Genomic DNA, 120397 nt, shown 5'->3' on the forward strand with positions numbered 1-120397 from the left:
CGTTTCTCCAGCCAAGTAATGTGTCTCAAAATGCATATTCTAGGGTTAAGCATGCATTTTTAAAATGCGCATATACCTGAAAGCAACAACAACAACAAAAAAGCATTATGTTATGGGGAATTGCTTTGCAGAAACGAGCAATTAGGAGAAATGAGGACTTAAAAAAAATAATAACACACACCTTGCAAACTGATGTGGAAGTAGTGAGAGCTGAACTTGAGACTGGAAAAATGAGAAACCTAAATGGACAGATTTGCCCATTCCTAGTGCTGCTGGTGGTGGCAGGAGGCTCACTGGTTTTATGTTAAGTGAGCCAGGCCATCACAGACTGGGTTTTAGACTCTGTGGGTGCTCTGGCAGTGAGCTCTGTTATCCCCCCCCCCCCCAACTTACTACAAGGAAGCCAAGCTACAAAGCTACCAAACCAGTGCATTCTATTCATTCCCCCCTCTTGCCCTTCTGGCTTCTCAAAGAACTGGTTTGCAGTGATTTTTCCGCCTTTCAGCACAGTTGCAGAACCAGCCTCTCAGGCATAGACTGGCAAAGCACCGTAGATGCCCATGGTGAGAGGAGTGGTCCATGGGGCAGTTGACAATCCTCTCAACACAAACACGATTCAACAGGGATAGGGCTGCATTTCCTGTTCCCAGCAGTTATTCGCTGTCAAGCCCACAGAGCCACTTACGAAAGGTTAATATCCTGCACATCAGCTGTGTGAGATAGGGAACTGGAGACTAGACTCAGCTCCCAGCTCACCCTACATAATAGCTGCTCGGTGGTATTTTTAACTTTATTTATCTACCAGCTGCATTCTTATACCTAACCTGAGCTCAGGGCGTTGTACCACAAGGATTAAAACAACCAGATACAGTCATCACATATAAATCCATGTAAGAAACTTAAACACAAAGTCTCCAGTAATTATAGGCATTCTCAAAATCATCACGGAAGCCTTTAGCTAGTTGTGTGCACCTCCTTTGGCTTGAAATGCAAACAATGAAATAATGCTTTCTTCTTTTCTCCATTGGTTCTCGTCTGCTTCTAGACAAGCTGAGCATTCATTCTGATTTGTTTGCAGCAAGATTAGACAGAATTGGATAATTAATGAGCGTTCATTCAGATTTGTTTGTGGGCAGTTTAGAGAAAGTTGCACCAAGCAAGTGTTGTTCCATACTTTCCTGTCACTTGCCTTACCACAAGAAGTCCAGTGGGCGGGCGGTTGGAGAACAGGCTAGTATCTGCCAGTATGTGATTGAATCCCTCAGTAAAATAGCGAGAGGCTCCATTGGTTTGAAGGCCCAAAGTCACTTAAAGAAAGAATTCTCGTATTGTTTGCTCTATAAGACTCACTTTTTCCCTCCTAAAAAGTAAGGGGAAATGTGTGTGCATCTTATGGAGCGAATGCAGGCTGCGCAGCTATCACAGAAGCCAGAACAGCAAGAGGGATTGCTGCTTTCACTGCGCAGCGATCCCTCTTGCTGTTCTGGCTTCTGAGATTCAGAATATTTTTTTCCTTGTTTTCCTCCTCTAAAAACTAGGTGCGTCTTGTGGTCTGGTGCGTCATATAGAGCAAAAAATACGATAATCTCTCTCTTGGATACAGTGGTGCCCCGCAAGACGAATGCCTCGGAAGACGAAAAACTCGCAAGACGAAAGAGTTTTCCGTTTTCTGAGGTGCTTTGCAAGATGGATTTCCCTATGAGCTTGCTTCGCAATACGAAACGTCTTGCGCCTTTTTTAAAAAAACCGCCAATGGGAAACCGTCAATACGCATTGGTGCTTCGCAAGACGAAAAAACTTGTAGAACGAAAAAACTCGTAGAACGAATTAATTTCATCTTGCGGGGCACCACTGTACCTGTGAGGCTGCCACTCAGCAGGGGAAACTTCAGCTTGCTTCAAAAATAATAAAAATGAAACATCTAGGCCCCACCTGCACTTAAAGAATCCTAGGAATTTGTTAAGGGTACAGAGAGTTGTCAGGAGACCATTAGTCCCCTCACAGAGCTACAATTTTCAGAGTGGTTTAATGGTCAATCCTTCTTCGCAGGGAACTCCAGGAACTGTAGCTCTGTGAGGACAACAGCAGTCTCCTAAAAACCCTCAGCTCTCTTAATGAACTACACTTCCCATGATTCTTTGGGGGAAGCTGTGGCTGTCTAAAGTAGCATCTTTAAATGTATAGGGCAGATGGGGCCTAAGAAACTGGCCTGCTTAGGAACCCGAGAAGGCTTTCATTCCATTGTATGCGCAGCAGCAAACTAAATTTAAAGTCTGTGTCTAAGAAATCCATACTTTGTACCAAGAAACCTCAACATTTGCATGCGGAACGACCTATGCAAGCCACAGCACTGTGTGCTAAGCTGCTCATTTTGCACACACATTGCTTTTTACTACGATGCCCAGGCATTTGATTTTTTTGTTTGCATAGGTTGGGGTCCCGCCACATCCTGCAAAGACATTGTGTGGCTGCAGGAGGGACAGAATCATTCAGTGTCTTCAGGGGAATGTGAGGGAGCAGTAAGAGAGTATCATATGAACTCACCTTACCATCTAAATGTGAGGTCTCCCTCCCTTCTTCTTCCCGTTACTGCCCTCGTGTTTCTCAGTGCATTGTCAACAACATCATGAGGGCTTGGAACTTTAAAACCAAAAAGAAATTAAAACCAGGTTCTCATGAATGGGTGACAGTAGAAGAAAAGGGAAAAGGCAAGATGGCTGCACATCTGTCCTTGGATCATAGTGTCCCAGAGCCACAGCTCTCCTTTAACGTGCCTGAGTGTTCCTTTTGCTGCCTGTCCACAATTTTCAGGAGGCCACTTGGTGGCGCTGTTGTTCTAGTTCACTTGAAGCTTGGAGGAGGACGTGAAGTATGCAATTAAAAGGACTCCACCCTTGTGAGAACAGCTTGTCCAATCTGTTTTATTATTGCATAGAGAGAAACGAAACTTAGCCACCCACCTTTTGTGAAGGTGCTGGTGGCGATTCTTGGTTACCAGTAGACTTTTGCCAGTACAGTGGTACCTTGGGTTACGGATGCTTCAGGTTACAGACGCTTCAGGTTACAGACTCCGGGTTACAGAAATAGTACCTCGGGTTAAGAACTTTGCTTCAGGATGAGAACAGAAATTGTGCTCCGGCAGCAGCAGGAGGCCCCGTTAGCTAAAGTGGTGCTTCAGGTTAAGAACAGTTTCAGGTTAAGAACAGACCTCCGGAACGAATTAAGTACTTAACCCGAGGTACCACTATAGTACCGAAGGCAAATAAGAACCCCCCACCTCTCGCATAACAAGTTGGGTTTGCTGAAATTCCCTTTTCTGCACAATGCAGAATGCGTTTCTGTATGAATTGAGATACATGGTGTGTGTGTGTGTTTGAGAGAGAGGGAAAACTTGACATGAGCCAACAGTGTGACGCGGCAGCTAAAAAAGCCAATGCAATTCTGGGCTGCATCAATAGGAGTATAGCATCTAGATCAAGGGAAGTAATAGTGCCACTGTATTCTGCTCTGGTCAGACCTCACCTGGAGTACTGTGTCCAGTTCTGGGCACCACAGTTCAAGAAGGACACTGACAAACTGGAACGTGTCCAGAGGAGGGCAACCAGAATGGTCAAAGGCCTGGAAACGATGCCTTATGAGGAACGTCTAAGGGAGCTGGGCATGTTTAGCCTGGAGAAGAGGAGGTTAAGGGGTGATATGATAGCCATGTTCAAATATATAAAAGGATGTCACATAGAGGAGGGAGAAAGGTTGTTTTCTGCTGCTCCAGAGAAGCAGAAGTGGATCCAAACTACAAGAAAGAAGATTGCACCTAAACATTAGGAAGAACTTCCTGACAGTCAGAGCTGTTTGACAGTGGAATTTGCTGCCAAGGAGTGTGGCGGAGTCTCCTTCTTTGGAGGTCTTTAAGCAGAGGCTTGACAACCATATGTCAGGAGTGCTCTGATGGTGTTTCCTGCTTGGCAGGGGGTTGGACTCGATGGCCCTTGTGGTCTCTTCCAACTCTATGATTCTATGATTCTATGATTCTACGAAAAAAGGTAGGCAGGCAGATTTCCCTCCAGGAAGTGATATTGCATGGCGTAATATGCACTAGGCAATTTCTATAAAACACACAAGTCCCTGCCCACAGACTAAAAGCAAACTAAAAGCAACATTTAAGAACCTCTCCTTCCTTCCATCCTTCCTAGGTTGGCAGACACATGTTCCTTCTGATCCAACCAAGGCTAGATAGCTTTGTAACTTGGAAGTTTAGCAGGGAAGTTATTAGCTGCCTGGAAATTCCTGGTCATGTTCGTTCAGGCACATGCCTTTCAGCTCTGCATGTGCACGCATACATTTCCCAAATGGAAGACAAGAGTATACACACAGCCCCGAAAGCAAGACTCCATGATAGAAGCGGATAGAGCTGGAGATGGATTTTGCAGACCTGGTTTCAAATCTCATTTCTGCCACGGACTCATTGGATGGGCTTGGGCAAGTCGCTATAGGTCAGCCTCAGTTTCCTTTGTGCGAAGGGTTACGTGGAAATGGAATGGAAATAGAACAGCTGCCAGCTCATTTTCCCAGAGAGCTGCTTGGCTGATTTGTGGATCAGGAAATGGAAGCAGCCACCAGGAAATCTGCAATATTTTGCAGCTTTAAAAGGGATGTACAGTTATTGACACCGTGCTCTAATTTGGTGTGGGAGAGACCCATTACCTTTTGTGCAGTCTCCCAGAGCTACTGTTTCCAGAAAGCTATAGGAGGGCTTGCAGATTTCATCTAGGGGACACCTACCATTATGTACCCTCTCACTGAGCACTGTTATAGCATTGCTTTCCCCTCACCCCTGCCTCTAGATTAGGTAAAGGTAAAGGTACCCCTGCCCGTTCGGGCCAGTCTTGCCAGACTCTAGGGTTGTGCGCCCATCTCACTTAAGAGGCCAGGGGCCAGTGCTGTCCGAAGACACTTCCGGGTCACGTGGCCAGCGTGACAAGCTGCATCTGGCGAGCCAGCGCAGCACACGGAACGCCGTTTACCTTCCCGCTGGTAAGCGGTCCCTTTCGAACTGCTAGGTTGGCAGGCGCTGGCACCAAACGACAGGAGCGCACCCCGCCACGGGGATTCGAACCGCCGACCTTTCGATCGGCAAGTCCTAGGCGCTGAGGCTTTAACCCACAGCGCCACCCGCGTCCCTTGCCTCTAGATTAGGGGTGAGCAATTTGTGGCTCTGCCTAGGTTCTTGAACTTCAATTCCCATCAGCCTCAGCCAGTGCACAGAACTTCTGAAAGGGGTGGTATGTCCATTAGATATGTCCTGCTTGTGAGTTTCCCATAGGCATCTGGTTGGCCACTGTGAGAACTGGGATGGTGGATTGGACAAGCCATTGGCCTGTTCCAGCAGACTCTTCAAATATGCATATGTAAAGACACAGCTTTCATGGGTAGTAGCTAAGAACTCTGCAAAGATGACCTTCCAAACACTCAGGGCATTAAAATATGTACTGAAGTGTTTAAAAAGAGAGCAGAATGCTCAATCATGTTACAGTGGTACCTCGGGTTACATACGCTTCAGGTTACATACGCTTCAGGTTACAGACTCCGCTAACCCAGAAATAGTGCTTCAGGTTAAGAACTTTGCTTCAGGATAAGAACAGAAATCGGGCTCCGGTGGCGCAGCAGCACCGGGAGGCCCCATTAGCTAAAGTGGTGCTTCAGGTTAAGCACAGTTTCAGGTTAAGATCAGACCTCCGGAACGAATTAAGTACTTAACCCGAGGTACCACTGTCTTTTTTGATTGTGCATTAGGGCCGCTGCACATGGTGTGACTGACACACTCCTTGTGGGGGTCAGCTGTGTGAAGTGGCTCACGCATGGATGATATGAATATTCTGCACATCATCACACACAACACAAAATAGGTGTGGTATAGCACGGGTGGCGCTGTGGTCTAAACCACTGAGCCTAGGGCTTGCCGATAGGAAGGTTGGCGGTTCAAATCCCTGCGACGGGGTGAGCTCCCGTTGCTCGGTCCCTGCTCCTGCCAACCTAGCAGTTTGAAAACACATCAAAGTGCAAGTAGATAAATAGGTACCACTCTGGCAGGAAGGTAAACGGTGTTTCCGTGCGCTGCTCTGGTTTTGCCAGAAGTGGCTTAGTCATGCTGGCCACATGACCTGGAAAAACTATCTGAAGACAAACTCCGGCTCCCTCGGCCAGTAAAGCGAAATGAGCGCCGAAACCCCAGAGTCGTTCGCGACTGGACTTAACTGTCAGGGGTCCTTTACCTTTACCTTTTTAGAGTGGTGGTGGGGAATTGCATGATTGGTGAGGTGGTCCTGGCAAGCCATTTCTCAAGAAGGACTCGTCCTTTGATAAATGGAAGAAATTGAAGCGGTCTCCATGTTGTGGCTGTGAGGCGAGCACCAGTTCATAGGCACTCAGGATATCATGTATTCCACACACTTCAGTTCTCAGCAACATTGCAAAATGCCTGGGCAATCTGTTGCTCAAGGAATTGGTTTCGGTGGGATTCAAAAAAGAAAAAATGGACACCAGGCCTTGAGTGCTGAATTTCAGCCTTGCTCAAAAGCCACGGACTGAGCTGTTGGGAGTGGTTCTGGCTACCTCACCACCTCCAAGCCTGTGTGTGCTGCTGCCAATGCACCTGGTGAGCTCAAAGAATTTTTTTTTTCTTTTAAGTCCTGGCAGATGTTGCAAGACTCGGTTGAGGTTGGAATGCTGGCATTCCTCTCCTGATTGGCCAGCCGATCAGCGAGAAGAGCAAGAGATGGCCTTATAAGGAAAACAAGAACACTTGCTGTACTTTGCCACACCTATGTAAGAGACTGGACTTGTCTGGAAAAATGGTGAACATTTCCTCAGTTGGGTGGAGCTGCTTTCTCCGTTTCTTCTAAAAAGATCTTTCTTTCTTTCTTTCTTTCTTTCTTTCTTTCTTTCTTTCTTGGGAAAAAGATCATGTGCATGCAGGGGAAATCACAGCACACCTTACCTGCCAGAGAAATCTGATATGAAACATTTATGTTTTACCCTGTTAAATAAAGACCTCTGCTTTCCCCCGGTCCCCAGGACATTGAACCCATTCACACTGCCGGAATCCCACCTCTTCTTCTGTTCTGATTTCTGCAGTGATGCATAAATATTAGCAATATAAATATCAGGGTTGGGGGGAGAAATTTGACCCAGTTCTAATTTAAAGGCAAACATACCCAATCCATGCTTTCTGAACCAATCCACAAAGTGAAATATAGACAGCCTTCAAAGTTCACACTTCTCTGAATTTTGAAGTGTGGTTCGCCGGCCAAATAGTATGTACCAAAAATGCATATATTAGGCGAAAGTGTGGCTATAATTGCATGTATTAGCAAAAATAACATACAAAAATGCATTATATTAGCTTTGAAAATTTGCATGTTAGGAAAACATTAATTAAAGTGTCTCTATTAGGAGAAATTTGCAATGAAATGCTGATGATTTTTCATGAAAATTTTTCTGATGTAGAGAGGTGGAGAATTGAACTTAGGAGAGAAAAGTGAGAAAGAGAGAAACCAGAACTGATATAGTCACCCACTCCTAGCATCACCCCGCTGTTTTTTGCAGCAACCATGTGAAGTGTGAAAATAATATATGTTGATTTATCTGATTGGGCCAGGAGATACATCTACACGGGGAGTTTAAAAGCACATCAAGTTAAGACTTTAGCATTCATTGAAAGAAAAATCCACATAGCCTGACCTTTACTACCCCTTCATTTAATGAGAATGGGATTGCACTTATTCTGAAGTCACCGAGATGCTGTCAAATTGTTTCTGATTGTTGGAAACTCTGTGAAATTTCTCCTTGGCACATATTTTGTCTTTTGATCTGGACCACCAAGAACTTTTGTGACTCCCCATTAAAACTGTTTGATTTGTGGTGTTTTGTTTTTACCGCTTGTTCACCTAGGTTTTTAAAATCTAGTTTTAAGTAATTTTTAAGAGAGTGTTGTAGTGATTTTAGGGGTTCTTCAAAGCATTTTACAGACAGTCTTCCAATCACATATCAACCTCCTAAGGAAGGTCAGTGTTATTCTCCCCATTTTGCAGATGAGATGCTGAGGCAGGAAGGAAGTGTCTTATCTTGGCCCACCTAGATAGCTTATGGCTGAGGTGTGATTTGAAACCAGATCACCCTCTTTGCCACTAAAGTGACCAGCTTCCTGTCTCACTGAGAAGGCAACAAGTCTTCTTAATTGGAATCCACACAGTGCTAGAAGATTTTTCCAGAAATGAATCATTCAGACTCAACTCCAGACAACTCCACCTTTGTCTTCAGATGCAACCAGGTGTGACTGGAGTGGATTCCTGTGAAGAGCTAGGATTGTTTAGATTGCTGACCAAACCCAATAGATGGGGAAAGCTCCTTAATTGACTCATTCCTTCTGCCAGCAGGTCAAATGCTAACCACATCTTTACAAAGGACTAATTTATCATTACTAGAATCAAGTGGCAAAGATTTTCCCAGACTTTACAACCTCCTTGAAGGACAATGGGGTTGGGTGGGGGTATTATTGCATTGAATGCTTTGAACGTATATATACTTGACTTTCTTCTATAATGTTTTATTTGATGTTTTAAAAATGAGATTGGACTAGATGACGCTTGGGTTGCCTTCCAGCTCTTCAGTTTTATGATTCTATGATAAAGCGGTATAGAAGGCAAATGAATAATAATAAATAATAATAATATTGCACATATGAATATTCCTTCAAGGATAAAATTTTGCATTCCTTACATTTAGAACATTAGCATGTCTGGAAGAAAATTAGGATTAGAACCCATCTCCATGGCATGCTCCTTATCTTCAAAGTATGACCCCTTGCCATCCCCAATCAGAAGCAGAGCATTTCAGGATTCTACCACATTATTCAGTGTGTAACATGTTGAGCATATTTTATTCCAAGGTTGGGAATCTTTGGCCTTGCAGATCTTGTTGGACTCCAGCTCCAGTCAGGCCCAGCCACCATGGGCAATGGACAGGGATGACAGTGGTTAACACAAGTGACTATTCAAGTGGCATAAATGTGCTTTAAATGTGTGGTGTGGAAGTAACGATTGCAGGTTAATGATAATGTGTTTTGAAGGTGGGGGATGAGGTCAAGGCTGTCCAATATTAAATTTGGAAATTACTTCAAAAGCAATCCCACCTAGTACCAAAAAACACACTGGCCATGAATATTGTGTGTATGTGTGTGGGCTTTATTGCCTTGCTTTTGTTTTATTATGTATTTTGTGTTCTCATTTTATATTTTTTTTCTGTTGGGAACCACCCTGGGATCTTCAAATGAAGGCCTGTATACAGATTTAATAAACAATAATAATAATATTACAGGATGGTAGAAAAACTAGAAGCTCTCTTCTCAAGGCTTGGCCTCAGTCTCAACCTTCTCCTCTTCCCACACATTAAATCTTAGCTCTCAGCTCGGCTCCTCAGCAAAGCTTTGCTTCCAAGGTACGGTAAGAAAGACAAACAATATGTAAAGAAGAAAAGAAAAGTGTGTCCCGTGCTACGGACTGGGAGACAACGTGGCTTATAGAGGAGGAAATGTTTCCTGAATGCTTTAACCAGCTCCATGAGGAGATGGCAGAGCTCTCTCTCTCATTTTCCAGAATGCACATTTGGCAATTTGAGATGATAGACAGACTTGTTAAAGATGTCTCTATCCCCAGTGTGAGCAATGCAAAGACCAAACGTTGATGCATGACAGTAACCTTGGAATGCTCTAGATGGCACCCTGAGTGCATGCTTAGAAGCACAAGGAGGGGGCAGGGAAGGAAGAAAAAGCACACAGCTCTTGGGCCATGGAATTCAGGTATGATGAGTAAAACTGGAGTGTTGACTCCCCCAGCAACATAGCTGGAATTGCGGGCCTCTTCTGAGCTCTTCGCAACAACACAGCGTCCCTTCCAGATAATTCTCTAGTAGGTGGTGATCAGTAATGATCATTTCCCTTAATGATTCCTCACTTGGCCTCATTCTTCTCACAGCGCTGGGAGCAAAATTAAGGAGCACATAGCTTCATCGTAGGAATGTAAGCAGGAACCAATTCCCTCCCTTGTCTTCCTCTAAAACCTACTTTGTTCATCTTGTTTTCCGCGATGGCCAAAATGCACATAATTAATTGTGTAATTAATTGCAATGCATTCCAATCGAAGGGAGACATAAAAACAAAACAATGCACAACATAATTATAATGTTTGTGGACTAAAAAGATGCTTGCTTGATTGCTGCTTCTGACCTCAGACAAACATGCAGATGGCAGGAATTCCTGCTCTTGCTCCTGACAGAATTCTCCAGCTTCCCTATTTCATATCTTCTTCTGCACCCTCCTGTCCTGAAGGGGGCAGTTTGAGCACTGCTGCCTTCCCTTCTCCCACTGAAGTCAGTTTCTCTGAAATATTATTATTTTCTAGCTAAGAAGAAGAAGAAGAAGAGTTTGGATTTGATATCCCGCTTTATCACTACCCTAAGGAGTCTTTTACCTAAGGGACGCGGGTGGCACTGTGGGTTAAACCACAGAGACTAGGACTTGCCAATCAGTAGGTCAGCAGTTCAAATCCCTGTGTTGGGTGAGCTCCCGTTGCTCGGTCCCTGCTCCTGCCAACCTAGCAGTTCGAAAGCACGCCAAAGTGCAAGTAGATAAATAGGTACTGCTCCAGCGGGAAGGTAAACGGCATTTTTGTGCGCTGCTCTGGTTCTCCAGAAACGGCTTAGTCATGCTGGCCACGTGACCCGGAAGCTGTAGGCCGGGTCCCTCGGTCAATAAAGCGAGACGAGCGCTGCAACTCCAGAGTCGGCCACGACTGGACCTAATGGTCCCTTTACCTTTAAAGAATCTCAATGCGGCTAACATTCTACTTTCCCTTCCTCCCCCACAACAAACACTCTGAGAGGTGAGTGGGGCTACGAGACTAGCCCAAGGTCACCCAGCAGCTGCATGTGGAGGAGCGGAGACGTGAACCCGGTTCACCAGATTACGAGTCTACCGCTCATAACCACTGCCCCACACTGTCTCTCGCCACTCTAAGTGGTGGAGTGCATGCCCAAACCCCTAGGTTTAATCCATGCCATCTCCACGTAAAAGAATAAGGGTTCAGCTGATGAGATAGGCCTTGGAGAGCTTGTCATAGCTGACAATACTGTGCCAGGTGGAGAAATAAGTGGGACCTGGTAGAAGTCAGTTTTTTTCTGGTGCTTCTCAACAGTAATGAGCTGGAGGACAATTTGAAGGCAGACTTGGTGAGCAAAAGGATTTTTTGCCTCCGAGCTGGGTTTATTTCTGGTCTTGGAGCATTGGGGGACTGGGGAGTAGATTGGGAAGAATGTGTGTGTGTGTGTTTAATGGGACTTGGCTGGCAGAGAAAAGCTTAAGCTTTCCCCCCCATTTCTCCTTGCCAATGGACCCTTTCTGTCCTTCATTAGCCAACTTCAGGACTGAGAGCACCGTGGCTCCTGCAGTCTCCCCGCCCTGCTTAAACTGAACTGCTTTGCAAATGCAGCCCTGCAGCCCTGCTCTCTACGTGTAAAGGTAAAGGGACCCCTGACCATTAGGTCCAGTCGTGACTGACTCTGGGGTTGCGCGCTCATCTCACTCTATAGGCCGAGGGAGCCGGCGTTTGTCCGCAGACAGCTTCCGGGTCATGTGGCCAGCATGACTAAGCCGCTTCTGGCGAACCAGAGCAGCACACGGAAACGCTGTTTACCTTCCTGCCGGAGCGGTACCTATTTATCTACTGGCACTTTGAAGTGGTTTGAAACTGCTAGGTTGGCAGGAGCAGGGACTGAGCAACGGGAGCTCACCCCGTCGCGGGGATTCGAACCGCCGACCTTCTGATCAGCAAGTCCTAGGCTCTGTGGTTTAACCCACAGCGCCACCTGCGTCCCTTGCTCTCTATGTGTAGGTTCCCCCTATGATTTAAACCCCTTCACGTTGCACTACAGATGTAGAACAAGCTCTTTGCTTTGGTCATTCCTCATGCTGAGCCAGCAAAGAATATGATAGCAGCGATGGCACCTCTTTGCCCCACACCATTTTAATCGCATGCAGGGCAACGAGTGAATACCGCGCCTGCTCGCATCTCAGTTCCGTCCTAGCTGCCAGGTTGCTATGGCCTGCCCAGTTTCTCTGTGTGGTAACAGCTAGGAGGTAAACAGTGACTCATACAGGCCTCAAGGACTGCTGGGAGCTGGAATGAGGAGAACATACCTGGACAGCTCACAGCAATGCTATGAGAAGCAGCCCTGCGTGCCTTGCTAGCAACCTGTCCCCCTTGTCTACTGCTATTTTTCATTTCAATATTGGCCCCAGTCCTGCTCTGCTAAACTAGTTCAAATATTTAGCTTGTCTATCTGGTGCCGAATTGAAACGTGTCCCCTGTCCCTCTCCCCTTCCCAGCTTCCCAATGATTCACTGTTTGATTTGTGGAAGCATCACCAGCCCTCCCTCCCTCTCACTCCAGTTCCTCGGCCCCACCTCTCAGTCGACAGAGATGCTATTCAGAGCTTAGCCTCTAATCCTCCTGCTTCCATGACCCTTTTCATTTCAGGAAGTGTCTCAACAAGTCCTGCATTGTTCGCTGTTGGAAGGGAGTGAATGCCCACCACTTCTCAAGGCTAGAGGGCACTGTAGATCCTTGCGAATTTTCATTCCCATAGGCTGAGGTGTATGGCAGGGTGGGTGAGGAGAGGACTGGCACACTTTATACAGTGGTACCTCAGGTTAAGTACTTAATTCGTTCCGGAGGTCTGTACTTAACCTGAAGCTGTTCTTAACCTGAAGCACCACTTGAGCTAATGGGGCCTCCTGCTGCTGCTGCATGATTTCTGCTCTCATCCTGAAGCAAAGTTCTTAACCCGAGGTACTAGTTCTGGGTTAGCGGAGTCTATAACCTGAAGCATATGTAACCTGAAGTGTATGTAACCTGAGGTACCACTGTATAAGGTGTGGTGTGTGTGAACCTTTGGCAAAGGGAGCAGTAAGCGGTTGCTTCGAGGAGCACAGATTCCTCCTCTGCCCTCCCTTCTAATATTTTCTGTGTATGCTAGCACGACAAAGCTCCCCCAACTCTACAACCATTAAAGGTGCAAAAATTTGCCCTCTTTTGTACCTAGAATCCCTCTGGACTTAGTTGTATACAGCAGGGGGGAACCAAGCCAGGCAGAGGGAGCCCAGGAGAAATTTCTTCTGCTGACTGATGCTTCTGAGTGTCCAGAGATCCACATTTTTTAATTTTATGAAGGGGTAGGGTGGTCTAAACCACAGAGCCTAGGGCTTGTGATCAGAAGGTCGGCGGTTCGAATTCCTGCGACGGGGTGAGTTCCCGTTGCTCGGTCCCTGCTCCTGCCCACCTAGTAGTTTGAGAGCACGTCAAAGTGCAAGTTCAGTGGTACCTCAGGTTACATACGCTTCAGGTTACAGACTCCGCTAACCAAGAAATAGTACCTCGGGTTAAGAACTTTGCTTCAGGATGAGAACAGAAATTGTGCTCTGGCTGAGCGGCGGCAGCAGGAGGCCCCATTAGCTAAAGTGGTGCTTCAGGTTAAGAACAGTTTCAAGTTAAGAATGGACCTCTGGAACGAATTAAGTACTTAACCCGAGGTACTACTGTAGATAAACAGGTACTGCTCCGGCAGGAAGGTAAACAACATTTCCATGCGCTGCTCTGGTTCGCCAGAAGCGGCTTAGTCATGCTGGCCACATGACCCGGAAGCTGTACGCCAGCTCCCTCGGCCAATAAAGCGAGATGAGCGCCACAGCCCCAGAGTCGGTCACGACTGGACCTAACGGTCAGGGGTCCCTTTACCTATTTCTTTAGGGTGGTCTTCTTCCTTGCAATATTCCTCAAGGAAAATATGAGCCCATAGGCTCCCCCCTTTGTTTGTTTGATCTGCCTGCTCTTGCATAACAAATGAATGAATGAAAAGTGTGTTGAAGGGAGACATTCTCAGCTGGGCCTCACCACCCTTTCATTCATCTTGTGGCCAGGCTAGAAGCATCTGTGTGTGTGTGTGTGTGCGTGCGTGCACACGCGTACACACATGTGCACACATACTCCATTCAGATTGGGCACACAGCAATAGGGAAGGCTTTTTAAAGAGACCCATACTGGCTTCCTGATGAAAATCACCCCTCTTCCCCAAGCTGCTATTTGCATTAGTAGGGAAAATGTATGAATGCAGTTTTGGGATTGGGCTATTTAAGTGTGCCGCTCTTATTATGCATTCCTCCTAGGGTGCTTCTGGACAAGTATTTATTATGGGAAGGGTGCTCCTTATGCTCACATTATTATTTTGCAACATTTATACATTGTTGGCTTCAAAGTGCTGAACAGTAAAAGGTAAAGGGACCCCTGACCATTAGGTCCAGTCATGACCAATTCTGGGGTTGCGGCACTCATCTCGCTTTATTGGCCGAAGGAGCCGGCGTACAGCTTCCGGGTCATGTGGCCAGCATGACTAAGCCGCGTATGGCGAACCAGAGCAGTGCACGGAAACGCCATTTACCTTCCTGCCGGAGCAGTACCTATTTATCTACTTGCACTTTGATGTGCTTTCGAACTGCTAGGTGGGCAGAAGCAGGGACCGAGCGACGGGAGCTCACCCCGTGGTGGGGATTCTAACCACCGACCTTCTGATCGGCAAGTCCTAGGCTCTGTGGTTTAACCCACAGCGCCACCAGCGTCCCAATAGGGCTATAAAGTAAAGGTAAAAGGACCCCTGACCATTAGGTCCAGTCGTGACCAACTGGGGTTGCAGTGCTTATCTCGCTTTATTGGCCGAGGGATCCGGCGTACAGCTTCCAGGTCATGTGGCCAGCATGACTGAGCCGCTTCTGGCGAACCAGAGCAGTGCACGGAAACGCCATTTACCTTCCTGCCGGAGCAGTACCTATTTATCTACTTGTACTTTGATGTGCTTTCGAACTGCTAGGTGGGCAGGAGCAGGGACCGAGCGACGGGAGCTCACCCCGTGGTGATGATTCGAACCACCGACCTTCTGATCGGCAAATCCTAGGCTCTGTGGCTTAACCCACAGCGCCACCAGCGTGAACAGTACCCACCCTTTAATTTAGATTTTCCTTTTCTGGGGACAATTCACTACATTTCAGTTTTACTTAACCCCCACCCCCATTGCCAATGAACCATTTGTGATATTTCAGCAGCTTGCCTGCATTATTCAATTTCCATCTAGAAACATCCACGTTCAGCTGGCCTAGAAAAAGATAGATTGTACCCCGGTCAAGAGGGCTCTTAAAAGGTAAAGGTACCCCTTCCTGTACGGGCCAGTCTTGCCAGACTCTAGGGTTGTGCGCTCATCTCACTCTATAGGCCGGGAGCCAGCGCTGTCCGAAGACACCTCCGGGTCACGTGGCCAGCATGACAAGCTGCATCTGGCGAGCCAGCACAGCACACGGAAACGCCGTTTACCTTCCCGCTGGTAAGCGGTCCCTATTTATCTACTTGCACCCGGGGGTGCTTTCGAACTGCTAGGTTGGCAGGCACTGGGACCGAACAATGGGAGCGCACCCTGCCGCGGGGATTCGAACCGCCGACCATGCAATCGGCAAGTCCTAGGCGCTGAGGTTTTACCCACAGCGCCACCCGCGTCCCACTAAGAGGGCTCTTAGGGTAAGGGAAAAACCTGTATTCATTTATCTCTCTCTTTTGTGTGCAAGGCCCTGCCCCTTGTGTACAGGCCAGACTACCCAGGGGTAGAGGGGCGCTTTTGATCCCGCCACAACAGCTACCTCCAGGCATAATACTTTATTTTTTCATAGAAGCAAATGGTACCCATTCTACTGGAGGAAAATAAAGGGATATAGCTAAGTCAATGTTTGGTGGGATCCGCTGGATGACTGAGGCTCCCCTCAGTCAACTATTGTTACCCATGCACTAGCCTTTCTCAAACTTGATTCCCCAGATGTTGTTTTGCTACTACTCCCATCATCCCTGGTGACTGGTCCTGGCAGCTAAGGATGATGGGAGTTGTAGTCCAACAGCATCTGGGGACCCAAGTTTGAGAAAGGCTGCCATATACGTTACTCCTTACAGATCAGTGGCAACTATGGATTTATGTAGGAGAGAGTAAGGGGCAGAACTGAGTGTGCTTGTGAGTATGTTTAAACCTGTCCCTTTCTCCATCATCTGATGTCCCCAGTATCAATTTAGGGTAATTTCACTGCTCATCTAAACAACACAATTGTTTCTACATTTGCTGCTCCACATCTGCCAGTATAAAAAACCCTGACGTTTGCTGTGAGGTACCAGCAATATTTCACCTCCTTTCTTGAACAACAGAAAGTCCCTTCCTGCAAGTGGATGGCCCAAATCTCAAACAAAAAAATAATTAAAGGTCTAGGTGTCTTCCTGTCTATGTATTTGAACTACTGCATGGCTCTCTTCCAAAAGAGGCTAGAAGATCTCTTCCCAGAATGCTTCAAGGCAGCAGCTCAGGCTCACTTACCTTCCCTGAACAGAATGCAAACCATCCAGGGCTGGCTCAAAACTTTCCCCATAGTGACTACAAGCATGAAGGCCATTCTTTGGTGAGTCACTTCTGGAGAGCCTCTGTTTTGACGCACCTTGTTTGCCTCGCTGTTTCCATTTGGAAATACTCCTATCACAATGTTAATCTGTCAAAAGTTGTTTGCCCTGCAGACGAGTATCTGCATTTTATGGTGACTAAGAATACACATTGTGGTTGACTAACTAAAGCCTGATCCTTGGATGATGATGTTTGTTTTCTAAAGACAGCCAAAAACTTGACATTTTGACTTTTCTCAGTTTACGTGGGATGAACTAAGATAGCAAGGGAATGAGATGTTTTGCTTGCTACCTGCTTGGAAAAACTCTTGAACAGGCAAAATGGCCATTATTATGCAGGGTGGTTAAATATGCACAACGGAAGGGTTTCCGTTTAGCAAGGACTCCTGGAAGTTTATAGTGTTCTGTGTGGATATTCATTCTGCATCCCAGGAACATCACTTCCAGAGAGTCGACCACCCTGTGTCAAGAATGGGTGGAAGGGCTGTAGGTCAAATAGTAGAGCATATCCTTTGAATGCAGAAAGTCTCAATTTTGATCCTCACCACCTCCAGGTATGGCTGGGAGTGTTCCTGGCCTGAAACCCTGCCTGTTAACCGGAGACAGTACAGTGGTACCTCGGGTTAAGTACTTAATTCGTTCCGGAGGTCCATTCTTAACCTGAAACTGTTCTTAACCTGAAGCACCACTTTAGCTAATGGGGCCTCCTGCTGCTGCCGCACCGCCGGAGCACGATTTCTGTTCTCATCCTGAAGCAAAGTACTTAACCCGAGGTAATATTTCTGGGTTAATGGAGTCTGTAACCTGAAGCGTCTGTAACCTGAAGCATATGTAACCTGAGGTACCACTGTACATGGACCAATGGGCTGACTTCCAATTCAGCGTAAGGAATCTTCCTATGTTCCTAAGAGGATGGCAGCACCCCTTTGCCCCCCCCCCCCCAGTGCACTCCATAGGAGTGAATAGAATTGTATATGGGAAGTAGTAACATTTTTTTCCACCTCAGTGGATTGAACTGTCAGGGGGTAATTTATATCCTAAATACAATAAAAAGGTAGAGGGCAGTGCCATGGACAGAAACGCCCATTGGGTGTCCTGCTGTGTAGATGCCTGATTATCGTCTTCCAAAGCAACTACAGTGGTACCTCGGGTTACATACGCTTCAGGTTACATACGCTTCAGGTTACAGACTCCGCTAACCCAGAAATAGTACCTCAGGTTAAGAACTTTGCTTCAGGATGAGAAAAGAAATCGTGCTCCGGTGGCGCAGCGGCAGCGGGAGGCCCCATTAGCTAAAGTGGTGCTTCAGGTTAAGAACAGTTTCAGGTTAAGTATGGACCTCCGGAACAAATTAAGTACTTAACCCAAGGTACCACTGTACTCTATTCTGAACTTAAAAATGGAAAGCGTAATGCTGGTGGTTAACAAAAGAGGTTTAAAGACTCTCTCAAGGCAAATCTAAAAAAAATGTAGTATAAACACCAACAACTGGGAAACACTGGCCTGTGAGTGCTCCAATGGGAGAACAGCCTTTGCCAAAGATATCATGGGCTTTGAAGATGCTTGAACTCAGGATGAAAGGGAGAAACATGCTAAGTGGAAGGCATGCTTGGCAAACCCTCACCGTGATCAACTCCTGCCCAGAAACCTCCTGTGGAAGGACGTGTGGATCCAGAATTGGCCTCCATAGTCACTTACGGACTCACTGTTAAAACTGTGTTTATGGAAGACAATCTTACTCGGCTATGAGGGATCGCCAAAGAAGAAGATGATATTGAACATACATTTTGAATTTTGTGCATTTTAGCAAAAGTACCGTGTGGTGATATTGTGCTGCCTTGCCCATGCTTCTTATCCTTGCTTTCACCCTTTGATAACTGGCTAGGAAGCTAGGACTTTTATGTGGACTTTATATGGTGTCTAGAAATTTGATTGTAATAAATAGAGTAATAAATATAATTCAAGTAGGCGAGGATCACAAGCCTCAGTAACTGATATTAGTTCCTTCCAGAGAAGTAGGCATGTCATCTTTTCAGAGTCTTATGCAAAAACATTGTATATTGTCTTCTGTGGAACCCCCACACTTTATATGACCCTCCCTAATTTTAAAGTATCTGCTTTTTTCTTTAAAAATTTAAAAAGGGGACATTTGGCAACCCCCCCCCCAAGGATCTTTTGTATTAGGTAGTGCTGAAGAACCTTGTGAGCTGAACATAGAATCATAGAATCATAGAATCATAGAGTTGGAAGAGACCACAAGGGCCATCGAGTCCAACCCCCTGCCAAGCAGGAAACACCATCAGAGCACTCCTGACATATGGTTGTCAAGCCTCTGCTTAAAGACCTCCAAAGAAGGAGACTCCACCACACTCCTTGGCAGCAAATTCCACTGTCAAACAGCTCTTACTGTCAGGAAGTTCTTCCTAATGTTTAGGTGGAATCTTCTTTCTTGTAGTTTGGATCCATTGCTCTGTGTCCGCTTCTCTGGAGCAGCAGAAAACAACCTTTCTCCCTCCTCTATGTGACATCCTTTTATATATATCCATATATATATATATATATATATATATATATTCTATTCTATGATTCTATGTTAACATAAAAGCTTAATGATAACTTGCTTTAGATATCCAAAGTGTGGGTTCACTGGAGCAGTCAGTGGACCTGGAATTTTGCTGCTGAAATGTAAGAGCAGATGTTTGGTATAGGAATCAGGTATTTTTCGAGGAATGAATGACACTTCTCATACCTTGTTTTTAAATAGCTCAGTACTTTTATTAACACAGCCATGTTTTAATACAATGCAACAGAAATAAACAAAGAGGATCTTTTCTTCAACAGCATCATGCAACCTTATGGACCAGGCTTCCCAAGCAACTAATACCTTGCCCACAGAAATTTGCACAAGTTAGAACAAAGTCAAAGAATCAGAAATCTCATCTGCTTTAAGTTGCCATCTGGTTATTGTGATGGTTCTCGAACTTAGTGGTGATGACGAGAGACCCAGTTTAAAATTTTGATAAACCCAAATCTGGCTGTGTTACCTTTAGATGAACAGATTTCACTGCACGGGTCAGGGGCTGTGAAATTTGAACGCCCCAGTCTCCAGCCTAGTGTGCTTTAAAAACTGCCAAGCACTGGAGGTCAACATCCTCATTTTAGTAACCTGTTGCATCTATCCAACTCCTCTTAGAGCAGAAAATATGCAACGTATGTATTAACTATGTTTCCCTTCCGCAACATGGCGTAAGATTGGTGACCTAGAAATTTTCCATTGGGGAAAATCAATTGTGGTCTCATTGGCCTGTTCACCTATATATTCCCATTATGGGCTGTGGCACAAAGCCTATCAAGATCCAATACCAATAAGGTTGCAGGAGTGCAGGTTGATGGCAAAGTTTGACCCCAAAGTGTAGAAATGCTCCCCTATAGGTTATATATTTAGTTGCAAACAAAGGAAAAACTAAGCATTAAGTTTAGAAGAACCAAAATAAGTTATACAAATATATGAGTAATGCTAATGGTATCATCTCAGCAAATACTAATAAATATCCTACGAGAATAGCACCTAACCTCAGATCTGCTATTTGTCTTTTACTTTAACAGCTGACTTCCATATGCAATGTGTACACCTGCAGCAAAACCCTCACCTTGAGAAATAGGCCAATACAATTCAGGGCTCATGTCCTTGACCTGTGATGAAGGCAAACTTGAAAGGTCCCATTTTCTTTGGAGACAATCCTCACTTCACATTCCACAGTCAGTCCCCTGCCTTCTCTCTCTCTCTCTCTCTCTCTCTCTCTCTCTTCCTCTCTCTCCCCCCCCCCCCAGTAACTTTCCACATTGTTCTCAGTTTTCTTGGCATTACTCTTCTGAGTTAGTAATCACTGCCTAAATATTTTCCTCCTTGACCAACTAGGCTTAACTATCATGTGCATATTGTTTTTAATTTGTTTGGGTTTTTTCTTTTTCTTTTTTAAAAAAAGAATACATTCTTCTCTATTTGCAAGTGCAATCTTATGCATGCCTACTCATGAGTAAGCCCACTGGGTCTTACTGCCAGGTAAGGGTGCACAGGGTTCCAGGCTTAGTTATGATCAGCTTCCATCACTTTGTCTAATCCATAAGCAGAAATAGAGGGGCAATGGAATGGCGCCATTGCAGCAGCAGCGCAATGAGGCTTAAGTTAATTGCTCAGTCTCTAATCACTGGACTCCACAGTCCCTGGATCTGAGTACACATGTTCAGCTCTACAACTTGCTGATACAGAAAAGAAACACCACACCAACACCTATCTATAGTCATTACACCAACACCTATCTAAGCTTATATGAACATGCAAAGTTCTGCCCACCTACCTACCCCATTGTTCCCTGAATCTACAACATGCTAGCATGTGACTATGTTTGGGTAGGCAGTTAGCCCAGAATTTATGCTAAAAATCTCTGAGGTGCACCTACTTTTTATCTGGCTCTTATGGTGCTCTCTCAAAGCAAACACAAACGGGCAATTCCTTACCAGCTACAGTGGTACCTCGGGTTACAAACACCTCTGGTTACAGACTCCGCTAACCTGGAAGTAGTACCTCGGGCTAAGAACTTTGCCCCAGGATGAGAACAGAAATCACGTGCCAGTGGTGCGGTGGCAACTGGAGGCCCCGTTAGCTAAAGTGGTACCTCAGGTTAAGAACGGTTTCAGGTTAAGAACGGACCTCCGGAACGAATTAAGTTCATAACCAGAGGTACCACTGTCTTCCTAATGGTAGCATGGTTACAAACACTAATTTTGCATCATTTAGCATCTATTTTGCACCAGGAGTTTTGTGGCATCTAACCTGGGGATTGTATATGCTCACATTCTGCTTCAGGAGCATAAGGGAATAAGAGTTTGTGCTATTGTCTCATGCAACCGGCAGGTACTCTGAAGAACTGGGATGGAAGAACTAAATTCTACATCTGTTATAGACCGGGTCTTGTCCAGATGGGGACAAGTTAAGACCCCATGTGACATGTGCTTATCTGTACGCAAGAATCTTGGAATAGCTCACAAGCAAAAAAAACTTTGGCAGCTGAAGTATATGAAGTGTAGCATGGGCCTATTAAAAAAGCAAGTGTTTAACACAGTTTTAGCAAGACGAGTCCCAACCATGACTTGACTTGTGAGATACATATTTTAGTTTGCCAGAGCCTTCTGAGGAACTGGGGGGGAAATGCTCTGCCTTTAAGAATCCAGCAGATAAACTCAAAATGGTGTCCCTAAAAGCAGCCAGAAGAGGAGCAGTGAAATGTCCCCACTGGTTGCATTTCACACAGAAAAAAAAAAATCCCTTGCTGAGCACCACTTGTATTTCAAAAAGCCCAGAAATAATTTAATCTACATATTATTATTTTTTGAGTATAAGTAAAAGAAAGAAGGTAGAAAGGGCACTGTTTATAATACAAGTCAAAAGCCTATTCTGTTGGCTTCTAGGTTCTTCTAATAGGTAATGCTGGCATTATAACTCCAATACTAGTTTTCCCTCACCACAGAGAATACTACTCTGTGAACTTGACCCCCACAAACCCTAAGAGACAAGGTCGTGGCCACCTGTAGGAGTTCGATTTCCAACTGTTAACCTCAGTAATTTAAGGCTTAATGTGGATTTCCATCTGTGGACCATGAGTCAATGGATGGAATGAGGCTTCTAGAAGAAGGTATCTGGATCCCAGTCATGTGCTCCTGGGACACTTACTCCATAGAGCCAGACTCAACATAGTAGCATATTTCACCAGCTGGAAGGTGGTGGTGCTCATCAGTGCTAAATTCATAGACCATACAGACAGGGATTCCAATTGCTGGCTCATCACTCTGGGATCTGGAAAGGCCTCTGTCCACCAAAGGTCCACTCTCTGGGTTGCCTTCATGTCCACCACTGTGGCTTATACACAGGTTATCTACTATGGCCTCTTCACTTCTGCCGCTGTAGCTTCTAGAGAGACCAACTTCTGGCACATTTTCTTTTTCAGAGCTGTGGCTTCGAGACAGACTGCTTTCTGGAGCATCTTCGCTTTCAGTTCTGGACAAATTAGGGGGTGAAATAACTGCACATCTATAGCTGTAGCTTCTAGAAACTGTGCCCTCTGGGATATTTTCAGTTTCCTTGCTGCTGCTTCTAGATAGACTAGCCTCTGAGGCACCTCTGCTAACTTCACTGGAGCTTCTATAAAAATCAGCTGGTTTAAAGCTCCCACTTTCTCCACTGTGGCTTCTAGAAAAGCTTGGCTCTATAGCATCTCCACTTCTTCTGTGAATCCAAATAGGAGTAGATGTCTCCACAGGGCTTCCACTCTCGCCACTGTGACTTCTAGCAAAACTATCGCCTTTGGCTTCTGTACTTCTACAAAGACCAGACTCTAAGATAACGTTATGGGCCTCACTATAACTGTGATCATCTACCAACCTTCCACTTCTATCACTATGACTTTCTTTGCTTTCACTGCTGTGGTCTCTTGAAAGGCCACCACCTACAAATCTTCCACTGTTGCTGCTTTGGCTTCTGGAAAGACTACCCTCTGAGGTGCCTCTGCCTCCACTGCTAGGACTTCCAGAAGCACTGCGTTCTATAAAGGTTGCATTAGTACCACTGGAGCATCTTGAAAGGTTGCCCTCTTGTGTACCTTCAGTGCGGGCTCTAGTAAAGACAGTGTCTGCAAAGCCTCCACTTCTGCTTCTAAAAGAACCACCCTGTGAGCCATCTCTGCTGGCCTTGCTGCTGCTTCTAGAAACTCCACCAACTGGAACGCCACCATCTTCAGCGCTGTTGGTTCTGGAAACCGCAGACTCAGCAGAGCCATCGCTTCCATGGCTGTCATGGGCTTCCTTTCCATCACTGTAGCTTCTAGAAGGGCTGTTAACCGAGATGTAGCTGCTTGCCCCACTATGACTTCTAGATATGCTACCCACCGGGACTCCACTATCTTCAGCACTGTTGGTTCTAGAAACAGTAGGCTCAGCATATCCTTCACTTCCATGGCTAACATCACTCTCGTTTCTAGAAAGGCTACCACCAGAGGCATAGCTGCTTGCTCTGCTATTGCTTCTAGATGTGCCACCTACTGGGACTCCACCGTCTTCAGCACTGTTGGTTCTAGAAACAATAGGCTCAGCATATCCTTCACTTCTATGACTAACATCACTCTCGTTTCTAGAAAGGCTACCACCAGAGGCATAGCTGCTTGCCCTGCTATTGCTTCTAGATGTGCCACCCACTGGGACCCCACCGTCTTCAGCACTGTTGGTTCTAGAAACAATAGGCTCAGCATATCCTTCATTTCCATGGCTAACATCAGTCTCGTTTCTAGAAAGGCTACCACCAGAGGCATAGCTGCTTGCCCTGCTATTGTTTCTAGATATGCCACCCACTGGGACCCCACCGTCTTCAGCACTGTTGGTTCTAGAAACAATAGGCTCAGCATACCCTTCATTTCCATGGCTACTATCATTCTGGATTCTAGAAAGGCTACCACCAGAGGCATAGCTGCTTGCCCTGCTATTGTTTCTAGCTATGCCACCCACTGGGACCCCACCGTCTTCAGCACTGTAAACACTAGGCTCAACACATGCTTCACTTCCATAGTTTCCATGGATTTCATTTTCATTACTTTCGCTTCTAGAAAGGCCACCTTCCACATAGGATGCACTGGTACCACTATAGCTTCTAGAAAGGCTGCCCCTTGAGACACCTTCACTCTCACCACTATGAGTTCTAGCAAAAACTTTATCTGCTAAGTCTCCACTTCTGCTGCTTTGGCTTCTAGAACAGTTGCCCTCTTGGACACCTTCACTTGCGCCACTGTTGGTTCTAGCGAATACACTGTCAGTCAAACCAACACTTCTGTTGCTTTGGCTTCTAGAGAGGCTGCCTTCTAGGTTATCTCCACTCCTGTTACTGTGGCTTCTATAACTCCCACTTCCATGACCCTGACTTCTAGAGACACTGCTATTCATGGTGTCTTCAATGTCTGCAAAATTTCCACTTCTGCTACTGCTTCTAGAAGTACTACTCTCCAAGGTACCTTTGCGGATACTGCTATGACTTCTTGCAGCCTCTGAGATACCCTCTGAAGGACCTCCACTTCTATTGCTATGGCTTCTAGAGAAATCATCATTGGAAAACCCTCTGCTTCCACCACTATGACTTCTAGAAAGTCCACTTTCCAAACTGCTTCTGCTACGGTTCATGTTATCTGTTGAAACTTCATTTGCTATGCTTGCCGCATTTGAGGTGGTTGTGATGTTGGTGTTGGATGAAGCTGTGAAGGAAAAACAGAGAGGATGGTTGCAGTTTTGGGAGGTTTCTCTTATACTTTTACTGTAAAGGTAAAGGGACCCCTGACAGTTAAGTCCAGTCGCGAACAATTCTGGGGTTGTGGTGCTCATCTCGCTTTACAGGCTGAGGGAGCCGGCGTTTGTCTGTTCCACGGACAGTTTTTCCGGGTCATGTGGCCAACATGACTAAGCCACTTCTGGTACAACTGAACACCGACGCCAGAGCAGCACATGGAAACACCATTTACCTTCCTGCCGGAGCAGTACCTATTTATCTACTTGCACTTTGATGTGCTTTCAAACTGCTAGGTTGGCAGGAGCTGGGATTGATCAATGGGAGCTCACCCTGTCGCGGGGATTCGAACCGCCGAACTTTTTATGGGCAAGTCCAAGGCTCAGTGGTTTAGATCACCATGCCACCCACGTCCCCACACTTTTACTGTAGTGTTTCTCATTTTGAAGGACATTCCACTTAAGTATTTGAATCTAAAGCATCCCTCTAGTGCTGGCTCCAGGGTTTTTATTTTGGGAGGGGAGGGCGCTTGGGCAAGATGACCTTAGTGGGACCTCCCTGAGTGGGCTCACCACCTCCTTGTTACTGTCCCCACATTCTCAACTGCTGTTCTTTTTCCATTTGGGCCCAGTCTAATCACCCGCTCAGATGGAGAGAGCAAGGCAACTGGAGGGTGCTGCTCTATCTTGTCAATACTTGCATGCATCTAGAGGGGAGGTAAACAAGCAGTGATAGTGAGCGGGAGGAGCAACAGGGCCTGAATGCCTTAGGTGCTGATAGTGGGCCTCCTGCAAGGACCTGGACCTTGGGCAGGTGCCCAAAGTCCTTCTTGCTGCTGCTTCTTAGCTCAATCTCCTTTTCAGCTTTTAGAAAGACTTGGTCAAATGTAGGATGCTCTTCAGTATAATGAGCATAGCTGATAATCAATCAAACAACAACAAAAATAAACTTACAGTGCTTTGGCATGGAGTAGATTCTGCTAATGACAGCAGGCTGTGGGGACTCCATGCTGTGAAGGGAAAAAGGTAATGAGGTAAGCTACAGAAGAAGAAAAACATCTAAAGAAGTAGAGTTCAACAGTTTGGTTAAAAAGTCTGGGATGTGAATAGGAGTCATCATTGCTACATGTGTAGAATGCTGGTGGATTAAGAACCCTCAGAGTTCCAAACACTTAGAAGCTTGTTTCATATGTTACTCATGTGAAGGGGCTTCAGGTGTACAAGGGCTGCAAAGCTGGGCTGCAAAGTTGGCCTTCCCTTAAGGTCATCCAGTGCCTTCACTGAGCCCCCAGTGTTCATGCACTGAGCAAGGATATCTGATAGGTGACGCCTGTTCAATCAGGGTTCCAAGCCAGGTAAAGGTCCACACATGTAGGCTTCATTTTGACACTTGGAGGTTGAGTAAGGAAGAGATATAATATTAGGGTCGGGGGCATCAGCACAGCCCCAGTGCCCTGCAGCAAAGATACAGATCCCTCCATATGGTTAATCCATCTCTTCTCTCTGTGTTGGAATTAATCTCTGAACCAGGCCTTGTATTTGGTTTGATGTTTTACAACATACTTTTTCAGAGGTATGACTTTAGGTAAGTAGCCCAGCATTGCTGGATCTCAGACCAGGATGTCTGTCATGTGCCAGAAACTGGAACCTATTATCTAAGTCCCTTAGCTCCTTAGGGGTGGCATTTAATTAAGGTTTACCCACTGAAATTAAGGGAATGAACTTAGTCATGCTTTTTTCGTTTCAATGGGCCAACTCTGAATGCCATCCCTAGGCAAAAACTCCAGGTCAAGGAAAGCGCAGAAAACTTCCTGCACTTTCCCGGGAGTGCAGCTGTAGACATTTCTTGATTGTTTCCCTTCTTGAAAAACATCAAGCATGAAATGTCATAAGATGTCAAACAGCTGAATATACAAATACCATCTGCAGGCAGGACATTCAAAGTTCCCAGAGGAGAATTTTGAACAGAAATGATTTTCAGCTCTGGCCTCTGTTCAAATCACACACATAGTGGCTTCCAGTCAGTTCACACACCTGATTTCTTCCCCTTCCATCAGCTTCCGGTAGGTAAGAATCTCTATGTCCAGGGCCAGCTTGATATTCATCAGCTCTTGATACTCCTTGACAAGCTGAGCCAAGTCTTGCCTGGCATTGTGAAGAGCCTCCTCCAACTTGGCCAGTTTGGCTTTGGCATCATTGAGTGCAGATTCACCTTGCGCTCCAACCTCTTTGATGTTCTCCTCGAGACGCAGGCACTAGAATGGACAGAAGGCAACACGGAAAGTGATGAATGAGGGCACATGGCTTGGGAGTGCTCCATGCTCTCCTCTTGCTCGCTGCCTTCCATTTGACCCAAGTGAAATGCTGAATGGGTCACTCACAGGTATGTTCTCTCTGGAGGTGGACACTCCTTGGGGATGTTAGGTCCCTTGCAAGACTAGGGTCTGAAGTTACAACACTTCCCATGAGAGGGATGGAGAGATAGAGGAGGGTGGGAAGAGATGGACTTACCAGTCTGCTCTACCACTTGATGTATTCTGTCAGTAACAAATCATGCTGTGAAATTTGAGAACAACCACTCCCAAACCATGCTGGAAAAGCAACAATATTGAGTTCCAGATAAACTGTTCATTCAGCATTCAGCCTGGCTTGCTTGCCCAGAGTTTCTGTGGAGGTTAGACTGTAGCTAGACTTTATTGAGCATTCATCCTCATTTGCATGAGGGTTTGTTTGCATGCCATCCATTAATGATGCATTCATACCACGCTTTTCAATATATTTCTCCTGCTGCTTTCCTAATGGCAAAAAACATTCCTGGTTGTTTTTCGTGAATTTGTTGCACCAGGGTGACAGAGTGCTTGAATCTACCTTAATTGCACAAACCTAAATTTCAAGTATGCACTTGAATCCCTCCAGCAATAGAGAGAAAGTCTGGAGACACCCATATATAATTTCATTTATTAACAATAACAAATTTGTCAGGCTCTGGGTCCCTCCAGACTGCCAGTATTTTGCAGGAGGGATTGAACTGCATACCAGAACTTGGGTTTAGGCATATAAAGTGGATTAAAGGTCTCTGTCACCCTGTCACAACAAACCCACTTTGGAAAAACTTCAGAGTTTAATAAGGTTGGAAAGTAATGGAGAGATGCATTGAAATGTGTGAGGTGAAGGAATGACTAACAGGAAGAAGTGTAAACGAGAAAATTAAGGCAAATGCAAGGTGAATCCTCATAAGCGTGTAATTGCCTGCAAACTAATTAGAATGAATGCTTAATAAAGACTGAATATAGTCTAACCACTGTGTAAACTTTGTGCATGCAGATCAGAATGCTGAATAAATGGATCATCTGGAAGAGCCTGCTTGCAATAAATCAGATATGCGAAGTAGGTTAACAAAACATAGCAGACAAGATGCTGTCCTTTGATCCTATTGTAACTAATTTTACTAATGTTCCTCCACACCACACACTTTCCTTGTCCTAAGAGACAAAATCCCCACATTCCTGTAGGGCAGGGGTGTCCCATCCTGTTTCGCCACCTGAGGCAACCAGGAAGGTGAAACACCACTCCCACCAAAGCTTCACTTCCTGGGGTCACACAGCTGTGGCTTTCATCGAGATCTTGCAAGAAGTCCACAGTATCTTGGTGGAACCTGGAAGCCACAGCTGCTTCCCCTTGTGGCAGTGGGAGCTGGAGGTGTTCCCCACCTTGGGAGAAGTAGCAGTGAGATTTTGCAAGAACCACCACTGCATCTCCGGCAGTGGTAGAGGTGGGTGGGATGCCCTGCAGGGGTGCCTCCCCTTTGGATTCCATAGCCCAAGGCAACTGCCTTGGTCTACCTCAGGGGCAGGCCGGTCCTGGTGTAGTGTATAAGTTAGTTAAGGCCAGGAATGTTGAAGCCAGGGAATCCAGATACTGTTGGATTTCAACTCCCATCAGCCCTAGCCATCAAGGCCAATGGTCAAGGGACGGTGGGAGTTCTTGACCAATAACACCAGGAAGATCACAGTTACTCATCCTTGGCTCAGTTTTTGAGAAGCCTTGGATTGAACCAGGGACATTCTGTATGTAAAAGATGTGCTCTATGCTATGGCCCCTCTAGCATGAATACTGCCCAAACCACACCCTTGTTATGCCTGCCGTCTTTCTTCATAGTTGCTGTAACATTCAGCTGTTCCTATTGCATCAATTTCATCATGAATGTGGACAGGTCAAGCACTGTAGCCATATATACACCTAATTAGAATATAATGTGTGTGTGTGTGTGTGTGTGTGTGTGTTGAGTACAACATCTATGTGAAATCTTGATTTGGCATATGTCTTGATTTCCCCCCCCCCTCTCATTTTCCCACCTCCCACCAGCCACATCTTACTTGGCTTTTCAAGGACACGATGCAGGACCTCATTTTCTGGATCTGTATGTTTAACTCAGCAATCACCCTCCGGTCTTGAAGGAGATGGTCACCATACTTAGCAGACAGCACCTCTCTTTCATTCAGCTGGAGGAGAAAATGAAAATATATTACCCTCCTGTTAACAAAGCAACACATGGGCACCAAGTAAGAGGATCAAGGAATGGAGGGGCCATAAACAACACACCTTTCTGAGAAAACCTGCAACAATGACTGTACTCATTACCGCTGGGACTTTCTGTGTAAAATTTCCTTCCTTTCTAAGAACTCTTGAGCCCCGGGGATTAGCACACACATATAGAATTACCCTTTTGACCAAAGTGGCAGCATCTAATCCTTCCCAACTGAATGATAAATCTGTTTTCTTCTTGTACATCCCTTTTCCCATTATTCATCCTTATTTTCTTCCCCTTTCCTTGCCGCTTCAGCATGCTTGATCTGGGTAACACCATTCATGCCAAATTCCTGAGGTCTCTTTACTTCCTTCCCATCACTGGGAGATGACAATCAATTCTGCCCACCACGGACGAATCAGGTCTACCCCTTTCCATTTATCTGTTGTTGCTACTTGCCCTATCTGTATATTTTTGCAGGCTATGTACCGTATTTTTTGCTCTATAAGACGCACCAGACCACAAGACGCACCTAGTTTTTGGAGGAGGAAAACAAGAAAAAAAATACTCCGAATCTCAGAAGCCAGAACAGCAATAGGGATCCCTGCGCAGTGAAAGCAGCAATCCCTCTTGCTGTTTGGCTTCTGGGATAGCTGTGCAGCCTGCATTCGCTCCATAAGACGCACACACATTTCCCCTTACTTTTTAGGAGGGAAAAAGTGAGTCTTATAGAGCAAAAAAATACGGTAAGTGCTATGGTGGAACCAGGCGGCTATCATTTTCCTAAGTGCGGAGCGTATACTAACAGAATAGCCCTGTTGTGATTAAACACAGCCTAAATTCATGCTACCTTTCCAGGCTTTTAAGAAACATGCTATATATGTATGTTTTACGAAGAGAGAAATATTGGGAGAAATATAGTCAGGCCAGCTGTAAAGCATCCAGCAAACTCCTCTGTGGGTTAATATTTCAGAACAGATAATCATTCTGTGGGAATTAGACCAAAAAACCCCACTCTCTGGTCTACATCAGATATGTATGTATTAGTAGACTATCCCATCTCCACACAGTAGTCTGGGAGGTGCAGATCAGGTTGGTTCATATTAAGTTCTGCACCCATCCATTTCTGCATTCTTTCTTTGAGCAGCTCTGGCATTTTAAGCCCTCCACTTTTGCTGTGTCTTTCCATTAGGACTGGTGACACCATCAAGAGCTTGGGGGCAGTTCTCATTGACAAGCAGGTGTGTACCTTGCTTCGTGTGAGTGCCTCTAATTCTTCCCAGCTCCTGATAGCCAGGTCTTCATACTGAGCTCTCACATCCTCCACGATCCGGTGAGGGTCAGGGTTGTATCGGTTGTTATCAATTCCCACCACGACAGAGATGTCCTTGATTTGTGACATCACCTCTTCAAGTTCCTAAGTACAGCAGAAGGAAGACCGGGCTTGAGTTGTTGCCATGCATATGCAAGGTCATGTAATTACTGCTCACAACAAAGGGCTGGAAGCTCAGCTGCGCATGGATATAATATCAGTTAACATTACTTATCACTTTTTGATATTCAAAACTTTTCACCGACATTGTCTTAGCATAAGGTAACCATAGCACAATGCCCAGAGAGAGTGCAAAGGAGGTCACAGCTTTGCATAAAATGTGCACACACACATTATATGTGCAGAAGCAAGTTTAGAAATAATGACTATAATTTAAACAGAAATATGATACATCTTACCACAGTGGGGAAGATGGTGTAAGGTGGAAAATATGTCCCTACACCTCAGTAATCCCTACAACAGCTCTGCAAGGCAGGTGAGTATTGGTCCATATTGCTCAGAAATGTCTATGCTAACCAGCATCAGCACACTGGGGTGTCAAGAAGGGGTGTTTCCTGTTGGGAGATAACGCCGAGGCCTTGTGCCTTTCCCCAATGCAGTGTCACCCGGGATTCTTCACTCCGGTCTCCCGTCACGCTGATGCGACCCATACTCTCCTGGGACATGAGCACATGACCAGCAGAGTCCAAAATAGAAGTGTTAGCCTTGAGGTGCAACATCTAATCCTTATTTAGTATAATGAAACCAAACATAACAGTATAAAATAAACATGGCTCCTCTTTCTCTCTTCCTCAGAGAGAACGCTGAAACAAAACATCGCTGTGAGAGAACAGTGGGAGGTAGGGAGCAAACAGCGTATCTCCCTTTCAGCTTATATAGCTCAAACAATCAGCAGCTGAAATGCATTACATACAGACATGTGATCCAACAATCCTATAACTGCAGCGTAGGGAGGGGTGGAATCCTAACATCCCATCTGGAAATGAACCCGAGACCTTTTGCATGAAAATATGAGCTCTGCCCATGAGCTATTCCCTATTTCCACCTAGATCCAAAACCTACCTACCTACCTTCCTTCCTTCCTTCCTTTTCCTTCCTTCCTTCCTCCTTTTCTCCCTCCCTTCCTTCTCTCTCTCTCTCTCTCTCTCTCTCTCTCTCTCTCTCTCTCCCTCTCTCCCTCTCTCTCACATGTAGCAGCTCCCTGACCTCTGGCACATACCCACAGGATGACTGATGCTGTCATGATACAGAGGAAGGGTGCCCGGACTGCACCTAATAAAGACGGGATTCAGCTCAGCAACTCTCAAAGGCATCATAATCCCAGAAAGCAAACCACACACACATGCCTGCGTGGCTGAAGGGCAGGCAAGATCTAACTTGAAGGATTCCGAAGCCAGAACACTTTCAGTGTTTTTGTCCAGCTTCCTCCTCCTCCAACCTATGCCTTTCCCCAAACAACCTTGGTTTGTGACAGCAAGTCTCAGCTCTTTTGTTTTTACTCACTTTTATGGGAAGTTTAAAACTGTTTCCACATGGAGGGTTGCAGTTTGGCTTGCCCTGACTCTTGCCTCACTGGGAAGGAACAAAGGCAGAGGCTGGAATCCATGGTTTGCTCACCTGTAGCAAAAAACTGCTTGCCACCAAGTAGAGTTCTCAAATTACTGTCTCTTCCACATATACCGTATTTTTCGCCCCATAGGACACACCGGCCCATAGGACGCACCATGTTTTTTGGGGGGGAAATAAAGAAAAAAAAATTATTTCCCCCCCCAGGCGCTTGTGGGGCCGGCAGCGGGGAGAAGCGCTCTTCTCCCCGCCGCCCGCCTTCAGATCAGGTACGGGGACAGCGGGAAGACGCGCTGCGCCTCCCAGCTGTCCCCGGAGCTTGCGGGGCTGGCGGCGGGGTCTCCCCGCCTTCAGCCTCCAAACCACTTCAGGAGACAGCGGGATGGCGGCGTTCCACCTCCCCGCTGTCCCCCGACCTTGTGGGGCTGGCGCTGCGGCTCTCCAGGCTTCAGCGAAAGCCTGCATTCGCCCCATAGGACGCACACAAATTTCCCCTTCATTTTTGGAGGGGAAAAAGTGCATCCTATAGGGCGAAAAATACGGCACCTATTTCCTGAGTAAAGTAAACAAGAATTTTTGCACACCCCTCACCTTCATTTTAAAAGGAACTAAAGCCTAGAGGTATAGATGCAGAGAGAAGTATGTGTGCACAGTTCTGAAGCATTCACAGAAGAATGGCTACACCCAGGATATGTTAACTCTACAACAATTAAGGCTAGCAACTTTGGGGAGGGGCCAAGAGGCAGAGTCATGGCAGAAGAAGAAGAAGAAGAGAAGAGTTTGGATTTGATATCCCGCCTTTCACTCGCTTTAAAGAGTCTCAAAGCGGCTAACAATCTCCTTTCCCTTCCTCCCCCACAACAAACACTCTGTGAGGTGAGTGGGGCTGAGAGACTTCAAAGAAGTGTGACTGGCCCAAGGCAGAGCCAGGCAGATGTGATGAGCCATTAAAGGTAAAGGTAAAGGTAAAGGGGGACCCCTGACCATTAGGTCCAGTCATGACCGACTCTGGGGTTGCGGCGCTCATCTCGCTTTATTGGCCGAGGGAGCCGGCATACAGCTTCCGGGTCATGTGGCCAGCATGACTAAGCCGCTTCTGGTGAACCAGAGCAGCGCACGGAAATGCCGTTTACCTTCCAGCCAGAGTGATGCCTATTTATCTACTTGCACGTTGACGTGCTTTCAAACTGCTAGGTTGGCAGGAGCAGGGACCGAGCAATGGGAGCTCACCCTGTTGTGGGGATTTGAACCACCAACCTTCTGATCGGCAAGTCCTAGGCTCTGTGGTTTAACCCACAGTGCCACCCGCGTCCCTTGAGCCGTTAGCCACTTCATTAATTTTATCTTTAAGGTAGCTGATTTTGCTGCTAAAGAGCAACAGGGCTCCCCCTCTGTAAATGCATGAACTCTGACAATGTGAAGGCTGAACAGAATATCCAGTTTTCAAGCCACGTAGCTGAAGGTTCTGTTTAAAGATTGGGAGGGGCAAAAGGCTATCAGAACACAATATATAAACATATATGAGCAAATCATGCAGCCATGTGTGCACATTTTTATTTATATACACCACCCTCTGATAAAATATCAGGGCAGTGTACACTCTTTAAACCCCATTAAAACATCAGATAACAATAATTAAAATGACTGGCTACTCAACAAAAATTTAAACAACTGCACTTGCTTGACCCTTTTCTTTCATACCCTGTTTTCCATGGCCCAGAATCTTCAATCTAGATACTTGAAGCACAAACAATGCCATCTTGATACCATTTCCCCTAATACATGCATATATATTATGCATATATATATATATATATATATATATATATATATATGCATTATATATATATATATATGCATTATATATATATATAATATATATATATATATATATATATATATATGCAGGTTTTGGTGTCTTCGGGTGTCTTCCCGTGTAAAAGTTGGGGTGTCTAGGCGACGTTTCGACGAGGTCTCACTCGTCATCTTCAGGCTGGTGCTTTCGGCTTCTTGTTACTGGAACAGAGCAGGATCTTAGTGTTTGAGTTCCTATAAATACTGTTGAGGAGGTGTGGTGTATAGCCTCCAATGTTCTGGGCAGAGAGGAGGTTCCCAGGCTAGTGTGCCTTTTCTTCTTTTGTTCCTTAATTACTTGAGGGATATCTTGAGTGATTTCTTGAGTGATTTCCTGAATCCCACTTAGGTGGGTCATTAGGTGTGGATTAGTTGCTAAAGCCTTCGTGTCTTGAACTCTTGAACTTTGTGAAGAGTTTTTCTGAGAAGATGGCTGTACTGCACTTGGTTGTGCTCTGGCTTGGCTTCGTGTATAGGGGCGAGCTGTGGTTTTGTGGCCTGTGCCAGCCAGATCTGTGTAGGGATTGCAGGGGGGTGCAGCATCCGGAGGTGCCACCCTGGTTTGGCTACTGGATGGTGTCTGTAATTTATCCACAGATAAATTACAGACACCATCCAGTAGCCAAACCAGGGTGGCACCTCCGGATGCTGCACCCCCCTGCAATCCCTACACAGATCTGGCTGGCACAGGCCACAAAACCACAGCTCGCCCCTATACACGAAGCCAAGCCAGAGCACAACCAAGTGCAGTACAGCCATCTTCTCAGAAAAACTCTTCACAAAGTTCAAGAGTTCAAGACACGAAGGCTTTAGCAACTAATCCACACCTAATGACCCACCTAAGTGGGATTCAGGAAATCACTCAAGAAATCACTCAAGATATCCCTCAAGTAATTAAGGAACAAAAGAAGAAAAGGCACACTAGCCTGGGAACCTCCTCTCTGCCCAGAACATTGGAGGCTATACACCACACCTCCTCAACAGTATTTATAGGAACTCAAACACTAAGATCCTGCTCTGTTCCAGTAACAAGAAGCCGAAAGCACCAGCCTGAAGATGACGAGTGAGACCTCGTCGAAACGTCGCCTAGACACCCCAACTTTTACACGGGAAGACACCCGAAGACACCAAAACCTGCATTCCTGTACCCGTGAAAATCTACGAAAGCATATATATATATATATATATATATATGGTAGACACTGTTTGGTTAGATAACTGTATCACAAAATTTGGATAAATGCAAATGCTGAAAGATAGCTGTACTGTATTTTGGTTTGCATCAGTGGGTGCGGTCAGTGGACTAGGGGAACTACGCTAGAGCCCTAAATGTTCCCCTGGTGCCTTCTTCCCAAAGCCCAGGAAGCTCACAAACGTGACGTCACACCCCCATCACTGTCACAAGCTGGCGCCTCTCTGGCCCTAACTGTTCCCCTAGGAAAAATTTCACCGCAGGCCATCAATTTGCATATTGGTCTGGGAAGTGCAAATTTGGTAGATTTGCCTATAGAATGAACTGAATGGAATTTCTCTCCCACCTCAAGCGCTATGATATGTTTAGAACAGTTATTTCGATAAGGTTGGACAGAGAAACAGAAGAAAGGCTTGTGCAAAATTAACCAGTAGCTGTGAAACGGAAAATAGTAGAGGAACGTGGATCGAGACACACCCAGTACTGGATTTACGTAGAAGCTAAACAGCCTATAGCTTAGGGCACTGGCGGAGGAGCGGGGGGACCACACCGCTCCTGGCAGCGTGAGCCCAGTGGGGTGCCATTGCGGCTGCCCCCCGCCCATGCCGGGCGCCACGCCCCTTTGGGTGGTGTGTCACGCCCTGGGACACATGCCAGCCGCGCCCCCATCTGCTCTCCACCCCCCGGCCCCAGAGCATGAAGCTCTGCCACTGGCTTAGGGCCCCACTCTCTTGGGGGCCCCAAAAAAATTTAAAGGAAAAAAACACACCTGGATGTACATTTCTAAAATATAAGATAAAAAAAAATAAAATAAAACCTACATGCAGCAATGGTGTTTTGTATTGTGTAGGCTCCTATGATGTAAGTAATGGGCCCTGCCTGCTAGCCTGCTTCCCAAAATATCACTGGTTTGCTCATTTCTATATCAATTGCTTTGCTAAAATACATATTTTGTTATGTGCAAATGGCTTTAGAAATCTATTAGGTCCATAAATTACCATATAGCATACATTCAACACAAAAAACAGCGGCAATTTGTTGTTGACAAAGGACAGCTGGACATATAAAGGGCCCCATTACCTTCAGTAGCTTAGGGCCTCATCAAACCTAAATCCGGCCCTGGACACATCCATACATTCCTATTCCTAACATGTCAGGGAACTGCCATCAGTGCCGGAGGGAGAGAGCAAAAGCCAGAGGGATTCCAGAGAGCGTCCAGGGATCGGGAGATGCAGCCCATCTTCTGGGGAAGAGAATCAGCGTAGCACCAGTGGAGAAGGGGGGCAGATGGGGGAAGCGACGAGGCGGTCCCATGACTCCTTGCCTGGGACCAGCGGGGAGAGTAGGGGCCCTCCGTTGCCCACGCCCTCCTTGCACAGAAGGCTTTCGCGCAGAGAGAGTAGGAGAAGACTAGGCATCAAAGAGCTTCTTTGCTGGAAGAAGTTTAAGAAATGCCCACTGACAGATTCTGCCAGCGATTGAGTCAGCCATGGGTGAGTGGCTGTCCGGACAGAAAAGGTTCACTTTGGCAACCCAGCCAGGTGTTTGCACCCAACCGGGGAGATAAGCACCGGCTTACGCACAAGCAACCCCTAGAACCACTGTATTCTGCTCTGGTCAGACCGCACCTGGAGTACTGTGTCCAGTTCTGGGCACCACAGTTCAAGAAGGATACTGACAAACTGGAACGTGTCCAGAGGAGGGCAACCAAAATGGTCAAAGGCCTGGAAACGATGCCTTATGAGGAACGGCTAAGGGAGCTGGGCATTTTTAGCCTGGAGAAGAGAAGGTTAAGGGGTGATATGATAGCCATGTTCAAATATATAAAAGGATGTCACATAGAGGAGGGAGAAAGGTTGTTTTCTGCTGCTCCAGAGAAGCGGACGCGGAGCAATGGATCCAAACTACAAGAAAGAAGATTCCACCTAAACATTAGGAAGAACTTCCTGACAGGAAGAGCTGTTTGACAGTGGAATTTGCTGTCAAGGAGTGTGGTGGAGTCTCCTTCTTTGGAGGTCTTTAAGCAGAGGCTTGACAACCATATGTCAGGAGTGCTCTGATGGTGTTTCCTGCTTGGCAGGGGGTTGGACTCGATGGCCCTTGTGGTCTCTTCCAACTCTATGATTCTATGATTCTATGAACCATTACATAACACTACTGCAGTCTGGGCTTGGTTATAACTCTGACTTCTCCTCTGTTCATGCAGAACAGAGGTGGGGCTGTTTACGTTTAAAATGTCTAAATTTCAGTGCCATGTAAAGCTGGCCATAATCATTTACTAAATTTGTATGCCACCCTCCATCTGTAGATCCCACAGTGGTCATGAATGAAGCAGGTCAAACAACTGTGCACATGCCTGTTCACATATTGCTTCTGATAGCCATTTTTCCCTCCCAGTGTTTACCCAAAATATTCAGCTATGTGTCTTGGACACCTGAAATCCTATTTACCCTCTACTTTGTCTTCTGAATTTTTGTCCTAGACACTGCCCACACATTTTCAAACTTACTTCAGTAACCTTAAGGTCTAGTAACCTGCTTGAAATAAGTGAAGCATCCTGAAGCTGAGGATCAGAGGGTGATAAAATGTGCATGGTGCAATTTGAGGAAGAAGCAGGCGGGCAGCGGGTAGGGGAATCCACTGCTGCTGTTATAATCTCTTATGCTGATGACATTTGCATTTGTATATAGAAACTTCTGCGGGCTCTCTGCCTATCAAGACTGCTTGTGAAATAGAAAGTAGGGAGGAAGAGGACCAGAGGCACAGGAGGAGACAAGACATCCATGGAAAGAGCCTACAAAAAGTAATCTCTGCCAGTCCTAGCAACCATTATGGTCTCTACCTTCTGGCCAAAGCAACCAATGCACAAGAAAAATGGAAGCAAAGGAGACATGGTGACAAACTAGCTCTACTTTAATTAACAGGCCACTCCATTAATGTAATAACCTTGGAGTCATTTTATGCTGATCGCTGGAGCGCTGTCTGTGAAATGGGAGCAATAAATGGGAGTTCTAAACCTCAATGTGCATGATAAAGCCCAGGAAAGCTTTGAAACACCTCTTCCTTAATTTCTTTGGCATCAAACAAAGCAGGGAAGGTCAGGTGGCTTGAAGTGAGCCTGCATTTCAAGAGAGGGCAGGGCAAAGGCGCTATATCTGGCACAGGCAGAAGGAGGTAGATGGGGTTGGAGTGATTGCAGAAAAGCTTGGTTTAAGAAAGAGGTCTTGGAGCAGGATTCCAAGAGCAAAACAGAAATGGGTTGACAAACGAGAGTGAGAAAGATTGTCCTCAACAGAATGGGCTTTCCAAAGCAACTGGCAAGGCTGGGCCAGTCTCCACAATGGAGACGAACTGTCATGCTAGATTGAGCCAAGCAGTTCAGCAGACTCTCCTTGCGGATAGCATATCTTGAATTCCTAAGGAAAAGTCACCGTCTGATTATGTATCAAGGCCAAATGCAATGAGGGCGATGTGGGCAGGAGGGTGAGTGCTGCTGGGGAATTCCTTCCTGAAGCAGCTGAAGATGTTTGTGTCTCAAACAAGTAGGGCTGTCATTGCACCCTGGTTGCAGATCCTGTGCCTGGGGGAGAGTAGAGGTCTTGCTTCACAGCTTGGGTTGTAATATGTTTGGTGTAATATGTACTGGAAGGGTGGGCACATGCCACAGCTACATGCTCTATGCGTTTGACAAGATACTTTGACAAAATAAAACCTGATTTTTTAAATATATATATATATATATATATATAATTTGCAGTTGTTTTCCTAATTTGTCTCCGGCCATCATTGAAGCTACTGTGCTGCTGTTGTTGTTGTTTTGAAAAAAGAGTTTGCCTTGTCTTGCAAGGCTGTTCTTAAGGGATCAGCCTGGGCTGAGAAAGTGTCACTTGGTGTGCTCTGACGCCTCAGACAGTGTTTTCGTAAGATCAAATTGCATGGCTCCCACCAATTATTATGCGGCAGCATTGTTCGCTTTGCACTGATTTTGTATGGAGAATGAGCTGTAACCCACAGGTGTCTCTGTGTTTTGTTTAAAAACTGAACAGGCACTAAGGAGAACCTTCACTGAATTAGGAACATACAGAAAACTGAATTCTCTCTGGAAATTCACCGTAGACCAACAGCCCAATCTTTACGCAATCAAAACACACCTGTAGCCCACCTTGCTCTTTCATGCTTTCTCTTACCTGTTCATAGATATTTTTCATCAACTCTGCTACAGCAAGAAGTCCACTCAGTTTCGCTTCAAGTTCAGTTTTGTGGAGGAAGCCATTGTCCAGATCCTGTGTAGAACAGCAAGAGAAGAAGAGTTTGTGTTTTTTCATTTGAGTTGGAACTTTGGACCAAAAGTTAAGAGTGCCGCAACATATTGTTGAGGAGGGGAGAAGTACCCTCTGCTGACCAATGCTTAGATGCTCTCTAAACATTCCCACCATAACTCTGACTTTCCCCATTCAGAGCCACAGGGATTGAATAATCATACACTGATTCTCCTACTTCCATATGTGCAGTTACAAAATGCAAGCTGCTTAAAAACATACACCCGTGTCAAGAGTGGTTTCAAAAAAAACCTTCTGCTTTTGAGGAACACTTTCCATGTTGACTTCTTTGTTAATGAACCCTCTTACACATTTACTACTGCATCTCCAGGCAGTACAGATTATTCCGGGGCATGCTCAATTTGTATAAGGTGATGGCAAGCATATTCAATCTCACTGCTGCCACATTTGAGCTGCATCCAACACTCACCCGGCCTTCTTCTGAAGCTGCACATTGCTATGGAAGATCACAACATGTGTACAATCTACTTTCCAGGTTTGCTTTTCCTCCTCCACCTATCTTCTTGTTGGGAAACTTTTCAGAAGCTTTTGAGAAGGCCACCCAGATGCTGATGGACCACAACCCCCATCATCCCTGATCATTAACCATGTCGAATGGGGCTGATGGGAGTTGGAGTCCAACGGCATCCAGAGGACCACAGGTTCCATATCCCTACTTTAGAGGAACTCCAAACTTCCTGTTTGGAAACCAAAATCACAGATTGAGGGAGTTCTGCTATGTGTACCTGCTCTCATTTAGGTTTGGGTAATACACTTCCCTTTTTGCTTCATGTCCCAAAATATATGTAAGATTTTATCACTGCTTTAGGGTTGCATCCAACAAAGTTGTTCCATTTGTACAAGAGCTTCTGCAACAAACTTCCCTTCCCTCTCCTTTTCCTCATGCTGCCATTTGCTCTGGAGGGTTAGGGGCATGCACACCAACTCCTGGGACACGGATGGCGCTGTGGTCTAAACCACAGAGCCTAGGGCTTGCTGATCAGAAGGTCGGCGGTTCGAATCCCCATGACGGCGTGAGCTCCTGTTCCTCGGTCCCTGCTCCTGCCAACCTAGCAGTTCGCAAGCACGGCAAAGTGCAAGTAGATAAATAGGTACCGCTCCGGCGTTTCTGTGTGCTGCTCTTGTTTCGCCAGAAGCGGCTTGGGCATGCTGGCCACATGTCTCGGAAAAACTGTCTGCGAACAAACACTGGCCCCCTTGGCCAGTAAAGCGAGATGAGCGCCACAACCCCAGAGTTGTCCGTGACTGGACCTAACAGTCAGGGGTCCCTTTACCTTTACACCAGCTCCTAGGCACTAAGGCAGTTCCCCCCCATGTATTTTTGATGGGACCAGACCCCCTCAATGTTCAGAGGACGTTCGACTCTGCCCCTGGCCCTCAGGGCATCACTCATGTGACATCAGGATGTCAATCGGGCCCCTCAATCAACTTGCAAAGATGGTGCCTCTGGTTAGGGGGAACCCCATAAACAGATTTGGGAGGGATGGGGGGGGGGGAGGGAGGAAAAATTTTGTTGCACAAGGAGAAGTCCTTGCCCAAATGGTATGACATTGTTGCATATAACTCTTCATTCTGTTGGAAATTAAGTGGATCACAGAAGGAAGGAAGTTGGGCTGGTCCACAAATTACTCTTTGAATTAGAAGAAAAAATTAGGCTGTTGAATGGCACCAGCAGAGTAAACATAAAGGTAGTTGCAAGCTGGTTTCAATGCAGGCTGAACACATGTAAAAGGAATTCGTAATTCATAGCAGCAGCAGTGTATCACAGGGAATATTTTTTGACGCCCAGCTTTGTTTCGTACTTAAAGGTCCCCATAGCAATCACCTTCAATGAACATTCAAGGCTGTCCATCAAGAGGTGGAGTGAGGCAACTTAGAAGTAACACAAGAGCGTCGTTATGCCTTAAGAACAGGAAAGGCTGGAAATTTCTGTTTGCACTTAAAACATCATGGAAATCTTGAACAAGTTTCTTATAATCATACAGGTTTGTCCCAGACATGCTTGTCTGACTGCCAGATGACAATGAACAATTACAGGTTGTCTTGGTTCCAATGTTTTTAAAACCTCCTTTTCAGAAGAATAATTATAATCAAGGTCATAGGGCAAAATTATTTGATACAATAATATGGCTGCTGCCCAAAATCATGATTCATTTGCAGCAGTATCTAGAAATAACAAATGCTGTAAGGATTTGACAATTATCGCAGTCCAAGTTTCGCTTGTCCTGTAAGTGGCAGCCAGGACATTGACAAAACTAACAAGCTGGATTAGAAAGAGTGCAAATCAATTTTAAAAATTAAAAAGCCAAAATGTCTAATTTTGAGAATTCAATTTTGAACCCCTCTTTCACTTTATTCATTTCAGTAATATTTTTTTCAGCGTATAAATTATATTAAAAAAGAGATGGTTGACACCTTTTTGAACTTCAACCCTTTTGGTTTAAATAAGCACTTTGTTTGTTTTTCATTTATTCCTAGTGGTCCAAATGGACCTATAACCACCCTTTTCAGGCAGACACAACTTAGTCAGGTCTAACCACACTGTTTCCATTTTTCTCCCTCTTTGAAACCAGTCCATTTTCTCTCTTTTTGTCTCTCTCTCATGCCTGTCTGTGTCCATTCCAAAGCAGACAATCTCATCAAGGGACAATCTAGGAGTTCCTGGTTTAAATAAAAGAAGTGGCCCAAACCCCCCGAAATGGAAAAGCCTTTAAAAGTTTTCTCTCTCTTCCATAAGAGATTTTATGTAAACCTGCCAGTGATGCAGCTGTCATCGAGGGAGATGGGTATAGGGCTGGGAACCAGCAGTACCACTGCATGGAAGTGAAACTGAAGAGTTTTGGGTCTACTTTACCTTTTTGAGTGTCATGAAGGTGAATTCCATCCCAGTGCGTTTGTTTATTTCTTCCTCATATCTAAAGGAAAGGAAGGATGGCTGGTATGAATGAAATGGCAAAAGGTATAATTTAAGCAGTGTATATAATTTAGGCTCTCAAGATCTGTTTGTTTATTTCTTCCGCATATCTAAAGGAAAAGAGGGATGACTGGTATGAACGGAATGGCAGAAGGTATAATTTAAACAGTGCATATAATTTAGCTGCTCTGGATTGATTTCCATTTTCTGTTTAGGAAACAGAACCGGTGTTTCCTTCACATCCATCCCATCCCACTCACACGTCACAAAAAAAGTCACGCCTGAACTATCATCTCATTAACTTGTGAATTATCATACCTCTTAGAGACATAATTTTGAATGATGGGCCCATTCTGCTGGATCCTGTACAGATATTGCTGCAATAAGAGATTGCCCCTGCCCTAAAGGGTTTGTAGAATGACTAGAAAATGTTTGGGAGGAGAAATAACGTGAGAAATAATAGCAGACGAAATAAGGGCACTGGGCGAGTGCAGAAGATGTAGGAAAATAATCTCTAATTAGCATGTGGCTAATCACGTCATCCCACTGCCTCAAAGAACAAAAGAGATTTCCTTCATCTGCACCACCCCATTTCCTTCTTCCCAAGCACAGTTCAAAACGATTGTGGCATGGTGGCTGGTGGCTGTAGGTCCTTGGTGGTCCTCTCCAGCACCACACCACAGTTCCTTATCACATCAGATCAGGGTCTCGCAAACTTGGGTCTCCAGTTGGTTTTGGACTACAGCTCCCATCATCCCAAGCTAGCAGGACCAAGGGTCAGGGATGATGGAAACTGTAGTCAAAAAACAGCTGGAGACCCAAGTTTGGAAAACACTGCATCAAATGCCCATTTGAGAGCCAGTGTGGTGTAGTGGTTAAGAGCGGTAGTCTTGTAATCTGGGGAACCGGGTTCGCGTCTCCGCTCCTCCACATGCAGCTGCTGGGTGACCTTGGGCCAGTCACACTTCTCTGAAGTCTCTCAGCCCCACTCACCTCACAGAGTGTTTGTTGTGGGGAAGGAAGGGAAAGGAGAATGTTAGCCGCTTTGAGACTCCTTAAAGGGAGTGAAAGGCGGGATATCAAATCCAAACTCTTCTTCATTTCATATGGTTACTTCCCATGACAGTGCTTCTCTCTTACCTTATCTGCATTAAGAATGTTTATATTATATCCTATGGTATAAGAAGGGGCGCGGGTGGCGCTGTGGGTAAAAGCGTCAGCGCCTAGGGCTTGCCGATCGAAAGGTCGGTGGTTCGAATCCCTGCGACGGGGTGCACTCCCGTCGTTCGGTCCCAGCGCCTGCCAACCTAGCAGTTCGAAAGCACTCCCGGGTGCAAGTAGATAAAAAGGGACCGCTTACTAGCGGGAAGGTAAATGGCGTTCCGTGTGCTGCGCTGGCTCACCAGAGCAGCGATGTCACGCTGGCCACGTGACCCGGAAGTGTCTCCGGACAGCGCTGGCCCCCGGCCTCTTGAGTGAGATGGGCGCACAACCCTAGAGTCTGTCAAGACTCGCCCGTACGGGCAGGGGTACCTTTACCTTTACTATGGTATAAGAAACAGCATCTACCACCACCCCCTGCATGGAACAATAATTATAGTGTCTCAAAATGTGAACCAAGGGGCTCAACTAATGGAACCCTTTCTAGAGAACACCAAATACAGAGCGGACACCTAGGGCAGCTGCTGCCATTTTATATTATTGTGATGGGAAGAGTTGCATTGTGTTGACTGATGCTCACCACCACCTGCTGCTTCCATCCTTTCTACAGTGTGCAGCAGCACATGTTAGAGCTACAATGACTAAGATCTCAAAGCCCTATATCTCCAATTTCATCTGCTCAACTTACATACAGCTTTGCCAAAGGATGACAATGCCAACGTCTCCAGGCTTAACAGAACTGGATGGACAGGGTGGTGCCCCCTTGTATCTAAGTTCCCAGAAGAGGCCCCATCACTGCAGGTGTTTTAAACAGGTTTGTTAAGGAGCTACAGAAGATGTGATGGGAGTGAGGCAACTCCATTTTGTGATGCTGGCAGCCTGCAGTCATAAAGACACTTGTGATCCATTTTCTTCTCAACAGGAAGTAATGGAATGTAGCCTTGGGTGGCATGCAGGTCCCACAGGGGCCCCTGAGGCAAGCTGTGAACACAATGGACTGCATTAATATCCCCTAACAACTTAGAATGCTTTCTCTTCGGTAATGCAATAGCTTGTTATTGTCTAAGTAATAAAAAGCATGCCTTTACTGAGATCAAATGAGAGCGGTGTTGAGGCATGGCTGAAGGGCTGCAGATGTTGTGTGTTATCGATACGACTATGATACATTTTACTCCGGCCCCCCGCCTTTCGGTTTCTGGGCATAACCAAGGAACTGCATTTAATTCTTTCCCCCTCTGCCAGGTAGAAAGCTCTTTAAATTACCTTAAGATGTTGGTTTCAGTCTGCACCTTGTGCCTTAGCATTGCACAGTGCCTCACAGTAGGGTTCCCTGGCTGCAACCTGGAGAATAAGTCTCTCTCTTTAAATGTGACAGACTGGGGGCAAAGTGGGGGCTGAACCTGAGCACAAATAAGAAGAGCTCTGCTGAGATGGACTAGTCTGTCCCCTTCTGCATCCTGTTTCCAAACAGATGCCTATGGCAAACACAGAAGTTGGACAGAAGGGCAATAGCTTTCTTCTACTGTTGTTCTCCAGAAACTGGTATTCAGAGGCATGCAGGTTCTTGACTAGTAGCCACTGATAGCTTTATTCTCCACCAGACTGTCTAATCCTCTTTGAAAGCCATTTATAACTTCTGCACTAGGCATTTACTATGTAATAGCCACACTTTGTTGACTGACGTTTTCCAGGGCATTTGCAGGACACCATCAACATCACGCTATTGTATTCTTTGGTTTTCCTCATGCTTCTCTCATTTCTTGCAGAACACAGTAGGGTAGGGTAGTGGAACGATCTCCACAGGTCTGGTCACCTTATGCCCTTCATTAAAAGGGTGTTTTTCTAATGTGTGCAGTGACCAGTGCTATTTTTCTAGAAGAGGTGCTGGAGCTCAGTACAAACATCTCCCTTGTTCTCTTAGAATGGCAATGGTGCCCATTTGAGAGGTGCCAGAGCTGAGCTCCAGTGAAATCTGGCTGAAAAAAAGCCCTGGCAGTGAGATATCAGAGCCTATCACCACGGAAATACTTACTATTTCACAATAATCTTCACTACTCATAACAGTGGTACCTCTGGTTATGAACTTAATTCATTCCGGAGGTCCGTTCTTAACCTGAAACCATTCTTAACCTGAGGTATTACTTTAGCTAATGGGGCCTCCCACTGCTGCTGTGCCGCCGCCGCACGATTTCGGTTCTCATCCTGAGGTAAAATTCTTAACCCAAGGTACTACTACTGGGTTAGTGGAGTCTGTAACCCGAAGTGTTTGTAATCTGAGATGTTTGTAACCCGAGGTATTTCACAATGAAGTGCTTTCACAGAATTAGGCCGGGGCCATGGAAATGTTCGCCCATTTTCAGATCTGGCGTAGGAGCCTTCAAGCAGGGGTAAGGGAACAAATTCAACATGCAGAAATCCAGGCAAGGACAGAAGGACACGCCTGGCCATTCAGAAGCTTCATACAGCTAGCCATAATAGAAGCCGGTCTTGCAAACCTCTGTTCCAGAGATGGGGAAACTGTGGCCCTGCAGATGTTCTTGGACCAGAGCTCCCTTCATTACTGACCACTGGCCAGGCAGGCTGGGGTTGATAGGAGCTGGAGTCCAAGAACATTTGGTGGCTACACGTTCCATAACTCTACTGTACTTGAAGTGCGACCCGAACATGCAAGGTGACTTGCTGGGCTAAGTCAAACCCTGAAGCCCCTGAACCAGCAGTGCAGTCAATGCAGACACCATGACTCTGTATGAAAAAGCCCCAATGAACAGAAAGAGCCCGAGGCTGAGGGAAGAGAGCTCTTCCAATTCAGAATGGGTGATGACAGCACCTCCTCCCCACCTTGGGAGCTACCTCTTTCATAAGCCCCATTACAAGGATAGTGGCAGAAATGTTGGTTCTTCTGGTTCTTCTGCCCTTTGGCTGGAATGCTTGACTTGTTGCCAGAGCACACACGCTACGCTTAATTACAGCCTGCCTCATGCATACAACCCTGATCCCTCTTCGTTCTCTTTTGCAACTCCTTCTAATACCTCCTGCCTTCAGCCCACCCTGAGAGAAGGCTTTATGTATTGCAAGGCCCTGACATACTTTACCCGAGGGAGGTAGGAGAGGAGCAAGCAGGAGGCATGTCGGTCTTGATGGGGTTGCAGAGCAACCTGATCAAAGCCTGCCAAACCATCCACGTTCCTTTAACCAGGGCTGATTGCGTAGGAGTCCCTGGTATCAAGGACATGCATCCAGGAGTTGACTCATACGGACATGGAAGGTTCATTCCCAACTACAACAGCTGGAGATCCTCACTGAGAATCACAAGTGCAGGGCAAGGAGGGTGGTGGTGGGGATTAATTATAAAGTACCCACTAGGTAAAACCCATATTGTATACCATAAAGGTAAAGGTACCCCTGCCTGTACGGGCCAGTCTTGCCAGACTCTAGGGTTGTGCGCTCATCTCACTCTATAGGCTGGGAGCCAGCGCTGTCTGCAGACACTTCCGGGTCACATGGCCAGCGTGACAAGCTGCATCTGGCGAGCCAGCACAGCACACGGAATGCCGTTTACCTTCCCGCTAGTAAGCGGTCCCTGTTTATCTACTTGCACCCGGGGGTGCTTTCGAACTGCTAGGTTGGCAGGCGCTGGGACCGAATTACGGGAGCGCACCCTGCCGCGGGGATTCGAACCGCCAACCATGCGATCGGCAAGTCCTAGGCACTGAGGTTTTACCCACAGCGCCACCCGCATCCCCCTATTGTATACCATACCTTATTTTAAAATATTTTATTTTATTTGTTATAACATTTCTATCCCATCTTTCATCCAAAGGACTCAAGGCAGCATATATGGTTCTTCCCCACCTCATTTAATGCTAACAACAGCTTTGTGAGGTAGCTTAGGCTTCAAGACAGTAACCAGTCCAAGATCGCTGAATGAGTTTTGTGGCTGAGTGGGGTTTTGAACCCTGGCTGCCTAGGCACCAGTACAGCACTCTAACCAGTACAGTGGTACCTCTGGTTATGTACTTAATTCGTTCCGGAGGTCCGTTCTTAACCTGAAACTGTTCTTAACCTGAAGCACCACTTTAGCTATTGGGGCCTCCCTGCCGCGCCGCTGCCGCATGATATCTGTTCTCATCCTGAAGCAAAGTTCTTGACCCAAGGTACTATTTCTGGATTAGCGGAGTCTGTAACCTGAAGCGTATGTAACCCGAGGTACCACTGTGCACCACAGTGGCTCTCATGTTAGTGTCTGCACACAAGTGTGATGACACTAGGCGTAGCCTAGTGGATGTTAGCACTTCCTGTCTGCTGCCTTTTCTTATTTTCTCAGCATGGGCTCATTTGTGTTGTCAGAAAGAAGGGGTGGGAAAGCTGTGGCCCTCCAGATGTTTTAAACTGCAGCTCCCATCAACTCCATTGACCTTCTGCATGGTCAATAGTCAGGGATAATGGTGCTACAGTCCAGGAACATCTGGTGGTTCCCCACCCATGTCATGAAGGATGCCCAGAGCAATCTCTAACACATTTAAAAATAAACAACCAAAGATAGTGAATATAATGATCAACACACAAGACAGAAGCAGCCATTTTCAGTCCAAGACTGAAGTTTTCAGACTGTGTTTCAGGGAACCCTGGGGGCTAAGAGGTTTATTAATGAGAAGAGCAGCAATGGTGGAGAACAGCTTATGTGCCTTTAACAATATATCCTTGCAATGTGTAAGCCACCAAGAGTGGCTAGGGAAACACAGACAGATGGGTGGGGTATAAATAATAAAATTATTATTATGATATGCAGTCTTGAAAGTGCCAGACATTTGGGCTATACTCTCCATTCTTGTGGAACACATAGCTAAATATAATAGGTCAGGTGCATTGATGCTTTGCACAAATTGAGGAATGCACCTAACAACATGCTTGCCCAACCTTTGCCATGTGCATCTGTTCCTTGAAAGGCAAATTCATGTCAAGGATTCCTTAAGGGAAGAAGGTTTCGAATCCCACTGATAGTTCCTGGAAATTCATGTGATCAAGTGGGATGCAATCATGAGGACATTATCACAGTTTTCCATTGCCACAGAGGACTAGAGCATTGAACATATCCTCCTGACGAGAGTTTGGATTCTCTTTCACTAGAAGATGGGAAACCGGGACATATGTAAGCAGTATAAAATTTGCAATGTTAGGCACATGTGATTCTGCAGAAGTAGCTATATCCAGCTTACTGATTTTATAAAATAATTGGTAAAAGTATTCGACACAATTGAAAAGGCCTGTGTACTTGGTATAAGTGTGTGCCAAAGACACAAATATCATACCCTCCAACATTTCTCCAATAAAAATAGGGACGTCCTATTCCATAATAAAATAATAATAATAATACTAATAATACTCCACCCATTCTGACTGGGTTGCCCCAAGCCCTCTGGGCAGCAGCTTCCAACATATATAAAAACATCTCTGAGGCAAAGGCTCTGGGACATATCACATAGTGATCTCCGATCTCAATCTCATGTTATCTGTGGCCCGATAGCAGTAGGAATTCACTATGGGTTCAATTTTCAGACACCTGCATATCTATGAAATCTGTCTGTACCAACTTATTGGAGTCACCATAGCCAGATTAAATGCATTTCCATCAGAAGGGCTAAATGGCAGACTGAGAGGCATCCCTTATCCGAATAGGGTCTGCGCATGCTCTCAGGACGTCGATTGTATGAGGCATATCCTACTGCATTGCAGACAATATGAGCAAGCTAGGGATCTGTTGATTAAACCCCTACTGGCAAATCGGCCGGGTAAATCTGAAGCCTACTACACTAAATATCTTCTGGACGACAAGTCTAATGATATCACAGTGGCCGTGGCAAAGTTTTTTTCAGTAGTCATACGTATAATAATAATAATAGTAATAATAATAATTTATACCCTGCCCATCTGGCTGGGTTTCCCCAGCCACTCTGGGCGGCTTCCAAAAGAATATTAAAATACTGTGATACATCAAACATTAAAAGCTTCCCTAAACAGGGCTGCCTTCAGATGTCTTCTAAAAGTCTGGTAGTTGTTGTTCTCTTTGACATCTGGTGGGAGGGCGTTCCACAGGGAGGGCACCACTACCGAGAAGGCCCTCTGCCTGGTTCCCTGTAACTTGGCTTCTCGCAATGAGGGAACCGCCAGAAGGCCCTCGGAGCTGGACCTCAATGTCCGGGTAGAACGATGGGGGTGGAGACGCTCCTTCAGGTATACTGGACCGAGGCCGTATCACAGATCATCATACTCAAGATGAAACAAATATCAGCTCGGTCTTCCTCTCCCAGGGGGTTGTCTGTATGAATCTGTATTTTATTCTGAATCTATGTTACGGATCTTTGTACCACAATAAAAAATTATTATATTATATAAAAACATAATAAAATACTAAACATTAAAAAAACTTCCCTATATAGGACTACCTTCAGATGGCTTGGGGAGTTGGATAACTCCATACCCTCCAACATTTCTCTGATGAAAAATAGGGGCTTCTTAAGGAAAAGTGGGACATTCTGGGATTATGTCAAAAACCAGGACAGCTTCTGTAAATCCGGGACTGTCCCTGGAAAATAGGGACTCTTGGAGGGTCTGAAATATCCCTTGCTTCAAAAAAGCAGGGCAGTTTCATCTGCACTGATATCACTGCTAGTTAATTGGGGGGGGGGGAGGATCTTAAGAAATGTACTTGGAATAAACTGACCTTTCGCAATCTACCTTTGACTGCAATAAGGAGACCATGATAAAATATTGCTCTGCTACTGATATCGGCCCCACTTTACTAAAATCTAAAATGGTATCCAGTTTACTATGGAGACTCAGGATATGCTCTTTTTTTGTGACAGTAACCTGGGGCCTTTGAACAATCCAGTAACAAGTCAAGCTGGTTTGAGCTGAAGTGCAGTGCTATATTAGGAGAAAGTCCCTTTAGCATGGCTTCAGGTTTTTGAGATAATTTTTTACAACAACGTTAATAAATGTGTAAAAGCAAAAGCACAGCTTTCAGAGTTAATACATTATATTTGAATACAGTGGCACCTTGGTTCTCAAACTCCTTGGTACTCAGACAACTTGGAACCCAAACACTGCAAACCTGGAAACAGGTGTTATGGTTTGCGAACTTTTTCCAGAAGCTGAATGTGCTCCGTTTTGAGTGTTATGCTTCCGATTGAGTACAGTGGTACCTCGGGTTAAGTACTTAATTCGTTCCGGAGATCCGTACTTAACCTGAAACTGTTCTTAACCTGAAGCACCACTTTAGCTAATGGGGCCTCCCGCTGCTGCCACGCCACTGGAGCACGATTTCTGTTCTTATCCTGAACAAAGTTCTTAACCTGAAGCACTATTTCTGGGTTAGCGGAGTCTGTAACCTGAAGCATATGTAACCTGAAGTGTATGTAACCCGAGGTACCACTGTACCACACTTCCGTTTTGGGTGTTATGCTGAGGTCTGTCTTCTGTTTTTGCTATTTATTTCACATTTTTGTGGCTCTTTTTTGTTTTTGTGACTTTGTGGAACCCAGTTCAGCTACTGATTGATTGATTGATTGAGTGAGTGACTGCAATACATTATCACTTTAATTTTGTGTATCAATGGTCTTGTTAGTAAAATTCATGTTAAATTGTTGTTTTAGGGGTTGTTTTTAAAAGTCTGGAATGGATTAATCCATTTTGCATTACTTTCTATGGGAAAGCGTGCCTTGGTTTTGGAACGCTCTGGTTTTGGAATGGACTTCCAGAATGGATTAAGTTTGAGAACCAAGGTACTACTGTATATGGATTTGGTAAACTTGGATTATGTTGGCACCAACTGCAATAGCTGGAGACTGATCCAACAGATATCTACCTACAGTGGCATCTCTTGTTACATACAGGCTTCCAGATGATACCAAAGCCAACCAAATCTGGCTCTATGCTGTTCGCAAGAAGCCAAATCAGAGCAAGAGAAAAGCTTCCTGCCATCCCGCCAAGATGAACAGTTTAAATCCATTTCACAGGGCTGAACAATTGCACAATCACACATTTTCCAAGTCTTTTTGCACAAAAAGCCTCCGTTTTGGTTCAGCTCTGTTTAGAAAAGGTGTATATTTCTTACAAGTAAAGTGTTTTTTGGGGGGGTATTTCTACTGAAAGCACTATTTCTAGACCAAAACCCAAAACAGGAGCATACCGATCCCTCTTGCTCTCCTGGCTTCAGGAATAGCTGCGCAGCCTGCATTCACTCCAAAAGATGCACACACATTTCTCCTTACTTTTTAGGAAGGGAAAAGTGCGTCTTATAGAGCAAAACATACGGTAATTTGTGCAGCCCTACATGTAATGCCGCTTGGAATCAATATTATGCAAGGAATAAAGGAAGAAAAGAAGTAGAAAAGAGGAGAGGACGGTCTGAAAATGATCGTTGCATGCATATTATTGGCAATTGGTTTAATTGTGGAACATTTTATGCATCTAGTCCCAGCCTGCCACCAGCACCCACATATTTTCTACCTATAATCTTTTCCAAGCAGAAAATCATGATTTTCATGACATCTCTAAATAAAACTTGCTGGTCCAAAACCGAGAGAAACCTTTAGTCAATTGGAAAAGTGACCAGAAGCCCTAAGAATCAATTTGAAATGCATGGCCCTTGGACGGAAACATTTAATTTACTCTCAGATGTTGTCATGAAAAGAACAACAATAATATCTTTAAAAGGAAATTTCACAGGTTTTAACTCTACAGCTAAATATGTTGCTGGCATATTTTGTTTTTTTGGTTGTTGTTTCCCTTGGGAAACATTGCCATTGTGTAATAACGACAGCCTCATTACTTTGCTTAATGACTGATGGTGTCAGGGGATATCTTTTCAAAGTTCTCAAGCTGGATCCTGGCATGTTACTCTTGCTTCGGTGAAAGTAAAAGTAAAAAATCTCCCAACCTGCTCAAGAGTAATAAAAATAAAGATCTTAGGAGTGGGAAAGCAGATCTAGGAAAACATCCAGATGGCTTTATTTTTAGGAACTGGGAATGCCTTCTCATACCAACGGTTTAACCTAAATGACCCTGAACATCTGGATTGTTGGGATCATAGGGTCACCTGGATGATCTCCCAGATCTACAACCCTATTCTCAAGATCTTTGTTCCACGATTTGTGTCTGCTCTGCCAAATGGATGTGAAAGATACGGTGTCAAAAATCCCGCCTGCCTCGTTTTGCAGCATCAAATCACCCACTATTCCATCTGGCAATCCAATTCCTCTTTTATCTAGGTTGGTGTGACCTTGAGACTACTTACTTGTAAATAGGGGTTATGGCAGAGATGGCTGCATCTATGTATCTTTTTTATTTTTAAGACTATTCACAGGTAGGTATATTATTATTTATCCATTTTTATTTACAACTATAACTGCTAGGTGAAGAACAGAGGGTGCTTATCTATCTATCTATCTATCATCTATCTATCTATCTATCTATCATCTATCTATCTATCTATCATCTATCTCTATCTATCATCTATCTATCTATCTATCTATCTATCTATCATCTATCAATCTATCTATCTATCATCTATCTATCATCTATATCTATCTATCTATCTATCTATCTATCATCTATCTATCATCTATCATCTATCTATATCTATCATCTATCTATATCTATCATCTATCTATCTATCTATCTATCTATCATCTATCTATCTATCTATCTATCTATCTATCATCATCTATCATCATCTATCATCTATCATCTATCTATCTATCTATCTATCTATCTATCTATCTATCTATCTATCATCTATCATCTATCATCTATCTATCATCTATCTATCATCTATCATGTCTGTCTCTCTGTCTGTCTGTCTGTCTCTCTCAAACCCTGCCTGAAGCCTTACAATCTAATTATAACAGGACAAGATAAGGAGGGTAATGAAATGAAAGTAAATCAATGACTGACCAAATAAGTGCATCCATAAGTCACTTGTGAATATACTAATAGAAGAGGAAAAACTGACTGTTGGGTGGGGAGTCCTAGAATCAGGAAGCTGCCAAGGAAAAGGAATGTCGGCAGGAAATACAAGTACTAATATCAGGCTGGTATTAGAAGAGTGCAGACTCCAGGAAGGAACAGAGAGAAAGAATAGCTGAATGTTGTAGGAGGAGTGAGACTGAAGGGTAAGTAGACTACATTTACACATAATTAATTACACATTAAGCTCCCTTTGCTTCTCACGTTTCCTTTCCATTTGGCTGAACTTTGCACATTCAGCCAACATGCATTATCTAGCAATCAAGCCAACAATTGGAACAGGACATTAAAATACGGTTCACAAAACCAAGTCTAAAATTAGGGGTATTATTTGTTTCTCACAAGAGAACAAATCTCTTCATGCATTGGCAATCTGATATTCGGTGCCCAGCTGAGCAGATCTCAACAAAAGAGGAGGCTCAATGCTGGCGCAACGAGCTTGTGGCCATTGCTGTTGTGCTAGGATCCTACTATGCCTTATTTACAAAGCTATTGTACTACCAACCTTACTGTATGCTTGTGAAACATGGACCACTTATAAACACCATCTCCAACTCCTCAAAAGATTCCATCAATGGTGTCTCCAGAATTGTTTACATATCACTTGGGAAGACAGGCAAACTAATGCCAGTGTACTGGAAGAAGCAAAGATCACCAGTGTCGAAGCAATGATTCTTCAACATCAACTGTGTTGGACTGGTCACATTGTTTGGATGCCCGATTATCGTCTTCCAAAGCAACTGATCTATTCTGAACTTAAAAATGGAGAGCGTAATGCTGGTGGTCAACAAAAGAGGTTTAAGACAAATCTAAAAAAATGTAGTATAAACACCAACAATTGGGAAACACTGGCCTGTGAGCGCTCCAATTGGACAACAGCCTATACCAAAGGTGTCATGGACTTTGAAGATGCTCAAACTCAGGAGGAAAGGGAGAAATATGCTAAGAGGAAGGCACATTTGGCAAACCCTCATCATGATCAACACCAGTCTGGAAACCTATGTCCCTACTGTGGAAGGACGTGTGGATCCAGAATTGGCCTCCACAGTCACTTACGGACTCACTGTTAAGGCGAAGTGAAGAAGACGAAGAAGAAGAAGAAGAAGAAGAAGAAGAAGAAGAAGAAGAAGAAGAAGAATTCTGCAGTCAGTGCTTCAACAGCACTGGCGTTGCTGAACTCTCACCACATTTTCTCCTCAACTCCTATGTTGTGCAACCATGCAAGTGCATGGTTTTTACTTTAGATAATAAAAATATGTATTAGGGGCAGTGGTGGAAGGAGTCTTCTGTATGTCAACCAAAGGTCTGTTGGAGAATTCTTGCCTCTCAAGCACAGGACAGAATGGTTATCTTTCATTTTACAAGCCCTCTAGAAAAAATCTCTCTCTCTCTCTCCCTCTCTCTCTCTCTTATGACATCTCATCTCAATACAGGACTATCTGTAGTGGATACAGATGTGAAGTATAAAGGTGTAATCTTTGAGGGGTGCACAGAATATGCAGAAAGATATGAATTAAGAGACAAGGAGGAGAGAGATGCTTTATAAATATGTCCACCAAACACGTGAAAGACCTAGAACAGGAGTGGGGAACCTGATCGTGGCTCATGGACAGGGATGATGGGAGTTGTAGTCCAGCAATATCTGGAGGGCCACAAGTTCCCGATACCAGAGAAAGAAGAGAAGACTTACTTGCTACGGAAGGCATCCATGGCATCCAGCACTTCATCAAGTTCTGAATCCAGCTGTTCTTTTTCTGCGTCAATTGATCGAACCTCTAGGTTCAGCCTGTTCATGTACTGGTCGTAGAGGAGTTTGATATCCAACTCAGAAAGGGAGTTGTCTTGTTCTTTCAAAAAGTTCCATCTTGTGAGAAGGACTTGGTTGTGCTGTTCTAGGCTCTGGACCTGTGAGATTGTCAAGAAATGGAAAGATTAGACTACGGCGATCCTCTTGTCTACCTTTCATCACTAATACAGGAGTTACTATATCCAAAATAAGTCCTCAAAATTCTTATCCAGGCTTTTGATAAAGCAGCAACAGCAACCCCACCAACCCACATTACACCTTTGTTGCACAGTGCAAAACCATTACCCCAAATTATATCAATAACAAGCATATGAAGACATCTGAAATTAACACCCTTTTATTGTGTGGGTTTGTTTATGTTTAAACTTTTGGATGCCATCCAGGACCAAATAGTCTCCTACCTGTAATGTAGTTGTTTCATTTAAGTATATTGCATTGTACTGTACAGGCAGTGTTTTTATCTTTTCTTTTCAGGGGGTACTCAAGGTTACACAGTACCGGCACTTTTTGGGGGTTGTTGTTGTTAAAAACTGTGGCACTTAACATAACATAACTTAACATAATAAAAATTATTTATTTAAAAAACAAACAAACTGTGGCACCTTTCTAGAAAACCCCCTACTGTGTACACGTAATGTCCCATATTTTTCGCTCTATAAGACGCACCAGACCACTGGACACACCTAGTTTTTGGAGGAGGAAAACAAGAAAAAAAATATTCTGAATCTCAGAAGCCAGAACAGCCAGCGGGATTGCAGCGCAGTGAAAGCAGCAATCCCTCTTGCTATTCTGGGATAGCTGTGCAGCCTGCATTCGCTCCATAAGACGCACACACATTTCCCCTTACTTTTAAGGAGGGAAAAAGTGAGTCTTACAGAGCAAAAAATACGGTACGTCCATTATAGAATGGCATGATATTTTCATTTTTTTTGTTTTATTTGCCCCAATTTTGGTATGGCTCACCCATCACACAAAATGGAGGCACGACCCTAACTTACAAATAGAACTATATGTGCTGCCACTGTTGCCTTCGTATTTTCTGTAGTTGCCCTTGAATGGAAAGCCATCTGTTTGAAACCCTTTTGGGGGTGCAGAGATGAGGAGAAATGAAGACAGCAGCTTTCAGAGTTGCTTAGGAACTGCAAAGTGTGCTTTCCACTCTCCAATCCCTTACAAATCCAATCACTTTCAGCATTTCCATGGCCTCGAGGATCTGATACCTCTCTTCCTCCCACCCTCCCTCCCATATCTGACAATATTAAAGATAAGGAACACTCGGACTGATTAACATTTGTGCATTTACCTAGATCTCTGCCTAGCACACCACACTGTGAATATTTCCAGGACCATTTGTCTGTTTCGGTACAGTGTTACTTGCCTCAAAAGTCTCTTCAGTATCTGCACCAAATACTCTTTAAAGTAAAGATAAAGGCAGCTTGGCTTCGTGTTTCATGAAGCACTTCCAATAAACTTTAAAGCATTTTTCAGATTTTTCAAAAGCACTAATTAACGGCTTCTCCTTCTGTAGTGCAGCTCTCTCCACACAAATCCTGCAGCTGAGAACTGCCAAAGCCTCCATCACTGAGGTTTCGTTTCAAAAGATGTAGCCAGCATCTTACCCAAGAGGGTAGTACCAGAAGCCTCTGGGCAAGTTTCTGGATCGATATCTTTTGAAGGTGTGGGCACACTTTCCTCCACAGGTATGAGAACTATGCCAAGAGAAAAAGCCCTTTCTCTTGTGTTGGTTTTTTTTAAAACCCTCATCTTATTCTAGAACTATACAGAATGGAAAGGAACCAGAAAGGAGGAGAAATCAGAGATCAACCCAGTTGATAATTTGTGTGAGATAGCCAATCACTTCTGGACTCTGGCCACACAGCCACCTGAACTTTACTATACCTTGCAACCAAGCTGAAATGTGTGGTAACCTTTATGGTATAGTAAAACATGTCTCACTGTACAACAGGGTATTATTAAAGGTGACTGTAGACAACCTACAATGAACTTTTACGTGACTGCCACACCACAAATAGGTGTCCTAAGCCCTTCCAAAGTGCACAATGATAATAATCTGAATCCTGAAATACAAAATAATGGATAGTTCATGGACAGGGGGAAAAACAACCTTCTCATCCTTTGAACCTCATCCGAAACTCAACTTTTCAAGAGTACAATGTGAGCGGGTAAATACAAACATTAGATCCATGCTTCCTAGGTGAAAAACTTATGGGAAATGATATATAATGAGATGAAAAAAATGTTGAAATATACATTTATAAAGAAACCAGAAGCTTTTCTACTGGACATTGTAGGAGGTGATGTAAATAGAAAAGATTTTAAGCTGTTTTCATATGCAACGACGGCAGCAAGAATATTATTGGCACAAAAATGGAGGCAAGAAGAATTACCGACGAAAGAAGAATGGAGGATGAAATTGATGGACTATGCAGAATTAGATAAATTAACAGAAAGAATTCAAAATCTGCGGGACCAGAGATTCACAGAAGACTGGAGTAAATTTACGGACTATTTGAAAAGTAATTGTGATGATCAGATTACGTTTGTAGGTTTGCCAGAAGTTTTGTGAGGTGAATTATTTGAATTATTGCAAAAATAGATAAAGGGGAGGATGGTTAGCTAAGATATTTAACGGCAATATGAATTTAAGAAATGCAGAAGAAGTGATAAGAATGGTGGATCATCAGAGGTGCTGATGGAAGTCCAAAAATAGATTGTATAAGATGTGAAGTTTTGTGGTATGTATTATAATTTATATGTTAAAAATTAATAAAAATTATTCAAAAAAGAAAGAAAACAAAAAAGATCCATGCTTCCTAGTGATCCATTGGGTTATCACAACTGGCTCTGCAATGCAAATTACATAAGATTGTATCCAGTGCTCATCCTGCTTAGAACAGACCCACTGAAATTAACAAGCATGGCTTACTTAGGCCCATTTATTAAAATGGAAAGGTAGAGCATCTGCTTTGCAAGCAGAAGGTTCAGGTTCAATCCCCATCATCTCCAGGTGAGGAGAGAACCCTGTCTGAAATCTTGGAGAGGCACTGCCAGTCAGTGTAGACAATACTCAGCTTGATGGACCAGCTTCCTGTGCTCCCGTATTTATAGAATTACAGTTGGATGCGACCCATAATTGTTGGTTGGGCTAGAGAATATAAAAGCCATGAGCCAATATCCATTTGTGCATGTCAAAGAAGAAGTTATGGACAGGCACCCACAATTTCACTGGCCAGAATACCAGAGGCGAGTGCCCCTTGGTCTCTGGTGAGGAGGAACAACACCCAGCAGACACCCAAAGACTGTTCGTTGAAGGGAAGAAAACGATACAGCTGTTTGTCTTACTGTTTCTTCCTTTCTCCCAATTGCATTGCAAGGGAAGGGCAACTTAGCCTTCGCTCTGTACTTGCTCAAAGCTTGAGCAGGAAGAAGAGTCTTACACCCAAGTTTGGATGAGATAAGGAATTGGCATGAAGCTGAGGAACACTTGCTGTTTCTTCCTTCTCCCAACTTCTGTGCAAAGGGCTTGGTGGAGAGGTAAGGATGATTATCTCTTGCGTGTTATCAGATAAGGTACAGCAGGAGTGTCACTTTCTGCATCTTATCTTATGCAAATAAGATGCCTCTCTTCTTTGGGGTGGGGGCACAATTTCATTCCAGCTGTGCAAGTTTTCTTACCACTGCGGTTTTCAGTAATCCCATGCCGACGTCTTACAGCTGCTTCAGTCTACAGTATTACTTAGTCTGGGTTCAGATTTTGAAACCCACCACTGCAAAACAACCTAAATGGGGTTCACCGGTAGCATCAGATAAGCAGAATCCAGGTTGATTTCAGCACAGATCAGTGACTAGCAGTGGGTGGATATGTTAATGTTGGTTTATCTCGGTTTCTCGTGTATCCAGTCTTCAGTTCCCCACATTTCCACATCAGTTTGAAAGTTTTTAAAATGAAAGCTCCTCATGAAAATTCACCAGTGCTTTAGAATACATTTCTTCTAATATACACATTTTTGCATGCAATTTCTCCCAATATAATGCATTTCTGTATACACATTTTCACCTGATCCAGAAAAAATGTATACATTTCTCAGTTGCAGAACTAAATCGTAAAATTAAGAAAAGTGAGATTTGAAGGATCGCTTTATTTTTGTTCAGGAAGTTTCAATTAGGTGGACTCACATGCAAACTCAAACTATTTTCTCCCCATCTGTATCAGTGACTCCTCTCCACAAACTGAAGTGAAAAGAAATCAGCAGAGGTGACATGGGCTTAGGTAGCCATGACTGTGCATAGCTAAATCAAAATCCATTCACTGGGTCTCCTCAAAGAGTTGCAGTTCTACTTCACCAAACATCCTCCACCTAGTTTCCCCCTTTCTTCTCCAGGGAGAAAACGAAGCCCCTAGTTTGTGAACATATTGCTACACAGCAAACAATAAAAATGTATTAAACAAGCCTCTATAAATAATAACCCACTGACAGTTCTCGCGCTGAGTTCAACAGATGAAGATTTGAACAAGTTTGCCATGAGTCAAGAAGGAAAATGGCAGCCCCTATAAACTTCAGTGCAGGCCTCACATGTTAAGTTTTCATCACATTTCTTGATTATTGGCTTTAGCTCAAGCTGCTGTGCTAACAAGCCTGTCAACCTGTGTTTAGAGAGTATTATCTTTCTAAAGAGCATCTGCTTCTCTTTATCCAAAGATTGCACATGATAGAGAATTCACCCCCTCTTTTGGCAACCTCTTCCTTATTTAATTACCACCATTGGTTCCTGTTTCCAATGTTTGTTTGGAACTGCCAATGAACAACCAAGGAGAGATGTCTGATAGCATTATTACACAGCACCTAGAGGCTCCAAAGGAGATGGTTGTCCTATTGAGCAATCACTCGTACTGGCATAAAAGAAGCACAAGTTCAAAAACAGCTCCAGTTAAAGAGAGACACAAACTTGGAAGGAAATGGAGTACACATATAGACCAAGAGAAAGAAAAAGGAGACACCTCCAGAGTTAATTAATCTCTGCTTTGTGAATCCAGCCTAGGATCATTATCATACAGCTAGCTGATTTATAGAAGATAAAATTCAGATTTTCTGAGTTTCTAGCCAAAGAGTAGTGCATTCTGTGATGATTGAGCAGTGACATGCCCTTACTTAAGCAGTGTGACATTCTAACCCTTGCCCAAACTTGATGCATCACTGATCTGTTATGCTTTGGGTTTGACAGCCTTAATATATGCCTGATTTTGGCATGAAAAACTCTCCCCAAATGCTTCTCTGAATACACATAGCTGCCTTGTATGACTCAGGCTGCTGGTCTGTCTAACCTGCTGGTAGTAGATCTACAAGGCTCTCCAGCGCTTCAGAGAAGGATGCTTTGAGTGTTGCCACCCAGTATGGCCAAGCAGACTCTTTTCATACCAAACAGCCCTGTATTTCGAGGGGTGCCCAGGGAGATGCCCTCTTTCCATGTGGCTAATACTGGAAAAACAGGATGAGAAAAGACGAGAAGATAAGTGGTCACCTTAATTTAAAGGCAAGCCACAAATGAATCCTCAAAGTGCCCTGGGTGGGAAACAACCCCATTTCAGTTCCATTTCCAGGGTCAAGGGACGGAAAAGGAAGCAGCATTGTTTCTTGGGAGCGTCTGAGGTTTCAATCAGGAAGGAGATTCCACCTTTGAGGTTACAATCTGAAAGGAGGAATTTTCTGTTGGCAAGAGCTGCTAGACAGTGGAAGGGACTGCCTCAGATGGTGCCGGGGTCTCTTTCACTGGAGGTTCTTAGGCAGAGGTTGGGTGGCCATCTGTCATGGATGCTTTAGTTGAGAATCCTGCATTTCAGGGGGTTGGACTAGATGACCCTCAGGGTCTTCTTCCAACTCTAGAATTCTATGACAATTCACGCAGTGCAGTGGCAAGCTGACAGTGGCAATGCTGCCCCCAAAGCATTTTGATGCTCTTGGCAAAGAACAAGAAGCCCCTCCCTCTATTTTTTTTAAAAAAATATATTTATTGAGATCTCAACATATTACAAAAATTAGAAAGAATAAAAAAGAAATAGGAAAAAAAATACAAGATACTAAATAAAAACAGTTAAAAACAAATCAGTCCCTCCATATCTTATCTTTCATTTGCTTGTTTCCCTGACCTCCTCACACCTCCCTTTCTTGTATTCCATTTCAATTGAATAATTCAGCAAATCCTTTCCCTCTTTAATTTTATCTTAATCTTTTATCTTAATATATTATAGTTTTAGATTATCACCCATTAATAATCCATTTTTACATATTCCTTAACATTGCTGCTAGCAAAAACCACTTAACTTCAATCCAACATCATTCTATCATTCATTAATTTTACAGTGTTTCTGTAAGTAGTCTTTAAGGCCCCCCCCCACTCTACTCCACATACAAAAACCAATAGGGCTACCACCTGAATCCCATTTCAACACTGGCAACAGGGCAGGGCAGTCTGTTCCTGAGAGCAGCAGCTTATTTTACAGACTACTTGACCTACATGTCTCTGGTCTCCAGCAGCTCCCTGGTGCTCCCTGTTCTCCAGCATCTGCTGCCTGAGGCAGCTCCCTCATTCTGTCTAATGGTTGGCTGGTCCCTGGCTGAAGGCTTTCCTTTTGCTTAATTAAGTTTAAAAAGATAGACAGACACCCACCAGCCAACTTGCCTCATAGTACGATTCCTCCCTCCACCTGAAAGAAATCATGCAACTTATTTCTTCCTAATTCAATTTTTAAAGCAGCAGAAGGGATAACAGTGAGATGACTGACAATGAATAGGGGTACAAAGTAAAAGGGAAAGTGATTTTGGAGCAGGGCGGGGGACTAACTGGGATTTTAATTAATTAAAGGAGATTTGGGTAATCTGGAAAAGGAATTTAACGGGAGAATTTATTTGGAGAGATTTAGCTGGAATGCTCCAACTACCTCACAACTGCACTCATTTCACACGCTAGCAAGGTTATGCTTAAAATTCTACAAGGAAGGCTCAAGCAGTATGTGGACCGAGAACTCCCAGAAGTGCAAGCTGGATTTAGAAGAGGCAGAGGAACCAGAGACCAAATTGCAAACATGCGCTGGGTTATGGCGAACGCTAGAGAGTTCCAGAAAGACATCTACTTCTGCTTCATTGACTATGCAAAAGCCTTTGACTGTGTTGACCACAGCAAACTATGGCAAGCTTTTAAAGAAATGGGAGTGCCTGATCACCTCATCTGTCTCCTGAGAAATCTCTATGTGGGACAAGAAGCTACAGTTAGAACTGGATAGGGAACAACTGATTTGGTTCAAAGTTGGGAAAGGTGTACGACAAGGCTGTATATTGTCTCCCTGCTTAGTTAACTTATATGCAGAATTCATCATGCGAAAGGCTAGGCTGGATGAATCCCTAGCCGGAATTAAGATTGCCGGAAGAAATATCAACAACCTCAGATATGCAGATGACACAACATTGATGGCAGAAAGTGAGGAGGAATTAAAGAACCTTTTAATGAGGGTGAAAGAGGAGAGCGCAAAATATGATTTGAAGCTCAACATCAAAAAAATGAAGATCATGGCCACTAGGCCCATCAACTCCTGGCAAATAGAAGGGGAAGAAATGGAGGCAGTGATATATTTTACTTTCTTGGGTTCCATGATCACTTCAGATGGTGACAGCAGCCACAAAATTAAAAGACGCCTGCTTCTTGGGGGAAAAGCAATGACAAACCTAGACAGCATCTTAAAAAGCAGAGACATCACCTTACCAACAAAGGTCCATATAGTTAAAGCCATGGTTTTCCCAGTAGTGATGTATGGAAGTGAGAGCTGGACCATAAAGAAGGCTGATCGCCAAAGAATTGATGCCTTTGAATTATGGTGCTGGAGGAGACTCTCGAGAGTCCCATGGACTGAAAGAAGATCAAACCTCTCCATTGTGAAGGAAATCAGCCCTGAGTGTTCACTGGAAGGACAGATCCTGAAGCTGAGACTCCAATACTTTGGCCACCTCATGAGAAGACAAGACTTCCTGGAAAAGACCCTGATGTTGGGAAAGATGGAGGGCACAAGGAGAAGGGGACGACAGAGGACAAGATGGTTGGACAGTGTTCTAGAAGCTACCAGCATGAGTTTGACCAAACTGCGGGAGGCAGTGGAAGACAGGAGTGCCTGGCGTGCTCTGGTCCATGGGATCATGAAGAATCGGACATGACTAAACGACTAAACAACAACACAATCGGCTTACTTTCTCTGAAATGTAAGTAATTATTTGAAAATTTGCCTCTATACTTATAACCCTGCTACTGTTACATCAGGCTGGCAGAATTTCACCAACCATTTCTTTCCTATGAAGCTGGACTATCTCATCGCATGGCTAGTGCCCAGCCCTATTACGGCTGCAGAAGTGAAGTTGCTTGATGCCACACTGGAGACAGGAGAATTTTTTCAACACTGACATGCTGAGACTGGGCTTAAGTGCCAACCCCAGAGCGATTCTGCCTAGCACTGTGATACTGCAATGTAGCTGAAGGGCATCATGTACAGTTTTGCTGGTGCAGCAGTGCTGAGCGTTGGATTACAAAGTCATTTGTATCATGCCCATTTGGTGTGGGGGGGGCAGTATTAGAATGAATAGTTTCTATGGTAATTTTAATGTCCAAAATGCGTTTCAATTCTTTCATCTTCTCCAACAACTCCTGGTGGCGGGCATACTCATTTTATACATGGTGAACAGAGATTGAGAAAGACTTGCTTGCCAAGATAACTCAGGGCTCATCCCTCCCACTTCCCGAAACTTAAAGAATTCCAGCCAGGCACTTTTGCGTAAAGACGTATGAACTGGCTGGTCTCAGATATAGCACACAAATCTTGATCGCAAGAGGTGGAAAGTGGGCAGGGTGACTTCTCCAATCATAGAAATAGCTGTCCACTAGATCAGTGATTGGCTGGTTCTGCTGATTTGTTTCTGTTCTCCATGTGAGCACTTGTGTGCAAGAAATGATTATAGGAAGTGGCCTCCAGGGAAGGAGCTGCTACAATCTGAATTTAAGGACCCCTAACTACGTTAGACAGAATGTGCATCTTCTGCCAGTGAGAGCTACAGCTACACATCTCTTTCTTCTTATACTGCCCCTAACATTTAAAGAAGATGCCTGACTCGATAGTGTCACGCTCAGTTTTCCTATCCACGCCCCCCCCCCCGCAAAAAAGGCAGCACCTGATGAAGGGATGCTGTTGCATGGAAACTCAGAGCATCATCTATTGTGTTTTGCATTTTCTAAAGATTACAGCAAATCACCCTTTTCCAGCATGGTTTCCTCCAGAAATTTTGGGTTACAAATCCCATCAGCCTTAGCCCAAAACATCTGGAGATAACCAGGTTAACGAAAGTTGTAGTAGAGAGGCCCGAGAGGAAAGACTTTGATTGGCAGCTGCCTTGCAGTCCTTATTAACATGTGCTTTGACTTCCAGACCCACAAAAACAATGTGTGTTGCAGAGGATTCTGGTGAGGGTTGTACATGCAGGCTGGTGTCCAGACCTGCCCCTGATGAGCTGTGATTGTACCCTAAAGCATTCCCAGCACCCTCCCTTGTAGCTTTATATTCCAGGGAAAGATCTGCAGCGGTGGGCAAGCTGCCTTTCAAGGACAGCTGTCAACCATTGTTCTTTCTTCATGGAGTAATCCCAGATACATCTCCATGGAACTAAAGACCAACACAATTTGACACCATTGAGGGCGATCACTTTGGCTCCCAGTGGGCCTCCTGTTTCTTCAGGAATGAGTTTAAAAATCCATATATGGTCAAAAAGCCAGATCAAAGTTCAGTTGCATTTGTCTCCAGTAACTCACACAACAGAGAACATGCCTGCACATTTATCCATTTGCATGTCATAAACACTGGGTGTAGTATTCACATAACTGAAGAATAAACAGTGTCTCTTAAAATTAAATCACAGTGGTGCCAGTGTGTGTGTGTGTGTGTGTGTGTGATTTTTTGGTTTTAAGATTGGCATTTGCTGCCTACATTAGACACTTCAGTGAAGCAATCCTTGAGGAGATTACCATCTGTTTACAGAACATGAGGGCTTTGCAGGAACCTGCCTTGGGTAGTTCAACTGTTTCACTTTGAAAACAACCTTCTGTCTTGCCTATGAGGTCTTAGTATACCACAGGAGAGAGGTGGTGGGGAGGTAATTGTATGCTGCTGCAGTAACATTTCTTCTTCAAACTTCTAAAGGCTTTCATTCTGGTCAAATCTAAAGGACGTCTCCTGTGATCTGTGAAATGTATCCATGTGCTTTTCCCTGCTGAAAGTACCAAGGAAGATCACTTGGTGTTTGCCTAACTTCATAAGGCTATATGTGGTGCCTGGCAAAGGACCTTCCTGTCATCAGAGGTAAGGCCTTATACCTATTGTACACATTGAGCAGAATGTGCTGGAAGATAGAGGTGTTCGCATCAAAAGACCTTCTGCGCTTGCCAGTTCATTTCCATCCCCAGTTAAGGTCCTGGTTTGGGCCTTCAAAGCCTGGAATGGCATAGGTTTGAGTATCTGAAATACCATCTTGACCTCCATGAAGCTGACCCTCAACAAAGATTGGCACAGGTCCTTCTGTTCCAGATGCTGTTGCCCTCTGACATTAGGCAAATCATGGCTAACAGACAGAGAAGGTGCCTTCTTGGTGATAGCACCAATATTGTGGAACTCCTTCCCTAGGTACTTACTATATTTTGGCATCAGATAATGGCTGTTCCATACTCTCAAGCACTAGAACCTGGGAAACCAGGTTCTGCGTTCAGCCGTGAAGCTTCTAAGGTGACCTTGGGCCAGCTATCAGCTGTTCGACTAACCTATCTCATAGGGCTGTTGTGAGGGGGGAGGGACCTATGTATGCCACCCTCTTGCTTCTTGGAGGAAAAATGGAATATACATGCAATAAATAAATATTCAGCATTTTGATTGAATGGTTTTTTGGGAGCTCATGGGTTTTATTCACCCACTGCCTTTGGTTGTTGTTTTTTTTTTTTTTGTATTATTAGTGCATGGACTTTATTAATTTGCTGCTTCTACTGTTTATATCATGTTTGTACTATTATAATTACAGTGGTACCTCTGGTTGCGAATGGGATCCGCTCCGGAGCCCCATTCGCAACATGAGCAGAATGCAACCCGTATCAACGCGTGTGCAGGTCGCGATTCACCACTTCTGCACATGCACGTGACGTCATTTTGAGTATGCGTGAGCAGTGAAACCCAGAAGTAACCCTTTCCAGTACTTCCGGGTCGCCACGGGATGCAATCTGAAAAGATTTAACATGAAGCGTCTTTAACCTGAGGTTTGACTGTATTATAGTCCTGACGATTTTGTTAGGTGCCTACAACAGGCTGCAGAAAAGCATGATGAATGAATGAATGAATGAATGAAACCTTTTCTTTAATCCACTTCAGACAGTAGGGTGGTATGTAGGGGACATGTTTTTGAATGCTCCCCAAATAAATAGCTCCCCAAATAAACAGCAACACAAATAAATAGCTCCCTCCATGAAGTAAACTAGGACATCAGGAATATTCTGTAGGATTTGTTAGTTTATTACATGTTTGGAACTTTTAATTTTGGAATGCATTTGAGAACATGGCACCCCACCACATTCTGAAGTGGTACAGTCTAGAATTCTGTTATCTTATATCTTCATGCCTCTATCCTCATGCCTCTTTTATTTCCAGTGGCAACAGTGAGGGATGAAGGGCTAGTTAGAGGGTAGGCAGGGATGACTGAATGGCAACTTTTGAGTCCTCTTTGCTCTTCTGTTCAAATTGTTCAGATGCTAATGGAGCAGCTGACAAGGTACAAACTAAGAAGCTGAATCTATCCTGCTGACTGAAAACTTGTTTAATAGACATAACCTTCCCAAGAACCCATAGCTGCATAGCTGCATGTTGGAGGGTATGTAGTTGCTGCATCTCTGTGAGTGGGATGGTTAGGATCTTTAACAGAATTCTCCTGAAACTACAATCCCCATAACTCCCTGGGAAGCTGCTCAACAGAGATCCTCAGAAGTGCATTTTTGTCACCCTGGGGGCCTTCCGTGTGACTATTTTGAATGCACTAATAGACAGTTGTTATCATTCGTCACATAACACCTAGTCATCTCCTTTTAAGGAAAATGGTGGTTGCATCACCTTTCATCTCCGCTCTGACTGATTTTTTACTCCATGCAACATGAATCATATCCAAAACATATATTTAAAGGGGGAAACACAGCTCTCAGGATTCTTTGATGGAAGCCATGGTTTAAAGGTGCTTTAAATGTGCATGTGACTCTGGTCACGTATTACATAATGCCTGCAACGTTACTTGTGAATAGTGAGTGACAGAGCCACTCTCCCCATGTGTCTGAAGGTTTGTGACCTTTTGTTCTGTTTGCAAATATTCCCTCCCACCCCATGCTTCCTCTTCTGTGCCATCCCACTGTGGGTGTGTTTATGTAGCTCTTTAAAAAATTGTGGGCCACTTTGAAGGCTATGGAGGGACTGGAGCAACCCCCCCATGAGGAAAGGTTATGATGATTGGGCCTTCCTTAGTTCTGGGGGGCGGGGCAGGGAAAAGGCAAGAAAAGGGGCACATTATCATAAAAATTATGCATGCTATGGAGGAAGTGGATAGAGAGAAGTCTATCACACCTCTCTCATAACATTAGAAGCACGGGATCTGGTGAAGGTCAATGGTGGGAGCACAGGCAACAGAAAGTACTTTTGCACAGAGTCTAAACAATGGAATCCACTGCCACATGAAGCGTCAGAGGCCACCAACTTTGACAGCTTCGGAAGAGGATTATAAAGAAATCAAAGGCATGGAGAAAAAGGCTATCAGTGGTTACTTATGTTGGCTATGTTCTACCTCAACTGAATACCAGTTGCCAGGGATCACAAGCCGGCAGGGTACTGTTGCACTCATGTTCTGCTTATGGGTCTACCACAGGCCTCTGATTGGCTACTGTGAGAACAGATGCTAGACTTAAATGAACCATCAGCCTGGACCAGCAGGGCTCTTGTTGATGCCTAGCCATTATCGCAAACCTAATTATATTCCTTTGAAGATGTACGCTTTTAGTCTCCTAAGCTGGAGAACCTATTTGTTCTTATTCCATTTATTAAAAAACCTGTAAACGGCAACCACCCAGCCCCCATAAACACACAGACCAAGGCTACCCCCACCTGTTACACCTGAGGACTGACAACAGTACTTCACAACTGCTGTTGGCTTTGGACTAGTAAGACTAGAAATAAAATCTTGGAAGTTATATTGTGTGGCATTAGATACTGATAGTCTTTGGACTGCGGCAGAGCTGTCCTGGTACCCGAAGCAGAGAACTGAAATTACAGCAATTGACAGCAACATACACAGGTGATAACTTGCCACCTTACAATGGTACCCTAAAGCTGCCACATGAAGCAGCCACCTGAATCAACCACCTAAAGCAGCTCTGTCACACTGTCTTGCACACTGGTCAATACAAAGAAGAGGCATCATCTTACCTTCCCGTTCAAATAATAGTATACAATCTTACCTTTCCAATTAAGGCGGCGAATTGGTTATTGAGTGTCCTGATCTCATCTTTCTCCTTGGTCTTTATCTCCTGCAAGGAGGGATCTATATCCAGGTGTAGCGGTGTCAGGAGCCGTTTGTTGACCGAAACCTTTGGGTAAGAGCAGCGGCTGTGTCCGGTGAGGCTCGAAGAGGTGAAGTTGTTCCTGCTAGTACTCACCCCCATGGTGGGGCTGCTGCAGGCCCCATACCTTGAAGAAGGGGAGCATGAACGCTCTCTCCGCATGCTAAAAGAGCCTCCTGGCGGAGCGAAAGAACTGCTGTTGCTCCGGCTCCGGAAGTCCCTCGAGTGGCTAGTCATTGCGGCTACAAGGAGGCCGGATGAAGCAGCAGGTACTACAGAGAAAGAGAAGGAGCACACCAGGGAGCAGAGCAGATTTCAATTCCTGTCTGCGCTGAGCTCAGTTTAGCTAATGAATTACAAACACCTGTTCTGCTATGTTCATAAAGTAAGGAGGGTGTGACTGTTGATGTAATCCAGATCAACCTGTTGGCTTTCTCTCTCCCCCTCCCTTCCTCCTTCCCGCCTGCCTTTTGTAGTTTTGTTTGTGAGGTGAGCGCACATGCACAGGCACTTGTAGTTGAAAAAGGGGGGAAAAACAACTCAAAGCAAAAATTACTCACTTTACAACCATCTAGATGCACACACAGTTGAGGGTGGAGAGGCTTCCTCGGTCTTAAATGGAAAAAGAGAGTTTTGGAAGGTTGACTGAAAGATCACACAAGAGCAACCGGCCAAGAGTAGAACATGTCAGGATGTTTTCTCAATTATGACCCAAACCCCGAGTGAATCAAAAGAAACATGTGGTAAAACTATACACTGATTAAGTGTATAGTTTATTCCTTTTCAGGCTGTTTGAATGCTAAGAGATATCACAAGGGCCTTCTATCTCCTTTTGTCTAGTAGTTGAAACAAGGCAGTTGTGAGTTCATTTTAAATGCAGCAAAGTGAAAAATAAAGAATCATTCCATGCAAGGCTAAGGATACTAATCAGTGCTTTTTTTTCCTCGGGGGGGGGGGGACGCAGGGTTACGCATACCCCTAAACATTTTGTGAATCTAAGTTTGCTTCATTGAGGGGCAGTATTTAATTATGAGTAGGAAAATGAGAGTACCCCTAAACATATTTTTTTTTGGGGGGGGGGGAAGCACTAGTACTAGCACACAGCCACAAGCCAACATACACTAGGGGTGCTTGCAGTGGCGTAGCGTGGGTTGTCAGCACCCGGGGCAAGGCAAGTAATTTGCGCCCCCTAACCCGTGGATTTTAGCACTGATTTTAGCACTGCGAGTGCGAGCGCGCCCCCCCCAGATGTTGAACCCGGTGCGGCCGGCCCCCCCTGCACCCCCCACGCTATGCCACTGGGTGCTTGGGGAATTCAGTCTCTGCAAATGCCAGTACAAACTGGCCTGAGTCACACCTCTTGGTCTAATGTGCAGATTTTGCACTTTTCCAAATATTGCGATAATAATAATAATAACAATAATATATTATTTATACCCCGCCCATCTGGCTGGGCTTCCCCAGCCACTCTGGGCGGCTTCCAAAAGAATATTAAAATACTGTGATACATCAAACATTAAAAGCTTCCCTAAACAGGGCTGCCTTCAGATGTCTTCTAAAAGTCTGGTAGTTGTTGTTCTCTTTGACATCTGGTGGGAGGGCGTTCCACAGGGAGGGCGCCACTACCGAGAAGGCCCTCTGCCTGGTTCCCTGTAACTTGGCTTCTCGCAGTGAGGGAACCCCCAGAAGGCCCTCGGTGCTGGACCTCAGCGTCCAGGCAAAACAATGGGGGTGGAGACGCTCCTTCAGGTATACTGGACCGAGGCCGTTTAGGGCGATGCATTTTTGGCTCAATTAAAGTGTCAAAAGGCATTTAAAAAAATAGTAATATGAGAAATATAGATTAGATATAGATATATAGATACAAAATGCACATAGCAAAATGCAAAGGCTAACCAAGAGTACATATTGTAGTGCAGCCCGCCAGAGCACTATGTAATACTTTGGCTTGTGTGGTGCACTTGCCACAATTGGAAGGTGCTTATTTTTCTGGATGAAGATGCCATTTCCATCTCATGCATGTGATTTCAGCGGCCACAATTTGGCGCACCTCTATGCCCAACATCTCTTCCTGTTGAAATTAGGTGGTTTAAGTGGGTCTAACTCTGCACTGAGTTTGTGACCATAAGCAATTAAGTCATATCCTCCAACATTTATTTAATGAAAGTAGGAACACCCAGTGCTATTTTTCTAGAAAAAGAGGTGCCGGAACTCACCAAGAACTCTTATAATGGCACCCACCTGAGAGGGGCCAGAATTGTGTTTCTGTGAGTTCCAGATGAAAAAAAAGCGCTGGGGAAATCCTATTCCATACCCTCCAACTTTTCTCAGATGAAAATAGGGGAAAGTGGGACATTCTGGGATTAAAACAGAAACCAGGACAGCTTCTGTAAATCCATCATTGTCCCTGGAAAATAGAGACACTTGGAGGGTCTGTTAAGTTGCTTGGAGATTATTAAGGGGGACAGCCAATTACACGAAGGGTAGGCCGAACCAGAGTTACACTTTGTTGCAGAAGCTAATCTCGTTCCGTCTAGCCCTTTGTAGTACAAGAAATATATGTAATTATCTGTTTACATTCACTTCACCGCTGTGGTATTTAAGGGGAAATGTCTGCCAACACTTATGAAGTGGCTAGGAAATATTTAAGAGGAAAACAACTATTAGGCATATTGCTTAGGAGGAGTGTGAACTGGTTCCTCAGTTGGACTGGCCTCAGTTTCGGATGTTCCAAATTAGTTTGGTAAATTCTTATGACACAGGACAAATATTATTTGCACTGCTTATTCCTCTGGGCACTGCCATTCCAGCCATTTATTTCATATTTGCAGTTTTAGGCGTTCATTTTTGTGTATCATCACAACATCCTGCTGGAGTTGAACATATCCCAGTGCCCCCCACCCAGGCCTAGCATTACATGAGTTTCCCCTAAAGTGGGAAGAAAGTATAGTAATGACCAGTATGGTCACAAAAATTGGCTGTTTCAAATCTGGTTCAAAGCAAAACTCATCAGTAAGGTTGGCGATTCGAACCCTCGCGATGGGGTGAGCTCCCATTGCTCGGTCCCTGCTCCTGCCAACCTAGCAGTTCGAAAGCACGTCAAAGTGCAAGTAGATAAATAGGTACCACTCCGGCGGGAAGGTAAATGGCATTTCCGTGCACTGCTCTGGTTTGCCAGAAGTGGCTCTGTCATCCTGGCCACATGACCCGGAAGTTGTACGCCGGCTCTCTCGGCCAGTAAAGTGAGATGAGCGCCGCAACCCCAGAGTGGTCCACGACTGGACCTAACGGTCAGGGGTCCCTTTACCTTTACCTTTATGTGATGCTTCTTGGATGTGTGGCTTACTATCATGCCTCCTCTGCCCCAGTTTGGTTCATCACTGTTTTATTTTCATGGGCAGCCATACTAAAGACTCTCGCCCCTGGAAGGGAGGGGAGTGGTTGTGGCGGGAATCCGAGTGCCACCCCTAGCAGGGGGCGTTCGCCCCCTGCCTCCCTCCTCACCTGGCTGGCGCCCACGCCCTTCAGTGCGGACCCAACCAGGTGCTGCCGAGGGGGCGTGTTCAGCAGCCTATGTGCTGCGGCACCAGCCCCCTTGTCGCCCTCACTCTCCATCGACCCGTCGCGAGTCACCCACCCTCCACTCCCTCTAGCTCAGGGTCTAGGTTTTCCTTGGCCTTGCTATGGACCTTAGGTTGGTCGCCCGGGTTGTCCGTGGGGCCTGGTAGGAATTTTCCCATTTGGCTTTAGGCTTTTTGGTTTTTTCGCCTACCTCGTAGCAATCGTCACAACTTTTGTGGTATGGGTGGGTAGGTTAGGCTTTGGAATAATGTGTTGTGGTGTGTTGAAGGGCTAGGTGTGGCCATCGCCTATGCCTTCAATTTTGGGTATTCCGTTAAAGGAATCTGGCGGTCGTGTATTCTGTCCGATGCCTGCTTGGCGGGAGGCCATGGCACGACCCTCGGTGACATCAGGGGAGAGCCTATAGTTGGATTAGCATCAACAGGCTCCACCTACTGGTGAATAAACCCCCTTGTTTTGGACATCCAATGCCTAAACCAATATCTTTTCACTGCTGTAATCAATAAAGTTGTGGCCTTTTCTTGCCCATAAACCTTATATCACGTGTCCTTGTGTGTTCATTCCACATCGCGGGGGTCGGGTCCTCGAACCACAAGTTGCCTTTTTTTGCTTTCACTTTAGCCGAAGGGCCACTGAAAATACTGCTGCAAGCAGTGATCGAGGAGTTTCATAATGGCGACAATAAGAGATCTTTGATTTCTTTGTTATGGCGGGGGGAATGACAAAAAATTCATGAACAGCTTTGAAGTAGCCACATAAGTATTTGTTTTGAGCATCAAGAGATGTCTACAGAAGGGCACAGTCCACCTCGATCCTCAGTTACCATACATATAGAGAGAGAGTGAGAGAGAGTGTAGGTCTCCCACATGACTGAAAAGCCAGTCCTATCAGATTTCAGTGCTGCTGCCCTAACCTTTGTTCATTGGAAAAGTATGCAAACCCTCACAGTCACCAAAGCTTCTTTTAAAAAATCTTACTAGCAAGCCAGGTCTCCTACACAACTGAAAAACCAACTGGTAAGGTTTTCGATTTTATTGCCTTTTCTACCATGACACAACAACAACAACAACAATGGCAGTATCCAACTGGCACATCCTATCAGTGCAAGGATTTATTTCCATTTGTACAACAGAACTTGCCCTCTTTTCTTCTCCCACCCCACACTTGCCCCACACCCTCCCCACATCTACTCTGGAAGCTTGGGAGAACCCTGAGAAGAGATTTAGGGAGCGCATTGGGGGAGGTGGGATAGTTCCATTGTGCAAGCAGAAATCCTTGCGCTGACAGAACAGGGTACTTGCACTAATTTGAATATAACCCTCAAGTGAAGATCTGGGAGAGTTATTGTAGAGCCAATCTGTACAACAGATCGTAGATGTATGTCAGCTTTTTTTAAGGAGCACAAGCCCTGTTGCACCATGAAAACAAAATTTCAGGTGCTGTCATCCCACCATCCACAGGTGCTACAGGTATTTGACATGTGGACAGATGGCGGCAATTGCGCAACACTACATTTTCTGTGGGTGTACAATTCCAAAAGTCCTGCTGCACTTTGTGATTTCTGTGCATGCTCAGTGAGGTGAAGCAGGTGGAGAAATGGAAGGGTCTTCGCATATACAAAGTAAGCACATTTCAGTCATTTACCACTGAATGAGATACAGCGGATGTTAATCCTTAGGGCCAAATTCAAATAGTGGGTCATAGTGGTGGAAGCCAGCACAAGGAGTTAGAATCATAGAATCATAGAATCATAGAGTTGGAAGAGACCACAAGGGCCATCGAGTCCAACCCCCTGCCAAGCAGGAAACACCATCAGAGCACTCCTGACATATGGTTGTCAAGCCTCTGCTTAAAGACCTCCAAAGAAGGAGACTCCACCACACTCCTTGGCAGCAAATTCCACTGTCGAACAGACTTCCAACTTCCAATAGCACAGCCAGGCTTCCCCACCCCCACTCTTCCCCCCGTGGCCTTCACATATTTCCCCAAACTAACTTGGGGTGTGTGTTTGGAGAACCAACAGAACAGCTTGCAGGGAGAGGAAAGGGGCATTCATTGCTTCTGGCAAGTGGAAATTCTTGTGCTGATGATTCCACCATAGCATCACGTTGAATTCTTCCCATAAAATTCAGAAGTGTGTGGAAGCTTCTCCCCCTATCCCAGATTCCGATTAAAGCAGAACAAGAAGGAAAAGAAATTGGCACAACACTGAAAGATAATGATAAATATTGGATGTGTTTTTAATTGTTTTTGTTTTGATGTATTGTGTCTTTTGTTTTCTTTTTATGTATTGTAATGTATTGATTTGTATTGTTTATTCTTTTTTCTTTTTCTCACTTTTTTTTGTAATCTTTAAACTTTTAATAAATATTATTTAAGAAAAGAAATTGGCACAACACTTCCCTGTGAAAACGCCCTTTCAAAACTGGGCACATTATTATTATTTTTTTGTCTTGCCAGTTTGAACTTGCAGAGAAAGGAGGGGATTATCTCTCTTTTTGCAAAACGATGGCCCAAAGCTGTCTTGAACCAATTATAATTAATACTCATTGTAAAGATCTGACTGAAGTTTGGCAGACCGATAGCTTTCCAAAGGCAAGCATGGTTAGCCATTTGTGGCTTGGCACCGGCAGAAGCCCTGCAAAGCAGCACTTATGAAACAAGGTCAGTAGGCCAAAGTGGCCAGGCCTCTTGTCCCATAATGGGTCCTTCAAACTGATAGCTCCAACAATATGTTCATAAACAATATTGATTTTTAGTTTTTCCTCAAGAAAAACCCACTGCCCCTCCAGTTCACAAGGATGCCCTCTCTGGAGTTTGAAGAGGATGTCCTCTTCGGGCTCTGGGAAGGGTCTCTTCGTGAGCTTGAGGACTCCCCACTTACACCCATTTCACTAATCTGTGTGGGTTCCTGGAGCATAACACCTGTTCAAGTGGGGAGTCACCAGTATTGAGCTGCTAGCCGAGCCTGCCCAACCATGAGGTGGGGTGAGGCACCCGCTTCAGGCAGTAGAAGTGCAAGAGGTGGTGCCCAGCCTGATCCACTACTTCCAAGAGGGCGGCATTCCAGTGAGTGGCAATGCCCTGCAGAATGCCCTGGCTCTCATTGAGTTTGGGCAAGAACTGGGACATTCCAGCAGTGGCAGAAGGGGATGGTGGATCATGGTGGTGCAGGGGCAGGAGGCAGCATGTTCCTGTTTCGCCTCAGGTGGCAAAACAGGATGAGCTACCGCTGGAGGCTAGACTGGCTGGAGGTGGGTGAGAATGCCACTGTTGCCTCCTTCATTCCGTTCTATGATTCTGCGCCTTTGGGGGTTTTTCTTCTTAGTCTAAATCTCTCCGTTTCTCCTCTCAGTTCCCTCACACCAAAATTCTCGTCGTCTTTTAGCTTCTCCTCTGGGCAGAAGGGGCTTTCTGCAGGGAACCAACATGGGGTAAATTTCACTCCTTTCCAACTTCTACAACAAATCTTTCAAGTCTCCATTACCTCCTTTGCCTCTAATCCAATCTTTCTTCAATGCATGACCCTCATACGTGAGTTTTCTCTTTGACTCTTGCTTTGTGGATAGGAGCATTGAAAATACTCTTCATTCCTCTCGTTCTTTTGAAATGTTCTCATGATGCTCTTCTCATTCCATTCCTGGCCGTAATGATCAGGGTGAGGTTTGTTACCTTCAGTATATAATATTGAGATAGGAATGAAGTTAGGCTTTTCATTCTAGGATCCCTGTAGGGTGACCAAGATGACTCCCATAGGCCTTTTCTCAACTTGCTCCATTTCCATAAGCTTCATTGTTGCAGCCATTACTCTATACTTTTCTATCTTATGCATTCTATTTCCCACACTTCATATTATACCTTCTGACATTTCACAGATGAAAATCACACTTGTAACATGTCTATTTTCACATTGGATCACTACCAGAATTTTCACCTCACAACTGCTTACGGATTGTTGAAGGTCTTTGCTGGCAGCTGTAAATCAATCACCTGCATTGATTTTAAAAGCAAACGGGGTGTTTTGTTAAAGATATGATAGAAAACACACAGTTGTCCTACAAAATGGTATCAGCAGTTCAAAACAAATCTTACCAGATGCAGCATATGAAAAGGTAGGCGCTGTACTATGTGCATTTGTGTTCATATCATAGAGTTGGAAGGGAACCTGAGGATCACCTAATCCAGGCATAGGCAAACTTCGGCCCTCCAGATGTTCAGGACTACAATTCCCATCATCCCTAGCTAACAGTGTTCAGGGATGATGGGAATTGTAGTCCCAAACATCTGGAGGGCCGGAGTTTGCCTATTCCTGATCTAATCCAACTCCCTGCAATGCAGAAATATGCAGCTGTCCCATATGGGGACTGAACTTGAAAACTTGGCACTATCCGCACCATGACCAAACCAAGAGAGCTACATGTGTGCTTTTACATGCATGTGTCCTACAACTGGAGTTACCAACCTCTTTGGACCATTGGGCACATTTGGGATTTTGAGAGAGGGCTGAGGGTATCTTAAAATGGGTGCTATTTCACTGGTTACACTGAACATAATCATAATCATAATTTATTATTTATATCCCACCCATCTGGCTGGGTTTCCCCAGCCACTCTGGGTGGCTCCCAGCAGAATAGTCAAAAACACGATAAAACATCAAACATTAAAAACATCCCTAAACAGGGCTGCCTTCAGATGTCTTCTAAAAGTCAGGTAGTTGTTTATTTCCTTGACATCTGATGGAATGGCATTCCACAGGGTGGGTGCCACTACCAAGAAGGCCCTCTGCCTGGTTCCCTGTAACCTCACTTCTCACAGTGAGGGAACCACCAGAAGGCCCTCGGCGCTGGACCTCAGTGTCTGGGCTGAGTGATGGGGTGGAGACGCTCCTTCAGGTATACTGGGCCAAGGCCGTTTAGGGCTTTAAAGGTCAGCACCAACACTTTGAATTGTGCTTGGAAACGTACCGGGAGCCAATGTAGGTCTTTCAGGGCCTGGGTTGTATGGTCTTGGCGGTCAGTCCCAGTTACCAGTGTAGCTGCCACATTCTGGATTAGCTGTAATTCCCAGGTCACCTTCAAAGGTAGCCCCACATAGAGCACATTGCAGTAGTCCAAGCGGGAGACTAGAGCATGCACCACTCTGGCAAGACAAACAAAGTTCACTGCAGGTACAAGCTACACGTGCATATCTGTTTGTGTGAAAGAATATTCATTGATTTGTGCGGCTCAGCTGCTGCGTACACAGGTACATTGTCTGCACATTTACTTGATGTTATATTTGAATAACTTTGAGTATACACCTCCGCTGTTTGTGTTCACAGGTACGCAGACTGTGTACTCGCCGGATATAATGTGTGGACACCACCATAAACTCACTGTAATGATTACAAGCACAGTTATCAAAATATTGGGGCTACCCTTGGTAAGTTGGCACAATGGGAGCAATCCTTTGTGGGTCCAAACTCCCACAAAGTCTCTGTTTTTTTAATTTAATTCATTCATTCAGATTGCTCCAGGTATACTGTATGAATGATTTTCTGCAACATTTCCTCTTCCGTTTCCCTTGAATTCCTTTCAAGCCTTCCCATTCTCTCTTCAAGGCTGGGCCGTACTTCAAATATCAGAAAATGTTTTACGGCAGGAAGATATTGACTCATACCTTATGGCAAACCTAGCCTGTCCTATAACTTATCAAGGTGTTTTGTGGTAGGGGGAAAGGCAGGGCAATATGTTAGAGACATGGAATTTCCTGTTTTGTTTTGTTTTTAATTGTTTTCAGCCCTGATGCTTTGGGAGTGATAGCTTCTTAAAAGGGTGTTTCCCCACCTTTCCTGTTTACACCGCCACCCCTATCTATCTGTGTCAGATATTCAGTGCAATTTGCAAAAGGCATGAATGTCCTAGCCCTAATTGGCGACATTTGGGAAAAGGATGGAAGAGTCAGCAGCCAGGAAGGAAAACTCGTGTAGCGTCATTGTGTGTGGAAATCTGGAACTACCATCTAAAACAACCAGGGAACCTAAGTGCCCTGACTGCAGTGGAGCTGTCTCAGAACTATTGTGCAATGTGTGTGTGCATCTCAATATGATTTACAGTGGAACCTCGGGTTATATACACTTCAGGTTACATACACTTCAGGTTACAGACTCCACTAACCCAGAAATAGTGCTTCAGGTTAAGAACTTTGCTTCAGGATGAGAAGAGAAATCGTGCTCCGGCGGTGGTGCAGCGGCAGCGGGAGGCCCCATTAGCTAAAGTGGTGCTTCAGGTTAAGAACAGTTTCAGGTTAAGTACGGACCTCCAGAATGAATTAAGTACTTAACCCAAGGTACCACTGTATATACTGTTTTTCAACCACAGTGGTTCTCAAAGCAGTTCACAATAATATTTATATCTGGATCATATTTCCCTCTCAATAACAGATTTGGAATGCATTGCAATTCACAAAGATCAAATTCTTCAAATACCCCTCAGTGAAACCGAGATAACATGGGAGAAGCATGAAACATGGAAGAGGAAGGGAATGGGAATGGGGAAGAAATTCATTTTTGTTTGAATTTAAAAGAGAAAATATTTTAATTCACACCTCTGAGATCAATACATGAACCAAAATGCATCTATCCTTCAAAATCCTTCCTTTTCTGAATTCTGCATTGTGGTTCTTCAGCTAAAACAAAACATGCAGGTATTATGAGAAAAGTGTGCATTAAACAGCAGTGGAAATAACATGCAAAATGCATTATATTATGGATGTGAATAGACTGATGAGATTAAATATTTCATCCCTGTCTAATTAGTGTCATTATTGCTTTCCAATTTCTTTGGGAGATTATATGGGCTAAACTACCACAAACAAGTTGAAATCCTCCCAGAATATGAAACCTGTTACCAAAGGCAGCCCATCCTCTATTTAAAGATAATTTTCTCACATTCTTGTGCTCCATTATTGGATTCTATTGCTGGTGGCAGGTTTCACATTCCGGGAGGATTTCAACTTGTTTGGAGATATTTCTGGAAAACACACAGAGGAAGCAACTAGTTTCTTCAGTTACATCCAACAGATCAATAATTATTTCTCGGCATCAACTCAACATTGGAAAATTCAAACTCGTGATGTATCAGACCTAGGCATAACAAAATAAGATGGGAGAGTCGGATCAATGCTTTGAAACCACTAAGATATCCTCTTGGTAGTTTATATGATGGTTTTGAGATCTTTAATAACACAAGCCTAAAAGGTTTACAAGCAAAAATAAAGAAGGTGATTTAAAGTCAGCTACAAACCAAGTGCAAGTGACTAATAGCTTGTGGGCTGCATGTGTGATAAGGATTATGTAATATATAATTTTTATTTGTTTTTGCACATGCTTCCAAACATAACATCCCATCTTATACAATATAACAAACCTTTGGCTATCACAGCTCAGGACTTCCATCAACCTCGACTAATAGTTTTCTAACTTTCTTTCTGATTTTGCATTTTATTTTAATGGTTATTGCTATAAAATCCCAGTCCTAAATAAACTCATTCTTAGTCCTTTTTCGCAATAATTCATGTAGTTCTCCTTACAAAACTTCTTGCAAGAAGTGTGAGAAGGATTTTCAACAAGTCTGGGTTGATGCGACAGAGCAAGTTATAAAAAGGAGAAAGAAATAGCAGTTTGAGTATGAGGCCCAAGAAGAGTCACTGCAAGATGCAAAACAGAAATTCAAAGTAGGTTTCTGCTATGCTGTTGAAGGGAGAGTTCAACAACTACAAGAAGATAATTTCCTATCTGACTTCCTTGTATATAGTATCAACAACAACAGAGATACTTAAGGCCTGCAACAAATTCAGAAAAAAAAACCATTGGTGCACACTGGAAACGAAGATATTGATGCTGAATATTTGTGCTGTGAACTTTAGAGACACCCTTAATTTTCGGTGGCAAGTGAAGAACACAGTTTCTCAAAGCTCAGACATAAAAACCTGTGCTCAACAAATGTTGCAAAAACGATTAGTGGGCTTGACAATTGTATCAGCTGAACATGCTCAAGTTGACCTGAAGGAACCAGTGACAAAATTTGCAAGGGAAAAGGCATGCAAAGTGAGATTTTGACGTGCCTGAAATTGAAAGTTTTAATTTCAACATCACAATTCACAAGATTATTCAAAATGATTTGTGTGCTAAAACATTTTTGTTTGTATTTGAGAAAGATAGTCAACTATTGTTGCATAATGTATTATTGCAATTTCAAATAAATTCAGCAATTTCAACTTTGTGCTTTTCATCTGCTTTTGAAAATGAAAGTTAACAGGGGTTTTTGTGGGGGTGCAAGTAATTAGCTTTGCTCAGGGTGCAAAATAGCCTCACACCGGCACTGGAGGCAGCCTCACATAAAACACAGTCATTATAGTGGTTCGAATTGAATGAATGAAGGGACGCGGGTGGCACTGTGGGTTAAAGCCTCAGCGCCTAGGACTTGCCGATCGCATGGTCGGCGGTTCGAATCCCCGCAGCGGGGTGCGCTCCCGTCGCTCGGTCCCAGCGCCTGCCAACCTAGCAGTTCGAAAGCACCCTCGGGTGCAAGTAGATAAATAGGGACCGCTTACTAGCGGGAAGGTAAACGGCGTTCTGTGTGCTGCGCTGGCTCGCCAGATGCAGCTTGTCACGCTGGCCACGTGACCCGGAAGTGTCTCCGGACAGTGCTGCCTCCCGGCCTATAAATTGAGTTGAGCGCACTACCCTAGAGTCTGGCAAGACTGGCCCGTACGGGCAGGGGTACCTTTACCTTTACCTTACAGCATGAATTGCTGTGGTCAGGTCTGCATTATTCAAGAAGAGGCTGCAAGCATGCCAGCCTAAACCTGCAAAAAGCAGTCGTAGCCACTACTGCCACATGAACAGCCAGGAGCTGTTCCTCCCAAACAGGGTTTAAAATATAACTCTAGAAAGACTGAACTCTCACCTAACTGTCTCTCCGTGTCATCTGAATGAAGTTTTGTTGTGTGCGCACACAGGTTAACCCCCATGGCTCGTCACTTCCTCCAGTGCAGGAGTGGGATGCATGGCCAGAATGGGATATTTTGGGAAACACACAAATGCCACTGAAAACAGGATGAAGAAGAAGAAGAAGAGTTTGGATTTGATATCCCGCCTTTCACTCCCCTTCAGAAGTCTCAAAGCAGTTAACATTCTCCTTTCCCTTCCTCCCCCACAACAAACACTCTGTGAGGTGAGTGGGGCTGAGAGACTTCAAAGAAGTGTGACTGGCCCAAGGTCCCCAGATTACAAGACTACCGCTGTTAACCACTACACCACACTGGCTCTCACCACATCTCATCCTGTCTCCTCCCCCACCAATGTGAAGCAAAATCTCCATCTTGGCTATCTCTTAGTACAGACCCAGATCTCTGAGCCTGCGCTTCCGTAGACATTCCCCCATTGAACCATCGTTGGCAGGATTGGCAGCAACAGCAGTAGGTATGCTCTATGCCAGGGGTCAGCAAACCTTTTCAGCAGGGGGCCAGTCCACTGTCCCTCAGACCTTGTGGGGGGCCGGACTATATTTTGAAAATAATAACAATGAATGAATTCCTATGCCCCACAAATAACCCAGAGATGCATTTTAAATAAAAGCACACATTCTACTCATATAAAAACACCAGGCAGGCCCTACAAATAACCCAGAGATACATTTTAAATAAAAGGGCACATTCTACTCATGTAAAAACATGCTGATTCCTGGACCGACCGTGGGCCAGATTGAGAAGGCGATTGGGCCGGATCCGGCCCCCGGACCTTAGGTTGCCTACCCATGCTTTATGCCTAGGATAATTTTTTTTATTCTCTTGTTGATTATGCAGTTTTAAATGTGCATTCTGTAGTTGACCTCCTTTGTAATGTTTTCTTTTGAAAACTTTAAGATAATATTTCCGTTTCCTGTTAATTAGGTTGCTTTGAATGTAAACTTTATATTTGGCTGTCTTCGGTAATATTTTATTCTGGATTGTGTTGTTTGCTGTTTTATTGTGTTGTAAACCGCTTTGAGATTTTTCCCCCTTAAAATTATAAAGTGGTATAGAATTGATGATGATGATGATAATAATAATAATAATAATAATAATAATAATAATAATAATGTGTAATGGTGACATCATTGCATTTTCAAGTTTCTCTTTCATCACTTCCTTGGTTGCTGTGGAGGAGGTAGGGAAACTCAAAATGTGGTGATGTCATCCTGTCACATTCCATATAATTCATTTACACATTCCATATAATTCATTTTGCTACTAGAAAGAGGCTGGGGGGCGGGGAGGGAGAGAGACTGCCAGGGCTGCCCTTGAAGCTGTCCCAGAAACTCCAGCGGGTACAGAATGCTGCAGCAAGGCTCCTCACGGGGTCTCTGCCATGGCAGCATATTCACCCAGTGCTTTTCAAGCTGCACTGGCTCCTGGTGGAGTACAGGGTCAGATTTAAGGTGCTGCTTTTGACCTTTAAAGCCCTTCACGGCCTAGGACCCTCGTACCTACGGGACTGCCTCTCCTGGTATGCCCCACGGAGAGCCTCAAGGTCCATAAATAACAACACCCTAGTGGTCCCAGGCCCTAAGGAAGTTAGATTGGCTTCAACCAGAGCCAGGGCCTTTTCAACGCTGGCCCCGGCCTGGTGGAACGCTCTGTCTCATGAGACCAGGGCCCTGCAGGATCTGATTTCTTTCCGCAGGGCCTGTAAGACAGAGTTGTTCCACCTGGCCTTTGGCTTGGAGCCAATTTGATTCCCTCCCTCCCTCTTTTTCTTTCTTTTTTCTTTTCCTTCTCCTCCTGCGATGAGGCTACATTTTAATGTTCCATTATTTTAATGTTGTATTTTACTTTTGTTTTTAAGTTGTAATCATTCATCTTGTTTTTATTATTGCTTGTAAGCCGCTCTGAGCCCGGCCTTGGCTGGGGAGGGCAGGGTATAAATAAAAAATTATTATTATTATTATTATTATTATTGTATCAGCAGCCCCAAAGTTCATGTAATGCCTATTATTGGCCTTTGTCCCATTGAATTCAGGGTGACTTGCTAGCGTGGTGTAGTGGTTAAGAGTGGTGGACTCGTAATCTGGTGAACCGGGTTTGATTCCCTGCTCCTCCACATGCAGCTGCTGGGTGACCTTGGGCCAGTCACACTTCTCTGAAGTCTCTCAGCCTCACTCACCTCACAGTGTTTGTTGTGGGGGAGGAAAGAAAAGGGGAATGTTAGCCGCTTTGAGACTCCTTAGGGTAGTGATAAAGCGGGATATCAAATCCAAACTCTTCTTCTTCTCTTCTTCTTCCAAATCATAATGAACGGGATCAAGTGTTGCTTCTTTTAAATCTGTTTGACTTCCTTTTCTTAAACTACTCAAGCATCCAACCTGCATTGCTCATAGGCCATCAGACAGGACTAATGAATCACAGTCTTCCCTCCCCCACTGTGTCTCTCTTGGAAGAATCCCATATTGAATCTGGCCAAACCTCAAAACATCTACACCCGCCGGTTTCACATGATGTAACTGAACGTGGGATTCATCTTGCCAGGATTACATCACCTTGTTTGCTAACGATATACTTTATTGTGGCTTTTTTCCCCGCTGCCATGGTCTTACATGTTACAGCAGATACTATGAACAGTTGCTTTACTTTACAGTGGAGAGGTCTCTGAGAAGTCTCTCGTTTATGAGAATACATAGATATTTATGAGGCTCTGGGTTGTACCTGCTTGCAGATCATATGTGTTTCAAGGTATCCGTCTTGAAACTTGCTGCACACAGACCAAAAATATGAGCTCATACTTTGTGCATTGCAGTGATCCAACAAGCCCTGTTCAGATGTTATGCCAGAACAGTAATTAAAATCCATGCATACTCCCGTTCCTCTAACATCCCAGTCACTAACTACTCAGACCACAACTTTCTTTCTTTTTTTATAATATTTTTATTAAGACTTTTACATAGAAAAAAAAGAAAAGAAAAATACAAAAATACAAAAAGAAAAAGAAAAACAAATAAAAACAATTCCATTTTCATAATATTCCTTGCATTTGCTTATTTCCCAGACTTCCCCAAACCTCCCCTCGCTGTATTCCAGTTCAAATATTTAATTAGCAAATCCCTTCCCTCTATCTTATCTTAATCTTTATCTTAATATCTTAATGTATCTTAATTTTTATCTTAATATCTTAGTGTATTAAACCTTTAGTTTTACATCTTTTAACCTTCAAATTTTCCATACTCCTTCACCGCATTGTTGCTAATAACCTTTTAACCTCCATCCAATGTCATTCTAACATTCATTAATCTTATAATATTTCTGTAAATAGTCTTTAAATTTCTTCCAATCTTCTTCCACCGTCTCTTCTCCCTGGTCTCTGATTCTGCCAGTCATTTTTGCCAATTCCATGTAGTCCATCACCTTCATCTGCCATTCTTCCAGAGTGGGTAGTTCTTGTGTCTTCCAATACTGCGCGATAAGTATTCTTGCTGCTGTTGTGGCATACATAAAGAAAGTTCTATCCTTCTTTGACACCAGTTGGCCGACCATGCCCAGGAGAAAGGCCTCTGGTTTCTTCAGGAAGGTATATTTAAATACCTTTTTCATTTCATTATAGATCATTTCCCAGAAGGTCTTTAGAAATGGTTGAAAGCGGAACATAAGAAAGTTGTGGACCTTCAGACCTGAAAAGTCTCAATTTCTTTGAAAAGAGAGCACGCACGTGATGTGATGAGCATTGACATCTTTCGTGGGTCCTTTGAATTTATTTGGTTTCCTTTAATTCAGGGGTTGGCAACTTGTGGCCCAAGGGCTGCAAGCGGCCCACGAGGGCAGTTTAACAGACCCAGGAGCTGCCGCCGAACTGAGCTGCCCGCTCGGCAATTGCCCACACGCTGTGCCAAAACGGCACAGCGTGGTGTGGGGACTCACTTCCGTGGCACTGAAAATTGCATCTGCACATACCCAAGACGCCAGAACTTGTGTCTGTGCTTGTCCAGATGCCGGAAATTGCTCATGTGAATGCGCGATCTGGCCCAGACCTGCCAGGCAGGTAAAACCTTGCCGACCCCTGCCTTAATTCATACAAGGTTTTCACATTGTGGTTGGTTGTCATGCGATGTCAATAGAGCCTAAGGCAGAGGGACATGTCTCTAAACAGCAATGCTAGAAGTATTGTTATACAGTGGTACCTTGGGTTACATACTGTCAGAGCTGGCTCCGGGTCCCAGCTCACCAAGGACCAACGCTAGCCGGTAGTACAGTATCAAAGTCTTTATTGAAGAATAGTCTCCATTTACAAGTCTCAGCGTCCCAGCTCTACGTCTGAGCTTTAGACCGGCGAAGCTCTATCTGGATCTCCGCCCCCTGTGCACCAGCTTAAAACTCTAATCTTACTCCACCTCCTCCTTCTCTCTCTCTTCCTCTGGGTCTTACTACCCCCCGGGGTCTCTTCCCTCCTGGACTCTTCTGACGCAGAGCTGGACCCCTCTGACTCCTCCCCCTCTCTTCGGCGTGCTTTAGGACCTGGCTCCCTACCCGGGCTGCCCACCTTGCCGCCCTCCTGTACATTTGAACTTGGCGCGCGCGCGCGTTTAACTTTCCTGATGACCGTTTCCTCGCTCCCTGACGAGGGTGTGGCCACTCCTGCCTCACGCTCTCCCTCTGCCTGCGCGCTCCCTGATCCCGATGCCTTGGACTCCTCCCCCCTACTGCACTCTGGGGGGGAAGCTGGTCCGGATTTCCAGCTGTTACTCTCTGAGTCCCCTCTGGCCCCTTCTTCCCGAGGTGTCCCCCTTGCCCTGACCATGGGGGCCCCTTTCTGTGAATCCTCCGAGTCACTGGAGAGACTCAGAGACCTCGGACTACTGTTGTCGCTGACATTTCCTTCCGACTCCTCCCCCTCGCTCTCCGTTTCCTGCCTCTCCTGTGACTCTTCTCCTGAACCCCTGACATCCATCCCCCCCTCGAAGCCCCCCCTTCCCCCCTCCCCTTCCTCCGGCGGGGGTGCCGGGTGCTCCATCGTTGTGGGGGTAAATGGTGGATACAGTTCGTCCCCCGTGGCGTGCATCCAGTTAGATAAATCCGGCTCGTCCTCCGTGTCTTCGCCGACCTCGTTCTCCTCTGCTTCCATCTCTGTGCCGCCATGCTCGAACCCCACGTCCTCCCCCATCACGTCCATGTCCCTCTCACCCTCGTTCCCCTCTGGGTCCGTTGCCCGCCAAGGGCCCCTCAGCCACCTCTCCTCTCCTCGATTGTCCCACCAAAACGAGCGGTCTGAGGCAAACCCCGAGGGCGAGCCCTCCGGTGAACGTGTTTCTGATGCTGGTTCTTCGTCCGATGTGAATCCCTGGAACGTGCTGGTAGAAAGCGTGGGTGTGAAAAGCCAGTCGTCGAAATACTCGGCTGGCATGGGCCTGTGTGGGAACAAGGCATGAAACTCCTCTTTGAGGAGAGGCTCGTCCAGGGCATAGTCCGGCACCCAACTGTTGGCGCTGGCCGGGGTACCTTCCCGTGCGAGAAAATATTCTACTCCCTCTTCCCCCCATCTCGAGTCCAAAATCTCTGTGACCTGGTTGATGGGTTCTCTTCTTGGCGACTCCCTCCTTGGGGGGGCCTCCCTATACGGGTCTGGTGCCGTGCCCTGCGCCTGAAATCGGTGAGGTGCTTTGTAGGGCGTGAGCACCGACCTATGGAATACTGGGTGCATTCTGGATCCTTCCGGAAGTGTCAACCGGAAGGCCACCGGATTGATCTGTGCTTCAACTCGGTAAGGTCCTAGTTGCTTATGTCCGAGTTTCTTCTTAGCTAAGGATCTGGTCGGCACTGCGTGGGCCGCTAACCACACCCAGTCTCCCACCTGTATGTCTTCACCAACCCTCCTGTGCTTGTCAGCCTGCAGTTTGTATGCGTGCTTTGCAAGCTCTAATTGCCTCCTAAGCTGCTCTTGAACTTCCTGCAATTCCGCCGCCAAGACTTCCGCTGCCTGTGGCTCCCCCTCCCCCAGTTTCTCTAATCCCGGGAAGGTTCTGGGATGCCTCCCGTTGTTGGCGAAGAACGGCGTCACCCCTGTGGACACGTGCTTCGTGTTGTTGTAAGCGAACTCAGCGAGCGGCAGGTAGTCCACCCATGTCGTCGGCTGTTGATTTGCATAGCATCTCAGGTACTGCTGCATGATGGCGTTGACGCGCTCCGCTTGTCCGTTGGTCTGCGGGTGTCTCGCCGACGCTAGGTTGATCTTGACGTTCAGGAAACCCATCAGCTTCTGCCAGAAGCTCGAAATGAACTGGCGCCCCCTGTCGGACAAGATAGACCGTGGCAGTCCGTGCACCCTGAAGACGTGGTCTATGAACAGTTTGGCGGTCTGTTCTGCCGTGGCCACCTTCGCGCACGGAATGAAGTGGGCCATTTTAGTGAACATGTCCACCACCACTAGCACTGCCGTTTTACCCCTCGAGCTGGGTAAATCCGTGACAAAGTCCAGTGCCACCCTCTCCCACGGTTCGCTCGGGGTCTGCAGCGGTTCGAGCAGTCCTGCCGGAGGTTTGTGCACTGACTTGGCCCTTTGGCAAGTGTCGCACCTCGAGACGTACTCCGCGACTTCTCCCCTCATCTTGGGCCACCAGAAATCTCTGGCAACGAGTTCCGCCGTCTTCTCCTTGCCGAAGTGCCCGGCGGTTGGCGCGTCGTGCAACTGCTGCAGTACTTTCGCGCGGAGCTCATCTCCCGGTACATAGAGTGCTCCTCTGCGGATGAGCAATCCGTCCCGTATTTGGAACTCGTCGTTTTTCACCGTGCCCTTGCGCACCTCCTCCATCTTGGCTAGAGCGAAGGAGTCCTCCTGCAGTGCTCGACGGACCGCCTCCAGGTCCACGGTTGCGGAAGCGCACGCCCACGCTTTCTGGGCGAAAATGTGCTTGGCCGCTGCTGGCGCCGCTTCTTCGAGGTATTGCGGCTTTCTGGACAGTGCATCTGCCATGATGTTGTTGTCGCCTGGGATGTATTCTATGCTGAAGTCGAAATCCGCAAAGAACTCCGCCCATCTGATGTGCCGCTGGTTCAGGAACCTTGCCGTGCGCCAGTACTCCAAGTTCTTATGATCCGTGCGAACCTGCACTGTGTGTTTGGCCCCGATGAGGAAGTGCCGCCACGCCTTGAATGCTGCATGAATGGCCAGCAACTCCCTGTCCCAGATGGTGTAGTTCTGCTCTGACTTGCTGAGCTTCCTAGAGTAGAAGGCACACGGTCTCCAGTCCCCATGCGGGTCCTCCTGCAACAGTACGGCGCCCACGGCTCTGTCTGAGGCGTCCGTCTCAACCCTCAGCGGTTTGCTGGGATTCACATGCAGCAGCTGCCCTTCGGACGAGAAGAGACGCTTGAGGTTCTGGAAGGACTGCTCCGCTTGCTCCGTCCAGATGAACTTCTTCTTCTTGGAGCTGAGCGTGTCGGTAATGGCCGCTGTCTGCATCGCGAACCCCTTGATGAACTTGCGGTAAAAGTTGGCGAACCCCACAAACCGCTGGACCTCCTTCCGATTGCGCGGGCTCTTCCAATCCAACACCGCGCGAACCTTGGCGCTGTCCATGGCGAGCCCCTTGTCCGACAGCTTGTAGCCCAGGAAATCCACCTCCTTCCTGTCGAACTGGCACTTCTCCAGCTTTGCGTATAGCCGATGCTCCTGCAGTCGCTGCAGAACCTCCTTGACGTCCCCCTCGTGGGTCTCCTCAGATTCTGAGAATATCAGGATGTCGTCTAAGAAGCAGACGCATTTCTTGTAGAGAAGACCCGCCAGGACGTGATGCATGAACGCTTGAAAACAGTGGGCGCCATTTTGTAAACCGAAGGGCATAACTCTGTATTCATATGTGCCCAGGGGCGTGAACATGGCAGTCTTCCACTCGTCCCCCTCCCGAATGCGGATCAGGTTGTACGCCCCTCTCAGATCCAACTTTGTAAAAACGCGTCCTTTCCGCACCGTTGCCAGAAGGTCATCTATTTTGGGCATTGGAAAGGCTGTGGGCTTGGTCTTTGAATTTAAGAGCCTAAAATCCACTACAAGTCTTTTTTGGGGCGTGTCCTTTTTCTTCACAAAGAATACAGGACTGCCCCCCGCTGCTTTCGACTCCCGGATGAAACCGCGTTTTAAGTTGAGGTCTATGAACTCCTTGAGCTCCTGCAGCTCGTCTTCAGACATGGAATACAGTTTCCCGGCTGGCAGCGTCGCCCCTGGCAGGAGGTCAATCTGGCAGTCATAGGGCCTGTGGGGAGGCAGCTTGTCCGCTTCCTTCTCGCAGAAAACCTCCAAAAACGCTGCGTACTTGCGTGGCACTGCTTGCAGCGTGCTCAATTGTAGCTGCGTGTCTTCCCCTCCTTCTTCTTGGCTACGAAGAATGCAATGTTCCGCGCAATAGGAGGAACCGAAGGTCAATTGGCGTTGGTACCACGCCAATGCTGGACTGTGCCTGTGCAGCCAACTCATGCCCAAGACTACCGGCGTGCCTGACAGTTTGGTGACGTTGAAGCTGATGACTTCTTGGTGATTTCCAATCCGCATCACCATTGGTTGCGTTTGTTGCACCACCTGCCCCCCTAGCAAGTCCCTGCCATCCACTGTGACAACCTTCAGGGGCAGTGTGGCTGGCAGCAGTGGTATATTGTGCTGCTGAATAAAATCCAGTCCTATAAAGTCGGCGTTGCTGCCGGAGTCAATGGTGATCGGCACTTCCAGAGTGCTTCCGTTGGGCAGTTGGAGAGACGCTGTAAGCTGCACCACTGGTTTGGGTGGGAGGGGGTCTGTGGGCTGCAAAATCTCTGGGGATTGTTTCATTGATTTGTCTGGCTGGACCCCAGTACCTCTTCCTCCAGCCAGACTCTGTCGTTTCCCTGCTGCGTTGCTTCTGTCACTGTTGCCGATGCTGCAGTGTGCTTGTGGAGCCTCTGGGGACACTCTTTCGCCATGTGTTGAGCACTGTCGCAGATGTAGCACTTCCTGTTCCCTCTAGGAGGCTTCGTCTTGACTGCTCCCGGCGTCAGGGCTCTGGTAGCTGACTGAGCCCTGGCACCTCCGAGCTCCATCGGTTCCTCTCCCCCTCCCTGCGAGGGCGTGGACTGCGCACGCGCTGCTTCTTTGGGATAGAAGGGAGGTGCTCTGGCTGGTGCCCTTCCCCAACGTCCTTCTTCTCTGTTGCAAGGACGTTCCTCCAGATGCACCCCGATCTCCAGAGCCCTCTGGACCACTTCCTGGGTGCTCCTTGGCCTCTCCCCCCTTCCAATCTCGGCTTTTACTTCTGTATTCAAGCCCTCCCAAAAGAGATCTCTCACTGGCGCAGACGCTTTGTCCCATCCCAGTGCATGAACCAGTCCGAAGAAACGCGTATGGTACTGACGCACGCTGGCTTTGCCTTGCTTAAGTCCATGTATGTCTCTCCTGGCAATATCAACGTCTATCTTTGATAAAAAACACGAGTCCATAGCTTTAATGAAAGCCTTCGCGTCTTGGAGCGCCGGATCATTGTCCCTCCATAAATTTCTCAGCCACGTTTTGGCTTCACCATGCAAATGGGATAGGATAAACCCCACTTTCTCTCTTTCATCTCTAAAGTCTTTGTCAAGCAGATCCAGCGCAAACAACAGGTCTGCTCTAAAGTTGGGGTACTGCTGTAAACTCCCGTCAAAATGGGATACAAGGCTGCCTCCCCTCTTTCCCAATCCAATGCCCTCTGCTTTGGATCCAGGTGGCCCCTGTTTGGAAATCACGTCCAATCTTACTTGGAGATCCCGGTAGGCGCTACTCATTTCCTCCTCTCTTTTTCTGGATGCAATTACCTCCGTGCTGAGTCGTGTCACAGCTTCTTGCAGGGCTGATATCTGCTCTTCCGTCGTCATCTTGCCTGAGTTGTGTGAGCTCTGGGAGCACCCCTCCTCTGCCCTCGCTGCGTCAACTCACGTGGCGAGGTTCTTGGTGCCAAAACTTTAAAAAATGGAGATAGAGCTTACTGTCAGAGCTGGCTCCGGGTCCCAGCTCACCAAGGACCAACGCTAGCCGGTAGTACAGTATCAAAGTCTTTATTGAAGAATAGTCTCCATTTACAAGTCTCAGCGTCCCAGCTCTACGTCTGAGCTTTAGACCGGCGAAGCTCTATCTGGATCTCCGCCCCCTGTGCACCAGCTTAAAACTCTAATCTTACTCCACCTCCTCCTTCTCTCTCTCTTCCTCTGGGTCTTACTACCCCCCGGGGTCTCTTCCCTCCTGGACTCTTCTGACGCAGAGCTGGACCCCTCTGACTCCTCCCCCTCTCTTCGGCGTGCTTTAGGACCTGGCTCCCTACCCGGGCTGCCCACCTTGCCGCCCTCCTGTACATTTGAACTTGGCGCGCGCGCGCGTTTAACTTTCCTGATGACCGTTTCCTCGCTCCCTGACGAGGGTGTGGCCACTCCTGCCTCACGCTCTCCCTCTGCCTGCGCGCTCCCTGATCCCGATGCCTTGGACTCCTCCCCCCTACTGCACTCTGGGGGGGAAGCTGGTCCGGATTTCCAGCTGTTACTCTCTGAGTCCCCTCTGGCCCCTTCTTCCCGAGGTGTCCCCCTTGCCCTGACCATGGGGGCCCCTTTCTGTGAATCCTCCGAGTCACTGGAGAGACTCAGAGACCTCGGACTACTGTTGTCGCTGACATTTCCTTCCGACTCCTCCCCCTCGCTCTCCGTTTCCTGCCTCTCCTGTGACTCTTCTCCTGAACCCCTGACACATACGCTTCAGGTTACAGACTCCGCTAACCCAGAAATAGTACCTCGGGTTAAGAACTTTGCTTCAGGATGAGAACAGAAATTGTGCTCTGGCGGCGTGGCGGCAGCAGGAGGCCCCATTAGCTAAAGTGGTGCTTCAGGTTAAGAACAGTTTCAGGTTAAGAACGGACCTCCGGAACAAATTAAGTTCTTAACCCGAGGTACCACTGTACTTGTAATGCATTGTGTTGATTTTATATTGCTAAGTTGTAGGCACTGGGTTCTGGTACCACTTTCATCTTTCCTGTCCGTCAATTGAAAACTGAAGCTGCACCTGAGATGTTGCTTTTACAAAGGATAGTACATTTCCACATCTGCATCACGGACACTCCTCGGGCTGTTTTACTGGCCTCTCAGCTACCTAGCACGTAGCAGGGTGAAACATTATTGCCAAGAATGAGGTTGTGGTTTTATGTTTGCAAAGTATAAAACTGTTGATACAGCAGTAGAAATAACTACGTGGTTTTGAATGGAACATCATTCAGTGCTCACTGAGGAATCATGGGCCTAGGTGGACACCTGCATCTTAAGAATCCAATTTATATTAAATTAATAAGTTAATAGTGGAATCCTATGCATGACTACTCATAAGTAAGCACCATTGTTCAGCTAAGTATGTGTAGGAGTGCCAGCTTTCGAGTTCTCCTGAACTCTTCATCAGGCAAGGTTTTACACAATATGTTTCGTGTCACCCCCTGCTTTGTGTGACTTCTTGCCTGATGAAGAGTTCCGGAGAACTCAAAAGCTTGCTTCACTTTTCTGATGTTTTGGTTGGTCCACTCTGGGGATTTGGGAGTATTAATGTATTATTCTTTAATTAGAGCAGTTGTACACAGGTGGCGCTGTGGGTTAAACCACAGAGCCTAGAACTTGGTGACCAGAAGGTCGGCGGTTCGAATCCCTGTGACGGGGTGAGCTCCCTTTGCTCTGTCCCTGCTCCTGCCAACCTAGGAGTTCGAAAGCACGTCAAAGTGCAAGTAGATAAATAGGTACCTCTCCAGTGGGAAGGTAAACGGCGTTTCTGTGCACTGCTCTGGTTCGCCAGAAGCGGCTTAGTCATGCTGGCCACATGACCTGGAAGCTGTACGCTGGCTCCCTCAGCCAATAAAGAGAGATGAGTGCCGCAACCCTGAGTCGGCCATGACTGGACCTTATGGTCAGGGGTCCCTTTACCTTTACCTTACCCAAAGAGGCTCCCAGAGTGGCTTATATGAAATCAAAACAAGGCACTCCATACCTGCAGGCTTATACTTAAATTAATAATAATAATAATAATAATGTAATGGTTCTAGGGGTTGCTCATGCGTAAGTTGCCGTTACTCCTGGCTAGGTTGCCTGGTTGAACCCTTTCTGTCTGGGCAGCCTCAAGTTCCGTGGCTGCCTCAGTCACTGGCAGAATCCGTCAGTGGGCGTTTCTTGAACCTCTTCCAGCATAGAAGCTGTTTGACGCCCAGTCTCCTCCTACTTTGCCTGCGCGGAAGTCTTCTGCGCAAAGTGGGTGTGGGCAGCGGAGTACTTGTGCCCTCTCCGCTAGTCTCCTGCGAAGAGTCCTGGAGCCACCTCTCCGATTCCCCCATCTGCCCCCCTTCTCCACTGGTGTTATGCTGATTTCCTTCCCCAGCGGATGGGCTACCTCTCTCCCTTCTGGGACCCGCTCCGCCATCCCTCTGGAGCCTCCCCTCAGCCTCCAGCTCTGATGGAAGTTCCCTGACAAATAATAATAATAATAATAATAATAATAATAATAATAATAATACAACACTTAAGAGAAAGGGGGCAAGGAGGGAAGGTGAAAATAAAGCTCAAAACTCAGGAACCAATTTCTAGACTGTTGTTCTTAAATCAATACCTGCTTTGCAGAGAGTTGGACTTGATGACCCTCGTGGTCCCTTCTAGCGCCACAATTCTATGATCAGCTGGCACAGTTCAGAGGCAGGAGGTCCCTGATGGAGCTGGTCCTCCAGCAAAGCGGAGGCAATGAACCCTGCTTCCTATCTCTCCCACCGAGGCAGCCTGATGAAATGGTATACCAGTACTGAAGACTACTTTTCCATGACTAAAGGGACTTACTGTGCATTGGTTTCTTCTCGCATTGCAGATTACCTACGTGGACCAGGATGTGAGACTATTATCAGGGTGATGTAGTTGTCAGAATGTTGGACTTAGGCTGAGGAGAGCTCAGTTTAAATCTCCACTGAGCCCTGAAGGGCACAGGGTGACTTCAGAAGAGCCTCTATCTTGTTGTGAGAATAAAGTGGGATAACCCACTTTACCAGAAACAGCAGCCATTAGAAAGCCACTGTAGTGTACTTGTTAGAGCAGGCATAGGCAACCTTCGGCCCTCCAGATGTTTTGGACTACAATTCCTATCATCCCTGACCGCTGGTCCTGTTAGCTAGGGATTAGGGGAGTTGTAGTGACGCGGGTGGCGCTGTGGGTTAAAGCCTCAGCGCCTAGGGCTTGCTGATCGAAAGGTCGGCAGTTCGAATCCCCGCAGCGGGGTGTGCTCCCGCTGTTCGGTCCCAGCGCCTGCCAACCTAGCAGTTCGAAAGCACGTCAAAGTGCAAGTAGATAAATAGGGACCGCTTACTAGCGGGAAGGTAAACGGCGTTTCCGTGTGCAGCTCTGGCTCACCAGAGCAGCGATGTCACGCTGGCCACGTGACCCGGAAGTGTCTTCGGACAGCGCTGGCCCCCGGCCTCTTAAGTGAGATGGGCGCACAACCCTAGAGTCTGTCAAGACTGGCCCGTACGGGCAGGGGTACCTTTACCTTAGACCAAAACATCTGGAGGGCCGAAGGTTGCCTATGTCTGTGTTGGAGTGTTGGTCTTCAACCAGGGAGACTTGGATTCACATCCTCATTCAAGTCACCATGTTTTCTTGTGTCAATCACCGGTCATGGAGTCATTGTGAAGATTTATGACTGGAGCCCTGAACCTTTTGAAAGAAGGGTTGAATGAAAATTAGATAGAAAGACAACACCATGTTCCTTTCCTGAGCTCATTAAGAATGGGAGATCGAGAGTGCTGTGTTTGCTTCCTAGATTACCACTGCCAAGCTCTTTTAATAATAAAATAAAATAAAATAAAATAAGCCCTCTCAAATTGCCTCCTGCTCTAAGATTCTGGAGTTATTGTCTGGTGTGCTGAATCACAACACACCTGTGATGACTTCCTGCAGTGGTACAATTCGCTGCAGCCACATTTGGTGCCACCTGCTGTCCAAGTCTGTCACAGGCACCCGGCTGTGTTTGATTCATGATTAGCACATTGACGTACTGCAGTCTCTTTACAGCCAGTGATCAGAGTCAAGAAGCAGAACCACCATCCTGGATGGAGATGAACAGGAGTCATTTGTCCAGTTACAAAAGTACATATGAGCCAAAATAAATTGGGTCTAGAGTGATATGGGGACATAGGTGGTGCTGTGGTCTAAACCACTGAGCCTAGGGCTTGCCAATCAGAAGGTCAGCAGTTTGATTCCCCGCAACGGGGTGAGCTGCCGTTGCTCGGTCCCTGCTCCTGCCAACCTAGCAGTTCGAAAGCACGTCAAAGTGCAAGTAGATAAATAGGTACCGCTCCAGCGGGAAGGTAAATGGTGTTTCCGTGCGCTGCTCTGGTTCACCAGAAGTGGCTTAGTCATGCTGGCCACATGACCCCGAAGCTGTACGCCGGCTCCCTCGGCCAATAAAGCGAGATGAGTGCTGCGACTCCAGAGTCGTCCACGACTGGACTTAACGGTCAGGGGTCTCTTTAGCTTTACCTTTAGAGTGATATGAGCAAAATTCTATGGTGAAAAATACATGGCGCACATCTAGCAATTCATTTAGTGTTTCATACTTTGTTCTGTTCAGACAAATAACACTTCCTCAAATCATTTTGAATAGGGTGGGGGCAAGGATGAGAGAAAACAATATAGGGAAATGAAGACTGTTATAGGGTTTAAGACTATTACAGGGGTGGACAGCCTACGGGGGAGCACAACCTCTAGGGAAGCTTTGCTGACTGCAGTGTTCAGTATTCCCTAGGATAGAGGAGTTCTGACACAATGCTGTTTTGTGAAAAATGGGATAAAATGAATTTTCAGGTTCCAGAGGGAAAGATCACTTATTATTATTATTATTATTATTATTATTATTATTATTATTATTATTACAACATACCATCCTTCACCCAGAGATCACAGGGCAATTTACAGCATCAAAAGACAAAATGCATTAATGCATTTCTGACATAAATAATGCATTTTTGTATACATTTTTTAGAAATGGAATCTGCATCACAAAGTTTGTGGAGCCATATAATCAAACTATTAGCTGTGTTCTGATCCATGTTTAAGTCCAGCAACTGTGAACTGGGCTGCTTTAGAATGCAGAGTGAACACAGTTCCGCTCCATCCTTGCCCTGATCCCACCTCCCTGCTAAAACTCCCCCTGCCATCTTTTCTCAGAAGGAGCCAGACCACTCCCCAGTCCATTTCATCCAATTGTTTATTTTCTCACACACCACACCCTGAGTCTAGTAGGTACTGATAACCTTCTCCTCCAAGTGTTTACACTGGTGTGTCCATATCAGTAGGAACTTTCCAGCAAACATGCAAGTCTGAACAGGGATGGTCTTACTTATTCCTTATTTGCATCAGTTCTGGCCCCCATTTTTCAGTCCCTGGCAGACCACCCATTCAAGGAGCAGCCTTCTCCACCTCATTCCTTCTAATTACTGCTATAATTGTTCTTGAGATAGTTAGGGAGGAACTGATGACACATACAGAAGGATGGATGTGGCTAAAGGAGAGTCATTTCCTTGGCTGGGAGCTAGGAGAGGATCAGGGCAGATTGAGGATGCATGTAATCTGTTGTGAACGAAGTGTGTGAAAGACAGTTTATTGCTACACACCAGGACTAAACAGTTTGTGGCTCAAGAAGACCAGCACTGTCCACCAGCCATGTATCGTGCCATGCTAAGCATTTGACAACTTTCCTGTTTTGCGGTCCCAGGCAGGCAGCAAACCAGGAGGTTTAATAAGTCCCCAGTGGGCTACTAAATAGGACAGGTGGGCATGAAGCTCAACATCAAAAAAACTAAGTTCATGGCCACTGGGCCCATCACCTCCTGGCAAATAGAAGGTGAAGAAATGGAGGCAGTGAGAGATTTTACTTTCTTGGGCTCCATGATCATTGCAAATGGTGACAGCAGTCACAAAATTAAAAGATGCCTGCTTCTTGGGAGAAAAGCAATGACAAACCTAGATAGATTCTTAAAAAGCAGAGACATCACCTTGCCAACAAAGGTCCACATAGTTAAAGCTATGGTTTTCCCAATAGTGATGTACGGAAGTGAGAGCTGGACCATAAAGAAGGCTGATCGCCGAAGAATGGATGCTTTTGAATTATGGTGCTGGAGGAGACTCTTGAGAGTCCCATGGACTGCAAGAAGATCAAAACTATCCATTCTTAAGGAAATCAGGCCTGAGTGCTCGCTGGAAGGACAGATCATGAAGCTGAGGCTCCAATACTTTGGCCACCTCATGAGAAGAGAAGACTCCTTGGAAAAGACCCTGATGTTGGGAAAGATTGAGGGCACAAGGAGAAGGGGACAACAGAGGACAAGATGGTTGGACAGTGATCTCAAAGCTACCAGCATGAGTTTGACCAAACTACGGGAGGCCGTGGAAGACAGGAGTGCCTGGTGTGCTCTGGTCCCTGGGGTCACAAAGAGTCGGACATGACTAAACGACTAAACAACAACAACAACGGGCATGTTTGGCTTGAAGGTTCATGAGTTAAACAGCAGTAAGAGACAGGCCCAAATCAGAGTTGTGTTTATTATCTGTCAAGTCAATATTTGAAAGAGGCTTAAGAGGCTGAGATCTTCAAAAGGGAAAATGTTTTAAGGGCAAACTATCTCCTTAAAATGAATGACAGTTTGGTTGAGAGAGCACTCTTGCTTGAAATGAATTCACGAGCTACATTCCTAGGGAAGAGGGAGAATGGAGACTTACTTAGAATAAGTAAATATATATCTTGGTATCAAGGCAGTGTGGAGGATGGCAGGATTTCCAGTACACACAGTTCCCACCTCCCAAACACAATTTGTTCCCTAGAAAATCCCCATTAGATGACTGTTCGCATAATGAGTTGACTATTTCCATTGATTCCTATTGAAAATTTTCTAATGCATTCCTGACCATGGAATTTTGACATCCCCACCCCAAGCCATCACCCCACACAAAATCCCAGAAAAAAATGCTGTCTGATTTGTCTGATCATTCTCCCTCTGTTCCTCAGCCAAAGGCAAACAATGAAGTAATAAATGCTCCCTGAGTGGCTATCTGAAACTGTGCTGTATATAGCGAAGGTTGGGTACTAATTCCTCATGTTCGGATAAATGAATTTTTGCATAGCGAATGTTCGTAAGGTGGGACCTGTGTGTAGTTTAGTAAGTGTTCGTGGAAAACAGTAGAAAGGGTCTCAAAAGCAATGCCAATTCTTGCATTATCCATAGAAATATCAAGTACTCAAAACATTCCCTGATAAAACTAGTGGTTTTTGCGGGCCAGAGGAAGATAACGTTGGCAGACAAAGCTCCTTTTTTGTATCATCGTTTTTCACCTAAAAAGCATTTTAGAGGCAAAACAGAGATTTCTCCTTATGCAATACATCTGAGAACTTCCAAATGAAGCAAAAAAGGTTTTGTGAAAGTTCTGCAGTAATAAAAGTCCCACAAAATTCAAAAAGTCTTTGATAGGTTAATACCTTTGAGGATTTTAGCAAGAATCTTGCTTCGCCAGAGTCTGTATGTGCGAATGGATGTGTTCATCACCAGTTTATAACCACAGAAAAGCCTTCATAAGATTATCTAATCCATTTCAATTCATTTCCATAATCTGATTCATAATCTTTATACAGTTTTCAAGCCCTGGGGCCAAATTAATTCTTGGCTGGCAATTTATGCCTTGAGCAACTCTGCAGAACACAAAGGCCTGTTGACTCTCAAGGGCGCCATTTCAGATTTCAAAGAAGGGATTGGGAAGGAAAAATCTTCCAATAGAGAAATGTTTCTAAGCCTACAATTGAATATATTCCAGATTAAAAGGAAGAAAGGAAGGAAAGTATATTTTTAAGAACATTTGTTACTTTTTAATACCTTAGGACAATACAGTGGTACCTCGGGTTACATACACTTCAGGTTACATACGCTTCAGGTTACAGACTCCGCTAACCCAGAAATATTGCTTCAGGTTAAGAACTTTGCTTCACGATGAGAACAGAAATTATGTCCGGCGGCACAGCAGCAGCAGAAGGCCCCATTAGCTAAAATGGTGCTTTAGGTTAAGAACAGTTTCAGGTTAAGTACGGACCTCCGGAATGAATTAAGTACTAACCTGAGGTACCACTGTATAGCAATGATAGCAACATCCCTAACTATGCTACACGAATCCTGGGAATTGTGGTACATAACTATGTCAAACAGATAGATGCTTCCAGACAGTTGTGATTTTCAGGTAGGATTCAATCAAATACTGGCATATTCAAATTGAACAATTAAGGGTGATTTGAAACCCTTGAACAACAAGCCCACCCAATCACCTACACCCGAAAACAGGACGATTTGCAATAAGGAAAGTGGTGGGAATGAACTGGGAAGTATGGAATAACATTTGCTTGACTAATCTAAACTCACAATAAATGCTCAATGTGTTGCGTGTCGAGGTCCCCAGGTCCACCCCAAATAACTCACACATCACACAGAAATTTTTGTTTAAGATTTTTGGCATAATTTTGGCCACAACTTTATTAAAATACAAATTTGTGAGTGGTTGCATAGGCATTGATTGCGACTATCTGCCCCCACCATGGGGGACAGACTGACATTCCGCACGATGCAAAAGTCAGAATGGGGGAATACACTTGGGGGTTACGTGGAGCAGGGAACCTGCCCTCACCCCAAATGCAACCAGGAGCTCATTGCTATGGCCCGAGCCCCCTTGACAGAGTGGACAAGCAATAGTTAGCTCCCAATTCCTTTAACGGAATCCCTTGCAGCAGCAGCATTAGAGGGGCAGGCACAGCCAATCCATGCCCCTCAACCAACCAAACCATAAACCAATGCCTAACCGCGAACCTTACAAGTTGTGACGATTTGCTACGCAGTAGGCAAAAACCAAATGGCCCCAGCCAATCAGCCAGATGGACAAATTCCTACCAGGCCCCCGCTCAAAGGCAGACGACCCCATGACAGGCATAGCAAGGTCAAAGCGAACAACCCTAATTCTAGGGAGGGAGGGACGGGCAATCCGATGCACTGGTGAAAAGAGGAAGCCCTAGCCTCGTGCAAGGAGTTTTAGTATTTCTGGCTGTCAATCAATAAATGGCAACATTAACTTCTTCCCAACAACAAGGGAAGCCCCAATCGCATCAGTGGCCAACGATCAATTAGCCCGCCCTCCAACTTTGGAGTGTCCTGAAGGCCCCCACTGCAACACGAATGAAGGAGAACACGCTTGGTCGATGTTCTCTAAGATCCTCACAACCTTTCTGCAAAGAAATTGGGACGATTGCTCAGTTAACAAGTTGCCTGGCTTCTAAAAGCTATCAGAGAATCCTTTGTAACCTGACCTTATTTCCTTGTGGATTCCTACAGGTTTTTGTGGGCAGCCAGAACAAATAAAAGGCCTTGGTGGCAGTTTACATTTGTAGTGTCAAAGCCACTTGAACATGAAGATTAGAACCAGCCAATTTTCACTACCAGAAGGGAGGCGATGGGGTGTGTATTTCTATGATGGAGGCGTGTTGCTGGACTTTAAACTCCCACCCCACAATGCAGCCTCTGAGGTTGCAGTTTGAAATAGGAGACAACAAAGCAAAAGAAGGGCTTTTTAAAATGTCTTCCTATGTTTATTTCTTGCTGAAAAACCACATCTGAAAGCTACTCTTTTACCCATGTGGGGAAAATATAGAAGTATCTGTAACTCTTTCCTAGTAGGGGGGAAAGCGTGTTCTCATTAAAGGAGAGCACGTGTTGCGGATGGGGCCGAACAAAGCACCCCACGGTTACCAGGCAGGATAGATTCAAGGGGCTGGGATTGGATTGGTGGCTGGTGTTACTGCGGTAAATTTGATGCTGCCAATTTAGGGGTGGGAACAGAGGTTATTTAAACAAGGTTCACAGCATGTTCCTTTCTCTTTCGCTGTGGGCACCGGATCACCCGCCCGCCCTCCCTTGTTTGGGCTTGCGCCTTGACCTTGCTATGCCTGTCATGGGGTCGTCCGCATTGGTGCAGGGGCCTGGTAGGAATTTTTCCTTTTGGCTGATTAGTGTGTGCCAATTGGTTTTTGCCTACTGCGTAGCAAATCGTCACAACTTGTAAGGTTGGCAGTTAGGCGTTGGTTAAAATTGGTTGGTGGAGGGGTATGGATTGGCTGTGCCTGCCCCTCCAGTGCTGCTGCTGCACGGGAATTCCGTTAAAGGAATTCAGGGGCTTACCATCCTTTCGTCCAAACCCCTGGAATTGGGTTTGGGCCACAAGCCCCTGGGAGCATGCATGGAGAAGCTGAGGGTCTGTGCCGCAGCTCCAGTTATCCCTGATCTTGTTCCTCCACACTGGCTCCTGCTGGAATCCGGGAGTCAGTGCTGTCCCCCAAGGCGGGGGGGGGGGGCAGCTAGTCATAACCAATGCCTAAGCAACCACTCACAATTTGTATGTTAATAAAGTTGTGGCCAAAATTATGCCAAAAACCTTAAATAAAAATTATGTGTGATGTGTGAGTTATTGGGGTAGGGGTGTTTTGGGGACCTCAGCACACAAAGCAGCTGGGTTTGTGTGCTTTCTCACAGGAAACACATTGCAAAGGGAAATAGTTTTAGCACACGTCTTCCACTATGCTGGTCTTCTACTTCCGACTGCAGCCTTATCACTTCCACTTAATTCAGGCATGTCCAAAGACCGTATCGGGGGGCCTAATCCGGCCCGACGGTCAATTTAATCTAGCCCCTGTGGCAGTATATGTCACATAAAAAAGCTCAAAAGCTCAAAAACTCTGGGGTTAAATCTGAAAAAAGCTCAAGAACTCTGGTTGGCCCTCACACATGTTCAGATCATCAAATCTGGTCCTCTTTGAAAAAAGTTTGGGCACCCCTGAGTCTTAATTCAAGGGGGAAATGCTCTCAAAGGAATCACAGAGCTACACCTGAACATATTGTTTTGCCTTCAGGCTCAGCCATGGGTGAGTCCAGAGGAGAAGGGAGTTTCACCATTGTGGGTCAACCACAAAGAGGTACTTTCTCAACTGACTGACTAGATCTTGATGGGAGATAGGATCATTGCCTCAGGCTAAATGTGAGCATCCAGTGATCTCTCCATTCTGCAACCTAAAGCTGACAACCAAGATAGGGAATTGACCAACCACCTGGTGGCCATCATACCTATTTGTTGGTGGGTTGAGTCCTCATTTGTTCAGGAATGTCACAACAGTCTTGATAACAAATTCACCATATTTGTAAGGTACACAAGTAAATCAGTCCCATATGTGTTTAAGTGAAGTCTGCCTTTTCAACAGAAGTGCTTTGCTCATGCATGTTTGCAGAGATACTTCCAAGCATTCTGCTTGAGTTGTTGCAGTTGTGATGCTGGACTGGAGAGAGGGCAGAGAAAGGGAGGTTGCTGTTGCTTCTCTTGTTTTTCATTCATCATTTTCCCTGTAGCAATCTATGGTGCAGCTCTTCAGCTGGTGGCAATTGGTGTAGTTCTCCTAAAGATTTGTAACAGGGCTTTAATGTTACACAATATCAAAAACATTGCCACGTGTCATACTAATGGTCTTGCCATCCAGTGCTGTTTTCTAACAATCAACATCTAGATTTCTCAGGTAGGGTCCAAGCAGCGCATACATCCTTCTCATTCGTCAAACATTGCCATCAGGTGATCAGTGATATACTGCCTGTCTCTGCAAATGGAGGTGGTGCTTTTGGCTATCACATTCATAAAAAAGGTAAAGGACCCCTGACAGTTAAGTCCAGTCATGAACGACTCTGGGGTTGCGGCGCTCATCTCGCTTTACTGGCCGAGGGAGCTGGCATTTGTCAGCAGACAGTTTTTCTGGGTCATGTGGCCAGCATGACTAAGCCACTTCTGGAAAAACCAGAGCAGCGCACGGAAACGCTGTTTATCTTCCCGCCGGAGCGGTACCTATTTATCTACTTGCACTTTGGTGAGCTTTCAAACTGCTAGGTTGGCAGGAGCAGGGACCGAGCAACGGGAGCTCACCCCGTCACGGGGATTCAAACCACCAACCTTCTGATCGGCAAGCCCAAGAGGCTCAGTGGTTTAGACCACAGCCCCACCCGTGTCCCACATTCATACACGTGTGTTATTTATGCACTCACCTAATCCTCTTCATCAAAAGCCTTTTTCCACTAGTGCATTGCAGACATACTGCTTCAGTGTGTTAAAAGGTGCTCTCTCTAGGCTTGTTGCAGAGAATTGGCACTGAAATTCTGCATAAAGTGAAATCATAGGTAACTTTTAGGGTTTCTCCTTCAATAAAAATTGGATTTTTTTTAGTAGAACTTCATAGGAGGAGCATCCCACACATCAGCTGGCATCTTGACCCTTGATAGTCTAAAGGATTGTTATACTGTACTTTGTCTTTGTTAAGATACTTCGAGATGTTCATAAAACAGAAAATGTAAGTGCCTCAGACTTTCTGCTTTTCTTCCAACCTTTTCTGTAATGTCCAAAGTTGAACTTTTTGTGGCTTTGGGGATTGCAGGGGACTTGTACTACCTGCTTCTAGCATACTACTTGACTATAAAAATGCCAGAAATCTCTAGTGGTGTTTTTCTACAAAATAAGCTTGCTTTGTTTTTCTAAAAAGGAAACTCACCCTGCAAAAATTCCCTCACTCTGAGAAATAAGAGTGCAAAACAATAACATCTTCTGGCAATTATGAATTCCATCATTTCATGTTGCATACATCACAATCTCCACCTTGCCAAACCTGTATTTGTAAATTGCAATCCTTGGCAATTATGGACTTAGCATATATATATATATATACACGTAATTTATGTGCATGATAGCAGGCAAGGGTATGTGCCATCCCAGTCATTCTCTTTGGGCAAAAGCCCCAACATCTTTCCCAAGAGTTCAGGATAGATTTGCTTGCCCCAAATAGGTTTACAGTCTGTATTAGGTAGGCAAGGATGCGGGTAGCGCTGTGGTCTAAACCACTGAGCCTAGGGCTTGCCGATCGGAAGATCGGCGGTTCAGATCCCTGCAACAGGGTGAGCTCCCGTTGCTCTGTCCCAGCTCCTGCCAACCTAGCAGTTTGAAAGCACACCAGTGCAAGTAGATAAATAGGTACTGCTGCAGCAGGAAGGTAAACAGTGTTTCCGTGCGCTCTGGTTTCCGTCACGGTGTCCCATTGCGCCAGAAGCGGTTTAGTCATGCTGGCCACATGGCCCGGAAAGCTGTCTGTGGACAAATGCTGGCATCCTTGGCCTGAAAGCAAGATGAGCGCTGCAACCCCATAGTCGCCTTTGACTGGACTTAACTGTCCAGGGGTCCTTTACCTTTTACCTAGACAATGGAGGGATGGGTTGGGAGCAGAAGAGGGAGAAGAGGTTAGCATGAGAAAGAACTTCAGTGATGTAGAGAATCCAATAGTCCAGCATAGCTGCTTTCGACTTCAGGGCATCCTGTGGTATGGGTTGTGTCAGGGAAGTGCCATCGGAGCCAGAAGGAGAGGGAGGGCTCCAGAGGGATTCCGAAGAGCGTCCCGGGAGGGAGAGAAGCAGCACATCTTCTGGGAAAGGAAATCAGCGTAGCACCAGTGGAGGAGGGGGGCAGATGGGGGAATCGGCGAGGTGGCTCCAAGGCTCCTCGCCGGGGACCAGCGGGGAGAGCACGGGTCCTTCGATGCCCACACCCTCCCTGCGCAGAAGGCTTCCGCGCAGGGAGAGTAGGTGCAGACTAGGCGTCAAAGAACGTTTATGCTGGAAGAAGTTCAAGAAACACCCACTGACGGATTCTGCCAGCGTTTGAGACAGCCACGGGCGAGTGGCTGTCCAGACAGAAAGGGTTCACTCAGGCAACCCACCCAGGTGTGGCACCGATTTACACACGAGCAACCCCTAGAACCATTACAGGTTGCATGTAATGTTCTTTCAAGACTGAGGGATTCAGGGAGACAGAGGAAGAAGGAAGGAAGACAGTGTTTGGGGACCCCATGGGAATGAGTCCCACCTTGCTCTATTGAAGAGCCTCCTTTGCTTAAGCATAAACAAGCAGAGTATTTTGGGAGCATATTATTTTCAAAAAGCACCAGCGTGAGCTCTGCGGACCTCACCCTTGGGTTGTTTCATGTTGAACTAGCCTGAGCTGAACTCCCATTTCTCTTGTCTGAGTTATTGTCTATGTAAATTCAAGCTGCTTCCAGCTGTCTCACTGGGTCCTCTCCAATATCTGACGGGCGTGTTATTACGAAGGACCATTATGCTCCCCTTGTTTACCATCAGCTGCAAGGTTTTGCAATAACATTGTTGTTGTTTAGTCGTTTAGTCATGTCTAGGTTTGTCATTGCTTTTCTCCCAAGAAGCAGGCGTATTTTAATTTCGTGACTGCTGTCACCATCTGCAGTGATCGTGGAACCCAAGAAAGTACAATCTCGCACTGCCGCCATCCCCCCCCCCCATTTGCCAGGAGATGATGGGACCAGTGGCCATGATCTTAGTTTTTTTTATGTTGAGCTTCGGACCATATTTTGCACTCTCCTCTTTCACCCTCAATGCCAATGTGGTGTAGTGGTTAAGAGCGGTAGTCTCGTAATCTGGGGAACTGGGTTCGCTTCCCTGTTCCTCCACATGCAGCTGCTGGGTGACCTTGGGCCAGTCACACTTCTCTGAAGTCTCTCAGCCCCACTCACCTCACAGAGTGTTTGTTGTGGGGGAGGAAGGGAAAGGAGAATGTTAGCCGCTTTGAGACTCCTTCGGAGAAGTGACAAAGCAGGACATCAAATCCAATCTCTTCTTCTTCTTCAATAAAAGGTTCTTTAATTCCTCCTCACTTTCTGCCATCAAGGTTGTGTCATCTGCATATCTGATAAGCTAATTCACAATAATCTGGAAAACCAAACCCGTAACAGTGTATTTGTGACAAGGCTTACTCCCAAGGAGATGAAGAGATTTGTGACAAGGTTTACTGCCAAGGAGATGAAGAGATTTGTGACAAGGTTTACTCCCAAGGAGATGAAGAGATCATAGAATTGTAGAGTTGGAAGGAACCATAAGGGTCATCTAGTCCAAACTTCTGCAATGCAGGAATCTTGTTGTCTGACACGGGGCTCGAACCCTTGAACCTGGGATTAAGAGTCTCATGCTCTACCAACTGAGGGTTTTGCCACCTCAACTACTGCTACAGAAGCCTAAGAGGAGGCTGATTATGTAAATAAAGAAGACTTCTGTTCTTATTCTACAGTGAAGGGAAACAACTGATCCCAGGTCAAACAAGCAGAGCTGTAAACAGAGACCAGATCTTCTGGTTTATTGCATTCCAGAGCCTCTCCCGCTGTACCACACACTGTGTTTGTTATGTCCCTACAATACCTGGGAAAACATTCTGAGATCCAAACGCCTCTGCATCCACCCATTTGCGCAGGAAAATCCACAGTGGAAACTTGCAGCACCCAAATGGCTGCGCTTCCAACTTCAAGGAAAAGAAACAAGCACACTCCTATAAAATAAAAATGAACACTGGGTCAATAAGAGCAGCATGGGGGCAGGTCATGGCACAGACCTGGGTGGACCATTCCCACATTTGGAGTTTACTTTGGAGGAAAGGGTAGTACAATCTTCTGATGTTTCTCTAATTGGGTATTTACAGATCAAGAAGATATTAAAGGGAGTGCTGGGGCAAGCACAAAGGCAACACCATCATCATGGGTCCTCCTGGTCCTTGAAATGCAAAAATACTGGCTCGAGTGCACAGGAGAGAGATTCCTGGGCTGACTGCATTGTGTTCTGTTTCCTTAATCTGCCAAAGTGATAACCAACAAAGGAGCGGTTGCCTAGAGTTCTGGCTCAAAACCCCTTGATCCCTCCTGTCAAGGAGCCTTGGAGTTGTATTCAGTGCTAATCCTACTCAGGGTAGACCTGCTCAAGTTAATAGACATAGCTAACTTGGGTCCATTAATTTCAGTAGGTCTACTCTGAACAGAGGGACACAGGTGGTGCTGTGGGTTAAACCACAGAGCCTAGGACTTGCCGATCAGAAGGTTGACAGTTCGAATCCCCGTGATGGGGTGAGCTCCCGTTGCTCGGTCCCTGCTCCTGCCCACCTAGCAGTGCAAAAGCACGTCAAAGTACAAGTAGATAAATAGGTACTGCTCTGGCGGGAAGGTAAATGGCATTTCCGCATGCTGCTCTGGTTCGCCAGAAGCGGCTTAGTCATGCTGGACACATGACCCGGAAGCTGTACGCCGGCTCCCTTGGCCAATAAAGTGAGATGAGCACCGCAACCCAGAGTCGGCCATGACTGGACCTTATGATCAGGGGTCCCTTTACCTTTACCTTACTCTGAACAGAATTTAATAGGCTGCAACCCTCGATGTTTTTGCAAACAGAAAAGGATTGTGGAGAAAACATGGATGATGGAATTGTGTGAGGAAACACATTGTTCCTATCTGCATATTCAACTGAACTGAAATGAGAGATGAAGGGATTTCCCCATTTTCATTCCTTTATTATTCTCTGGGTTTGCTCTGCCCAACAATTCTTGCCTCTAATTAGGAGACTTTCTGAAATTAATTCTGGCATGGCAGCGCACACACTTAGGGGTGGCTTTTGAACCTTAAGATCTGGAGTTTCCACCATCCATGTTTTAGCTAAGCACATTAAAACTTGGCACAAAAACGAACCCTGATGCACATGTAGCTGCATCAACATGCTTTGTGAAGTCCTTTGCTGATGTCATGTGCTCATGGGGAAACCGTATTCTTCTTTGATCTCTCAGTGGTCTCTGAGACCATTTGCAATGACAGGGGTGTTAACTTGAATAAAATAGAGGGGGGCAGGTAAGCCCCACCTTGCATAATCGATCACATGATGCGGTGCATGCACACCATTTGAATGGCAATGGTCCTCAACTTTGGAGGGCAGCTCCCTCAAATATTTTACGGGTGTGTGTGTGAAGGGACCATGACCCCTAGGAGTTAGCTCCTATGTGCCATGGTATCCTGCTGCACAAACGTGTTGAGATGGACATTTGGGAATACTGTTTTACAATGGTTCCTATCCTATTTCTGGGGCCTGTGTCAGAGAATAACATTGTGAGGCTTTCTTTTGGTCCCTTGGCAGTTCAGCTGGCAGGGTGGGAGGGCAGCAGGGTATATCTTGTCCCCTAGCAAACTCATTACAGTGGTACCTCTAGATGCGAACGGGATCCGTTCCGGAGCTCCATTCGCATCTAGAAGCAAACGTAACCCGTTTCCGCGTGTGCACGGGTCACATTTTGGCGCTTCTGCGCATGCGCGTGACATCATTTTGAGTGTCTGCGCATGCGCAAGCTACGAAACCCAGAAGTAACACGCTCCGTTACTTCCGGGTTGCCTTAGAGCGCAACTCGAACGCGCTCATCCCGAAGCACATTCAACCCGAGGTATGACTGTATTCAAGTGCGGATTCTTGTGTCACAAAATCCCACCATCCACTTCCGAGAGGGGAGATATCAGCAGGCTTGTGGGACCCCTAAGGTGTTTTAAACAGCATTAAAAAAAAACTATTTAGAAAAAACCCTACATGCCAAACCCACCATCCCTACCTGTCCAACAAGAATTAAGCATGTACATTCGGCACACAGTGCTGACTGATTTTTTTTTTACTTAGGGAGAGCAGGTGGAGAACAGATAACCAGGAGGAGGAGGATGGAATGGAGTATCCTGGAACTCTGATCAGGAGCAAGTCATGTTGCATCGTTTTGTTTCAAGTCCCATTTGTATTTTTAAAGATTCATTTGTACTCTACGGGTAAGTGAAATACGTTGGTACTAGAGACTAGACATTTTTCCTGCTTGCGAGGCCGGGAAACCTCTTCAGAGATGGTCAAAGTAGAATGACAACACTATACCATGTATATTATTGTCTAACCATCTGTGGTTCCCATTCAAGCAAGGAAGACTCCATTTGGTTGCCCATCTCTGGATATGCTTCTGGGAGGGGAGTGTCCTCTGTGGGTGTCATTAGCTTCTGTTTTCAGAATTTGCTGCACAGGTAATGATGGTTTTCCTCTTAGTTGAGACATCTAGCGTCCCTGAGGCCTGTACATCCATATATTAGAATCAATTATCTCTAATTACTGCCCTTGCTATCTTAATAGTAACCACACACAGAATTTCCTTCTCTGCCATAGTTCACCTTGTGTGGAGGAATATCACACCCACCTTGTCCAGGAAGAATCCTGCAGGGATCCACCTGGATAATCTCACAAATTGCCCTGGATAGACACCAGACCAGATTTTCCCCATGACACATAATTAGCTAATAGACTTCCGCAATGGATATGGAGATAATGACCATGACCTCAAGTGGTTAGAAAAGAGTTTGAGAAACTTGTAGAAGACAGGGCTATCATCAGCAACTATCCATTATAGTTAATGCAATCTCTTCATTTGTAAGCAGTATACCAGTGAATGCCAGATTCCACAGACAAAAAGTGAAGGAGGGGCATCAGTTTCACAGCCAGGAATGAAAACAGAAAGATTTGTACAACCTTTGGTCTAATGCACCAGGGCTGTTTTGTTTTTTTATCCTGGGGTTTCCAGTGTGGTGTTCATGGGCACAATGCACCCTTGCACCCACAAGGCCTCTCACACCTTTGCATCAGGCACTGAGGGTGGTCATCTTTTGTTGAAGACGGAAGCTGGAAGAGTGATGCTCTTCTCAACCTCCTCTTTCAGCTCTGTGGGTTTCTCAAGACTCAGATTGGCACTTGAGAAGCTGCCAGACAGGGATGTTGACTTGGAAGAGAGAATGAAATGCGAGAGAAATAAAGATGGGGTGGAGAGATGCAGTGATGAGAGAATGGTCTGCCAAAGAGAAAGAGAAAGTACATATAAAAGTTATGTAATATTATGGGTTTGCAGGCGGGTAAGAATCCTCTAAAATTCCTGGGTGCCAGTTTCTCCCCATAATTTCTGAAATTTGTTAATGTGGGGTTTGAAGCCAAGCCAGCTTCCTCAGGAGAATGGCTTAGAGAGGTGCTATCAAAGAACAAAGGCAGTGTCCTTATCCTGATGAAAGGTGAGACATTCAGTGTCAAACAAGGAGGAGTGTGATAGTTAGCAGAAGACAATAGCAAAGCTGAGAGGAGGTTGCCAGGATAATAGTGTGAGTGTGAGTGTGACTGTCAGCACAGGAAAATAAGGTGTCCTTATACAACAAAGGTTTTGGGAGCACTGGTTTCTGAGAAGGAGGAGCAGGAAGTGCGCAGAACTCCATGCTATGAGAGGAGCAACCAGAGTCATTCTTAGGATGTGATGCTCTCCATACTAAGGCCCAGGTGTTAATATGTGTAAAAGAAACCATATCTCTTAAAGACACTAGTCTCCGCTGTGCCTTGGTTTCCCCACGGAAACACAGCCCTGGTTAAGTGGCAAGACCCGTGGAATTTTGCTACTGATGGCAGAGATTGCAGAGGCCAAGAACAATAATCTACCATCAAATCACATCTTGTCTCCATTGACTGAACTAACCTGCTGCATTTGAAGATGGTCGTAGCACAAAAGCATGGATCCAAGGCCTTGATTCTTATGGTTCCTCATAACTTTTATGGGTCCCCACAAAACTACCATCAAATCATAGGCCTCTGCTGGTGATTATGTTGCCATCCTATGTAACACTGTATAGGTTCATGCCTTGGATCAATGTTTTTGTGTTGCTGGGGTTTTTACTGTGCAGTCCACCACTGTAAATCTTAATGGCTCCCAGTACGTTTCCGAGCACAATTCAAAGTGTTGGTGTTGACCTTTAAAGCCCTAAACGGCCTCGGTCCAGTATACCTGAAGGAGCGTCTCCACCCCCATCGCTCTACCCGGACACTGAGGTCCAGCACCGAGAGCCTTCTGGCGGTTCCCTCACTGCGAGAAGCCAAGTTACAGGGAACCAGGCAGAGGGCCTTCTCGGTAGTGGCGCCCTCCCTGTGGAACGCCCTCCCACCAGATGTCAAAGAGAAAAACCAGACTTTAAGAAGACATCTGAAGGCAGCCCTGTTTAGGGAAGCTTTTAATGTTTGATGTATCACAGTATTTTAATATTCTTTTGGAAGCCACCCAGAGTGGCTGGGGAAACCCAGCCAGATGGGCGGGGTATAAATAATAAATTATTATTATGATGATGATGATGATGATGATGATGATGATGCTCCCAGATAGGGCTTTTACCCAGTGTCCAGATTTACGATGTCTCTCACACACCAAGACGTGGCAAGCTGGCAGGTTTATTACTCTTAGATTTATTTAGTAATTACACAGCAATTTCAGTCCAAGCCCTCCTGGCTCAATCCTCCCCTGATGAAGCAGTTGGACCCACTGGTTGACACCGTCTACGCCAGCAGGATATCCTCCACCGGTTGCCCCACCTCCTGCTAGGCTGGCCTTGTGGCTTTACTCTACTCTTCTGCCTACTACGAGGAGACTCAGGGGCAGGCTGCCCCTCCTCCTCTTCTTGAGCCGAATTTAACAGCGGCTGTTCCTTTTTCTTCTTCTTCCACTGTTGCAGTTAAATTTATTAGCATTCACCTAAACTGATTTATCTCTATCAGCACGTTTTCACTTTTTCTTATCCATATTACTTTTGAATGCTAGATGTTTACATGCCCTGCAGTTTTGAGGCAGATTGTTCTATTTCATTTTCTTTCTTTTTTCTTGTTTTTTTTAATAAAAAATTATTTATTGAAATTCATTAATGTCATTACAAATTTAACTTCACACACGCACATACATACAAAAAATATATATTCTTAAATTAATTTAACATAAACTGTTAATTTAACCTAATTCCGTTTAGATATCTTAGATAACAGCGGCTGTTCCTCTGAATCAGACTCTGCCTGCTCTGTGCTGTCTTGAGGATTTATAGCCTGCATTCCCAAATGGAAGGGGCTGGCATCACCCTCAATGTGGGAAGGAATCAACCCTCTACTCCCCTCAGCCTGTCCCCCTTCTTCTCTGGAGTTTTTGCTGTCGCTTTGGGAAGGGCCGTTCCTGACACCCAGGCCTTTTGGAAAGGCAAATAATGGAGCGCTCTCTCTGTGTGTATGCATGTGTGGACATATGTGCACTTTGCCTATTGAGAATGGGGGGAAATTGACCCTGGAAAGGGATAAGAGAAGCATTCAGAGACATGTTGCCCAAAAGGTTGGCAACCCTAACTGCAGCACAGCACCCACTCAGCAGTATAGTACCATCACTGTAAAGCTGGTTATAATGCAGAGGACTAGAACAGTCTTGCAACATTTTCTACTTAGGCTCTGCAGTCATTACTCCATAGCAGCAGCGCTCAGGTGTGATCTTCAGGCTCCCCTGCCATAGCATTGAGACACTGCAGCTCCACCTACAGATACCACAAAATTAAAGGGACAAAGTTTGCCACTGAACACAGCCAAGGAGGTGGGCTCACCTGGGTCATAAATAGACAATGTTAAAGTACTAAAGTACTAGAGACCTGAAATTTGGTACGCATATCGAACAAGAACCGGCAATGGGTAGGAAACGGTGTCTCCAAAATGGGAGACTCAAAATGCCCCCCAAAATGGTTGTCACCTCTAGGTCCCTGGGAGACCTGAAAAGACTCTGCTTATTCAGAATGCAGAATTACAGCCCAAATAAATTATTTCTTACTTCATCTTCATTCCTTTCCCATTCCCCTTTATTGCCTGTTTTTTAATCCATTATCTTTTTTCTTTTATTCCTTTTTAAAGCAAATCATGTTAGAAAGGATTCCCAAACCCTAAGACTGGCTGCTATCCAAAGTGACTTATCTAACGTATTGTATTTTCCCCAGCAGTTTTCCACAGCACTCTGGGGTCACATATCTGCTAGTCATCTTTGGCTTTTAAGTTCATGTTAAAGTCTTGGCTTTCATTTCAAAAGGAAAACATTTGTTGTTATAGATGTGGAGGAAAGCTTGGAAATAGAGGAGAAGCATGCTTTAGCATTTCCGGGCATGTATTTCTTAACCACATCCAACATATCATTTATCACTTTATGTACACAACTTTGAATAGATATTTGGCAGGGATTGTAAGTGTTCGAGTGTCCACAGAATTTTGCCTGGTTCCCTGTAACCTCACTTCTCGCAGTGAGGAAGCCGGATGTTTGGCTTCCAACAGTTGTTCGAAAACCGGAACATTCCCTTCCAGTTTTTGATCGTTCAGGAGCCGAAACGTACGAGTTTCAAGGTGTTCGGCTTCCGAGGTTTCACGGTACTGTGATGCAGCACCATGAATCCTCCAATGGGGGCTGTGCAATGACAGCCTTAGATTTCTATGTATATAAGAATGAAGCTTTTGCTAACTCCAGGGCAAAATTGGCAGTGAGCTGTGTCAAGCAGACACCAGCTTGGAAGTCGCAGGGCCAATAAGGCAATTCAAATAACAAGGGGAAGGCCATTCTCCCTCAGCCCACATCCTAACTTCTTTCATTGGCTCTGTGACCTCCAAACTACAGTCATATTGGCTTAGTTCACTGTCACTCTCACTTTGGGGTAAGATAATGAAATATACTCAGAGTTGCAAAGTGATTTCATGCTCTTTATTCAGCTCATAGTGGTGAGGAGGAATGAATGAATGTCCGCTCAAAGTATCTGCTTTATATACATTATTTACACAATGGACTGCACATGATTGGCTAATTCCGGAATTCTACTGTAAGCCAATCAGGTTGTGGATTCGCTTCTATCTGGAGAATGATTGGGTGGTTCCTGCCAACCAATCATACTGCTGCATTGTTCTAGGACCAATCAGACTGCTGCGTTTTGGATTCTATTGTTCTAGGACCAATCAGACTGCTGCAGTTTGGATCCTATTCAACTCAGTACATAACAGATAATTTTAAAACCTAAAATGGTGGGCAGCCAGAGCATTCAGTTCCTCACGTGTGACTCCTGCTGCACTGTGGTGGTGGGGGGGTATCTTTGGGGCAGTTGAGGGAGAAGCTGGCCTAAGATGGATGCTCTGGGTTGCATGGGCACTGAATCTCTTGCCTTAGTGCTAAAGAAGGAAGAGACAGAGGGAGGTCATGGCTACACCACACATTTGCCTCAAAGTATCCTGGAAAGTAGAGTCTGTGAAGGATGTTGGGAACCGTAGTTCTGGGAGGTGTCTTCTAATACCTCTCAGCATGCATAACAAACTACAGTTCCCAGAATTCTTTAGTGTTAGCCATGACTGTTTAAGTTCTATAAGAGTACTTTAAATGTATGTTGTGGGTGTGACAAAGGAAATAAATGGTTTCGAAAGAGATTGTGCCTATTTGGTATGACTCCTGCGTTGTGTTGCCTGAGTCATGAATGAAAATTGCATAGAACAATCCTTTACAAAGTTTGGTGCCTTCAGGGAACATTTTCTACACCAACTGGTCTGCCCATAACCTTTCAGTGTCTGCTATTGAACCTGTCAGTGTTACAGAGGATTCTGGGACATATTTTAGGGTACACACTCAGTGCATGCCTGGCACAGTCTAGGCATGTGGGGCTTCACAAGTGATCCATGTGAAGTGAAAGCAAGGCCTCAGGCACACCCTTTTCTCATTTCCATACCGTCCAACATTTCTCCAGTGAAAATAGGGACATCCCATTCCATTTTACTATTTATACCCTACACATCTGACTGGGTTGCCCCAGCTACTCTGGACAGCTTCCAGCACATATAAAAACATATTGAAACATTAAACATTTTTTAAAAACTTCCCTTCTGAAGGATTGCCTTCAGATGGCTCAGGGGCTGGAGAATTCCATATCCTCCAGCATTTCTCCAATGAAAATAGAGACATCCTAAGGAAAAGGATCAAATCAGAAACCAGGAAGGCTTCTCTAAATCAGAAATGTCCCTGGAAAATAGGAACATTTGGAGCGTCTGCATTTCAGAGGGATACGTCATAGTATGGAAAAGCTATCTATCTAGAGATGGTTATCTGCCATTACCGGGCTTCTCACTGAGGAACCCTGGACCTATGATAAGCTTTCAGAGTTCCCCTTAAGAGGTGTGGTTCTGAGACACAGGAATTTCTGTTACTGGTTAATCACAGGAGTATCTTGGAGTGTTTGCTCATGTATGGCCAATAGAAAATCTTCAGTGACTTTCTGCCGTAAACCAAGGGCCACGCAATATGCCTTGTTTTTACAAGGTTGTAAACTTTGAGCACTGTTGCAGATGACGCTTGGCTATTTCACTGTTGGACATTGATTTACTACCAGCAGTTTTTGCTCAGGCACCTTCCTTTCTTTGTTCTCAACACCTTACACTGCCTTTCTTAGGGAAAACACAATACAACAAAGCAGGTGTGCAAAGAAGCTTAGGGATTTAGCGCATGCCAAAGGGCTACACCTACTGCCTAACCAGATTTTGCCCCCAGATAAAACTCTTGTTTGGCAGTGGAGCATAACAAAATTTGGGCTGTCTTGCACTGGGCTGTGTTAATGCAGAGATCTGCAGGGACCGGACTTCAGCTGGCATGCCTTGGTGTTTGCTTTAGGTAAGGCTGTATTGTCTCAGAGTTCCTGTTTTCTTCCATCCTCTCCTCCCAAACCCTTATGTTCATGGAAGGAACTAGGTAAAGGTAAAGGTAAAGGTAAAGGACCCCTGGACAGTTAAGTCCAGTCAAAGGCGACTATGGGGTTACAGCGCTCGTCTCACTTTCTGGCGAAGAGAGCCGGCGTTTGTCCACAGACAGCTTTCCAGGTCATGTGGCCAGCATGACTAAACCGCTTCTGGCACAACGGAACACAGTGATGGAAACCAGAGTATACAGAAACACCATTTACCTCCCCACCATAGTGGTACCTATTTATCTACTTGCACTGGCGTGCTTTCGAACTTCTAGGTTGGCAGGAGCTGGGACAGAGCAACAGGAGCTCATTCAAACTGCCGACCTTCCGATTGGCAAGCCAAAGAAGCTCAGTGGTTTAGACCACAGCGCCACCCACGTCCCTAAGAAGGAACTAGGACTACAGAGGCACCAGGGTGATTGGGGGAGATGTACGTGTGACGTTGCAATGTCCCAATGTCATGAACGTGATATCAGGACACCAGGAGGAGCTTGGGGTGGAGCCGAACGTGGCGGCCACATGGCTCAATGGCCAGCAACCACTGGAAGCATGCCAAGCTTGGCTTCGCACTATGGCTCCGTGCTTTTAGGATATTGGGGACCACTGGCCCCTATCCCCAAAATATGGGGGGGGGGCAAAAGGACATGGTCCCTAAGAGACAGTGCTGCTGCTCGGTTATGTATGAAGATAGCACACCTTTGCAAAAGACGTTCAAAAAGCTGCCCCTGTAGCTTTGACATCTTATCTAAGTAAGCATTACTCTCTGTCTTGCAGGAGGAAGAGGCCTGCAAGGTCACAACTGTGGGGTGCTCTACCGCACAGTGGAGTTACCATGGCTTCTAAACAACACAGATAAACATTGCTTCTGATAATGGCATTGGCCTGAGACTTCCCAGGGCAAATTCCTGACTGATTTTTTAACCTACCCAAGTGAGACTAGCTTGATTTATGAGAGGAATGTGTCGCTACCACATTCTACCTAAAGCAGGCACACATCAGCTCATCATGTCTCCAGATGGTCACTGTTTTGTGGGTAGGATTCAAGCATATACCTGAAAGTTAGGTTTGCACAGTTAAAATAGATTAAAGGGCTCATTTGAAAAGAGCTACCGTATTTTTCGCTCTATAGGATGCACCAGACGATAGGACGCACCTAGTTTGGGTGGGAGGAAACAAGAAAAAAAAAATTCTGAATCCCAGAAGCCAGAACAGCAAGAGGGATCTGGCTTCTGGGATAGCCTCTTGCTGTTCTGGCTTCTGGGATAGCTGCTGGGATAGCTGGTCTAGCTTTGCATGAAGCCTCCACAGGGCACGGGGAGCCTTCATCCCCGTGCCTTGCGGAGGCTTCGCGGGGCTATCCAAAAGCCAGAATATCTAGAGGGAGAGCTACGCAGTGCTCCCTCTAGCTGCTCTAGCTTTGCGCGAAGCCTCCGCAGGGCACGGGGAGCCTTCATCCCTATGCACTGCGGAGGCTTCTGGGATAGCCTGCAAAGCCTCCGGAGCGCAGCGGGATGAAGGCACCCTGATGCCCTGGGGAGGCTTTGCGCAGCTAAGCCAGAAGCCAGAACAGCGAGACGGAGTGCTGCGTAGCACTCCCTCTCCCTGTTTTGGCTTCTGGCTTAGCCGCACAGCCTGCATTCGCTCCATAAGATGCACACACATTTTCCCTTACTTTTTAGAAGGGAAAAGGTGCGTCTTATAGAGCGAAAAAGACGGTATTTTTGCGGTTTGGAAAGTGATAGGGAAATGCATTGAAAAGTATGGAATAAACCAATTATAAACAGGAAGGCTTGTGGATTTCTGCACAAGCAAATTGGGATGAATACAGACAAATGCTCATTGTCATATAACCTCCCCAGAAACAATTCAGAATGAATGCACAATAAAGACCAGGTATAATCTCATCTCCGCCTGCGTGATGGTCAAGTAAATCAGGATGACTACTCAATAAACAGCTCATCTGGAGGCAGGGGCGGAGGAAGGGGGTGTGGCACACCAGGGGGTGGGAAAGGAGCTCTGCAAGATGAGGGGCAGGGTTAAACATGGTCCCACAACTCCTTTGCTTAAAAGCACAGAAACAAAGACTTGTATCAAAAGAAGCTGGCAGACCTAAGTGCATCACAATTCCCCTTGTCCCATTTTTACAGTCTAAGGACTCATCCATATTTCCGCTTAATTTGTGCCTAGAAATCATGAGTCCAAGTGCTTTTCCACTTGACCTGTGCTTTCTAGCCGCAGGTCCAAGCAGTTCTGCCTTTGTTCCACTGCTTTCTCCCCAAAAAAATCTGTTCTTTAGTGCTACATCGGAACAAACGACAATCCACAGAACACCCACTTGCTGTTTATTCTGATTAAATGCTAAAGATTGGAATCTCTGGGGGAAGCCACATGCTTTAAATGTGTATTGGATGTTCTTCAAAGGTATGGCATGAATCTGCCCTAATAACACAAAGTGAGAAGTCTGAGCACATGGTGGTGATTACTGTATTATTAGAGTGATCATTTGCAAACATTAGATTTAAATGAGAACAGAATGTGGCCAGTAATTTCTTTGCTCTTCCTGGCACAGGGCTTCAAATACAGTGGTACCTCAGGTTACATACACTTCAGGTTACATACGCTTCAGGATACAGACTCCGCTATCCCAGAAATCATGCTTCAGGTTAAGAACTTTGCTTCAGGATGAGAACAGAAATCGTGCTCCGGTGGCGTGGCGGCAGAAGGAGGCCCCATTAGCTAAAGTGGTGCTTCAGGTTAAGAACAGTTTCAGGTTAAGTACGGACCTCCAGAACAAATTAAGTACTTAACCTGAGGTACCACTGTACAGCTTGGAGGTTGGGGCACTTATTTACATGTTGCAAATGGGATATCTGGGACACATTTCTGGGGTGTAAGCCTCAGAAAGCCTCCTGCAAGGTTGAAAGCCCAGACATGAAAGGATGCAAGGCCCCCAGTTCAGCTGCACTAGAGCAGTTTGTCTGTTCCTTCTGTCTCAGCGTAGATCAGATACAAAGAGCTTCATTGTTCATGTTGGCTCTCACAGCCAGTATACTACATTAGACCGGGTGTTTACATTTGGGGATCTAAGTTCCAGTCTGACTTGGTGGCTGTGGAAAAGTGAAAATCTCTCAGCCTAGCCTGCAGCCAGCAAAATGAAATAAAGACATATTGACACCTGCCCATGGGATATATCAGTAATCATGATCATGATCATGATCATGATCATCATCATCATCATCATTTATTTATACCCCGCCCTCCTGGTTCAGAAAACCGGGCTCAGGGTGGCTAACAACAAATTTAAAACACTTGAATTGATCCAACAAAGAAACAGCATAAAATACAGTATAAAACGTGAATCACAATAAATTCAGAATTCAAAAATCAATTTAGGGGGGAAATCTATCCAATAAACATTAGATGGTCGCCAAGGCTAGCTGGCTAAATTAGTCCTATTTGGGCCAGCGAGGAGACCAGGGGAGAATTAGCTGTGGGATCCCAGAACAGGTAATCTTCATAAAAAGGGGAGGGGAGGGAAGGAAGGGGAATAAAAGATCAGGCTAAGTTCAAATTGAAAGCTAGGCGGAGTAGCTCTGTCTTACAGGCCATGCGGAAGGAAGTAAAATCCTACAGGGCCCTCATAGGACAGAGCATTCCACCAGGTCGGAGCCATCACTGAGAAGGTCCTGGCCCTGGTGGAGGATAATCTGACTTCTTTAGTAACAACATCCAAATGGTTAACTGTGAAGGTGGTAGATAAAAGAGTTGATGAGCTAAAGAAAACCAACCCTGGCTGTGATGCCACATGTACTAAGATTGCACCTATCGCCGCCCCACATATGCAAATTATCACTTAATTTTTACTTGGCTGCTTTCTAATATTCCCAGCTAGACAAGGTACTGTTAGCACCTTGT

The 120397-nt window shown here is 45.5% G+C and overlaps 1 protein-coding gene and 1 long non-coding RNA gene across 2 annotated transcripts; one reads left to right on the forward strand and one right to left on the reverse strand.

Moving 5' to 3' along the window:
- Positions 1 to 19333: 19333 nt before the first annotated feature.
- Positions 19334 to 70187, reverse strand: LOC310671387 (uncharacterized protein). The gene is made up of 9 exons (XM_083427293.1): positions 69205 to 70187; positions 55507 to 55721; positions 42570 to 42630; positions 39563 to 39658; positions 30680 to 30847; positions 29279 to 29404; positions 26937 to 27157; positions 25857 to 25912; positions 19334 to 24874 (listed from the first exon to the last, which is right to left on the reverse strand). Exons 1-9 carry the CDS (start codon positions 69541 to 69543, stop codon positions 22311 to 22313), a joined length of 3846 nt encoding a protein of 1281 aa, XP_083283419.1. The 5' UTR covers positions 69544 to 70187; the 3' UTR covers positions 19334 to 22310.
- Positions 63669 to 117374, forward strand: LOC310671751. The gene is made up of 2 exons (XR_014508149.1): positions 63669 to 66031; positions 117257 to 117374. It is a non-coding gene; the product is annotated as an uncharacterized lncRNA (long non-coding RNA).
- Positions 117375 to 120397: the final 3023 nt, after the last annotated feature.

The sequence above is a fragment of the Podarcis tiliguerta genome (genome assembly GCF_965153285.1).
Source record: "Podarcis tiliguerta genome assembly, chromosome: 2".
NCBI lineage: Eukaryota > Metazoa > Chordata > Lepidosauria > Squamata > Lacertidae > Podarcis > Podarcis tiliguerta.

What these genes read in the sequence shown, in the direction of transcription:
- LOC310671387 (XM_083427293.1), bottom strand. Translation starts at nt 69,543, where the DNA reads ATGACTAGCCACTCGAGGGACTTCCGGAGCCGGAGCAACAGCAGTTCT. An exon ending in TCGCCGCCTTAATTGGAAAG is followed by an intron (nt 55,722 to 69,204) that starts GTAAGATTGTAT and finishes ACAATCTCACAG; the next exon opens with GTCCAGAGCCTAGAACAGCA. An exon ending in CCTTCATGACACTCAAAAAG is followed by an intron (nt 39,659 to 42,569) that starts GTAAAGTAGACC and finishes TGTTCTACACAG; the next exon opens with GATCTGGACAATGGCTTCCT.